This window comes from Urocitellus parryii, chromosome 7, assembly GCF_045843805.1.
Source record: "Urocitellus parryii isolate mUroPar1 chromosome 7, mUroPar1.hap1, whole genome shotgun sequence".
In the NCBI taxonomy this organism is placed as follows: Eukaryota; Metazoa; Chordata; class Mammalia; order Rodentia; family Sciuridae; genus Urocitellus; species Urocitellus parryii.
Window position 1 is genome coordinate 183,224,736 of NC_135537.1, and position 125,532 is coordinate 183,350,267.

At 59.1% G+C, this 125,532-nt stretch overlaps 2 protein-coding genes across 2 annotated transcripts; both read right to left on the minus strand.

The window, feature by feature from the left end:
- Positions 1 to 16,609: 16,609 nt before the first annotated feature.
- On the minus strand, positions 16,610 to 35,851 carry Fasn (fatty acid synthase). Its single transcript, XM_026410750.2, has 43 exons — positions 35,765 to 35,851; positions 34,366 to 34,499; positions 33,635 to 33,787; positions 31,692 to 31,865; positions 31,346 to 31,546; positions 30,977 to 31,099; positions 29,660 to 29,775; positions 29,452 to 29,586; positions 28,179 to 28,641; positions 27,898 to 28,085; positions 27,385 to 27,574; positions 26,839 to 26,933; positions 26,475 to 26,609; positions 26,204 to 26,407; positions 25,957 to 26,072; positions 25,600 to 25,772; positions 25,324 to 25,515; positions 25,175 to 25,255; positions 24,905 to 25,084; positions 24,571 to 24,750; positions 24,288 to 24,491; positions 23,734 to 24,029; positions 23,019 to 23,405; positions 22,772 to 22,936; positions 22,571 to 22,689; positions 22,331 to 22,485; positions 22,017 to 22,220; positions 21,744 to 21,894; positions 21,483 to 21,661; positions 21,290 to 21,409; positions 21,079 to 21,201; positions 20,778 to 21,001; positions 20,502 to 20,703; positions 20,222 to 20,373; positions 20,050 to 20,141; positions 19,811 to 19,962; positions 19,471 to 19,716; positions 19,078 to 19,266; positions 18,720 to 18,950; positions 18,407 to 18,621; positions 18,186 to 18,284; positions 17,638 to 17,889; positions 16,610 to 17,565 (listed from the first exon to the last, which is right to left on the minus strand). Exons 2-43 carry the CDS (start codon positions 34,490 to 34,492, stop codon positions 17,428 to 17,430), a joined length of 7,521 nt encoding a protein of 2,506 aa, XP_026266535.1. The 5' UTR covers positions 34,493 to 34,499; positions 35,765 to 35,851; the 3' UTR covers positions 16,610 to 17,427.
- A 3,239-nt stretch (positions 35,852 to 39,090) lies between these two features.
- Ccdc57 (coiled-coil domain containing 57) lies at positions 39,091 to 120,342 on the minus strand. The gene is made up of 19 exons (XM_026410788.1): positions 119,834 to 120,342; positions 118,624 to 118,732; positions 115,345 to 115,446; positions 113,841 to 113,998; positions 113,655 to 113,729; positions 111,565 to 111,765; positions 108,165 to 108,323; positions 106,318 to 106,480; positions 105,798 to 105,926; positions 100,610 to 100,626; positions 93,470 to 93,678; positions 92,699 to 92,902; positions 90,365 to 90,474; positions 88,473 to 88,649; positions 84,242 to 84,431; positions 79,258 to 79,379; positions 75,112 to 75,246; positions 72,332 to 72,542; positions 39,091 to 39,400 (listed from the first exon to the last, which is right to left on the minus strand). The coding sequence occupies exons 1-19, from the start codon at positions 120,238 to 120,240 to the stop codon at positions 39,198 to 39,200; spliced, it is 3,081 nt and encodes a 1,026-aa protein (XP_026266573.1). The 5' UTR covers positions 120,241 to 120,342; the 3' UTR covers positions 39,091 to 39,197.
- Positions 120,343 to 125,532: the final 5,190 nt, after the last annotated feature.

The following is a 125,532-nucleotide window of genomic DNA, read 5'->3' on the forward strand; positions in this document are numbered from 1 at the left end:
TCGTCCCTGTCCCCCTGGGCAGAACAGGGAGCTTCCTGGCCCTCCCGGGCATAGCAGGCCTGCGCTGCTTCTGAGCTGGCACAGGCTGGGGATGGGGCAGCCTGTGGTCTTCTCTGCCTGCCTCTCCTGGGCCCTGGGCTGGAGTTCTGCGGCTGAGCTGCACCCTCTCCCCAGAGGGGACCAGGCGGGGAGGAGCCTCCGGCCTCTCAGCGGCTCTGGCTCGGCATGGAGCTCTGCCACACAGAACCAGAGCAGGAGATGCCCCGTGGGAGCCGCTGTGGCCCTTGAGGAGGAGGCCAGGCTCTCTGCCCCACCGGGCCCTGGGCTTCTGCCAGCTGGGCAGGCGCAAGGGAGTGATCCACAACAGATGCCCGACTCTGTTCTGCCGGGACCGGGTGGACTTTCCTGAACACTGTCGCTCCCTGGCTGTGTGCCCGTAGACACCTTCCAGAGACCTTCCAGCTGAACGGCTCTGGGCTGTGCTGGCCGTGATGGAGCAGGTGCCCTGCCTGCACAAGGCCTTAGGGGGTCTCTGAGGGGCTGCTCTGTTCGGGATGAGCTCAGCTCCTGGGGCCACCACTGAGGAAGTGCGGGTCCCCTTTGGTGCTTCACAAGGACGCTCTGGCCCTGAGCTGGGCCAGTGCTCTGATGTCCGTCACCCCTGCCCCGGGTGCAGGGCGCTTCTCAGGGAGCCCACGTTCTATTTTCTGGGTGGCACTGAGACCCAGGCTGTCCTAGGCCCCTTCCACAGACCAGGGTGAAGGAGACGTGTGAGAGTGTGAGTGGTGTGAGTGCCCACATGGGAGTGTGTGAGCATGTGAGATTGTGTATGTGGGTCAGTGTGAGTGTATGTGAGCATGTGTGTGATTGTACTTCAGTGTGTGTAAATGTGTATGAGCATGTGAATGTGGGTGAATTGTGTTGGTGTATGGGCATGTGTATCTGTGTGAGACAGTATGAGTTTCAGTGTGTTAGTGTGTGTGTGGGCGTGTTTGTGTGTGAGCGTGTGTGTGAATGTGTGTGAAAGTGCATGTGAGCATGTGAGCGTGTATATGTGAGTGCATTGTGATCATGTGTGTGTAGCCTATGTGTGTGTGAACAAGCTAGTGTATGAGCATGTGTGAATGAGTGTGAGCATGTGTGTATGTGTGTGAGCGAGTGTGTGAGGAAGTTTGTGTGTGTGTGAGCATGTGTAATCATGTGAGCATGTGTAAGAATGTGTGTGAACATGTGTTTCTGTGAGTTTGTGTGAGCAAGTGTGTGTGTGAGCTTGTGAGCATGTGTGTGAGCAAATGTGTGAGTGTGAGCATGTGTGAGAGTGCATGTGAGTGTGTGAGCTGTGTATATGAGTGTATTGAGTGTAATCATGTGAGTGTGAGGAGTGTGTGTGAGCCTGTGTGTGAACAAGCTAGTGTGTGTTTGTGTGTTTGAGTGTATATGAGCATGTATGTATGTGTATGTGTGAGTAAGTTTGTGGACATGTGTGTGTGACTGCATGTGTGTGGAGCATGTGTAAGTATATGAGCATGTGTATGAATGTGTGAGCATGTGTGTGAGCTAGTATGCGTGAACATGATTGTATGAGTTTGTGAGCAAGAGTGTGTGAGCTTGTGTGTGAGGGTGCGTGAGTGTGTGTATGACCACATGTGAACGTGTTTGTGATTGTAAATTTGTGATTGTGTGTGAGCATAAGCATGCGTGAGCATGTGTGTGAGCAAGTGAGCAAGTCTGTGAGCATGTGTGTGTGAACTGTGTGAGCGTGGGTGCATGAGTGTGTGTGAGCATGGGTGAGTGTGGGTGTGAGTGTGCATGTGTGTGAGAATGGGAGTGTGCATGTGTGTGAGAGAGTGAGCATGTGTGAGCATGTGTGTTTGAGCATGTGTGTGAGCATGTGCATGTGTGAGTGTGGGAGCATGTGGGACATGTGTGTGAATGTGGGTGCATGTGTGTATAAGCATGTGTGAGCATGTGTGTGAGCATGAGTGTGTGGCATGTATGAGCTTGTGTGAATGTGTGTGTAAGCATGTGTGAGTGTGTGAGCCTGTGAGCATATGTGAGTGAGCGTGTGTGGGTGCATGTGTAAGCATGTGTGAGTATTGTGTCAGCGTGTGTATAAGCATGTGTGAGTGTATGAGTGTGTGAGCATGTGAGTTTGTGGGTGTGGGTGCATGTGTGAGTGTGTGAATGTGTGTGTGTTTGAGCATGTGTAAGTGTATAAGCATGTGTGCTTGAGTGTGTGGGCCTTGTGTAAGCATGTGTGTGAGTGAGCATGTGTAAGTGTGTGAGAATGTGAGCATGTGTGTAAGCATGTGCTTCAGTGTGTGTAAGAGTGTGTGAGCATGTGTGTGTGTGTGTATGATCATGAGTATTTGTGTGAGTGTGTGTGAGCATGTGTGTAGGAGCATGAGTGTAAGTGTGTATGCACGTATGGGCATGTGTGTAAGCGTTTATGAGCATGTGAAAGTGTGTATGAGCATGTGTAAGCATGTGTCCGTGTGTAAGTGTGTGAGCATGTGTGTGAGCATGTGCTTCAGTGTGTGTGTAGGCATGTGTGTGGGCGCGTGTGGGGGCGTGTGTGTGTGGGCGTGTGTGTGGGCGCGTGAGCGGTACCCCTAATTCCTCAGCTTAACCCTCGCTGAAGCTGCGCTCGGCTCCTGGTCCTCGTCCTCCCTCCTTCCTCCCGGGGGCTCGGCCTGTCCTTCCTGCCCAGCACGCTCAGGCTCCTTCACTCTTGGACCTGGGGACAGGGGCACGCGTGTGCAGCTCCTCCCGCTCCAGACCCAAGGCACTTGCACTCAGCGCGCTACGGTTTGCTAGGGTCTGCAGGACCCACTGGGCCGCGTGCAGACCTTCACCGCCGCAGTGGAAGCGCTTTCTGCTTGGAGCTGTGGCTGGGGGTACACGCCAGCCCGCCATCGCTGGTCCCCTGGCAGACTGGCCACCAGCAAAGCCTCAGTGCCTGCCCCTCGCCTCCCCGGAGGAGGTGGGGACCTGGAACTGTGTCAGCCCGTGCTGGGCTGGGGCTGTGCTGGCCAGCCCCTTCTCATGAGAGGCCACACGCTTGGCCTGCAGGGGTCCGATGGCTTGGGCTTGTGGGCTGTCAGGGGTGCAGTTAACACTGCGCTGTGTGTGCCCCTGCGCAGGCCCACAAAGGCCGCCCACCCAGTCCACAGGCTGGACGCTGACGTCAGGTGGGCCTGTGGGCACAGGTGTCCATCCGCGTGGCCGGGACGGGGAGTGCACCGCTGGGGGGCAGTAGAGGGTCCCCTGTGCCTCTCCAGAGGCCGCAGCTGTGGAGGGGGGCATTTTAATCGGGGCTGTGCCCATATTGACATCTTGCTTCTTTTTCCCTTTTCTTTTCTGGTGCTCGTGTGGTACCCAGGGTGCCCTCCCTCTGGGCTACATCTCCAGCCCTTTAGTTTATTATGAACAGGGCCTCTCTAGGTTGCTGAGGCTGACCTTGAACTTGCAATCCTCCTGCCTCAGCCTCCCCAGTAGCTGGGATTAGAGGCCTGTGCCATGGTGCCCAGCTAGTTCTTAAATTTTTATGCTATTGTAAATGGTGTTGCAATTTTTTTTTTCCCTTTGAGATGGGTTTCACTGTATTGCCCTGACTGGCTTCAAAATCCAACTGAGTTTGCTTTTTTTTTTTTTTTTTTTTAAAGAGAGAGTGAGAGAGGAGAGAGAGAGAGAGAGAGAGATTTTTTCAGTATTTATTTTTTAGTTCTTGGCGGACACAACATCTTTGTTGGTATGTGGTGCTGAGGATCGAACCCGGGCCGCACGCATGCCAGGCGAGCGCGCTACCGCTTGAGCCACATCCCAGCCCCTGAGTTTGCTTTTTAAATATCAATTTCCACTTGAGCTCTGTTCAGTGGCACATGCCTGTAATTCCAGTGACTTGGAAGTCTGAGGCAGGAAGACTGCAAGTTCGAGGTCAGCCTGGGAAACTTAGTGAGGCCCTGTCTCATAATAAAACATAAAAAGTGCTGGAGGTTGGCTCAGTGTGGAGCACCCTGTAGTGAAACATGACCCTACTGATGATGATGGTGACAATGATAACAGAATCTGTCAGGTCTCGGTGTCATGGTAATGCTGGCCTCATAGGGTTGCCATTGTTTCCTTACTGTGAAGTAAATTGTGTCCTTTCCAAATTTGCATGTTGGAACTCTAACTCCCGACATGACCATATCTGGAGGCAGGGTTTATAAGGAGATACTAAGATAACAAGGTCAGGGTAGGCCCCAGTCTGAAGGGATTGATGTCCTTATAAGAAGAGGAATAAGCCGGGCACAGCGGCACTTGTTTGTGGCCCCAGCTACTTGGCAGGCTGAGGCGGGAGGATCCAGAGTCCCAGGCCAGCCTGCGCAATGTAATGACCCTCTTTCAAAATGAAACACGGGAGGACTGGGGTCACGGCTCAGTAGTAGACCCCCTCGGGTTTAATTCCAGGCCCCAAAGAAAAGGGGGTGTGAAGGGGGCCGCTGCTGGGCGGCACAGTCTGCAGGCCCCGGAGAGGTGGGGAGTCCAGCCCAGGACCTTCCCTGACTGTCCTCCTAGCAGCTCTGTTTGAGGATGCGTACCCAGAAAACGGAAGCAGGGCCAGGGCCCCGGTGCCTGTGCACGCACTCGCAGGGCGGGCCAGCACAGCTGACGCAGGAGGGCGGCCCGGCCTGGGGGCGCACGGCCAGCAGCCTGGGCAGCACAGCCAGATCCCATCTCAAAACGACAATGGACAAGGGCAGGCTTTGCTCTCCGTCCACCCAGCAGGCACATGGCAAGAAGGTGGCCCCTGCAGGTGGGGGAGTCCCACCAGGAGCGCTGTCAGCGGAGACCCCAAGCTGCCCAGCTCTGGCGGGCTGGAGGAGCCGGGGGCCTGGGCAGCACTTCTCCTGAGTGCCTGCTGGACTGCAGCCCGCCTGGCGTCTCTCTGGGAGGGTCTGAACTGCACCTGTCTTTCCTTTGGCAGATGCAGGGTACTTGGGTTTCTGTTTCTTCCTCGCTGGGCTGGGTAGCTTTTGGGGGATGGAGCGACCGCCCCTCCGCGCTCCCCATCCTTTGAGTCGTTCATGACCTCCCGTACTGACCGTCCTCCTATCTTCTCTTCTTCCCAGTTCAGCCTGATTGAAGAATCATGAATCACTTACCTTCTCCAAGACACATTTCGAGGTTTTGTGGTTTTCCTGGTGTTTTTCTGTCCTTCATGTGATGGCTTTTCTCTCTGACCTAGAATACCCCCTTTCTTCTGCTTACTTTGGGCTCATTTTTTCTTCTTTTCAGTTTCCTAAGGGAGAATTTGTGTTCCTTAATTTGAGATACTTCTTTTTCTATATGGGCCTTTAGTGCTACAAAATTCCCAAATGTGCTTTAGCTGTATCCCACAAGTTTTGGTGTGTCATGTTTTTGTTTTAATTTCCATTCATCTCAAGACATCTTCTTTTTTCTTTTTTTGGGGGGGGTTCCAGGGATTGAACTCAGTGGCACTCGACACTTGAGCCACGTCCCCATCCCTATTTTGTATTTTATTTAGAGACAGGGTCTCACTGAGCTGCTTAGCGCCTGGCTTTTGCTGAGGCTGGCTTTGAACTTGCCAGCCTCCTGCCTCAGCCTCCTGAGCTGAGGTGTGCGCCACAGTGCCTGACTGAGACACTTTCAAAAATCTTTTGATTTCGGGGCTGGAGATGTGGCTCAGTGGTAGTGCGCTCGCCTGGCATGCGTGCGGCCTGGGTTCGATCCTCAGCACCACCACATACAAACAAAGATGTTGTGTCCGCCGAAAACTAAAAAATAAAATATTAAAATTCTCTCTCTCTTGGGCTGGGGATGTGGCTCATGGGCTGGGGATGTGGCTCAAGCGGTAGCGCGCTCGCCTGGCATGCGTGCGGCCCGGGTTCGATCCTCAGCACCACATACCAACAAAGATGCTGTGTCGGCCGAGAACTAAAAAATAAATATTAAAAATTCTCTCTCTCACTCTCTCTCCTCTCTCACTCTCTCTTTAAAAAAAAATATTAAGAAGCTAAAATCCAACAGAAATCGTGTTTCTAAACTTAGGTTTCTTTCTTAAAAAAAAAAAAAAATTCTCTCTCTCTCTCCCCCTCCCCCTCTCTCTTTAAAAAAAAAAATCTTTTGATTTCCTCTTTGACTCAGGGTTATTCAAAAGCGTATGTGGTTTCTAACTATTCGAGGCTATTCCAGACAACTTTTTGCTTTATTCAATTGAGTGAAAATATTTAAGGTAAATCATTTTTAACTTACTGAGACTGCTTTTATGACCCAGAAGAATGTCTGCTTCTCCCTCACACCTACAGTTCTGTTCCCTATGACTGGAGTTCTGATAGAGTGGCCTAGGAGCAGGGAGGCTGTACCTTTGGGTCCATGGACACTTGTTTCATCACCGAACGACCCTCTGCGCCCCTGGTAACGCTCTCTTTGGAATCAGCCATCCTCCCGGCAGGTGCCAGAACCTCGTGCCCTTCTGTGGCTGGGGCTGCCCTGTGCAGAGGACCGTGCTGCCTGCGCGTCTGTGGTGGGCGCGGGGCTATGACGAAGGTCCATGCTGTGAGCGCCGTGCCTGTCTGGCTTCCACCCCCGCAGGCCTGGAATTGACTCCACGTGGGGGTCTTCCAAGGCACCGGTGGTTTCCACAGCAGATCCCCGGCCAGCAGGAGGGTAGGGATCCTCCCTGTCCTCGGTGCTGACCTCCTGCTGTGTGAAGAGTGGAGCTGTCTTATGGGGTGTGAAGTGGTCCCTTCAGCTGGGTGCCGTGGTGGACGCCTGTGATCCCAGCAGCTCAGGAGGCTGAAGCAGGAGGATCACAAATTTGAGGCCAGGCTCAGCCACCTAGCGAGGCCCTAAGCAACTCAGCAAGACCCTGTCTCTAAATAAAACACAAAAGGGCTGTGGATGTGGCTCAGTGGTTAAGCACCCCTGGGTTCAATGCCTCATCCCCCACCTCAAAAAAAAGAAAAAAAAAGACACAGAGTGAACATTTCCATCCCATCAAAAGAAGGACTGGGAGCAAAGCAAGACCAGAACCCGCTGGGCAACAAGTCCTCGCTCCGTGTCCAGCACCTGGGGGACACGGCCTGGAGACGTCCTCTCCCGAGGGCTTGTGTAGCTGTCCCTGTGGCCCCTCTGGGGCAGCCCCAGTGGTTCCTGTTGGCTTGTCTCTGCTGGATGCCTGCGGCTTTCCCAGGACAAGGTCCCCCGTTCCTGGCATTTCTTCACCTCCCTCCTCACACTCCAGGCTCTGTCCTCAGGGCTCCCCACGGGACTCTGACCCTCAGCACTTGGCCGGCCTCCCCGCCTTCCAGCAGAACAGCACCACGTGGTGAGGCCCAGTCTGCTACCATCTCCAGCAGCAGCCGAGCCTCAGGGACCCTGGTTGCGGCAGCCTTGCGGGTCTGGTGACTGAGCACGGTGACTGAGCACGGTGACTGAGCACGGTGACTGAGCACGGTGACTGAGCACGGTGACTGAGCACTGGTGACTGAGCACTGGTGACTGAGCCCGGTGACTGAGCACGGTGACTGAGCACGGTGATTGAGCACTGGTGACTGAGCACGGTGACTGAGCACTGGTGATGAGCACTGGTGATGAGCACGGTGACTGAGCACTGGTGACTGAGCACAGTGACTGAGCACTGGTGACTGAGCACGGTGACTGAGCACGGTGATTGAGCATGGTGACTGAGCACTGGTGACTGAGCACGGTGACTGAGCACTGGTGATGAGCACGGTGACTGAGCACTGGTGACTGAGCACAGTGACTGAGCACTGGTGACTGAGCACGGTGACTGAGCACTGGTGACTGAGCACGGTGACTGAGCACTGGTGACTGAGCACTGGTGACTGAGCCCGGTGACTGAGCCCGGTGACTGAGCACGGTGACTGAGCCCGGTGACTGAGCACTGGTGACTGAGCCCGGTGACTGAGCCCGGTGACTGAGCACGGTGACTGAGCACTGGTGACTGAGCACTGGTGACTGAGCACGGTGACTGAGCACTGGTGACTGAGCCCGGTGACTGAGCACTGGTGACTGAGCACTGGTGACTGAGCACTGGTGACTGAGCACGGTGACTGAGCACTGGTGACTGAGCACGGTGACTGAGCACTGGTGACTGAGCACTGGTGACTGAGCACGGTGACTGAGCACTGGTGACTGAGCACGGTGACTGAGCACTGGTGACTGAGCCCGGTGACTGAGCCCGGTGACTGAGCCCGGTGACTGAGCCCGGTGACTGAGCACTGGTGACTGAGCCCGGTGACTGAGCCCGGTGACTGAGCACGGTGACTGAGCACTGGTGACTGAGCACGGTGACTGAGCACGGTGACTGAGCACGGTGACTGAGCACGGTGACTGAGCACTGGTGACTGAGCACTGGTGACTGAGCCCGGTGACTGAGCACGGTGACTGAGCACGGTGATTGAGCACTGGTGACTGAGCACTGGTGACTGAGCACGGTGACTGAGCACTGGTGATGAGCACGGTGACTGAGCACTGGTGACTGAGCACAGTGACTGAGCACTGGTGACTGAGCACGGTGACTGAGCACTGGTGACTGAGCCCGGTGACTGAGCACGGTGACTGAGCACTGGTGACTGAGCCCGGTGACTGAGCCCGGTGACTGAGCACGGTGACTGAGCCCGGTGACTGAGCACTGGTGACTGAGCCCGGTGACTGAGCCCGGTGACTGAGCACGGTGACTGAGCACTGGTGACTGAGCACTGGTGACTGAGCACGGTGACTGAGCACTGGTGACTGAGCCCGGTGACTGAGCACTGGTGACTGAGCACTGGTGACTGAGCACGGTGACTGAGCACTGGTGACTGAGCACGGTGACTGAGCACTGGTGACTGAGCACTGGTGACTGAGCACGGTGACTGAGCACTGGTGACTGAGCACGGTGACTGAGCACTGGTGACTGAGCCCGGTGACTGAGCCCGGTGACTGAGCCCGGTGACTGAGCACTGGTGACTGAGCCCGGTGACTGAGCCCGGTGACTGAGCACGGTGACTGAGCACTGGTGACTGAGCACGGTGACTGAGCACTGGTGACTGAGCACGGTGACTGAGCACGGTGACTGAGCACTGGTGATGAGCACGGTGACTGAGCACTGGTGACTGAGCCCGGTGACTGAGCACTGGTGACTGAGCCCGGTGACTGAGCACGGTGACTGAGCACTGGTGACTGAGCACGGTGACTGAGCACTGGTGACTGAGCACGGTGACTGAGCCCGGTGACTGAGCACGGTGACTGAGCATGGTGACTGAGCACTGGTGACTGAGCACGGTGACTGAGCACGGTGACTGAGCACTGGTGACTGAGCACGGTGACTGAGCACGGTGACTGAGCACTGGTGACTGAGCACGGTGACTGAGCACTGGTGACTGAGCACTGGTGACTGAGCACGGTGACTGAGCATGGTGACTGAGCACTGGTGACTGAGCACGGTGACTGAGCACTGGTGATGAGCACTGGTGACTGAGCACGGTGACTGAGCACTGGTGACTGAGCACTGGTGACTGAGCCCGGTGACTGAGCACTGGTGACTGAGCACAGTGACTGAGCACTGGTGACTGAGCACGGTGACTGAGCACGGTGACTGAGCACTGGTGACTGAGCACGGTGACTGAGCCCGGTGACTGAGCCCGGTGACTGAGCACTGGTGACTGAGCACGGTGACTGAGCACGGTGACTGAACACTGGTGACTGAGCACGGTGACTGAGCACGGTGACTGAGCACTGGTGACTGAGCACTGGTGACTGAGCACGGTGACTGAGCACGGTGACTGAGCACTGGTGACTGAGCACTGGTGATGAGCACTGGTGACTGAGCACTGGTGACTGAGCACAGTGACTGAGCACTGGTGACTGAGCACGGTGACTGAGCACTGGTGACTGAGCACGGTGACTGAGCACGGTGACTGAGCACTGGTGACTGAGCACAGTGACTGAGCACTGGTGATGAGCACGGTGACTGAGCACGGTGACTGAGCACTGGTGACTGAGCACGGTGACTGAGCCCGGTGACTGAGCACTGGTGACTGAGCACGGTGACTGAGCACTGGTGACTGAGCACAGTGACTGAGCACTGGTGACTGAGCACGGTGACTGAGCACTGGTGACTGAGCACGGTGACTGAGCACTGGTGACTGAGCACAGTGACTGAGCACTGGTGATGAGCACGGTGACTGAGCACGGTGACTGAGCACTGGTGACTGAGCACTGGTGACTGAGCCCGGTGACTGAGCACTGGTGACTGAGCACGGTGACTGAGCACGGTGACTGAGCACTGGTGACTGAGCACTGGTGACTGAGCACTGGTGACTGAGCCCGGTGACTGAGCACTGGTGACTGAGCACGGTGACTGAGCACGGTGACTGAGCACTGGTGATGAGCACGGTGACTGAGCACGGTGACTGAGCACTGGTGACTGAGCACGGTGATGAGCACGGTGACTGAGCACTGGTGACTGAGCACGGTGACTGAGCACTGGTGACTGAGCCCGGTGACTGAGCACGGTGACTGAGCACGGTGAAACAACTTTCTAGGCACCCCCTGTGCAAGCAGCGTGCCCCACAGGTCTCTTCTCAAAGGAATTTTTAGTTGTACCCCTGGAGCCTGGGACGGGTGTGGTCTTGCCAGGGCTGAGAGGCCCTAAGCCGTCTGCCCGCCCGTGGCCTATGGGAAAAGTCTTGAGCATGTCTTTAATGGCTATAACCATACTTTCCTTAGCCCCAGTTTTACTCACAGTTTTCTGGCCAAAGTGCAGGTTTTTAAGAGTTTTCTGCTGCCAAACGTCACAGTATCCCTGGCTAAAAGCTGCCAGCAATGTCCATGCCACTGCACACATGCTGTGCTGTCTGGACATTTTCTCTGCCAGATTAGGAATCCATCACCTTCAATTCAGACTCCCGCAGAAAGTCTCAGGACATGGGCGACATGTAGACAGCTGCTTAGCCAGAACATGACCCGGTGGGTGCCTCTAGCCCAGTCCCCATTGTCCAGCCCTCTCTTCCCTCTAAGACCTCATGAGCCCTGTCTCCCTCTGCAGTCCTCTGGGTATTCTGGACTTCGGAGCTCCCACCAGAACCGCCCTTGAAGCTCCACTTACAACCATCTAAGATCTTTCCAGCTTGCATCTCCATAAAGTTTTCAAAAACTCTTCCCACACATTCCAAAACGTTGAGAAGCTTCTGTAGCACACGGTCAGGTCAGTCACTGTGATGACCCCACTTGTGACACCGATTTCTGCTGTGACCCAAGGACGTTAAAGAACGAGAGAGGAGGAAAGGTTTATTTGGAGTTCATGGTTTCAGAGGTCTCCGTCCACAGAGGACCACTCCATTCCTCAGGGCCTGAAGCAGGGCAGAGTGTCATGGTGGAAGAGTGTGGTGCAGAAGGGCCCCAGGAAGCAGAGAGCTCACACCCCAGGGGTCACTCCCCAGCCACACCCCCGCCAATCCCTGTCAGGCATCAGTGCACTCATTGACCCAATCACGTCACCTCCCACCTCTTTTGCATTGGCCCCATGAGCTTTTGGGGGACACTACTTTGGATGGAATTGTTTTCTTAACTTGCTTCTAGATTACTCATCACTCGTGTGTAGACAGACACTGGATTTGGTGTTCTGGTTCTGTGGGCTGGTACTTTGTTGAAGCCATAGGGTCTTGGTGGACTTGCTAGACTTCTTCCTGTGAGACCACGCCCTCCAGGGAGGATCCGCTCTTTCTTCTTGCCTAATAACGGGCCCAAGAGCTTCCTCACCTGGTCCTCAGGGGACTCTCCTCCTTCCTTACTGAGCATGATGTCAGCGGCGGCTCCTCCCACGTGGGCCCCACCACAGTGACGAGGCCCCTTCCCGTGCCCTCCTAGTGACGGTTTTGCTGCGGGAGGGAGGGGTTATTACAAAGGCTGTTGCCATCCCCACGGTGTGGCTTTCCCTTTATGCTGTTAGTCTTGCTGTCCAGTGACCGACACCAGAGTCCTGCTGCGTGCTCCTTTAAGGTGGTGAGCCCAGCGTGGCAGGGGTTGGTCTGGATCTTTCTTCCTGGCATCGTTGTCTGGTTGAGTATCAGGTCTGGGTAGAATTAGCTGGAAGTATTCCCATCTCTTCGACTTTCTGCGGGGGGCGAGAAGATTGTTTCTTTTTCTTCCTTCTTCATACTGGGAATTGAACCTGGGGATGCTCCACCATTGAGCTGCATCCCAAGCCCCCTTTATTTCTTATTCAGGATCTTGCTAAGTTGCTGAGGCTGGCCTTGAACTTGTGATCCTACTGCCTCAGCCTCCTGAGTGACTGGGATTACAGGTGGCCGTCACTGTGCCTTTTATATGTAGGGTGTGTGTGTGTGTGTGTGTGTGTGTGTATACGCGCACTATATTGGGGTCAAACCCAGGGCTTTGTGCACACTAGGCAAGTGCTCTGCCACTGAGCCACATCCCACTCTATGATTGATATTCCACTCATTTTAAGGTATTTTCTGATTTTCTTCTTTGACTCATTGGTTGTTTGAGAGTGCTTTTCAATTACCACGTATTTGTGAATTTTCCAGTTTTCTTTCTTTTATGGATTTCTAGTTTCACCGTAATTGGAAAAGACACTTTGTGCTGGGTGTGATGGCTCATACCTGTAAGTAATCTCTGTGACTCGGGAGGCTGAGGTGGGAGGTTGGCAAGTTCAAGGCCAGCCTCAGCAGCTTAGTACCTACCTCAAAATAAAAAGTAAAGGGCGCTGTGGTTGTGGCTCAGCGGTAGAGCGCTTGTCTAGCACATATGAGGCCCTGGGTTCAATCCTCAGCTCGACGTAAAAAAAAAAAAAATTAAAAAGAAAATAAATTGAGGGTATTGTGTCCATTTATAACTAAAAATATAAAAAATAAATAAAAAGTAAAAAGGGCCAAGCACAATGGCACACACTGGTAATCCTAGTGGCTCGGGAGGCTAAGGTAGAAGGATCACAAATTCAGAGCCAGCCTCAGCAACTTAGAGAGACCCTAAGCAACTAGGCTAGACCCTGTCCCTAAATAGGATATAAAAAGTGCTGGTGATGTGGCTCAATGGTTGAGTGGCCCTGGGTTAATTCCCAGTGCCCCCCTCCCCCCTGAAAAAAGAAAAAAGTAAAATGGCTGGGGACGAAGCACAGTGCTGGTCCAGCACACACGAGGCCTGGGGCTTAAACCCCAGCACTGAAAAACACACGCGCAGTATTAATGTCCCAGACTGTCACTCTGGGGGACCTGTTCCTAGGTGTGTGTAATGGCTATCGTCTAGATGAATGGGAGCACTCACCAGTCTATGAAGCCTGTCCATCTCTTGCCAACTGTTTTGACTTAGCGTCGATTTTGCCTGGCAAGTGACGTGGCGCCAGCCCAGCCCTTTCTGTTCCTGCCTGTGTCTACGTGGGTGCGTGAGGCATCCACCCAGCTTCCTGCAGGCCGGGCAGCTCTCTGCCGGAACTGCACCCCAGCCCGGGTCACTGGGGATCGAACTCAGGGGCACTCAACCCCTGAGCCACACCCCAGCCCTATTCTGTATTTTATTTAGAAACAGGTCTCACTGAGTTGCTTCGTGCCCCTGAGGTTTTGAACTTTCTATCCTCCTGCCTCAGCCTCCAGAGCCACTGGGATTACAGGCGTGGCCACTGCGCCGGGCTTGGGCCGTGGTTTTTACGGAATGTAATTTCCCACTCTTCTCCTACCTTATTGTGTCTATATCTAAAGTCACCCTTTGGTAGATAGCATAGAGGTGGCTCCTTTTAAAATCCATGACATTGACCTCTGATTCTTTTTTTTTAATTGTAGCTAGACACAATATCTTTTATTTATTTTTTAATTTGTTGATAAACCTTTATTTTACTCATTTATATGTGGTGCTGAGGATCGAACCCAGGGCCTTGCATGTGCTAGACAAGCGCTCTGCCGCTGAGCCCCAGCCCCTGACCTCTGATTTTTAATGAGAGTTTAATGGGCTTCCATTTAGAGTAAGTATTGGTGAGGAAAGAGTGACTTCTTATACTAAGCTATTTGTTTCCTGCAGGTCTCATAGATATTTTGTTTCTAAATATTTCACAATGGCCCTTTTTATATACTTGATTTTTACAATCTTTTCTCCCTTCTTTCCATTTCTGTATTATATTTTTACTTGAGTTCTTTGTGGTCATCTTGGGGATGATAGTTCACATCTTACTAACCACCCAGCTGAAGTACTACTAACAATTTTGAGAATATGAAAATGCTGCTCCCCAATAGACATCTGGCCTTCACGCTGACCCCAGGGCACACCTTGATGTTAACCTGGATGGTTTTTTCTGGTACTAGGGACCGGACCCCGGTGTTCCACCACCGAGCCTCAGCCCGGCCCTGTTGATGGTTTTGTTTTGGGGCAGGGCGGCGCGACACCCCCTTCTGGCCTCAGCCTCTGAAGTGGCTGCATCACAGGTGGGCACCACCACCTGGCGGCACTGGCTGTGGCACTTAGCTGTGCAGTCCCCTGTCCTCCCATTCCAGCGGGACCCTGAGGTCCTCCTTGTGGGAAGACAGGGCTGTGGGCGCTGCCCTCCTCCAGCTGCACCTGTCTGGAGGCCTCCTCCTTCACTGGAAAGATCCGGGGCTGGGTACACTTCACTGTGTCACCCCCCTGCTCTCTGGTCTTGCTTCTGAGGAGAAATCAGCTCCAAATCACATCAAGGGTCCCTGTACACAGTAACTCACTTCTCTTGCTTGGTACTTTCAAAACTCTTGTCTTTTGGTTCCCACTCTAGGATCTTCTTGGACAGACACAATCACGTCTTTCATTGGAGTTAGGAGGTTTTCAGTCGTTATTTTTGAATGTTTATTATTAATAAATGCTTAATATTATATTTCAAAAATAACTTCAAGTACTCGTGCTTTCTCTGAGGCATATGCTGGTCTGTTTGATGGTGTCCATATATATTATATATATATATATTTTTTTTTTGAGAGAGAATTTAATATTTATTTTTTAGTTCTCGGCGGACACAACATCTTTGTTGGTATGTGGTGCTGAGGATCGAACCCGGGCCGCATGCATGCCAGGGGAGCGCGCTACCACTTGAGCCACATCCCCAGCCCCATATATTTTTCTTTTCTGTTCCTCGGGATGAATGCTCTGAACCTCCTGATCTTCAGATATATCCTTTCTTTTGCCTGTTCAAATCTGTGGTTGAACCCCACTAGTAATTTTTTCATTTCAATTACTGTAATTTTTACTCCACAATTTTTGGTGGTTTTGATAGTTTCTATTTACTGATATTCTCATTGTAATGTAATCAGAGATCACTCTCCGAATTCCCTTTGCTCTTGGTCCCATTTCATCTCACTGAGCCTGAACTCACTGAGTTTGAGAGTCAGATTCTCTCCCATCCTTTCCCCTGCATGCAGACTCCTCTGTGCGGAGTATGTCTTGGTGAGAGCTGGCATCTCTGCATTACAGTGTGGTGAGTGAAATGTTCCAGTTTCTTTAAACCTTTGATTTAAAAAAAAATGTTACTGTCTGTAAGTCCTCTGATGGCCATGGAGAGAGCTGTCTTGGTCCACTTTCTACTGCTCTAACAGAATACCAGAGACTGGGTACATTATAAGCAATAGAGGTTTATTAGACTCTTGATTCTGAAAGCTGGGAAGTCTAAGATTGGGGGGGCTGCATCTGGCAAGACTTTCTCCTCTTCCATACCCCTGCGAGGGATGGGGTAGAACCCAGGGGTGCTCTTCCTCTGAGCCACATTCCGTCTTTGCAGCTGGGCCTGGAGTCTCGAGGCTCCCATATTGAAGACCTGTCCCCATGCAGCCGAGCTTGAGAGGCCCTGGGAGGTGGCTGGGTCATGAGGCTCTGCCAGTGGGTCAGTGCACCAAGGGTGCACTGCTGGACCCGGGCAGTGGTGGAACTCCAGGAGGGCCCTGGCTTGGGGAGCTGGTCCCTTAGGGCTGTGCTTCTGGGAGCCAGTGTCTTGCTGCTGGAGTTCCCTCTGCTTGGTCAAGCAGCTCTTCCAGAAGTGGCCGAGCTGGCCCCCATGGGCTGGACCTCTGAGACTAAGGCCAGACACACCTCCCCCCTTGCTTTGGGCAGACGTGTCGCATCATAGGGCAAGAGGCTGGCCGGCACTGCTGACTGGTTGCTCTCTCTGTGGTCACCTGCATCTCAGCGCCAAGGACCTGGCCCTGGCTGCCTCCACCCACATCCACACCTGCAGGGCTGGCATGGCTTTCCCTGCACACTGCCCAGGCTCTGGGGCCTCCCCACCCACTCCCGCCCAGCCAAGACTGCTTTGCCCTACGGTGTGCACTCAGTGCCGCCCTACTGTGTGTGTTCAGTGCATCAGCTCAGGTAAGTGTGGCCTGGGTGTTGCCGAAGATGCTCTGTAGGTGGGTCCAGCCCAGGCAGACTCCCTATCACAGGCAGCTGAGCGAGCCTGGTCCTGGAAAGGCACCTGCAGGGCTCCGCTCCTCGGGCAGAGCCCGGCTGCACCCCACCCACTCCTGCTTCCCCCGATGGCTGCAGGTCCTGTGTGGACTGTGCTGGCGGACTGCCAGCAGGATGGGGTTGAGCTGCGGCACAGGTCAGGGAGGAGAGAGATCTGACCAGGTCAGCGTTCATGTGCGGTTTAATTGTGGGGAGGCTTGGGTAACAGGAGGTCAAGAGCAGCATTTACCAAGTTGGTGTAAAAATGGAACAAAATCCAGACATGGTCCCGTACGCTGACAGTTACAATTTCAAAACCCAAGCAGCCATCCGAGTCATTTCTTGGAAAGTGAAGAGCTGGTGCCCGGCGCGGTCCGCAGGGCCATGAGGTAGGCCCTGCATCATGGGTGCAGCCGGGGGTGCTGGGGACCCAGGGGCCACAGGCTACTGCACCTGCTGGAGACCTGGTTCCCTGGGGGTCCCGCCCTCCCCTGCGGTGGGCAGAAGGAGCAGGGACTGGCATGGGGGCTCCAGCCCGTGGGTCTGGGCAGCCACCCCTGTGCATGGGAGACACAGAGCAGGTCTGGTGCTTCCTGGAAGTTTGCCCAAGGTGGCTCCTGCCATATTCAGAGTTGGGGTGAGCCCTCAGGGGTCCTTCCCAGCAATACAATAAATATGAGAATTTAAATGGAGAAACAACTATCCAACCAGCGTGGCGAACCCCACACAGATACAAAAAGGCTCAGCCCGGCTCCTGCCGGCCCGCTGGCTCTTCACAGATCAGGTGTCTCCGAGTCAGCGGCTCTGGGTCCCCTGGCCCACCCTGGAGGGGGTGGGCAGGTGGGGCATGTGTGATGGTCCTACTCCTAGCAGCCGCTAGGGGAGGCGGTGGTGCTGGGCCACAGGCGGGGTCCCACCAGCAGGACCCTCTCCAGCAGCCCCCGTGCACCAGGTGTGGTGGGGGTGTGGTGGTCTCGGTGAGGGCGAGGACAGGGGCAGGACCTAGCCCTCCCGCACACTCACGCGTGGCTCGGCCAGGGAGCTGTGGATGATGCTGATGATGGACTCCAGCCCGCTGCCCTCTAGCAGCGTGCGGTGGTCGCCCTCGATGACGTGCACCGACACCTTCCCGTCACACACCTGGGGGTGGCGGCTGTCAAGCGGCTGCCCGGCCCCACCACTCCCCACCACTCACCACTGGTCCCCGCTCACCTGGGAGAGGTTGTAATCGGAGCCCAGGTCCTCCCCGTAGGCGCCGCCCGTCTTGGCCCGCAGCAGGGTCACGTTGCCGTGGTACTTGGCCTTGGGCGTGTACTTCTCGGCGGCGCGGAGCTTGTGGTAGAAGGACAGGGCTGCGAAGCTCAGTTCCTGGCGGTCCAGGCCCTGGTGGCTCCTGGTGATGAGGTCCACGGCGGCAGCCACGCGCTCCTCCAGGCCCTTCAGTGGCAGCAAGGCCTCCAGCACCTGAGGGAAGCGGCTCTGAGTGTGCCTGGACCAGTGGCTCTGAGGCCCCCATCACGGCCCCACACCTCAACCCACTGTCCACCTTGCAGTGCTCCTCCCCTGCCCTGGGCCCCATCCCTTGCCAAGCTCCTCCCCCAGCCCTGGGCCCCGCCCCTAACAGGCTCCTCCCCCAGCCCTGGGCCCCGCCCCTAACAGGCTCCTCCCCCAGCCCTGGGCCCCGCCCCTTGCCTGCTCCACCCCTTGCTCTGGGCCCCGCCCCTTAGCATGCTCCTCCCCCTGCTCTGGGTTCCGCCCACCTTGCTGTGCTCAGCATCAGTGAACTGCTGCACGAAGAAGCACATGGCCTCGGCCTCCGCCTCCGCCTCGCAGCCAGGGGTCATCTTTGCTCGATAGCTCTGTGGGGCAGGAGGGGCTGCTGCAGTGGGCACTCTGCAGTGTCCAGGACTCGGCAGGGAGTTGGCCCGTGTGAAGCCAGGGCTCTGGGTGGGGCAGCCAGCCTGGCTGGCCTGGCTCTCACCTGGGTGTAGGCCACCACGTAAGCATGTGAGCCGTCAAACAGGAAGAGGCTGTGGTGGGCTGGGCCCTGCTGGGCCTGCAGTTGGGAGCACATCTCGAAGGCCACACAGGCCCCATAGGAGTAGCCGGCCACCCGGTAGGGCCCCTCGGGCTGCACCTGCTTGATGCAGTCGATGTAGTAGGCAGCTAGACTCTGGATGCTGTCCAGTGGAGCAGCTGGAAGGCAGCAGCAAGCACTCAGCAGGGGCAGAGCAGCCAAGGGTCACAGCAGTGAGCACTGCTTGGCCTGTCCACGGGAGGTCTGGGGGGCTTACCTCGGGTACACTGCAGGCCATAGGTGGGCACGCTGAGCTTAGCGGCCAGGCTGTGGAACACAGTGGTGGAGCCCTCTATGGGGTGCACCAAGAACAGGGGCCGCTCGGAGCTCTGCACCGAGTTGAGCCGAGTTAAGGTGGGGCCCTCGGGGTTCACCAGGAGAGTGCTCATGTTCAGCTGGGCCTGCTGCCGGGCTGGGCTGACCACCTTGGATTTGGAGGATGCCACTTCTGCAGAGACAGAGGCAGATGCCAGCCTGGCCTGGCACAGGGCTCCCATGCACACAGTGCCCTCAGGAAGAGAGCTGCATTACTCCCGTGCAGCTCTGGTGGATGAGGACCCTCCCCCTGTACGCACCAGAGGACTGGTGGGTCTGGGAGGACAGCTCCTGTAGCTTCCGCAGCGTGAGCTGCTGCACCTCACGCATGGAGAGCACCAGGTCGTGCTCCCGCTCCAGGGTCTGCCGCACCTCCACGCCCATGAGCGAGTCCAGCCCCAGGTCTGCCAGGGAGCTGTCCAGGTTGATCCCAGCCAGATCTCGAATGCCTGTGGAGGGAGGGACCCAGGGGCCAGTTGGAGTGGGCTGCGGCCTGGGGTGCAGAGGCTTGCACCTGGCTCTGTGTGGCTCCCTGCCCCTGCCACAGGGCCACAGCAGCTCCAGCTAACTCTGCCCCTGGCTCTGCAGACTGCCGTGCCCGACCCTCGGTGACGCAGGCGCAGCAGAGCGGGGTTTCTGCTGGCAGTGCTCACCCAGAATGTGGGCCACGGCGTCCACCAAGTCCTGCTGGCCCTTGGCACTGCCGCGGGCCAGGGCCTTCTTCTCAGCCAGCACAAAGCTGCTCAGGACGGCGTGTGGCTGGCTCAGGAAGAGGTCCAGCACCTCCATGCAGGAGGTGATGCGCTGGGGCAGTGTGCCGCCGACGACGGTGTCATTGGTGCCCATGGCCTCCAGGACAATGCCCACATCTCCAATGGCACCCCACTGCACGGCGAGGCCTGTGGGTAGGGGTGGGTGGGTGAGGGCTGAGGGCAGGGGCTGGGCAGGGCGGTGGGGGCAGGGCTGCGGGTCAGGCTGCGGGCATCGGCGCACCTGGGAGGCCCTCGTGACGGCGCTGCTCACAGATGCGCTCCATGGTGGAGTTGGCGAAGCCGTAGTTGCTCTGGCCAGCGTTGCCGCGGCCACAGCTCACCGAAGAGAAGGCCACGAAGTAGTCCAGCTCAGGGCAGGCTTCCCGGGTCACCCTGCGGACACTCCCGTCACTCTCTGCCAGCCATCACCAGGATCCCCACCCGGCCTCCCCCAGGACAGAAGAGAGGAGGCCAGCGCACCTGTCCAGGTTCAGGGTGCCGCTGTACTTGGGTTTGCTGACGTCCTGGAAGAGCCCTGGGGTCTGGTTCTCCAGCATGGCGTCCCTCAAGACCTGGGGGGAGATGCCCTCAGCACCTATTGCTGCTCGAGGGCCGGCCCCCAGCCCTGTGGCTGCCCAGCACCTCTCCTCACCATGGCCAGGTTGAAGACACCTCCGATGGGCCCCAGCTGTGCAGCCTCCGTGACAAGGGCCCGGGCCCCCTCCAGTGAGCTGGCATCGCTGGAGGACACCAGCACCTGGATGCCCTGGCGCCTCCACTCACTGACCCGCTTGGCCTGGAAGCCTGTGGGACACGGGCCGAGTGCGGTAGAAGGGGAGACACCCAACCCCTTCCAGGGTGCCTCCCCGGGGCCGCGGAGGGATGGAGGGATGGAGGGATGGTGTGTGGCCCAGCCGGGGCTGGCTTCTCACCTGTGCGGATCCCAGAGCGCGAGGTCAGCACAAGCTTCCGGGCACCCCGCGTCACCAGCCACTGCGCCAGCTCAAGGCCAAAGCCACCCAGGCCCCCTGCGATGACGTAGCTCTTGTGGGCCGGGCAGAAGGTCTTGGAGACGGCTGCCATCAGGGTGGGCTGTGGCCGCTGAAGCACAGGCTCCTGGTCCTCCTCGTGCACCTGAGGCCCAAGCGGCAGTTGCTCAGAGGCCTCCAGAGGCCTGAGCTGGGGGCTGGGCGGGGCGCTGCCCTTACCTGCACGAGGACCTTGCCAATGTGCTTCCCCTGGGCCATATAGCGGAAGGCCTGCTCCACGTGGGCCTTGGAGAACACGGTGCGCTTGAGGGGCTGCACCACGCCATCGCGGATGCCTGCCCGCAGGAGGCCTGCCACTTCCTGCCAGCTGGCGCCCGCGTCCTCAAAGAGCGCGTCCAGCAGGATGCCGTGGAAGGTGACGTTCTTCAGAAAGATGGCCATGCCTGGGGGGACATGTTCTTCATGAATACCGTCTCCTGGAGCCCGCCACCCACTGCCCTCCCGCGGCTGCAAGCCTCACCCAGAGGGTGGTTGTTAGAAAGGTCGAATTTGCCGATTTCCAGGAAGCGGCCATGTTGAGCCAGGCAGCGCACGCTGGCCTGCAGCTTCTCCTCCGCCAGGGAGTTCAGGACCAGGTCGACGCCTGCAAAGGGCCAGGTCAGGCACCCGAAGAGGCGGGTGGCTCCTCCCCAGCCCGGCTGGAAGGAGGCGAGGCGAGGCCGGCTGCTCACCTCTCCCAGCTGTGTGCCGCAGCACGTGCTGTTCAAATGACGTGTCCCGGGAGTTGGCAAAGCTGGAGTCCTCCAGCTGGGGGAACCTGGCCTGGAGGTACGCCCGCTTCTCCGCCGAGCCTGGGCAGAGACGTCAGTGAGCCTGGCTGGGAGGCCCTCGCGGGCCAGGTGCTCGCAGAGGCCTGTGCCTTACCCACGGTGGTGAAGACGCGGCATCCCATGCTGAGCGCGATGGCGATGGCTGCCTGGCCCACGCCGCCAGAGCCCGAGTGGATGAGCACCGTCTCTCCGCGCTGCATGCGCCCGCGCACCACCAGGGCGTAGTAGGCCGTGGAATAGACGACGGGCACGGAGGCTGCCTCCTCCAGGGTCCTGAGGGTGCAGGGCAGGGTCAGCGGGGCCAGCTGGCACCCGCCCTGTGGTGGGGCCTCCAGCACCCGGCCCGCCCACTCACCAGCCAGAAGGCACATCCCAGAGGAATTGGGAGGACACCAGGATGGAGGTGGCCAGGCCTTCGGCAGGCACCAGCCCCATCACACGCTGGCCACAGGCATCGCGGCCCGAGAATTCCATGCCCAGCATGCAGTCCCGGTTGGCCCACTTCCCTGGGGACAGAGAGCACAACTCCCGTCAGCAGGCCTGCCCTGCCTGCAAGGCTGGGAGGAGCCCTCTCCACTTGGGCCCCCGGCGGTCCTGCCCAGCCCACCCCAGGCCAGCTCCCGGGCACCTGGGATGGCGTCGGGGGAAAGCTTGCCCGTGGCCAGCATGATGTCTCGGAAGTTGAGTGAGGCGTAGTAGATGGTGCAGAGCTGCATCCCAGGGCTGCTGGGCTGCACGTGCCTCAGGGGCGAGCACACCCAGCGGATGGAGGAGAGGTCCCCCCGGGTGAGGACGTTCACAAAGGCGTGCCTCGTCTGCTCCTCGGGCTTGTCTGGGCACCAGAAGCAGGGCTGAGATAGGGCCTCGCCGGCAGGGGTCCTCACCCTCCTCCTTGGCCCAGCAGGCAGGGGCAGGGGCAGGGGCACGGTGGCCTGGGCTCACCCTGCTCCAGTGGGAAGTGGCGGAAAGCACCCCAGGCTCCATCGCGGTACACGTTCATCACGAGGTCACCCTGCAGCACCTTTTGCAGTTCTGTGGATCCAAGGTCCACCTTGGGGATGGGGGACGTGCTGCTGAGGTTGGACAGCAGGATGCACCTACGGGTGGACAGAGGTGTTGAAGAAAACTGAGGGCGGGGCGGGGTGGGATGGGGCGGGCACAGCTAGAGGGCACCTCTCCTACCGGATCCGGTGCCCACCAGGCTCTTTGCGGAGACAGTTCACCAGGCCCACCACGCCGGAGGTGGGGCAGCCGGTGGCGGTCAGCCACACAGGTTGGGAGGAGGACTCTGCCAGAAGGCCCTGCAGAACAAGAGAGTGAGCCATCGGGAGAGGTCCCAGCCGTGCCCACCACGCAGGGCAGGGTCCAGTCCCAGAGCCCGACCTTCAGGGAGTCCACCCATCGGAAGCTGGTGTCCTCCACGGGCAGGAAGATGGGGCTGTCCTGTGGGGCAGGCCGGCGGCACAGGAAGAGCACAGAGCCGTAGAAGGACTTCTTGAGGCCGACAAGGTGCAGTGCAGTCTTGGAGAAGAGACTCTCCCACTCGTCCTGGGAGTGTGCATGGAGGTCAGTGCCCAGCCTGCCCAGCCCGCCCCCACCCTACCCAACCCCAAGCACCCAGCAGAGGTACCTGGCTCAGGAGGCTGGGCCCGTGCTGTGGCTCTGAGCTGAGTAAGGCCAGGATGTCTCCAAGAGCATGCCCCCTGAGCACGGCATGAAGTAGCAAGAAGCCTCCCTCCTTGAGGGCAGCTGCCATGTTGCCCAGGGCCAAGGCTGGGTCCCCCAGGGAGGCCACAGCACAGTTGCACACCAGCAGATCGGCCATGCCCAGGCTGCTAGGGGCAGGGTCCGCGGGGTCCCACTTGCCCTGTGCCACCTCGTACTGCTGCATTAAGGGGGCGGCGGCCTCCAGCACCTGCGCCTGGCGGTCTGTGGCCGTGTAATCCAGCTGCAGCATGGGCTGGGTGTTGAGCAGAGCCGGGACGCGGGAGTACAGGTGTCCGTCCCCAGCCAGCACCTGGGGGGAGGGAGCAGCTTCTCAGATCAGCCACCAAGGGGCAGGGGTACCCAGGCCACAGTGGAAACGGATGTCCAGGGGCCAGCCAGGGGCACACACAGGCAGCTGCCTGTCTTTTACCAGAGGCCCCATCTGTGGTGCTCCTGGCTTGGAGTCCAGAGTCTCCCAGGGCAGCTGCATGAACTGGATCAGCCACTTGCAGACTGGCATTGGGCCCTGCCCCAGGAGCGTCCCCCTCTCCCAACACCACTTCCTTCTGTTCTGCTAGTGGGGTTGGATTTTCCCTGTCTCAAGTAGAAGCAAGCGCTGGACCCAGAGGAGCGCCTACCTCCACCACCTTCATCTTGAGGCTGGGCAAGTTCTCCAGGGCTGTGTCCACACAGGCCTTCAGTGCTATGGAGTCGAGGAGGCCACTGAGCAGGGCGTCCTCGGGCAGCAGGGCCTTCTCCTGCACCAGTGCTTGGCCCAGCTCCTGCTGCAGGTTGCCATTGAGCTGCAAATGGCAGGCAGCGGCCAGCAGCCGAGACAGTCCCTGCTGTGGGGGCTCCCGGGCCCCGTCCAGCCCAAGCACCGACGTCTTCAGCCCTGGCTGGGCTGCCCTGGCCTGTAGTGCCTGTGCCAGTCCTGGAGAGAAGATAGGCCAGTGTCCTCTGAGCCTCCAGCCACCCCTTAGGCCCACTGCCTGACCTGCCACAGGAGGAACAGACGGGAGGACCAAGACCCGGCTGGCAGACGGTAGGCAGGCTGGTTGTGTGGCCAGCCCAGGAGGGTGGGCTCAGTGTCCCAGCCCCCAGTCCAGTGGCTCAGGACATGCCTGGTCGCAGGCCTTCCTAGGGCACCTCCCTGTCCCCAGAGGCACTTGAGGCTCCCGGGGGGCCTCACCTTTGCACAGCTCCATCTCCTCCTGAAGCTCAGCTCTCTGGGACAGGCACCCTGTTTCCAGGTGGGGCGAGAAACAGAACTTCTCCAGGATGGGGGTCAGCTGCTCGTGCTGCCGCCGCGGGGCCGCCGTGGTGTGCAGCTGCATGATATGGACGCCGCCAGCGACCATGGTCTTCAGATGGTGATCCACCACCACGTCAGCCCCTGCAGGACACGCCAGTGAGGACAGGCGGGGCAGGCTGGGGACACGCAGGGCGTGAAGCAGGGCTGTAAGCAGTGCTACCTTGGGTCTCCCCCTGCAGTGCACACACTTTCTGCAGGTGGCTGGCAGGGTCAATGTGCACGGCAGTGATGCGGGTGGGCAGGTGCAGGCTGTGGTGGCCTGAGCTCAAGATGGACATCTGTAGTACTGTGTCCAGGAAGGTCACCCAGTTGTCCTTCCAGAGCAGCTTGCCTGAATTGCCTGTACAGAGAAGGTGGTCAGCAGGCTGGGCCTTGCCTGCCTTGGGGCCACCTCCTGAACCCACAGGCCCTCCATTCCCTCTCGGCTCTGCTGCCCCAGCTGTAGAGGAGGGCTCCCTGGTGGCCATCTGAATAACTGGAAGGCCCTGGCCCACCTTCAAGAGTGGCCTCGAGGATGCCCTGGAAGTGGGGGCCGTAGTCATAGCCATGCAGCCGCAGCTCCTTATAGATGTCTGCCTGGGTCAGGCAGGAGGTGGGCAAGGCCTCAGCAGGGCCCAGGTCTTCTGGGTGCTCGAAGAGCTTGGGGTCAGGGTCCTCCCACTGATAGACCTTCCCTATGGACAGGAGAAGCAGTGGGCCTGAGCCAGGGCTGCAGCAAACCAGTCCTCAGCCCCAGGCCCTAGGCTCAGCCAGGTCCCACTCACCGCTCACTATCAGGCTGCCGTTCTGAGAGATCTCAAAGGCACGGGACGCCTCCAGCAGCCGCACCTCCAGGGGCACCGTCCCTGTGGAGCAGCCGGTCAGACTGGCCGGGCCCTCCTCCCCGGGGGCACCCTGCCTGGAGCATCCTCACCTGTCCGGGGCAGGATGGTGGCCTGGTGCAGTGTCACATCCTCAAACACCACTGGTACCTGCTCCAGAGAGAGGCCCAGGCGGTGGGCCAGCGTCCTCCAGACCAGGCACAAGTAGCCAGTGGCAGGGAAGAGGGCGCGGCCATCAATGCAGTGGTCCAGCAGGTAGTGGTCAGGAGACTCGGGACTGGTGTCTGCAGGGGGCACCAGTCTCAGTGCTTGCGGGCACAGCCAGGAAGGAGCCCACTGCCCAGCCCAGCTCCCGGCTCCCAGCTCACCAATGGTATAGACGGTGGCAGAGGTGGAGCTGGACCCATTGGGGAAGTGCTCTGTGGCCGGAACATCCCAGGTCTGGCTGTGGTCCCACTGGATGAGGGGGGAGATGAGGGGGGTTCCCCGGGGAACCGGGAAGTCCACAGGCGGGAACAGGGCATCAGGGTTGACATTGATGCTGGCAAGAGGGGAGGGAGGGGTGAGTGGCTCAGCTCCTGGGGCTCTCAGACCCGAGGCCCACTTCCAACCACCCCCAAGCCCCGAGCTGGCCCAGCTGGGGGCAGCAGAGGCCACAGCCTAGGGGCCATCTGGAGACAGCACGGTGCCCAGTCCCTGGGGAGTGGGACGGGAGGGAGACCCACCCTGCCAGGTGCAGTTTGCCGACGTTGGTGAGGAGGAAGTGCAGGTTGTCCTCGTGGCCCTTCTTCATCAGCGGGATGATGGTGCAGCTGGGCTTCAGGCCCCGCTTCAGCACAGCCTGGGGGCAGGGCACACGCTGGGACTCCCGGGCGGCTTCTGGGCTGTACCCGTCCCCCTCCCCGGGACCCTGGGCCAGTGGTGCCACCCGCCCAAGGCTCCAGCCCCAGCCCTGCCTGACCCCGGGCGCACCTGCAGCAGGGCGTGGGGTGCGATCTCCAGCACCACGGCGTTCTCGGGCACGTGCCACAGCGCCTCCTGGAACAGCACCGGGCTCACCAGGTTGTTGACGCTGTACTCGGGGGAGAAGGTGCGGGCCAGGCTGCCCTGCCACTGGGCCTCGGGGATGGAGGTGCTGAGCCAGCGGGTGGAGCGCGGCTTGGGCTCCCGGATCACCTGCGCGAGAGCCAGGTCAGCTGGAGCTCGGGGCACCGTCCCCTGGGCCCCACAGCCCGGCACACACCTGCTTGAGGGCCTGCAGCAGCGACGGGGCGATGGCCTCCATGTAGTAGGAGTGGAACGCGAAGCCGCCCGTCCGCACCTCCTTGGCAAACACACCCTCCTGCTTCAGCTGCTCCACAAACTCGCTCACGGCGGCCTGGGGTGGTCAGGGCGCAGGTCACAGGGGCCCCTGGACCAGCTCTCCTGGGCAGCACCTTCCCATGCAGTCTCCCCAGCTTGGGCTCCGAGTAGGTGGTGGGGAGGGGCTTTTGGAAAATGCCCTTCAAAGGCTGGTGGGACCCAGAGGCCTTCATCCTCAGGCCGGCCAGACCTTGCTGGACACACGACACTGGGGCAGAGTTCTGTCCCAGAGCCGCACGGCCTACCTGAGGTCCCGAGATGGTCACTGTGTCCTCAGAGTTGTGGCAGGCGGGCACTATGCCAACGGGGCAACGCTGTTTGGACTCCTCCCAGGATAGGCCTGTGAACACAGCTGACCTAAGATGGCAGCGTGGGGGCCAGAGCTCCACCCCCAGCCCTGCCTGACCAGAGGACACACAGGCACAGCTGGGTGTTTCCAAGATGGCAGGAGAGGGCACAATGACAGCCACACCTTCCCAAGGCACCTGCACCCCGCCCTGCACCCCTGCTGCGCCTGCTCTCAGGCCAAGGCGTCATTATGGGGATGAGGTAGGAGGGAGGCTGGGTGGCAGAGGGGCCAGGGTGAGGCCACCTGGAGCCCATAGGCCGTCCTGTGGGGGTGTAGCTCAGGCTCATGGTCTCTGGGACACCCAGGGACTGCTGCACAGATGTGTCCGGGCATGTGGCCCTCTCTCTGCAAGACAGCCTCCTTTTTCAGAGGTGCCAGGAGAGCAGTCCCTCCCTGGAAGGTCCTGGGGCCCACGGAGGAGGGACCCACAGCTGACACCTACCCACAGCTGCCATAGAGCCCGCCGGTAGGTGGGCCTCCTTGATGCACTGGCCTCTCCAGTAGGCAGAGAGCACAGCCTCCTCCTGAGAGAGGCAGCCATCGGCATAGCCACAGGCCACCTCCCCCAGGGAGTGCCCCACAATGCCGTCCGGTCTCAGGCCCATGGAGGTCAGCAGGTCCACAAGAGCAATCTGGGATAGGGACAGGCCATGTCATACCAGCCCCTGGCCCCACCAGGCCATGTCCACCTCTTGACTCTCCCAGACCACCTCGTAAGCAGCACATCTGGTCCTGGAGGCCCCAGCATGGCAGCTTCCCTAGGTATCCTCTGCCTGAGGTCAGGACCCCCAGAAGTACCCCTCACCCATAAGACACTGAGTCTGGCCAAAGGATCTGCCTAGCAAAGGGCCCATCGCTGGACAGGCTGGGACATCTACCCTGGTGACTCCAGCTCTCCGGGAGGCTTTGCAATCTGGGAACGTCCCTGGGACCCGGCATGGGACAGATGCCCTACCTGGATGGCAGTGAGGCTCACAAAGGCGTGGACGATGTCATCAAAGACCTTTTCATCTGTGCTCAGGAGCAGGTCTGACACCTTCAATCCAAATGGCTTCACTGCCTCATCAGAGCGCAGGATGGAGTCGCGGAAGCTGCCCAGGCGCATGAGGCTCAGCCCCATCCTGCACCACTGTGCGCCCATCCCTGTCCAGAGAGCACACAGGGTCACCGATACAGCCACGTACCCTATCCTCCACTGCCCCTCCAGAAACAGGCCATGGGGGCTGGGGGTCTCACCTGTGCAGATGAACCAGAGTGGGCGCCGACCAGGGGGGACCTGCTGCACTTCCCGGCCTCCATCCTCGACACCCAGCACAGCATAGCCCCTGAAGGGCATGGTGGCCACAGGGGTGGGTGCGATGCTGTTGAGCATGCTCACAAAGGCCATGTCCTGGCCATGCTGGCAGCCCTGATCCAGCAGGCTCTGCACAGCCTCTGCGGTGCGCCCACTGGCCTGCAGCAGGCGGGGCAGAGGGGCATGGGGAGCGGGCACTGGGGGCAGGGACGTGTTGGGTTGGAGAATGACATGTACATTGGAGCCTCCAAAGCCAAAGGAGTTTATGCCCACGATGCCACCGCGGATGGGCAGGGGCTGGTCTACCACCTGGAGCCGCCCATCTTGCAGAGCGGGGATCTCAGGGTTGGGGTTGTGGAAGTGCAGGTTGGGGGCCCAAAGCCCATGCTCCAGGGATAGCAGCACCTGTAACCAGAGAATGCGGTTGGTGGACAGATGACCCCAGCAACTTGTGAGGCTAAGGCTGGAGAACTGCAAGTTCTAAGTCAACCTCAGCAACATAGGGAGACCCGAAACTACTTAGCGAGGCCCTGTCTCAAAATAAAAAACTAAAAGGGCTGGGTGGGGGCTGGGGTGTGGCTCAGCGGTAGCGCGCTCGCCTGGCATGCGTGCGGCCCGGGTTCGATCCTCAGCACCACATACCAACAAGGATGTTGTGTTTGTCGAGAACTAAAAAAATAAGTATTTAAAAAATTAAAAAAAAAAAAAAAAAAAAGGGCTGGGTATGCCTCAGAGGTCAAGTGCCCCTGGGTTCACATTTTGGGGGTGGGAGGTACTAGGGATTGAACCCAGGGCCACCACACCCAGATCGCAGTCCTTTTTTTTTTGCATTTTACTTAGAGACAAGGTCTTGCTAAGTTGCTTATAGCCTCACTAAATTGCTAAGGCTGGCTTTGAATCCACAACCCCTGGTTTGTTCAATCCTCTGTACCAAATTTTTTAAAAATGCAGGTTATCTACTCATGGACTCAGGCCTGCCTCTGTACAGGGGTCCAGGGGCTTCCATGTGGCCGCATGTGCTGCAATACAGGGTACAAGACCCTCAGTGTCCTCTCTGGAGCCCCTGCTGTCTCCCAGCCTGATAGGCTGGAGCCCAGGGACCGTGGTCCTCCAGGCTGGCATGCCTGCTCTCCACCGAGGGGCCAGCCTTAAGGTGCCCCAGGACTCTGCTGATTGGTCAAGAAGTGGGGATGGACAAGCATGCAGGCCACTGACCTTGGCCAGGGCTGCAAGCCCAGAGGCAGGCTCAGGGTGTCCCATGTTGGACTTGGTGGACCCAATCAGCAACGGCTCCTGGCGGGAGGTGCACAAGGCTCGGACGATTCCATTCAGCTCCTGGGGGTCTCCCACCTGTGGGGACACAGAGAGTCAAGGTTGCGGCCAGGGGGCCCGCAGTGGGGGTGGGGCTCGGTGGGGCCCTCACCTTGGTGCCTGTGCCATGGGCCTCAATGTACTCGAGGGACTCGGGGGCCACCCCAGCCATCTTGTACAGGGAGTGGAGGAGCTGCTCCTGGGCCTCTCCAGAGGGGAAGGTCACACCTGTGTGGAGACGTGCATTAGATCTCAGCAGCCTCCAGGCCTCCAAACTGATGGGCTGGAGGCCTGGACACACACTCTTCAGCCAGGCCTGAGGCCAAAGGCCCACAGACCCCAGGACCAGCATGCTGGCTTCACCTGCAGGCCTCCAAACTGATGGGCTGGAGGCCTGGACACACATCTTCAGGCAGGCCTGAGGCCAAAAGCCCACAGACCACAGGACCAGCATGCTGGCTTCACCTGCAGGCCTCCAAACTGATGGGCTGGAGGCCTGGACACACACTCTTCAGCCAGGCCTGAGGCCAAAAGCTCATAGATCCCAGGACCAGCATGCTGGCTTCACCTGCAGGCCTCCAAACTGATGGGCTGAAGGCCTGGACACACACTCTTCAGCCAGGCCTGAGGCCAAAAGCTCATAGATCCCAGGACCAGCATGCTGGCTTCACCTGCAGGCCTCCAAAATGATGGGCTGGAGGCCTAGACACACACCTTCAGCCAGGCCTGAGGCCAAAAGCCCACAGACCCCAGGACCAGCATGCTGGCTTCACCTGCAGGCCTCCAAACTGATGGGCTGGAGGCCTGGACACACACTCTTCAGCCAGGCCTGAGGCCAAAAGCTCATAGATCCCAGGACCAGCATGCTGGCTTCACCTGCAGGCCTCCAAACTGATGGGCTGGAGGCCTGGACACACATCTTCAGCCAGGCCTGAGGCCAAAAGCCCACAGACCCCAGGACCAGCATGCTGGCTTCACCTGCAGGCCTCCAAACTGATGGGCTGAAGGCCTAGACACACATCTTCAGCCAGGCCTGAGGCCAAAAGCCCACAGACCCCAGGACCAGCATGCTGGCTTCACCTGCAGGCCTCCAAACTGATGGGCTGGAGGCCTGGACACACACTCTTCAGCCAGGCCTGAGGCCAAAAGCCCACAGACCCCAGGACCATGCTGGCTTCACCTGCAGGCCTCCAAACTGATGGGCTGGAGGCCTGGACACACACTCTTCAGCCAGGCCTGAGGCCAAAAGCCCACAGACCCCAGGACCATGCTGGCTTCCCCTGCAGGGCCAGCTTTCAGGCTCCCGGGGCCTCTGCTGATGGGCTGAGGGGCAGGGATGGTGTGCACAAGCCAGGGCCCCTATATCAGGGTGCACGGCTTCACCTCTAAGAGCATCCTCTAGTCTGGCAGTCAGCGCCCCCACACCCACCTTGCTCCTTGTAGCCATCGGTGTTGGTGCCAGAATTCAGGATGGTGGCGTATACCCGCCGGGCCAGGGACTTCTTGGTCAGCAGAACTGCTACCACAGCCTCCGAGCGGCAATACCCGTTTCCTGGGACAAAGTGGTACCCGGTTGAGGTCTAGTTCAGCCCAGGCTCCACAGGGAGCATCTGCTTGGCAGACGGCTGCTCTGGGGAGGGGTTACTGGGATAGGCTGGCAGAGGCTGGCAGAGGACAGGAGAGGCTCAGAAGGAAAGCTGTCCTGTCCCACTGCCCTGCCTGACCCTTAAGACTCCAAGGGCTCAGCTAGCCAAAGTGACCAGGGAGACCCCCAGCTGGGCCTTCCTGCTATCCCTACCTGAGTCATCAAAGGACTTGCAGGTGCCCTCTGGGCTGAGCATGCCCAGCTTCATGAACTGCACGGAAGTGTTGGGTTTCAGCAGCACGTTGATGCCACCCACGATGGCAGCGGGGCACTCCCCGCTGCGGATAGCCTGGTAGGCGTTGTGCAGCGCCATCAGGCTGGAGGAGCAGGCTGTGTCCAGAGCGATACTGGGCCCTGTAAGCAGCGGCACGAGACAGGTGTGGGCATCCCAGAGCAGAAGCCTGCCTTCCCGGGCCCCACTGGGTTTCTGAACAACACGCGAGGGAGCCAGAGACCCAGAGCCGGGTTATGCCACCTGGGAGGCCTGGGTTAAACCTACCTTTGAAGTCAAAGAAGAAGGAGAGCCTGTTGGCCATCATGGCTCGCTGGCAGCCCACCATGCTGTAGCCCAGGAGCGTCTCAGGGTCCCGGCTCAGGGCCTCCGATGCCTCGGAGCCACTCACACCCACCCAGACACCAGTGTGTGTCCCTCTCAGCGACGCCGGGTTGATGCCTGTCAGAAGCAGCAGTCAGGCCCAGCCCTCCCCGTCCAACTCTGTGGATGGAGGCCCAGCCCTTGGCCTGTGCCTCAGAGCGAGGGGACGCCCTCTCAGCACTCTACAAGGGGCCTGAATGAGGCGAGGTGTCCTGCAGAGGAGGTGGGAGCCACTTGGGGCCGGCAGCCAGCCCAGGTTAGGGGGAAATAAGAACCAGGTTGTGGGAGGCCATCCTCGCACGTGATTTGAGTTACCTCCCTGGCTGGGTGAGAGGCCCTTAAACACAACTGTGTCAGAGCTATCCCCCACCCTTCTCCAGGTCCGAGGGCTTGTCCGTGCAGAGGCCTGTCTGGCCACTGCCCCGAAGACCCAGTCGTCGCCCCTGACCTTGGGAGGCTACCCCCCCTTAACCTTCATTGGATGTGATTTTCCTTGGGACTTTTTGTTCCCCAATAAAAGCTCACTCCCTGGTGTGTTCTCTCTCTCTCTCTCTCTCTCTCTCTCTCTCTTTCTCTCTCGCTAGTCTCTTCTGTAAACCTCGCTACCGCATTAGGTGGCTGGAGGCGGGAGCTAGGAGAAGCCGTCCCGGAGCTGGTATTAAAGGTAATAAGAGTCTTGTCTCTTTAATTTAAAACTCCCTAGCATTTACTCATGGATCGAGACTTTTTTCATGAAGCCAGCGCTGGTCGCGTGGCAGACCAGGTCACAGAGGAAATGGGGCATCAGTGGGACAGGCGGATCCCCAACTAGGTCAGGCGGCAGCCATAGGCAGCCACAAGGACAGTGGACAGTATTGTCCCCAGGCAACTCCCTTGGCCCTTGGTATCACTGGTGAGTCTGAAAAACCCACTGGCCAATGAGCATCCCAGCTCCAAGGGCAGCCTGCCCTGGGACAGGCTGAGATAAGGAGCAGCAGGGAGACAAAGGCCGAGTGTCCAGACTGGAAAGAGGGACACTGGACAGTCCCCAGGAAGCTGTGCAAGTTATCCAGGATGGGCCTGGGCAGTGGGAAAGCCTAAGGCAGGGGCCTCCACCATTGCTGCTCCCACTGCAGAGGCCACCAAGGTCCTGCCCTGCCAGCTGATCCTCATCCAAGGGTGGGTACAAGTGAGCCACACGGCCTGCAACAGCCGCTCTGGGCTGGTCAGCATCCAGTGACCTGAGGCTCACCCCAACCACCTGACAAGGTCTGCCTGCTGGGGACGAATCCCTGCCACAAGTGGTAGGACCCAGGGACAGAGACAGCTGTGGAGGCACCCTGCACATCAGCAGGGCAGGGCCTCTCAAAGTCGAAGCCAAGCTGAGGCTGCCCAGGGCCTCTGCTGGGGGCAGGGGTGTAGAAGCACAGGGGCTATGGCCCTGGCAGGAGATCGAGCCCCCCTTGGCCAGAGCTACCTGCTCTGCTGTCAGCCCCACCCTCGCCAAGACCAGCCAGGCGCCAGGAGTGAGGAAACTGGGGCAATGGGGCACACCTGGGACACGGCTGGTGTGCGGTTGTGAAACTTCCATCTGCCCAGGGCCCGCCTCCCAAGCCATTGGCCCCCAGTCAGGGTCAGGAGAAGGTGGCTCACGCCACTCTCCGACACTCCAGGCCCTCTCAGAGCCAACAGACGTGGCTGGCACTTGGCTTTTTCCTCTGCTTTTCCGTGGTGCTGGGGCCTCGGGCATGCCGGCCAGTGCCAGCTGAGCAGCCCCAGCCCTGGCCACTGCAGAGGCAGTGAGAAGCCAGGAGGAAGATTCTTTAACTGCAGGCCCCCAGGGTGGCCAGCAGCACTCCTCCACCCACCTCCATCCACAATGGCCTCATAGGTGACCTCCAGCAGCAGCCGAAGCTGGGGGTCCATGGTGTGCGCCTGCTTGGGGTGGACTCCAAAGAAGGAGGCATCAAACTTGGACAGGTCCTTCAGCTTGCCAGACCGCCTGGGCAGACCATAGAGCCCTGTGGACACAGAGACAGGTTTCATCTCTACAGAGGTATCCGTGGGTGTCACAAGGGGCCTGGAGCCAGAGGAGATAATGAAACCCTGTTCTTCAGTGGCTCTGGGGAGCCACCAAGGCAGGTCTGCCACGCCCAGCCCCACCTCTCAGAAGGAACCCTCCGGAGCAGAGACTGCTGCAGGAAGCCAGGAGTTGTCCCTGCTGCTCACGAGACCCCAGCAGGGAGACCCTCTGCCCATCCTAAGGTGTCCAGGCCAGGCCAGACCCACCATGCTGACTCACACCCATCCATCAGGTAGCACTGCTTTGTGGAAGAACCCACTGGGCATGAGAGTTGAGCCAGCCTCCCGGGTGTCTGTGAGTGCAGGGCACAGGTGGAGGCAGCTCGCCAGAAGGGCCTGTCTCCAGCACCCTGGACACAGGACTCCAGCAGCACACCTGTCCTCTTAAGAGTCTAGCTGGCCCAGGAAGGGCAAAGTTCACAAGCCCTGCTCGGCAGGCAGGGTCTGGAAGAGCCTGAGGCATAGCCGGGAGCACCCTCCAGCTGCCCTCCTCCAGCTGGGGCCTGCATCCACTCACCTGCCTTCCACTGCCGGTCATTGTCTGTGACCATGTCCACACCACCAATGAGGTTGGCCCAGAACTCCTGCAGGTTCTCCGACTCGGGCAACTTCCCCGACATTCCAGCAATCACAACCTCCTCCATGGTTCCTCTGTGGAGAGCCCAAGGTAGGTCAGTCCCTGCTTCAACACACACCACCAGTGCCTCAGGGGCATAGCAGGCCCCTGGTGAGGACCGCCCTGATCCATTGATGGTGGGGAGTGCTAGCCTGAGGACAGGCACTTAGAAAGCCCCACGTGGAGACCTGGAACCAGGCCCTACCCTCCCCTCTCACTGGGTAGACTGGTGTTCCTGGGTCTTACTTCTGGCCTGCCACCTCAGGAGCTCTGACCCTTTCTGTGCAGAGGCCTGACCTCGGTTGACCCCACCATGCTGTGCTGCCCTGATTCCCCACCCTCTGCAGTCAGCAGGAGCTATGCCAGCTCCACCCAGGGAGGGCCAGCCAGGGCAGAAAAAGGTGGCGCTCCAGAGAACCAGCAGGAAACCAGGGTCTGTCTGGTCAACCAGCAAGGATGCTCATCCCAGGCCCCTGGGAGAATGGTGCTGCCCCTGTGTTGGGGGTGGGGGCTGGCTGCTGCCCAGGGCACCATACAAGATGCCAGGGCTGGGAGGGACCCAGGGGGGACAAGCCTGGGCACTATGGGTGCCAAGACCTTGAGGAAATGGGGTAAAGGTGGCCTCTGCCAGTAGGACGGGTCTTCCAGCAGGATCCAACCTGGAGCACCACTCCTGCCAGACTGGGCAGGTGAGGCCTCAGGATTCTGTGCCCAGGCCGAGGCCGCAGTGGGCTTTGCCAAGAATCTAAGTTCCTGAAACATCTGCCCAGGAGCCCGAAGCCAGGGGTCCAGCGCGGAGGATTTCTGCCGCCTTGAAGGCGAGGGGCCGGGCCCCAGGTAAGGAGGCAGGCCGGCTGGTCCGGCAACTTCCGCCAAAGCCTCGTGCACTCCCAGGGCCTCCACCAGCCTCTTTCAGCCTGCGCCCCGCGCACCGAATTGGGCCCCCGGCGCGAGTGAAGGCTCCGGCGCCCGCCCTCGCCGCGTCCACGCGGGCCGCCTGCAGGCCCGCGGCGCCCTACCTCCCGCAACCCGCGGGCCACGTGACGGTAGCCAGCCGGCCGGCCGAGGGGCTGGCCGCCGCCCCGTCCGCACCCTCCCGGTCCAGAGGCCCGGCCCGGCGGGCTGCCCGGGGCCGCGGCCGGTGGGAGCGCGTGCCGGCCGGGCTGAGTCTTTGTGGGCGCGGAGGCCCGCGGTCGGCGCCCTCCAGGCCGCCAGGGGCCCAGGAGAGGGCCGCTGCCGTCGCCAGCCGCGCGGTCCCTGCCCCGCCGCCCGACTCCGAGCCCCGCGGAGCGCCGCGTACCTGGACCAGGCGGCAGCGGCGGTGGCGGCGGCGGCGGCGAGCGGCAGGCGGCGGACGGTGAGCACGGCGGAAGGAGCGGAGCGGGTGCCGCTGCGGTCTCTCTGGCTCCCTCTAGGCCGCGCCGGCGCTATTTAAACCGCGGCCATCCCCGCGCGGCCACGCCACATGGGCTGACAGCTTGGCTGCGCCGCCCAGGCCAATGAGCGTCGGGGCTGCGCCCCGGGACCCGGCGCGCCGCCGTCGGTGGGGTGATGCCCGCGCGCGCCACCCCCCGCCCGGCCTGTGCGGGCGCGCGCCCCTCCGCTTCCGCCCCGGCTCCCTCCCTGCGCGGGGCACAGCGCGCGGGTCAGGCCGGCGCCCACCCCAGCGCCCCGCTCCTCTCGCCGCGTGTGCGGCACGCGCGCTAGGTGGGACAGCGTGCTTGGTTCACACTGGGACTAACCGGGGCCACGCCGGGACCGCGCCGGGCAAGCGCAGACAGCCCAACCCCAGGAACCGGCCCGCGTCCCCGGAACTCGCGCCGCCGAGACCCCGCCACCGCCGTGCGCGCGCGGAGTTGGGGGGCGTGGCCTGCGCCGCCGCGACGGCCAATCGGACGCCGGAGCCGCTCGCGTCCTTCCAATGGTGGTGCGCGAGTGGGCGTTGCTAGGTGATAGGGTGATGGACCCGCGGCTGGCCGCGCAGCGCGGCGCGGGCCACAGCGCGAGCGCGGTCGTTGACCCCGGCCCAGAGCGCCGCGGGCGGGGTTACTGCCGGTCATCGCCGCGCAGGCCGCCCCGGGGCACCCACCATTCTCCCAGGAGGCCGCCCGGGGCACGGAGACGCGGGCGTACTCGCGGCCCCGGAGCCAGCGCGGGGGCGGGGCACGGCAGGCTGGCGAGCGGCCCGCCGGACCCCAACAGGAGTGGTGGGAACAAAGGAGCCGCTGCCCGTCTCCCGGGAGGCCGCGCGCTTCCGGCGCCCTCTCTCACTCCCTAGTGACTTCTCTGCTCAAAGTGTTACAGAATTTTTGGGAAAAACCAAAACAAAAAAGAGATGGCCCCAGGATTGGGGTCTCCTGAGAGTCCAGGAAGGCCGCGGCCGGCCTGGTTAGAGCAGGGGTCCCAGGGGCCAGGGAGCCCTGGCAGTCCCTGGCTGTGTTGGCCCTTGCCGGGACAGCCGCCTGGCTTTCCCGAAATCACTTTCGTCACCAGTGCGCCCTGGCAACCCCTGGAGCCTTTCGTCCTCTATGTGGGCACCCGGGAGCTGTATGCAGGTCGCTCCCCAGGCACCTCCAAGGGCTCTGACTCCTGCACTTAATCCACACGTTGAGCTCCCAGCGCTGCCCCTGCCTCCCAGGGTCCACAAGGTGCCTAACTCAGAACCCCACTTCCTAAGTATAGCGGGGCATAGAACCCCAGGTCCCAGGCGGATTTCTGTCCTCACTTCAGGGGCTTCACATGGCCCCTCCTCTGATTCTCTTCTAATTTGGGGGCCATCTGGAGCCCTGAAAACCCCAGCTGTGTGTACATTGGAGACTATCAGACTCACGCCTCCCTGGCTGTGGGCTGGCCATCCAGTGGTCAGCAGGGCTCTGCCTCTTAGCCTGCAGGTGCTCAGGTGACGGGGCTATGACCTCAGTATGATCACACTGAACCTGAGCCTGGGCTTGTCCTCAGAGGAGGGCCACTGGGGACTCAAATCTCTGGAAGGCAGCATTCCTGGCCACGTTTTCAGTCACAGCAAGGAAGAGGCAAAGCCTCACCTCAGGGATGTGTGCCCTTAAGTGGGAGCTCAGGGCGCACCCCCCCACCTGCCCCAGGCAAAGCTGCATTGCATCCGGCCTGTGAGAGGGCAGCTTAGCTGCTGCTGCTGCTTTTTTACTGGGGGTACCCGAGACCCAGGGCCTCACATGTGCCCGGCAAGCGCTCTACCACTAAGCCACATCCCCAGCCCTTTTATTTTTATTTATTTAGTACTGGGGATTGAACTCAGAGGTGCTCCTCTGCGGAGCTACATCCCCAGCCCTTTTTATTTTTGAGACAGGGTCTTGCTGTTAAGTTGCTGAGGCTGGCCTCAAACTTGCCATCTTCCACCCACAGCCTCTGGAGCTGCTGGGATCAGTGTGCACATGGCTCCTGGCAGTTTGCTGCTTCTTGGAACCCTGGGACAGCCTGCATGGCCGTGGCTCCAGGAAGCAGTGTGTGCAGGGGGATCCTGGCTGTGTGCACCTGAAGAAAGGGATGAAGCCAACAGTGAGCACACACGGTGGAGCAGCAGTGATCTGCCAGTCATTCTGACCTGGTCTTTGACCTCTCAGCCTGCATTGTGGACCACGCTGCCAGTGTGGGCTCTCCTGTGTCTGGCTGCTTGTCCAAGCCATACACCTGTGTGCCAGACAGGGAGAGGTCACTATCCATAGTTTACATGGGTGCGAAGCTACAAAGATCACATGGTTTGCCAAATCACGCAGTAAGTTGAGGTTGGGTGCAGCCTTGCCCACGGACCTCCCACAGAAGCTGCCTGCTGGGTTCAGAAGGGGCAAGGCTGCTGAAGAGCACTCCGTGAGGCCCAGAATGAGGCCACAGCCTCATGAGCTCTGCTATGGGTAGGACATGGACAGGCCCAGACACCAGGGGAGAAAGGGCCAAGGGATCTGGGAGAGTGGGAGTGGGACAGGCCCCTAACACTCTGCATGGTGGTGGCCACTGTCCTGGCCACAGAATGAGTCTGCGTGGCAGCAGGCCAGAGGGATGCTGGGCCAGGGTTTTTGGTGGGAATGTGTGTTCCTATGGCTCTTGGAGTAATAGAGTGGACACGAGTGTCTCATCCTTGGCAATGGCCAGATCCAAACATCCCACTGGACAGAAGGCTTTGCTACTGTCCAATGTGGGGTAACCCACTGTGTTTGGGGGACCTCCCCTACCCAGCAGTATGCAGAGTGAACACCCCAGCATTCATGAAAGGGGACCATCTGGGCCCCAGGTTCAGGCTCACTTGGGTGTTCTCCAAACCCCTTTGGAGGGGTCCTTTCAGGGGGGCCCCTGGCATGGCATTCACTAGGGGCGGGCTGGCTTTTCTGGTGAGTGTTCTGCTCTGCACCCCACTGGGCTTTGGGGAGGGCCTCATGGTCTGCGACACGGCCAGCGTACCGGTGGCTGTGGGTCGTGACACAGGCAGGTGACAGAGGCCAGGCCAGGCTCTGGCACGTGCACTAATATTTCTCAAGGAGGACAGACAGACAACTCTGCCAGCGGAGCCGTGTGGGAGGGAGGCACGGGAGCTTTAATGGCTCAGAGGCCAACTCGGTGGTCCTGGGAAGCCCACCTTGTAGCTCACAGCTCCTCCACCACAGGCCACCTGTAGCACCCCTGTGACAGGCAGGTGAATGGGCAGGCCCCAAGCACCCACGGGGAGGCTGTGGTGGGGCCCACTTTGCAGGGGGCCGAGGAAGTCAGTCTTTCCAGTTGTAGTTGCGGATCCTGGGCGGCTGCTGGCAGCTTTTAGGCCTTGCAGGATGAGACTTGGAGAGTCTGGTGGGCTTGGCCTTTGACTGAGCTGCCATCTTCATCCCTTTGATGGTAAAGGCCACCTGCATCTTGACAGGGCTCCTGTCACCTTCCTGGGGACTGTGGGCAGCTGGCGAGGCAGGCAGCTCTACAGGTAAAGAGGAGCAAACAGGCCCAGGTCAGGAGTGCAGAAAAAAGGGGGAGACGGGAGCCTGCCCAGAGCCAGCCTCCGAGAGCAGAGGGAGTCCTTGTGCTCGCTGGTCTGCAGGATGGACCACCCCTCACCCGGGTTCTTTTTGAAGGTGCTTATGCCAGCCAGGTTGCCCTTCTGAGTGACCTTGCCATGCTCAGTGGTAGCATGTTCTGGGGTTCTGGCTGGTGCAAACACAGGTCTGTGTGGACAGGGTCTCCACAGGGTCTGGGCCTGCCCCTCCACTGGGCGCCAGGATATGTAGCTCTGACAAAGGTACTGTTCTATGGTGACAAGCTCCTGAGACGGAGGATTGGGGGTTTAATGCTGGTTCTTAGCCCCACCACCCTCCGAGGCACATGCTCTGCCCTGTGCCTCCCTGGTAAGCCTCACTGGGCACTTCTGACCACCCAGCAGCCCCAAAACACGAGGCCAGGCAGAGACCAAGGGCCTGGGAGCCTCATCACACACATACGCCTGGGCGTCCCTTCCTGAGGCACATACTGGTAGTGGTTGTCTTTTTTTTTTTTTTTTTTGATGGTAATGGGATAGAACCTAGGACCTGTCACATACTGGGCAAGCTGTCTACCAGCTAGCACTCACAGGTCAACTTTATCTTTGCAGTTTTTCTGTATTTTCTTAGTTTTTGAATAAAAAAAAATATTTTTTAGCAGGCATGGTGGTGGACGCCTATAATCCCAGCTACTTGGGAGGCTGAGGCAGGAGGACTGCAAATTCCAGGCTGGCCTGAGAAACTTAGGGAGACCCTATCTCAAAATAAAAAAAGTTAAAACAGGGCTGGGAATGTAGCTCAGTGGTAAAGTTCCCTGGGTTCAATCCCCAGTTCCAGATTTTTTTTTCTTTTGTATATCGTCCACCACAATGTTGTTAAAAGCCTGTGGTCAGGTGAGTGCAGGACGGGACCCCTCCCTGGAGGGCTAGCAGAGGCGGAGGCGGCTGCATTTTAAAGCATGATTGTGCAGTTTGGGGTCATGCCCACCAGCCTCCACTCAGCGCCTCAGCATGTGCAGTGGCTTGGGGTGACTTGCAGGGTCTGTCCACTGAGAGTCCACCTCCTCTGTGGCTGCTGGGGACAGGGGTCTGGAGAACCCAGCATTCACTGAGGGAGGCATCAGTGGGCACTGGGTGAGGGCCAGCAGCAGCTGCACAGCCTCCAGCTGAAGTCCCTGCCTGTGCAGGCTGAGGTGACACCGCGACTGGAATGGCGTGCGAGCTCTGGTCCCAGTGAGGCCGATGCCTGGGAGCCGCCCCGCCCCCTGCCTGGCCTCCTCTCATCCTGGGCTGATTCTGCTTCCCGGACCTCATGGGGACACACCCTCTGGCCCCTAGCTCTGCTCTCCTGTGCCTCAGGGGCCTATGGAGCCCTGGGGGGCCTGGCGCCCTCCCACTGCCGCTGCTGCATCTTGTCAGCAGAAGGTCACTGAGAAGGACACTGCCGCCTCTGGTGTCCCCAAACCCAGCACAATCCCTCCTTGACACAAAGACACTGCCGCCCCGTGTCTCCTGCAGCAAACCAGCCGTCCTCTGGCCCCGCCCTGCCCTCTGCCCACTGAGCCTCCTAGAAGCAGCACCTGGAGCAGGGTCGGTCACATCTGGAGTGCAGTGGTGTGACTCTGGGGTCTCCTCATGCTCAGTAGCCTGGGTTGTCCTTCCCTGTGACCAGGGACTGGTCCTCCCAGGGATTCTGTGGGCTCTATCTGGCCAGCCCTTGTGAGACAACATCTGGGTAGAGTTCTGAGAGTGAGCTTCAGGGAGACCACCAACCCAGGCCCCCGGCCCCTCCACGTGGGGCCCAGCTGATGCTGAAGGGCAAGAGAACTTGTCCTGCCCACCCAGGACTCTTGCTGCCCACATGGGACAGGCAGGGGCAGGTGACAGGGTGGGGAACAGCTGAGTGTAACTGGTGGCAATAGCAGGAGCTGGTCACAGTCAAACCCAAGGTTAGGCAGGTGGACGCTGACCCACAGCAAGAGACCCACCCCGGAGCCGGCCTGGCTAGAGGGACCTGCCTCGTGGTCTCAGGGTCTGTCCTGGACCTCTCTTTGCAGAGCCCTCCGTATGGGAGCCAGGCAGGGAACAGGGGCGCTCAGGACTCCAGAGCGGGGACAGCCTCAGCCTGTACCCTCCTTGTCCAGTTGGCACGAACCTGACTCCCAAGGCCCGTGTCCTGCCACCCTGATGCTGACCTGGTCTCTGCCAGCCCCTGGCTGGCTCCTTACCCCACCCAGCACACTGGGGACTCTTTCCGCAGTGGCCGGAGTAGGTCTTTGGGACTTATCTGGACTCATACACGTTGGGCCCAGGACCTGCATCCGGCTTCTGGAGAGGCTGGGAGCCCTCAGCCCCGACCGAGAATGAGGTTGGAGCCTCCTGGGCTTCAGTCCTGAGGGTCTCCCGCATGCAGGGTGAGACTGCAGGGAGGGGGTCCCTGTCTCCAGGCTGCACTGCGGTTGGCGCCTACAGGGATCTGTGGAGGAGGGTCGGTCACATCTGGAGTGCAGTGGGGCCTGCCTCCTGTCACCCTGAGTGCCTAGGTGCAGCACCTACCCAGCTTTCGGCCCTGGGTGGGTTTCTCTGCACAGAGCCTCTCACCAAGGCTGCCTGGCTGGAGGCGTGAGCTCCTGTCCCTGATGGTCTTGGTGACACTGGGCACATGCTACCTGGGCTGCTGAGAAGGGCTGGACAGTGCTGCCTGTCCAGCTCTCCAGAGCTAGCCTCAGGGCTGGGGAGGGCCCTGGAGTTCAGGAGTCAGACCAAGTTGTGGCCCTGGGCACAGGTCACAGAAGCCTTTCTAACTCACAGTAGCCTCAGCTGGTCCGACCAGTCAGGTTTCTGTGGGCTTAGCTGCTGACCTGTGTGCTGAGGCCTCTCCTGTTCCCATGGGCACCCTTTCGTACCCAAGCTGGACACCAAGCCTCCTGGCAGCTGGTTCCAACCTGCTTTTCCACGAAGGCTGGTGCGTCGGGTGAACCTGCCTCAGGTTAGGCCTGCTTCAAAGCTTTGCAGGACCTCAGTGTGGGCTGACTGGTGGATGTGGACGGTGATTGTGGCCCTGCTCCTCCACCCCCGGCCCTGTGTCTCCAGAAGCTGAAAGCACAGGGCCCCACACTGTGGTGATCGAAGGCAGCAAGAGCCCAGCATCCCCGCTCTTCCTCAGCCACCCGCCCCCCTATCTTCCTGGGGCTGCACTCCAGGCCTGCTGGACACCAGAAGCAGGACAGAAGCTTGACTGGTGCCTTCCTGGTGAGAGGCCCACGGGAGGCAGCCCAGCCTGGCCTTTCTCTAACTCAGCACCAGGGTGGGGGTCGGCAGGACCCAGGCAGATGGTGAGAGCTGTCAGAGAAGTGGCCCCAAGAGGTGGTCTGAGAGCCGGACAGCCTCTGGACCCCCTTAGGAGGGCGAAGGTGGCAGCGGGGAAGGAGGCCTGTGAACTGGCTTCGGGATCCTAGAGAGTGGCTCTGGCTTCACGCCAGGACTCTGCACCAGGGGCCCAGGTGCTGGGCTCTGTCCAGGTGGTCCATGGCGCCCAGTGCCCCTGAGAGCCAGCTGGTCTGGGTGATGCTTCTAGATTAAACTCAAGAAGAGGAGCTTCCAGGGGGTCTGCCTGCCAGCTCATGGCTCCCACTAGGCTCCCTGATTGCCTGAGCCACAGACCACAGCCTGGCTGGCCAGGGGCCGTGGGCTCCGTGAGGCTACACGGAGAGCCAGGCCCTCGTTGCCTGCCTCTTGCCCTGCCGTGGCATCGTGGGAGAGCTAGCTCTGCTCTCCTGGCCAGGGTCAACTGTCCTTATCTCCTGGTATGTGGCCACTGTTGGGGAGCTGCCCACTGGCCATGCTGTCACAGGCTGCCCAGTTGCTCAAGACACTGTGGGTCATGGACCAGGCCAAAGGCCTCCCTGGAATGCTCTGGAGATGTGGCTCATGGCCCTTGGACCCCAAGGCTGCTGTCTGTCTCTCTGGAAGGAGAGGTCAGGGGTGGCATGCGGGAAGCATGCGCGGGGCAGGTTGGCCAGGCCAGGCCTGCAGCCAGCACTGAGGGCTGCCCACGGGACACCCAGCTGGGGGTGAGGCTCCTAGCTCTCTGCGACCTCCCTGCTGCCTCTCCTAGTCTGCAGTCTCAGCGCACAGGCGTGCTGGGCGGGGCAGAGACCCCATGAACTCCAAGTCCAGGTGAGTTCAGTGGATGCGCAGACGTGGCTCAGAAAGCCACGCTGACCCAGCCTGGTGCTCAGCACTCAGTGCAGCCTGTAGGAAGGGGTGGATGGAATTGTTCTGCAAGTTCCAGGGCCAATGGGCCCTGCTGGGATAGTTGGGAGGCTAGGCCCTGAGGCCCAGGTCTGGGTGGAGGTGGACAGTGTTTGATACCGCCTCCCAGTGGCTTGGAGAAGATATGGGAACCAACACTGGGGTTTTACGTCAGCAAGTGTATCTGTCTGGAGCCAGGCCTGGGCTGGAGGTCAGCCCTCTCACCTTCTGCTGCACCAGACAGGTGCTCAGGATGGACACTGCCCATAGGCTCCCCTACGGAGCAGGAGTTGGCTGTGGGACCTGAGTCACTGAGACTTCTGCAGGTCCGGGAAGGGTCAATGCCTGCATTTCATGGATGAAGGGTCACATCAGAAAAAGCTTCTGTGTCCCCTGGGGAGCCCAGCTATTCCTGGGGAAGTCCAGTCTGACCTCCAGCCCTCCTCCCACGGGCCTCCTGGCTTCTGTCCTTATTGGTTTGGGACAAGGATGCTACAGCAGGGAGCCATTTCCATTTTCTAAGTCAGAGGCCACTTTCCTAGCCAAATTCCTTGACTTTGGGACACTGAGGGAGCACAGGGCCAAGAGAAGCAGCTGCAGCCCCTTTGGCAGGTGTTAAGGCCCTTGGTCAGGCCCCTGGGCCCTGAAAGGGACCACACCTGCCGGCCTTCTGATGTGGCCCACGCACCCACAGGGGCATCCTATAGCGCACAGCTGGGCTGTTCTTGCTTATCCGAAGGGTCTTTGCTGTCAGCTGGCACCTGGACTGTGCAGCTTTCAGCAGGAGCTATGGCAACAGTATGAGTCCCAGGGGTGCCATCTCCCCGGGTTGATGCAGAGTGTCAGAGTCAACGGCGTCCCAGGTGGGCGTGGGTAGCACCTTCCATCCACCAGGGCCAAACACGGCCTCCCTCGGGCCCCCAGCGTCAGTTCTGACTGGGCCAAGACTCTGCAAACCTGGCACCATCCCCACTAGGCCAAGTAGCTCGAAACTCAGTTGGGACAGTTGAAATTCCCTAATCTCGTTAGGCATGGTGGCGCACGCCTGTCATCCCAGTGGCTCTGGAGGCTGAGACAGGAGGATCACAAGTTCAAAGCCAGCCTTAGCAATGGCGAGGTGCTAAGCAACTCAGTGAGACCCTGTCTCTAAATAAAATACAAAACACAAAATAGGGCTGGGGATGTGGCTCAGGAGTCGAGTGCCCCTGAGCTCAATCCCTGGTACCCCCCACCAAAAAAAGAAATCCCCTGTTTCTATAACCAAAAGAGTAAGATGCCTCACTGGAGGCTCCCACCAATGTGTGCAGGAGCAGCCCTGAGAACAGTGGGCTCCTGTTTCCTGACTGTACATGACAGAGGATTGGGGAGGCTCTGCCCTGAGCAGCAGGTGTGCCAGGGGTGTGCAAAGTAGGTGTGCTTCCTCCTGTTTGCACTCTGCCTCTTTCAGGGCAGATGGTGGTCTCAACCCAAACCGTCTAGACCTTCACACTGAGCTGTGTTGGGCGGGGGCCTCCCAGTACCTGTCAGACCAGCACAGTTTCTTGAACCAAGATGGAAGCTCTAGGCTGGTTTCAGGGCCACACTGAACACACTCAGCAGGAAGCCTTGAAGCTAGGAAAGGAGTTTTCAAGGGACTGTCCATTCCTCTCTGTTCCTATTATCCAGAAAGGTACAAGGGTGGAAACTGGCCAGTTAACTTCATGAAGCAATTTTGCTTCCCAACCAGATAAGAACACAAGAAGAGAGAATTACAAGCCTACCTAATTATAGGTAGCTGAAACCATGTCTAAAGCAAGAGCAAATCAAATCAAATGGTATTTTAAAAACACATCATTAGCAAGTAGACTTTACCCCAGTAATGCAAGGCTGGCTCAACAGCCCGGACTAGGATTCACTGTGTTGATAAATGAGAAGAAAAAAACAAATCACGTTATTTTAATGCAGAAAAATAGTATATAAGGTTCAACACATGTCTACAATGAACTTTTGGTAATTCAGGGCTATAAAAGAATTTTTCTATTTTCTTTTGGTTCTGGGGTTGGAACCCATGGTCCTGGGCATGCTAAGCACAAGCTCTAACACTGAGCTACACACCCAACCAAGAGACTCTCCTAACTGGATAAATGCCCCATCGAGAAGCACACAGTTCATCATATTTAGTGAAGAAACTTCAGCCTCATCCCCTTCGAGTTAGGGAAGGAGACAAGATGGCCGCTGTGATCACTCCTATTGTGGAGGTTCTAGGGGTCCAGGTTACTCCAAAAGGAAAGAGAAAGAAGTGAGTGTCAGGCTTAGAAGAAGAAATTCATGGCGGTAACAACCATCTGCTCAGCATGATAAGAAGCAAGGGCAGACTGCTGACGGTGACACGGAAGCCCAGCAGGATGAGCGACAGGCTGTAACTCCAGGGTACCCAGAGACCCCAGAGACCCCAGAGACTCCAAACAGCCTGTGGCCCAGTGTGTGGGGACAGACGCCACCCCAGTGCGTACTGTGGTGCCCAGGCCTGGATGGAGACACCCGGTTTCAAGGGAGGCTCGGGCCACCAGCCACCTCGGTAGTAGGCCTCCAAGACCAGCAGCCGCTCAGGGTTTGTCCCCCACACTGATTTAAAGAGCTCACGTCCCATCTCTCTTCCTCTCGCTCCCTGTCTGGTGCAGGAGGTTGAACTCAGGGCTTCTCACATGCTAGGCCAGTGCTCTACTACGCCCACAACTAGGTGGCCCAGGTTGGCCTTGAACCTGGGGTTCTCCAGCCTCAGCCTGCAGAGTCACTGGGGTCGCAGGTGTGGGTCACCACTCGGCTCCTGTGCAGACATATGGAGGCAGCTGGGAGGCGGCACTGTCCCTGCACACTGCCCCTGGGGCTGCCTGGCACTCCCGGGAAGACTCCCTCTGCTGTAATGACTTCCCTTGGGCTTCCCTAAGGGCCACAGGGCAGAAGAATTAAGAGGCCTCAGGGACCTGGAGAGGTCCTCTCTGAGGACCCTCTCTGAGGACCCCTCTCTCTGAGGGCCCCAGACCTCCCACTGAGAACTGCACGTGGGTGAGCCCGGGGGACGCCTGGCAAAGCCTTGACTAGAGCACCTGTGCCTTTAAGGACACTTTCCCGAGGTGTCCTTTCCCTCCGCTGGGTGCTTTGAGGTGTGCATTTCTTATTCTAGTCTGAGCACAAGAACCTAGTGTGCATTCAGACAGTTCCCCTTAGACGGTGGCTTGTCTTCTCCCCTCCTGGACAGAGCTTTAACTTCTTTTTCGGCACTGGGAATTGAACCCAGGCAGCTGGCCCTACCACTGGGCCACACCCCCAGCCCCCCCTTTTTTTTTTGAGACAGGGCCTGGCTCAGTCACTGCAGCCTGCCCTCGCAGCTGCGATGGAGTCCTGCCCCGCGGCTCCCTCTTTTGTTTGCTTTACGTTATGGAAGTGGGGGGAAGGTGGGGTGGAAGCTGTCCAGTAGGTGCCAGCCTTCCGTGGCCAGGATGTGCGCTGCAGGTGCCACCGAGTGCCCTCTGCCTGTTCAAAGCCCCCTTCTAGGGCGGGGCGGGGCTCAGTGGTGGGGCGCTCGCCCCGCACACATGAGGCCCTGGGTTCAATCCTCAGCACCAAACAAAAATAAATAAAAATGAAGGCATGTGTCCATCTATACCTAAGAATATTTTAAAAAGAAATAAGGAAAAGATCCCTTCTAGTCCTGGTTTTCTGGAGTTGTTCTGTTTTGTTTAAGTCATGGATGCCTGTGATGTGATACATAATAAATATACATATTGATCTTTGCCCCTATTTCCTGCCATATGATTGCTACTGCCCGTTCAACTGTCCCTCAGTGTCTACAGGGGTGGGTTTCAGGACACCCCTGCTGTGTCCCCAGGCCAATGAGCTGCAAGTCCTTACATAAAATGGTGTAGCATTTGCACATGATTTAGGCCATCCTCTCTGCGGACTGTAAGTCATTTCTAGACTGGTTCAGTACTCATCCAGTAAATGCTGTGTCCACAGACAGCAATCACACCACACTGTTGAGGGAGAAGTCTGCACATTCAGTACACAGATGCCATCAACAACCAGCTTCTAGTGGCACACGCCTGTATCCTAGCTGCTGGGGAGGCTGAGGCAGGAGGAGCACAAGTTCAAACCCAGCCTCAGCAACTGCGAGGCTAAGCAACTCAGTGAGACCCTGTCTCTAAATAAAATACAAAATAGGGTGGGGATGTGGCTCAGTGGTTGAGTGCCCCCGAGTTCAATCTCTGGTACTAAAAAAACAAAAACAAAACAAAGAACAAACTCCGGATCCCCAGTTGGCTGAATTCAGAGATGCAGAACTCAGGACAGGGTGTGGAGGGGGCAGGGGGAGCCCCTTTTCAACCACACCTGCACGTCGGTGAGGGGACCGCAACCCAGGGACAGCCCTAGTCAACACTGCTCCTGAGGGGGCCTCCGCGGCCACCCGGGAGGAAGGGGCTGGAACCCGGGGCGCTGGGCTGAGTGGGCTGCCCAGGCCAGAAGCCGCAGCCCTCCCCACACCTGGACCTGGGCCTCCTTCCACCTGGCCCTCCTGAGATGCGTCCTTTGTGATCAAAGGGCAGTAAGGGAAGGGGGTTCTGGGAGCCCTTGGAGTCGGGTGGGTGGTGTCTGAGGAGGACCGAGCCCCCAGCCCGCGGGGGCTTCCACAGGAAGCTGGCATCCAGATGGAGTGGACTGTGGGACCGCCTGTGTCCTGCTGGGGGTGGGAAGTGCACACCGATGGCCTGGGGCTGGCTCAGGGGCACAGTGCTCCCCTGGCGTGTCAAGGCCTGGGGCCCCATCCCCAGCACCCAAACAAAACCAAACCAAAGAACGACGCGGTGTGCCTGGGTGAGGGCGGGGAGTGCGGCCGCTGCCCAGAGGTGCAGCGGGGGCAGAGTGGGAGAACGCGTGCCCCTGCCAGCTCCGTCCTGAGGGCTCCCGTGTGGCGTCCTCCAGTCTGGTGTCACAGGCCCTGAGGAACTGTCCTTTCACAGCGCCGGCTTTGGTGTCCTCACCTGTCTGCTTTGGTGTGCTGGGGATGAGCCCCGGCCGTGTCCGTGGGAGGCCAGAGTCCACTGCTGAGCCACCTCCGAGCCTGAGGTCTCAGTAGTTCATGGATTTTGTGGTCTCTGCCCCTTAGAGACACTGGTTTACGGTTTTCTTGTGATGTTTTTGTTTGGTCCTGGTCAGGGTCATACCGGCCTCAGAAAATGAGTTACAAAATCTTTCCATCCTTCCGTTTTTAAAAATGAATCTCTGTGGCATTAATGTCATCTCTTGATTTTCTTGGTGGGGGAACCAGGGATCAGACCCCAGGGTGTTGCTCCATCACTGAGCCACATCCCATTCATTCACTTATTTTTCATTTTGAGACAGGGTCTCGCTAAGTTGCTGAGGCTGGCCTTGAACTGTTGATCCCCGGCTCAGCCTCCCAGCCTGGGGGACTGCAGTTGGCACCACCGCCTGGCCGTCTCTTCCTTCGAGTTCCCACAGACGGCCCTGGGACAGGAGCCCTCCTTGAGGGAAGGCTTTGAGCTAGAGTTCTGTTCCTGCTTCTCCCTAAGTCAGGCCTGGGGCCTGGCCCGAGGTGGCGGCCTGCACCACTGCCCTGGGCTCGAGGGTCTACATTTCTCAGCTGCCAGGAGATCTCTTCTTTGACCCACGGGTTATTTAGAAGTGTTTTGTCAAAATACTTGGAGGGCTGGGGCTGTGGCTCAGTGGTAGAGCGCTTGCCTAGCATGTGTGAGGCCCTGGGTTTGAGCCTCAGCACCACACAGAAATAAGCAAACAAAATAAAGGCATTGTGTCCATGACAAGTCCAAAAATTCAAAACATATATTTGGAGGTTTTTCCAGGTATCTTTGTTATGGGTTTCCAGTTACACGCCTTTGTGGTCAGGGGACATTCTGTGCCATTTCAGCTCTTTGGAATTTACCAAGAGCTGTGTGTGGCCCAGTGTCCCGGGGCACCTGGGAAGAACACGTGCTCTGCGGCTGCGGAACTCGGGACTCAGTGCTCCTCAGGCAGGGCGAGGTGGCCGAGACCACGGTCAGCAAGCAAGACCACGGTCAGCCGGTCCACTTCAGATCCCAACTGGGTTTGCTTTCAGGCCACACATAGTTCCATAAAATAGAGTGAGTGTTCCAAGGACACAGCAGAAGTCAGCTCTACAGACAGGAAAAAGCCAAGGAAAGTGGAAACAAAAGGAGCATCTCACAGTTACCTCCTGGTGAGGCCGGGTGAGGAGCAGAACCACAGAGAATACCCGATGGTGAACCTCGGACGGGCCCCTCTGGGTTGACTTCTGTGTGAAAGGGTCATGCCGCTCCCAGCTGCCCGTGGGAAACTGGGCTGCTGCTGCGGGCGGATTGTGGTTCTGTGTGAAGGTCAGGCCAGCGTCCTGCTCAGGTTGAGGCTGGACTTGGAACTTCAGCAGGAGCGACCCGTTTTGATGCTCAGCCTGTTCTGATTGGCCCAGTGCATCTGAACAGAAACCAGCAGTGCCAAATCTCCCACAGACCTGTCTGCTTGTCTGTCACCTGGAGATGGACGAGAATGGAGTCTCCACCTCCCTGTGGTTCTGAGTGGTTGTCAGGACCCCGCTGTGCTGCCCTGGCCTCCCACTCGGGAGCAGGAACCTCCGTCCTGCCTCAGCCTCAGCCTCAGCCTCGGGCCGACACAGGTGTGTGCCGCATCCTCAGACCTGAAGGGTGTAGTGCTGCAGTGCTGGGGTGGGGCCCAGGGCGCACGGCTCGCTGGGCCAGCTTCAGCCCCTAGCTCGGCCTGGCCCAAGCGTGCTCTTGAGCACAGGACACGGTTGAGTCTTGCCTTTTTCTTCCAGTCTGCTAACAGAGTGGCCATAATGCTTATTGTACTTAATTACTTATTTATCTGCAGTCCTGGGGATTGAACCAGGAACATGACCCACTGAGCCACATCCCCAGCCCATTTTATTTTCAGACAGGATCTCGCTAAGTTGCACAGGCTTCATTTGCTAAGGCTGGCTTTGAACTTGCAGTTTTCCTGGCTCGGCCTCCAGAGCTGCTGGGATCACGGGCGTGCACCACCAGGCCTGGCCAGCATTTTTTCCTTTCTTTCTTTTGAGGCAGGTCTGGTGAATTGCCTGGGCTGGTCTTATGACCCTCCTGCCTCAGCCTTGCAAGCCGCTGGGGTCGCTGGCAAGTGCTGTGCCACTGAGCTACATCCACAGAACCACTGGCCAGGTTCTTTGCTGTCCTCAACATCAGGTGGCAGTTAGATGTTTGTGGGCCAGGGGCTCAAGAAATACTCGGTGCAGGGCTGTGGCTGTGGCTGGCCAGTAGAGCGCTCACCTAGCCCACATGAGGCCCTGGGTTCCATCCTCAGCACCACATAAGAAAGTCAAGGTGTGGTGTCCATCTACAATATTCAGCGCAGAGCACGTCAGTAAAGAGCAGCCCCGCCTCAGGGTCGTTCACGGAGGAACTGAGGACAGCGGCTTCGGGACCCTGCCTGTCTTAGTCCTGTAGACGCCTCAGCAGGAACAAGACAGATCAATTCAAGGGAGGCCAAGGACGTGTCTGCTCCAGAGGGCCGGCTGCCACACCAGGTTAGGCCAGACCCCACCAAACGACCCAGACGGAGATCCCCAGACCAGGGAGCAGGGGGCTGAGACCAGAGCCCACCACCACAGACCCTGGGAAGCCAGCCCCGCCCGCGGGGGATCTGCTGCCTGGCCAAGACGGCCATGAGAAGCCCTCAGGTAGTCAGCTGGTAGAGACGGTCAGCCCAGTCCAGAGGGGACACTGGGCGAGACCTCCTGACACTCTCCCCCCAGGGCTGCCTTCCTTCCCTCCTGATGGACTCCGAGTCTCCCCGGTGCTGGGCCCTCTCTGAGGAAGACACAGAACCACCAGGCCCCCCAGGACCCCCCAGGACCCTCCCGGGCTCCCCTCCTTATCATCCGGGTTTCCTGTTTTTCTCCTGTCTTTTTCTTTCTTTTGTTGACACCACCCAATGAGGTTTCTTATCACATATTACATTTTAAAAAAATCTCTAGGGCTGGGCTGTAGCTCATTGATAGAGCACCCGCCTGGCACGTGTGAGCCGTTGGGTTTACAGGTGTGCACCACGTAAAAATAAACAGGTATCGTGTCAAACTACAACCAAAAAAATTTATTTAAAAAAAAAACAACAAAAACCCCACAAACCTCTAGAGTCCGTGCGCCGTGGCGCACACCTGTAATCCTAGTGGCTCAGGAGGCGGAGGCAGGAGGATCGCAAGTTCAAAGCCAGCCTCAGTAATGTAGTGAGATGCTAAGCACCTCAGTGAGACCCTGACTCTAATAAAATACAAAACAGGGCTGGGACGTGGCTCAGTGGTCGAGTGGCCCTCAGTTGAATCCCTGGTACCTCCCCCGCCTCAAAAAAAAGTCACTAGAAGTTATTTTTTTGGCGGACTGGGTGCTGCCCATGGGGTGCTCTGCCACTGAGCTGCGTCCCGGCTCTCACAAGTTGCTGGGGCTGACCCTGAAGGTGTGATTCTCCTGCTCTGGCCGACCCGCGGGATTCCAGGAGTGGACCGCATGCCGGCCTTGATCGCTCCTCAGACAACATGGTCAACGCTCTTCTCGTCACGTTCATTCTCTTCTAAATACATGAACACACAGTTCTTTCTCCTGTTTCTGTCACCAAAGATCACCTCTTGCCTTTGAGACTGCATTTCCTGCCCTCTGGGTCTTCTGTGGTCTAGATGCTGCTGGGCACCTGTCCCTCTGCTGGCCTGCATCCTGGAGCTGGGCTTCTGCAGTCCACCCGTCTTCCCTCCCACCGAGGACGGCAGGCCTATGCTACCTGAGTCCAGCGTTTTAGTTGTCCATGGGGAACCACAGCCTGGCAGAAGCAGAAAGGCGTGCCAGCCCGTCCATGTTCCCAGGACAAACACCACCAGAAAGCAGGCCGCGGGGGGGGGGGGGGTGGTTCTTCACCTATTTGCTTTGTTTTAAAAGTCACTTCAACGTGGGTTACTTTCCTGAGTGAAGTGACAATTTCAAAACAGCTACTTGGGCATCCGTTTCCCGATTCCTGAACCTTAAAGGGTCCTCGGCACTTGTTGGGGCGAGTCAGGCCGACTGGGGAGGCCACACCTGTACCCCAGCGACTTGGGAAGCCTCGGCAGGAGCACTGTGAGTGTGAGGCCAGACTCAGCAATTTGCCAAGAGCCTGTCTCAAGAAGTGAAAAGCGCGGGGTGTAGCTCAGTGGCAGAGTACCTGCTGGGCACCACAAAGAAAAGATGAGTCAGCCAGGCACCGGCAGCCGGGGTGGCCCACCCCAGCCAGGACCATGACCACCACGCTGGTTCTCTCATGGCCCCAGCGGCGGTCAGCGGTGCCCCCGGCTTCAGAGGTCACAGCAGGATGGGCAGAGGTGAGAGGTGAGTGACTCTGGGAGCCAGAGCAGGGCAGCCTCGCCTGCGGGGCGCTGGGAGGACAGCGGGAGAGCTGCCCTGGGTCCACACGGGAGGGCCCGCTGAGCCCCCCACGCCCTCCTCGAGCCCCCCTCCCTCCCGAGGCTAAGGCTTTTCTTGCCGCCCATCTCCCCGGCCCTGGGAGCCCATTGTCAGCTTCTAGCTCCAGCGCCTCGGGCTGCGGGGAATCCTGTGGCCAGTGCACAGTGGCGGGGTAGGCGGCGCACGCACTGCGCTCTGGGTGCCTTAATAGCACCACCAACAGTCCTCGGAGGGCACCCCAAGTCTTTATCTTCTCTCTCTCTAGGGGTGCTCCACCACTGAGCTACACCCCAGCGGGGCTGGCCTTGAAACCCGTGATCCTCCTGCGTCTGCCTCCCAAATGGCTGGGATGACAGGCCTGCACCACCGGACCACCCTCAGCTTGTGCACCCTTTTTAAAATAAGTTTTTCTTCATGGAAAAGCTAATACTCCCCCCCTTTTTTTGGTACTGGGGATTGGACCTGGGGTGCTCTACCACTGAGCTACACCCAACCCTCTTTATTGTTCACTTTGGACAAGACAGGGTCTCACTAAATTGCCCAGGAGCCTTGAATTTGCAACTTTTTTGCTTCAGCCTCCCCAAACACTGGGATCACAGGCATGTAATCCTGCTGCCCAAAGAACAAAACTAAACATTAGGAGACTGGGGTGGTGGCTCAGCAGTAGATCACTTGCCTGGCATGTGTGAGGCACTGGATTCGAATCTCAGCACCACATAAAAATAAATCCGTCTACAACTAAAAAAAATATTTTAAAAAATGACTTTAGCATTTCTTTCTAAGCTGTGGCCTCTGCTGGGGGATGAGATGAAGAGTGAGAACCTGCAGGAAAGCCCTCCCTGCTCTGACCAGCTGGAACCTGTAGGGTGCCAAGTGGGAGAGACCCCCACCCTCCGGCCTGCCCTGTCTCCAGCAGCCACATTCCTGGGTTTTGACCTTTGCACTCCGGCCACACCCTCTCCCCCACCCTCTTCTGGAACTCCAAGCAGCAGCCTGGGTGGTCACTAGTACAGGGCTGTCTCCCACCTGAAGGCCAGGTCCAGCCTGGCCTTCCTCTGCACAGCTGCGGGGAGAGCAGGAGTGCTCCGCAGCCCTCCCGCAAGGCCACTTCTGCCCTGCAGCTTCCTGCCCTTGCCAGGGAAGAGGTGCCTTTCAGCTGCACCCTCATGCCTAGCTCTCCTGGTCTCCGTGAGCAAGATGCAAGTCCTCAGCAGCAGAGAGCGAGGTCTGAAATGGCCCCCAGCTAGGGACAGGGCCAGCCTCCTTGGAAACTTAAGAACTGCGAATAAAACAATGCTGAATACCAGGTTTCATTTATCAGACTGGCAAAAAAAGGAGAAAAAGCCCCAAACCATATCTGAGAAATCTGCCAGAGCCAAGGGAGGCGAGCAGCACCCCCAGCCCGAGGGCCACCGGTGGGTTCTGAGAGCCACGTTCCTTCTGGAGACCTGTCCCGCAGCCAGAGGGGTTCAGGCACTACAGAGGAGGGACGGGAAGAGGTGGGTGGCAGATCTGCCCTGTGAGGGCCCTGGGTTCTTCCCCCAACCACTAAGGGGAAAGGATCCTCAGCTGCCAGACAGGAGGGCCGCAGGGCCTGTGCAGGGCGAGAGCCTCCAGCCCAGCGAGCGCCGGCAGGCAGGGCCCCCACCCCTCAGGCGGCCGGAAGGAGAGGCCATGAACCACTGGTGCGCAGAGGGTGCCTCCCGCCGGGTGGAAGAGAGGGCCGCCAGCTGCAGCTGTGGTGTGGAGCCCCCTTGGCCCCCAAGGGTCCGGCATCTGGCTGCATGTGGGACAGACTCTGGGGTCTCCTCATTCCCACTCCTGGAACAGACATACAGGGTCCTAAGCTGCTCCCCACGAGGTGGTGGACGGCTCTGGTCCTCAGGTGCCTCTGGCCAGGGACAGCTGTGGACTGGCTGGCCTTTGCCACACCCTCTAGGAGGCCTGTACTCTGCCTGGTGCTGCGGCTGAGCCCTGGCCTGGGGCAGCCAGCAAGGGTGCTGCTGCTGGGCTCTCAGGTCTGCTTGCCCTGTGACATCAGGGCTCCCTAACTCCCAGCCACCTCCACCTGCTTCCAGACACCCTGCCTCCCCCCTGAGCCTCCAGCTCTGCTTGGAATGCTCCCTGGGGCTGCCGCAGCCTCCTCCGCCTGCCAGTGGCTGAATTGCTCTTTCTTCTCCAGGCTCCTGGGGAACAATCGCCTTATCCAGCAGGCTCCACCGGGCGCCCTGGGGGGTTCTGATCCAGCAGGCTCCACTGGCCCCAGTGAGGGGGGTTCTGATCCAGCAGACTCCACCGGGCGCCCTGGGGGGTTCTGATCCAGCAGGCTCCACTGGACCCAGTGTGGGGGGTTCTGATCCAGCAGGCTCCACTGGGCGCAGTGTGGGGGGTTCTGATCCAGCAGGCTCCACTGGACGCAGTGTGGGGGGTTCTGATCCAGCAGGCTCCACTGGGCGCCCTGGGGGGTTCTGATCCAGCAGGCTCCACTGGACGCAGTGTGGGGGGTTCTGATCCAGCAGGCTCCACTGGGCGCAGTGTGGGGGGTTCTGATCCAGCAGGCTCCACTGGACGCAGTGTGGGGGGTTCTGATCCAGCAGGCTCCACTGGACGCAGTGTGGGGGGTTCTGATCCAGCAGGCTCCACCGGGCGCCCTGGGGGGTTCTAATCCAGCAGGCTCCACTGGCCCCAGTGAGGGGGGTTCTGATCCAGCAGGCTCCACTGAACGCAGTGTGGGGGGTTCTGATCCAGCAGGCTCCACTGGACGCAGTGTGGGGGGTTCTGATCCAGCAGGCTCCACTGGGCGCAGTGTGGGGGGTTCTGATCCAGCAGGCTCCACTGGACGCAGTGTGGGGGGTTCTGATCCAGCAGGCTCCACTGGGCACCCTGGGGGGTTCTGATCCAGCAGGCTCCACCGGGCGCCCTGGGGGGTTCTGATCCAGCAGGCTCCACCGGGCGCAGTGTGGGGGGTTCTGATCCAGCAGGCTCCACCGGGCGCCCTGCGGGGTTCTGATCCAGCAGGCTCCACTTGACGCAGTGTGGGGGTTCTGATCCAGCAGGCTCCACTGGACGCAGTGTGGGGGGTTCTGATCCAGCAGGCTGCACTGGGCGCAGTGTGGGGGGTTCTGATCCAGCAGGCTCCACTGGGCGCAGTGTGGGGGGGTTCTGATCCAGCAGGCTCCACTGGACGCAGTGTGGGGGGTTCTGATCCAGCAGGCTCCACCGGGCGCCCTGGGGGGTTGTGATCCAGCAGGCTCCACCGGGCGCCCTGGGGGGTTCTGATCCAGCAGGCTCCACTGGGCGCAGTGTGGGGGGGTTCTGATCCAGCAGGCTCCACCGGGCGCCCTGGGGGGTTCTGATCCAGCAGGCTCCACTGGACGCAGTGTGGGGGTTCTGATCCAGCAGGCTCCACTGGGCGCAGTGTGGGGGGGTTCTGATCCAGCAGGCTCCACCGGGCGCCGTGGGGGGTTGTGATCCAGCAGGCTCCACTGGACGCAGTGTGGGGGTTCTGATCCAGCAGGCTCCACTGGGCGCAGTGTGGGGGTTCTGATCCAGCAGGCTCCACCGGGCGCAGTGTGGGGGGTTCTGATCCAGCAGGCTCCACTGGGCGCAGTGTGGGAGTTCTGATCCAGCAGGCTCCACTGGGCGCAGTGTGGGGGTTCTGATCCAGCAGGCTCCACAGGGGGCAGTGTGGGGGTTCTGATCCAGCAGGCTCCACTGAACGCAGTGTGGGGGGTTCTGATCCAGCAGGCTCCACCGGGCGCCCTGGGGGGTTGTGATCCAGCAGGCTCCACTGGACGCAGTGTGGGGGTTCTGATCCAGCAGGCTCCACCGGGCGCCCTGGGGGGTTCTGATCCAGCAGGCTCCACTGGGCGCAGTGTGGGGGGGTTCTGATCCAGCAGGCTCCACCGGGCGCCCTGGGGGGTTCTGATCCAGCAGGCTCCACTGGACGCAGTGTGGGGGGTTCTGATCCAGCAGGCTGCACTGGACGCAGTGTGGGGGGTTCTGATCCAGCAGGCTCCACTGGACGCAGTGTGGGGGTTCTGATCCAGCAGGCTCCACTGGGCGCAGTGTGGGGGTTCTGATCCAGGAGGCTCCACCGGGCGCCCTGGGGGGTTCTGATCCAGCAGGCTCCACTGGACGCAGTGTGGGGGGGTTCTGATCCAGCAGGCTCCACCGGGCGCCCTGGGGGGTTCTGATCCAGCAGGCTCCACTGGACGCAGTGTGGGGGGTTCTGATCCAGCAGGCTCCACTGGACGCAGTGTGGGGGGTTCTGATCCAGCAGGATCCACCGGGCGCCCTGGGGGGTTCTGATCCAGCAGGCTCCACTGGGCGCAGTGTGGGGGGGTTCTGATCCAGCAGGCTCCACCAGGCGCCCTGGGGGGTTCTGATCCAGCAGGCTCCACTGGACGCAGTGTGGGGGGGTTCTGATCCAGCAGGCTCCACCGGGCGCCCTGGAGGGTTCTGATCCAGCAGGCTCCACTGGGCGCAGTGTGGGGGGGTTCTGATCCAGCAGGCTCCACCGGGCGCCCTGGGGGGTTCTGATCCAGCAGGCTCCACTGAACGCAGTGTGGGGGGTTCTGATCCAGCAGGCTCCACTGGGGGCAGTGTGGGGGTTCTGATCCAGCAGGCTCCACCGGGCGCCCTGGGGGGTTCTGATCCAGCAGGCTCCACTGAACGCAGTGTGGGGGGTTCTGATCCAGCAGGCTCCACTGGGCGCAGTGTGGGGGGTTCTGATCCAGCAGGCTCCACTGGACGCAGTGTGGGGGGTTCTGATCCAGCAGGCTCCACTGGGCACCCTGGGGGGTTCTGATCCAGCAGGCTCCACCGGGCGCCCTGGGGGGTTCTGATCCAGCAGGCTCCACTGAACGCAGTGTGGGGGGTTCTGATCCAGCAGGCTCCACCGGGCGCCCTGGGGGGTTCTGATCCAGCAGGCTCCACTTGACGCAGTGTGGGGGTTCTGATCCAGCAGGCTCCACTGGACGCAGTGTGGGGGGTTCTGATCCAGCAGGCTGCACTGGGCGCAGTGTGGGGGGTTCTGATCCAGCAGGCTCCACTGGGCGCAGTGTGGGGGGGTTCTGATCCAGCAGGCTCCACTGGACGCAGTGTGGGGGGTTCTGATCCAGCAGGCTCCACCGGGCGCCCTGGGGGGTTGTGATCCAGCAGGCTCCACTGGGCGCAGTGTGGGGGGGTTCTGATCCAGCAGGCTCCACCGGGCGCCCTGGGGGGTTGTGATCCAGCAGGCTCCACTGGACGCAGTGTGGGGGTTCTGATCCAGCAGGCTCCACTGGGCGCAGTGTGGGGGGGTTCTGATCCAGCAGGCTCCACCGGGCGCCCTGGGGGGTTGTGATCCAGCAGGCTCCACTGGACGCAGTGTGGGGGTTCTGATCCAGCAGGCTCCACTGGGCGCAGTGTGGGGGTTCTGATCCAGCAGGCTGCACTGGGCGCAGTGTGGGGGGTTCTGATCCAGCAGGTTCCACTGGGCGCAGTGTGGGGGTTCTGATCCAGCAGGCTCCACTGGGCGCAGTGTGGGGGTTCTGATCCAGCAGGCTCCACTGGGGGCAGTGTGGGGGTTCTGATCCAGCAGGCTCCACCGGGCGCAGTGTGGGGGGTTCTGATCCAGCAGGCTCCACCGGGCGCAGTGTGGGGGGTTCTGATCCAGCAGGCTCCACTGGGCGCAGTGTGGGGGTTCTGATCCAGCAGGCTCCACTGGGGGCAGTGTGGGGGTTCTGATCCAGCAGGCTCCACTGAACGCAGTGTGGGGGGTTCTGATCCAGCAGGCTCCACCGGGCGCCCTGGGGGGTTGTGATCCAGCAGGCTCCACTGGACGCAGTGTGGGGGTTCTGATCCAGCAGGCTCCACAGGACGCAGTGTGGGGGGTTCTGATCCAGCAGGCTCCACCGGGCGCCCTGGGAGGTTCTGATCCAGCAGGCTCCACTGGACGCAGTGTGGGGGGTTCTGATCCAGCAGGCTCCACCGGGCGCCCTGCGGGGTTCTGATCCAGCAGGCTCCACTGGACGCAGTGTGGGGGGGTTCTGATCCAGCAGGCTCCACCGGGCGCCCTGGGGGGTTCTGATCCAGCAGGCTCCACTGGGCGCAGTGTGGGGGGGTTCTGATCCAGCAGGCTCCACCAGGCGCCCTGGGGGGTTCTGATCCAGCAGGCTCCACTGGGCGCAGTGTGGGGGGGTTCTGATCCAGCAGGCTCCACCGGGCGCCCTGGGGGGTTCTGATCCAGCAGGCTCCACTGAACGCAGTGTGGGGGGTTCTGATCCAGCAGGCTCCACTGGGGGCAGTGTGGGGGTTCTGATCCAGCAGGCTCCACCGGGCGCCCTGGGGGGTTCTGATCCAGCAGGCTCCACTGAACGCAGTGTGGGGGGTTCTGATCCAGCAGGCTCCACTGGGCGCAGTGTGGGGGGTTCTGATCCAGCAGGCTCCACTGGACGCAGTGTGGGGGGTTCTGATCCAGCAGGCTCCACTGGGCACCCTGGGGGGTTCTGATCCAGCAGGCTCCACCGGGCGCCCTGGGGGGTTCTGATCCAGCAGGCTCCACTGAACGCAGTGTGGGGGGTTCTGATCCAGCAGGCTCCACCGGGCGCCCTGGGGGGTTCTGATCCAGCAGGCTCCACTTGACGCAGTGTGGGGGTTCTGATCCAGCAGGCTCCACTGGACGCAGTGTGGGGGGTTCTGATCCAGCAGGCTGCACTGGGCGCAGTGTGGGGGGTTCTGATCCAGCAGGCTCCACTGGGCGCAGTGTGGGGGGGTTCTGATCCAGCAGGCTCCACTGGACGCAGTGTGGGGGGTTCTGATCCAGCAGGCTCCACCGGGCGCCCTGGGGGGTTGTGATCCAGCAGGCTCCACTGGGCGCAGTGTGGGGGGGTTCTGATCCAGCAGGCTCCACCGGGCGCCCTGGGGGGTTGTGATCCAGCAGGCTCCACTGGACGCAGTGTGGGGGTTCTGATCCAGCAGGCTCCACTGGGCGCAGTGTGGGGGGGTTCTGATCCAGCAGGCTCCACCGGGCGCCCTGGGGGGTTGTGATCCAGCAGGCTCCACTGGACGCAGTGTGGGGGTTCTGATCCAGCAGGCTCCACTGGGCGCAGTGTGGGGGTTCTGATCCAGCAGGCTGCACTGGGCGCAGTGTGGGGGGTTCTGATCCAGCAGGTTCCACTGGGCGCAGTGTGGGGGTTCTGATCCAGCAGGCTCCACTGGGCGCAGTGTGGGGGTTCTGATCCAGCAGGCTCCACTGGGGGCAGTGTGGGGGTTCTGATCCAGCAGGCTCCACCGGGCGCAGTGTGGGGGGTTCTGATCCAGCAGGCTCCACCGGGCGCAGTGTGGGGGGTTCTGATCCAGCAGGCTCCACTGGGCGCAGTGTGGGGGTTCTGATCCAGCAGGCTCCACTGGGGGCAGTGTGGGGGTTCTGATCCAGCAGGCTCCACTGAACGCAGTGTGGGGGGTTCTGATCCAGCAGGCTCCACCGGGCGCCCTGGGGGGTTGTGATCCAGCAGGCTCCACTGGACGCAGTGTGGGGGTTCTGATCCAGCAGGCTCCACAGGACGCAGTGTGGGGGGTTCTGATCCAGCAGGCTCCACCGGGCGCCCTGGGAGGTTCTGATCCAGCAGGCTCCACTGGACGCAGTGTGGGGGGTTCTGATCCAGCAGGCTCCACCGGGCGCCCTGCGGGGTTCTGATCCAGCAGGCTCCACTGGACGCAGTGTGGGGGGGTTCTGATCCAGCAGGCTCCACCGGGCGCCCTGGGGGGTTCTGATCCAGCAGGCTCCACTGGGCGCAGTGTGGGGGGGTTCTGATCCAGCAGGCTCCACCAGGCGCCCTGGGGGGTTCTGATCCAGCAGGCTCCACTGGACGCAGTGTGGGGGGTTCTGATCCAGCAGGCTGCACTGGACGCAGTGTGGGGGGTTCTGATCCAGCAGGCTCCACTGGACGCAGTGTGGGGGTTCTGATCCAGGAGGCTCCACTGGGCGCAGTGTGGGGGTTCTGATCCAGGAGGCTCCACCGGGCGCCCTGGGGGGTTCTGATCCAGCAGGCTCCACTGGACGCAGTGTGGGGGGGTTCTGATCCAGCAGGCTCCACCGGGCGCCCTGGGGGGTTCTGATCCAGCAGGCTCCACAGGACGCAGTGTGGGGGGTTCTGATCCAGCAGGCTCCACTGGACGCAGTGTGGGGGGTTCTGATCCAGCAGGATCCACCGGGCGCCCTGGGGGGTTCTGATCCAGCAGGCTCCACTGGGCGCAGTGTGGGGGGGTTCTGATCCAGCAGGCTCCACCGGGCGCCCTGGGGGGTTCTGATCCAGCAGGCTCCACTGGACGCAGTGTGGGGGGGTTCTGATCCAGCAGGCTCCACTGGGCGCCCTGGGGGGTTCTGATCCAGCAGGCTCCACTGAACGCAGTGTGGGGGGTTCTGATCCAGCAGGCTCCACTGGGGGCAGTGTGGGGGTTCTGATCCAGCAGGCTCCACTGGATGCAGTGTGGGGGGTTCTGATCCAGCAGGCTCCACTGGACGCAGTGTGGGGGGGTTCTGATCCAGCAGGCTCCACTGGGCACAGTATGGGGGGGTTCTGATCCAGCCGGCTCCACTGGGCGCAGTTCGGGGGATTCTGATCCAGCAGGCTCCACTGGGCGCAGTGTGGGGGTTCTGATCCAGCAGGCTCCACCACGCGCCCTGGGGGGTTCTGATCCAGCAGGCTGCACTGGGCGCAGTGTGGGGGGTTCTGATCCAGCAGGCTCCACTGGCCCCAGTGAAGGGGGTTCTGATCCAGCAGGCTCCACTGGGCGCAGTGTGGGGGTTCTGATCCAGCAGGCTCCACCAGGCGCCCTGGGTGGTTCTGATCCAGCAGGCTCCACTGGACGCAGTGTGGGGGGTTCTGATCCAGCAGGCTCCACTGGGCGCAGTGTGGGGGGTTCTGATCCAGCAGGCTCCACCGGGCGCAGTGTGGGGGTTCTGATCCAGCAGGCTCCACCAGGCGCCCTGGGGGGTTCTGATCCAGCAGGCTCCACCGGGCGCCCTGGGGGGTTCTGATCCAGCAGGCTCCACTGGACGCAGTGTGGGGGGGTTCTGATCCAGCAGGCTCCACCGGGCGCCCTGGGGGGTTCTGATCCAGCAGGCTCCACCGGGCGCAGTGTGGGGGGGTTCTGATCCAGCAGGCTCCACTGGACGCAGTGTGGGGGTTCTGATCCAGCAGGCTCCACTGGACGCATGTGGGGGTTCTGATCCAGCAGGCTCCACCGGACGGAGTGTGGGGGTTCTGATCCAGCAGGCTGCACTGGGCGCAGTGTGGGGGTTCTGATCCAGCAGGCTCCACTGGGCGCAGTGTGGGGGTTCTGATCCAGCAGGCTGCACTGGGCGCAGTGTGGGGGGTTCTGATCCAGCAGGTTCCACTGGGCGCAGTGTGGGGGTTCTGATCCAGCAGGCTCCACTGGGCGCAGTGTGGGGGTTCTGATCCAGCAGGCTCCACTGGGGGCAGTGTGGGGGTTCTGATCCAGCAGGCTCCACCGGGCGCAGTGTGGGGGGTTCTGATCCAGCAGGCTCCACCGGGCGCAGTGTGGGGGGTTCTGATCCAGCAGGCTCCACTGGGCGCAGTGTGGGGGTTCTGATCCAGCAGGCTCCACTGGGGGCAGTGTGGGGGTTCTGATCCAGCAGGCTCCACTGAACGCAGTGTGGGGGGTTCTGATCCAGCAGGCTCCACCGGGCGCCCTGGGGGGTTGTGATCCAGCAGGCTCCACTGGACGCAGTGTGGGGGTTCTGATCCAGCAGGCTCCACAGGACGCAGTGTGGGGGGTTCTGATCCAGCAGGCTCCACCGGGCGCCCTGGGAGGTTCTGATCCAGCAGGCTCCACTGGACGCAGTGTGGGGGGTTCTGATCCAGCAGGCTCCACCGGGCGCCCTGCGGGGTTCTGATCCAGCAGGCTCCACTGGACGCAGTGTGGGGGGGTTCTGATCCAGCAGGCTCCACCGGGCGCCCTGGGGGGTTCTGATCCAGCAGGCTCCACTGGGCGCAGTGTGGGGGGGTTCTGATCCAGCAGGCTCCACCAGGCGCCCTGGGGGGTTCTGATCCAGCAGGCTCCACTGGACGCAGTGTGGGGGGTTCTGATCCAGCAGGCTGCACTGGACGCAGTGTGGGGGGTTCTGATCCAGCAGGCTCCACTGGACGCAGTGTGGGGGTTCTGATCCAGGAGGCTCCACTGGGCGCAGTGTGGGGGTTCTGATCCAGGAGGCTCCACCGGGCGCCCTGGGGGGTTCTGATCCAGCAGGCTCCACTGGACGCAGTGTGGGGGGGTTCTGATCCAGCAGGCTCCACCGGGCGCCCTGGGGGGTTCTGATCCAGCAGGCTCCACAGGACGCAGTGTGGGGGGTTCTGATCCAGCAGGCTCCACTGGACGCAGTGTGGGGGGTTCTGATCCAGCAGGATCCACCGGGCGCCCTGGGGGGTTCTGATCCAGCAGGCTCCACTGGGCGCAGTGTGGGGGGGTTCTGATCCAGCAGGCTCCACCGGGCGCCCTGGGGGGTTCTGATCCAGCAGGCTCCACTGGACGCAGTGTGGGGGGGTTCTGATCCAGCAGGCTCCACTGGGCGCCCTGGGGGGTTCTGATCCAGCAGGCTCCACTGAACGCAGTGTGGGGGGTTCTGATCCAGCAGGCTCCACTGGGGGCAGTGTGGGGGTTCTGATCCAGCAGGCTCCACTGGATGCAGTGTGGGGGGTTCTGATCCAGCAGGCTCCACTGGACGCAGTGTGGGGGGGTTCTGATCCAGCAGGCTCCACTGGGCACAGTATGGGGGGGTTCTGATCCAGCCGGCTCCACTGGGCGCAGTTCGGGGGATTCTGATCCAGCAGGCTCCACTGGGCGCAGTGTGGGGGTTCTGATCCAGCAGGCTCCACCACGCGCCCTGGGGGGTTCTGATCCAGCAGGCTGCACTGGGCGCAGTGTGGGGGGTTCTGATCCAGCAGGCTCCACTGGCCCCAGTGAAGGGGGTTCTGATCCAGCAGGCTCCACTGGGCGCAGTGTGGGGGTTCTGATCCAGCAGGCTCCACCAGGCGCCCTGGGTGGTTCTGATCCAGCAGGCTCCACTGGACGCAGTGTGGGGGGTTCTGATCCAGCAGGCTCCACTGGGCGCAGTGTGGGGGGTTCTGATCCAGCAGGCTCCACCGGGCGCAGTGTGGGGGTTCTGATCCAGCAGGCTCCACCAGGCGCCCTGGGGGGTTCTGATCCAGCAGGCTCCACCGGGCGCCCTGGGGGGTTCTGATCCAGCAGGCTCCACTGGACGCAGTGTGGGGGGGTTCTGATCCAGCAGGCTCCACCGGGCGCCCTGGGGGGTTCTGATCCAGCAGGCTCCACCGGGCGCAGTGTGGGGGGGTTCTGATCCAGCAGGCTCCACTGGACGCAGTGTGGGGGTTCTGATCCAGCAGGCTCCACTGGACGCATGTGGGGGTTCTGATCCAGCAGGCTCCACCGGACGGAGTGTGGGGGTTCTGATCCAGCAGGCTGCACTGGGCGCAGTGTGGGGGGTTCTGATCCAGCAGGCTCCACTGGGCGCAGTGTGGGGGTTCTGATCCAGCAGGCTCCACTGGGCGCAGTGTGGGGTTCTGATCCAGCAGGCTCCACTGGACGCAGTGTGGGGGGTTCTGATCCAGCAGGCTCCACTGGGCGCCCTGTGGGGGTTCTGATCCAGCAGGCTCCACTGGATGCAGTGTGGGGGGTTCTGATCCAGCAGGCTCCACCAGGCGCCCTGGGGGGTTCTGATCCAGCAGGCTCCACTGGACACAGTGTGGGGGGTTCTGATCCAGCAGGCTCCACTGGGCGCAGTGTGGGGGTTCTGATCCAGCAGGCTCCACTGGACGCAGTGTGGGGGGTTCTGATCCAGCAGGCTCCACTGGGCGCCCTGTGGGGGTTCTGATCCAGCAGGCTCCACTGGATGCAGTGTGGGGGGTTCTGATCCAGCAGGCTCCACCAGGCGCCCTGGGGGGTTCTGATCCAGCAGGCTCCACTGGACACAGTGTGGGGGGTTCTGATCCAGCAGGCTGCACTGGGCGCAGTGTGGGGGGTTCTGATCCAGCAGGCTCCACTGGGCGCAGTGTGGGGGTTCTGATCCAGCAGGCTCCACTGGGGGCAGTGTGGGGGTTCTGATCCAGCAGGCTCCACTGGACGCAGTGTGGGGGGTTCTGATCCAGCAGGTTCCACTGGACGCAGTGTGGGGGGTTCTGATCCAGCAGGCTCCACTGGACGCAGTGGGGGGGGGTTCTGATCCAGCAGGCTCCACTGGACGCAGTGTGGGGGGTTCTGATCCAGCAGGCTCCACTGGACGCAGTGTAGGGGTGTTCTGATCCAGCGGCCTCCACTGGGTGCAGTGTGGGGGTTCTGATCCAGCATTGGGATGGGTTTCTGTTCTTTTCAACTTCTCCACTTTCTTTTCTTTCTTCCTTCATTTGTGGTCCTAGGATCTAACCTGGGGTCACTCTGTCACTGAGGTCCATTCTCAGCCTTTTTATTTTAATTTTTTCGGAGACGGGGCCTCACCAGGCTGGGGTCACAGTGTGTGGGCACCCACACTTGTGGGGGATGTGAGGAATCTGGAGCTTGCTGATTACCTCTTCTCATGCATTTTATTGCTACAGAAGTTGAAAATCCACCTGCTCAGCTCCAAGAGAAATTGTTGGTATTTTGATTAAAACTGTGGTTTGGGACTTGGGTTTATCACATCTGATACTTCATCTGGGAAGTGCCTGCTTTTCAAGGCTTGCATTTTTTAAACAATGCTGATTAGTCTCTAATCAGATTCACCTTTTTCTTTAGAATCTTTCTGGATCTCTAGTCTCAGATTCCCATTCTCCCCTTATCTCTGCACAGGTTGACTGGTTCTGGCAGAGAGGTCAGGGATTGGGACAAAACCTCTCAGATGTCCCCACCCACAGGGACATTCTTGGAGCAGATAGAAGGAAAACAAGATAACTAAGTAAAACCAGACCACTGTGCCGGAAGAAAGCTGGGCGGGGTGACTGGGGAGCATCTGGGAGGGGGGCAGCCCTGGGGGGTGGGCCAAGTGCTGCAGGTGTGGAGGTGTGCAGGAGGGAGCTGGGCTGCAGGGCAGGCAGCAGGGAGGTGGGCCAGTGCTGGGCCAGCGGCTGCACACCCCCAGATGCTCCTCGGAGACTCATGGAGGCTGCTGCGAGAAGGAAGGTGAGAGAACACGCCTGGGGTGTTGGCCTGGGGTGGACCCCGAGGGTGGGAAGGGCTGGGAGACCCCACGGTGCTGTCCCTGGGGGGGGGGAGCCGAGTGCAGGTCTGGGTGCTCCTGACCCCAGGGGAGCAGGCTGGGAGGGCGGTTCTGGGGACATCATGCTGCCCAGGGACCGGGTTTCCTCTGCTGTGCTCATAGCCTCAGAGGCTGGCGAGCAGCAAACTGCAAGTGTCACACAGTCGTGGGCAGCTGACAGCAGCAACCAAGGGAGATGGCAGTGACAACAGTGGCAGCCACATTTAATGACACGAACTGAAGAAGTGCCAGGTTGGTGACATGCCTGTGACCCCAGGGACTTGGAAAGCCAAGGCAGGAGGGCTCAAAGTTTGAACCATTTAGGAAGACATCTCAAAAATTAAAAAATAAAGAAATAAAAGAGCCGGGTTGCAACTCAGTGCAGAGCACCCTGCGTCCGACCAGCGCCCAGCACTACGCCCAGCACTAGGCAGACACACACCAAGCCTAAGCGGGACACAGGCCCTGAAGGCTCCTCCCAGGCTCACGCAGCTCCAAGGGCCTTGCCCTGAGGGCTGCTCCCCCACGTGCTCTGACCCAGGGCTCTCCCACCTCCTGCAGTACCCACCTGTCAGCTCCAGGCCCAGCATCCAGGGCTCTAGTTGCCCATCTGCCACTGCTTCTGCTGCTGCCCACAGGACACTAGCCTCTCCTCTGCTGCCCAGTCAATGCCAGCTGCACACAGCAGGCTCCCCACCACCAGCTTCCACCCGGGCTCACCGCTCCCTTAGCACTGCCTCCCGCCAAGCTTCCTGAATACGCTGTCCTCCCCGCCACGGTCTGCTCCAGTCACTCATCCAGGGATGATGGGGTGACAAGCTCACTGACATCACCCTTCCACTGCCAGTGCCCTTCACCTGGAGAAGGCAGGAGCCACTTCCTGGCTCTGAGGGCTTCATCGGGAAGCCCCCGCACTACATCGAGCGTAGGCAACACACTCGGGGTTCGCTGTTGGGGGAGGGGGTTGAACCTCAGTTACACCCCCGTCCTTTTTGGAGACAGGGTCTCAAGTTGCTCAAGCCAGCCTCTAACTTGTGCTCCTCCTGCCTCGGCTTCCCGAGTCCCTGGGGTCACAGGTGTGCACCACCATGCCTGGGTGTGAGCCAGGGCTGGCTGGCACCGCGCGCCTATGTATTTACCCCGCCTGAGCGGCTGCTGTGCCCAGTGGCCAGGGAGGCTAGGTGGCTGCCAAGTCCAAGGCCTCTCTCTTTGGCCTCCACAGAAGTGTGCTGGCCTCTGCTCTGAGAGGCCTCTCAGTGAGGGATGACAGGTGGCCCAGGGCTGCAGCCTGCCCCTCTGGAAGCCCGTCAGTGGACGTCTCACTGCGCTGCCCTCCTTCTCTGCACTGACGAGAAGCCAGTGACCAGTCCAGCCTCACCGTGACATCGACTCTCTCGAACAGCTCTTTTCTTTGTTTGGGTGGCGGCGGGGATACCAGGGGTTGAACTCAGGGGCACTTGACCCCTGAGCCACATCCCCAGCCCTATTTTGTGTTTTATTTAGAGGTCTCACAGAGTTGCTTAGACCTTCGCCATTACTGAGGCTGGCTTTGAACTCACGATCCTCCTGCCTCAGCCTCCTGAGCTGCTGGGATCACAGGCATGTGCCACCGCGCCCAGCTTCTTGTACAGCTCTGGGAACCACTGTATTACCCTTGGTGGCATGAGCTCTGTCACACCTTTTTCACCCGTGGGTTATACTTTTTGGTGTTGGGGACTGAACCCATGACCTCATGCAGGCAGGCAGGTGATCTTCCCCTGAGCTATATCCCAGCCCTTTTTATGTACTTCCTGTTGAGGCAGAGTCTGGCTCAGTTGCCTGGGCTGGCCTTGAACTTGGGCTCTTCCTGCCTTTGCCTCCCTCCCGAGGAGCTGGGATCACAGGTGTGGCCCCCACGCCCAGCCTGGGTTTCTTCTCCTTCTTCTTCTTCTTTTTTTTTAATTTATGGATTTTTAAATAGAGGACAGCAGAATGTGTCAGGGTTCCAGTCACACCTGGAGAGCCCGCTTTCCATGTCTCTGGTTGTACATGAAGCACACTCACCCCGATCCGTGTCTTCGTCCGGGTACCCCGATCACGATGTCCCTCACACTCCATGTCACTTCTGGGTTTCTTCTCAGGAGCTCTCTTGGGCTTGGGCCTTGCAGGCCTCCCGGATTAAGGAGGCTTCTGGTGAATGACATTTCTAGGACGCCCTGGGCCAGTGCCCTCCCTTCCTCTGCTGTGGCCCTGGAGGTTGAACCCGAGCCTGGGCACGCTGAGCACCGCCCACCTGAGCTGCCCCTCGGCCTGCCTGGGCTTTCCTCGTGGCTCCTCCTGCCTGGTCCTCCCAGGCCGCTGGGCTGTGCCGGTCACAGTGTTGCTGCCCCACCCCGCGGAGCACTCCTGGGCTCTGCGTGGGAATGGCTGGCGTTAGCTGCTGCCTAGTTCAGAGTCGCTCTGACCTCTAGGGCCCCGGTGGTGTGGGCTGTGCAAGGACTGACCTGGGTGGCCATGTTGCAGACACAGCTGCTCGAGTGGACGGGAGGGAGGCTGGCCCTGAGGGCTGGCGGTTCTCCGAGCTCCAGCTTCTCGGGGGGGCACTCACCCTTCAGCACCCACCCTGCAGGGCCTGGCTTCCCTCACCTGCTTCCTGGACTCTGGGAGGCAGTGACACCAGATTTCCACTTCACTGGTTTGACCCAGGTGGTGGGTGGCAGCCAGCTTCAGCCCTCTCTTCACGTGAGCCCCTGGCCGGGGCCAGGCTGCCTTCTGGCTCCTGGCATCCCCTCCCGGTGAGCTGGTCCAGTGGCCGCCAGGCTCAGGACTTAGGCCAACAGGGCCAGCGGGTACCTCTACCTAAGTGCACTCAGATGTCAAGCCACAGGCCTCAAAAGGTTTCCCAAATAGAACAACCTCTGTTCCTGGAAGAAAAACCTACCCAAGAAGTCATTATGGGAGATTTAGAAAGTAAAAATGGATAAGTAACAAGGAGGTCGATCATGTTTGCTCTCTCTATTTATTGACACCTGTTATCCCAGAGACCTAGGGGCTGAGGCAGGAGGACCACAAGTTGGAGGCCAGCCTGGGCCACTTAGTGAGGCCCTGTTTCAGAATAAAAATAAAAAGCCCTGGGTGCAGCTCAGTGGTACAGCACCCCGGGTTCAGTCCTCAGCACCAGGGGAAATTCCATTTAATTTGAAAAGCAAACATGAATTGAAAGTCAGGGCCACAGGGAGTGAGCTGTGTGGGGCAGGGGCCACATGGCCCCGCAGCCAGGGCCTCTTTGGCCCCATCTGTCAGAACACATTGTTGATTTAAAGAAGCCAGTGCAAAGCTAGCGTTCCTCCTGCTCCTCCTCTAGGTCACTCCCAGCAAGATCACAGCAAACAGAAAGTGCCCTTCACTAAAGCTAAGAGCAGGGCCAGCACAGTGGCCACGCCGGTCACCCCTCGACTCTGGAGGCCAAGGCAGGAGGAGCCCAAGACTAGGCCAGCCTGGGCCCCCCAGACAACAACAATGAATCAATTAAAGGGCTGGGTTGTAGCTGTGGTGGAGCAGAGGGGCCCAGGCCCCCAGTCACACACACACACACACACCTAAATAAATAAATAAATAAACGAACAAGAAAGGAGGAGGAGGAGCAGGAGGAGGAAAGAAAAAAGGAGGAGCTGGTTCAGTGGCTCGGCCGGTAGTGTCAGCTGCTCGGGAGGCCGAGGGGAAGGATGCTTGAGCCCAGGAGCTGGAGGCTGTGGGCAGCACGGGGAGCCCCTGCCTCCACAGGAAGCAGCAAACCCAGCAGACCTTCACCAAGAACCCCAGGAAGCCCTCTGTGCAGAGCTGGGACCTGCAGAGCAGCGCGGTCAGTGCTGGGAGAGGAGAGGGGCCTGGAGCAGGACTCGGCGGCGGTGGAGCTGGGACAGGGACAGCACGGTACAGCAGGAAGAGACGCCGCCCCCCGGGAGCACCAGGAGGGCTGCCACTCTGCTGAGGCCACTGGGCCAGCAGACCAGGCCACGGGGCGCCTCCAGCCTGGAGCGCAGCCGCTGACCCCACCTCCCCGGAACCTGCCAACTCACGGGCTGGCCCTCCTGACCTGCCCAGCAGTGCCCCGTGGCCCAGCAGGCCCACCTCGTGGAGACAGCAGCCTTCCTGGCCCCCGCCTGCGGAACCCAGCCTGCCCAGCCTGCCGACACTCCATCTCACTGAACACAGCGTGGTCCCATCCCGGGACGCACGTAGAGCCAGAGACCTTTAAGCTAAAGAGCCCAAATATAATGAATCCTCAGAAAACGAGAATAGAGTGGGGGGCACGGGAACCTCGTGGGCTGGGCCTCAAGGCTGCACAGAGAAGGAATGGGAGCAACCAGCAGGATGCTGAGGAAGAAACACCAGGGAAGACCCGACTGGCCCTGACACCACTGCACACAGGTGGGCGGACGGCAGACCGCAGAGGGCCCGGGAGGAGCTCTCCACGCAGGAGCAGCCTGGTGCAGCACCACCTGGCAACACAGCCCGGCAAGTGTGCGGGCGGGCGTGGACGCACACTAAAGCAGTGGAACCAGAGCTGCCCTAGAAGATACGGACAATAAGGTGGGAGTGGCCTACGTGGGCCCCCCAAAGCTAGAAAGGATCATATCCAAGGACATTGGCTACATAAAAGTGAGAGATAGGTGCATAACAAAAGCACCACAGAAAGGGCTGGGGCCCGGCTCCGTGGTGGTGGAAAGCACCGGGTTCCACCCTCAGCACCATAAAAATAAATACAGATATTGTGTCCATCTGCAACTAAAATATACCAAAAAAAAGCACCGTAAGAAAAGTGAAAAGCTGGGCATGGTGCCACTCCTGGAATCCCAGGGGCTCAGGAGGCTGAGGCAGGAGGATCCCAAGTTTAAGGCCTGCCTGGGCAACTTAGCAAGACTCCCACACTAAAAAAATAAAAAGGGCTGGGGATGTGGCTCAGTGGTGGAGCACTGCTAGGTTCAATCCCCAGGACCAAAAAAAAAAAAAAAAAGCCAATCACATGAAAAACTGGCTGTAGGTATTTATGACTTTTGTCTCAGAAATAGCCTAATTTCCAAGGAATTTCAACAGTCCAGCAAAGACGGATGCTGGGAAGACTGGTGACAGTGTGCAGGAAGCTGTCCTGGACGCCGACACCTGCCAGATGCAGTGCCTTTGGCTTGTGTGCCAGGGCTGAGCGGGCGGGCGGGCGAGGGCGCAGGCTGCGGCACAGCCCTAGCCTTGCCTTCGGGTTCTGTTTCCCACTGGGGTGGGACCAGAGGCCTTCTGCCTTTTTATCTGTCATTCTGAAACGGGGCTTTGCTGGAACGGCCGGCCTCCTGCCCCGCCCCCCAGGTGGCTGGGATGGCAGGTGGGTGATGTGCTCAGCTGTGAGCCAGAGGAGGTGTGTCCGTCTGGGCAGGGGCTCTCACGCCGGCCACACCCCACCCTGCGGCCCCCACAGGCCTTTCCTCCTTCCACCCCCTGCAGGAGCTGCCGCCTGCACTCCCAAGAGCAGGCCCTTCCCATGGGTTTTCCTGGAGACTCCTCCCTGCCCAGAGCTGTAGTGGGTGGGCGCCAGGAGTAGGGCGCGGGAGGGGCCTGGGACGTCCCCTGGCACCAGACGGAGCAGGTCTCCTCCAGAGAGCAGCCTGTGCACACTCGTCCGTCCCGGGTGGCACACCCGAGGGGCGCTGTGCTGGCAGGGGCTCCTGTCCCACAGGGTCCTGCTCTGCGGGGGACGGGGCACGGGCTGCAGGCAGGGCGAGGGGCTGTGGGTTTATGGAGCACCTGAACCGGAGCCAGGAGGCCAAGGTCCTCAAGGCAGCGCCGCTTGGCGTCCGCCTCAGGGAGTGGCGGGCACACGTCAGCCGGGGCAGGCCACTCTCCTACCTGGAGCTGAGTCGTCCTGCGAGGGGAGGCCTGAAGGGCTGGAGCCCAGGTCTAGCAACCTCCAGGTGTCCTGCAGGGAGCTGCTGGCCAGCGAGGACGACCCGCGGGTGAGGCAGCTGTTCTCCTCAGGGACCGGGGCCTGCAGGGGCTGCCTGGGCCTCTTCTCTTTCTGGGGTGGTCTGCAGGTCACCCAGGGGGCTTCGTGCGTCCTCTGTAGAAGTGAGGAAAGACACGGTTGTCTCGAAAGCCCCCTTTCCTGCCCTGCCCCCTCGGCCTAGTGGGTAGAGCAGCCGGGGCGCTGCGGCAGGGAGAGGCAGGGGGGAGGACAGTGGAGGAAGGGGACTGAGCGCTCTGGGACACCAGCACTGGCAGTCCTGAGGGCAGGGCTGCTCGACCACTCCCAGGTCAGAGACCCTTTAGAAGGGAGGAGGCGCCTGTCCAGCATACAGCGGAGCTGCCTGGGGTGCCAGTGTCCCCCCAGCCTCCACGCCCTCCTGGCCACTGGCTCCCCTTGTGGCTCACCCTGGGACCCAAGGGCACTTGCTCCCAGCACAAGCTCCAGGTGCAGTGAGTCCCAGCACCTGCTGCCCCCTCTGCCCGGCTCGCCCTCACCTGCTGCACCTGGGCCGCTGCGCCTGCCCTCACCTGCTGCACCTGGGCCACTGCGCCTGCCCCACCTGGGCCGCTGCGCCTGCCCTCACCTGCTGCACCTGGGCCGCTGCGCCTGCCCCACCTGCTGCACCTGGGCCGCTGCGCCTGCCCCACCTGCTGCACCTGGGCCGCTGCGCCTGCCCTCACCTGCTGCACCTGGGCCGCTGCGCCTTCCCCACCTGCTGCACCTGGGCCGCTGCGCCTGCCCCACCTGCTGCACCTGGGCCGCTGCGCCTGCCCCACCTGCTGCACCTGGGCCGCTGCGCCTGCCCCACCTGCTGCACCTGGGCCGCTGCGCCTGCCCTCACCTGCTGCACCTGGGCCGCTGCGCCTGCCCTCACCTCCTGCACCTGGGCCGCTGCGCCTGCCCTCACCTGCTGCACCTGGGCCGCTGCGCCTGCCCTCACCTCCTGCACCTGGGCCGCTGCGCCTGCCCTCACCTGCTGCACCTGGGCCGCTGCGCCTGCCCTCACCTGCTGCACCTGGGCCGCTGCGCCTGCCCTCACCTGCTGCACCTGGGCCGCTGCGCCTGCCCTCACCTGCTGCACCTGGGCCGCTGCGCCTGCCCCACCTGGGCCGCTGCGCCTGCCCTCACCTGCTGCACCTGGGCCGCTGCGCCCGCCCTCACCTGCTGCACCTGGGCCGCTGCGCCTGCCCCACCTGCTGCACCTGGGCCGCTGCGCCTGCCCTCACCTGCTGCACCTGGGCCGCTGCGCCTGCCCTCACCTGCTGCACCTGGGCCGCTGCGCCTTCCCCACCTGCTGCACCTGGGCCGCTGCGCCTGCCCCACCTGCTGCACCTGGGCCGCTGCGCCTGCCCTCACCTGCTGCACCTGGGCCGCTAAGCCTTCCCCACCTGCTGCACCTGGGCCGCTGCGCCTGCCCTCACCTGCTGCACCTGGGCCGCTGCGCCTGCCCTCACCTGCCGCACCTGGGCCGCTGCGCCTGCCCCACCTGCCGCACCTGGGCCGCTGCGCCTGCCCTCACCTGCTGCACCTGGGCCGCTGCGCCTTCCCCACCTGCCCCACCTGGGCCGCTGCGCCTGCCCTCACCTGCTGCACCTGGGCCGCTGCGCCTGCCCTCACCTGCTGCACCTGGGCCGCTGCGCCTTCCCCACCTGCTGCACCTGGGCCGCTGCGCCTGCCCCACCTGCTGCACCTGGGCCGCTGCGCCTGCCCTCACCTGCCGCACCTGGGCCGCTGCGCCTGCCCTCACCTGCTGCACCTGGGCCGCTGCGCCTGCCCTCACCTGCTGCACCTGGGCCGCTGCGCCTGCCCTCACCTGCTGCACCTGGGCCGCTGCGCCTGCCCCACCTGCCCCACCTGGGCCGCTGCGCCTGCCCTCACCTGCTGCACCTGGGCCGCTGCGCCTGCCCTCACCTGCTGCACCTGGGCCGCTGCGCCTTCCCCACCTGCTGCACCTGGGCCGCTGCGCCTGCCCCACCTGCTGCACCTGGGCCGCTGCGCCTGCCCTCACCTGCTGCACCTGGGCCGCTGCGCCTGCCCTCACCTGCTGCACCTGGGCCGCTGCGCCTTCCCCACCTGCTGCACCTGGGCCGCTGCGCCTGCCCTCACCTGCTGCACCTGGGCCGCTGCGCCTGCCCTCACCTGCTGCACCTGGGCCGCTGCGCCTGCCCCACCTGCTGCACCTGGGCCGCTGCGCCTGCCCTCACCTGCTGCACCTGGGCCGCTGCGCCTTCCCCACCTGCTGCACCTGGGCCGCTGCGCCTGCCCTCACCTGCTGCACCTGGGCCGCTGCGCCTGCCCTCACCTGCTGCACCTGGGCCGCTGCGCCTGCCCCACCTGCTGCACCTGGGCCGCTGCGCCTGCCCTCACCTGCTGCACCTGGGCCGCTGCGCCTGCCCTCACCTGCTGCACCTGGGCCGCTGCGCCTTCCCCACCTGCTGCACCTGGGCCGCTGCGCCTTCCCTCACCTGCTGCACCTGGGCCGCTGCGCCTGCCCTCACCTGCTGCACCTGGGCCGCTGCGCCTGCCCTCACCTGCTGCACCTGGGCCGCTGCGCCTGCCCCACCTGCTGCACCTGGGCCGCTGCGCCTGCCCTCACCTGCTGCACCTGGGCCGCTGCGCCTGCCCTCACCTGCTGCACCTGGGCCGCTGCGCCTGCCCTCACCTGCTGCACCTGGGCTGCTGCGCCCGCCCTCCAGCCTTGAAGGCCCTGGCTCCTGCAGACGGGGTGTGCCGAGCCGAGCTGGCTGTTGCCCACGCATTCAGAAAGACGCTCTTTCTTGGTGTGCTGAGGGTCCTCCTGTGGCAATGTGATAAGAAGGGCTCAGGTGATGTCCACAAGCTGTCCAACGGCACTGACGACACTCGTCCCCAGAACTCTGGCACTATGGGCTCACTTCATTTGGTGACCCGAGGCATGGCCAGGGTGGGGAGGCTTACTCCACCGGCCAGGACAAGGCAGGCTTCCTGCAGTCCAGCTATGTGCCTGCCTATCTTCTGGGGAGGGGGCAGCAAGCACTGGGCCCCTGGACACCCAGCAGAAGCCCACAGGGTTCTGGCCTGGAGAGGACAAGTGGGACCCCGAAGGTGCTGGCCTTGGCCTGGGGTGGAACTCGGCCTGCGATGGACATGAGCAGGCCCGGGACCTGTGGGTGTGTCGCCAACCAGGCCACCCTGCCCACTCCTGTCCAAGGGCTTGATCACACCCTGCCTCTGGGGAAGGGCGCAGAAAAGCAGGCAGAAGGAGGACCAGGAAGGACAGCCCCAGAGGCATGGAGGGAAATGCCCAAGAAGCCAGAGAGAAGCCCCACGGCAGACGCAGCTGCATGGAGAGGAAGGCGTGGGTGGCCAGGGGGCCAGGACCCCCATTCTCTCCTGGGCACAGCGGCAGGACACCAGCACATGCAACACATGTGCGGGAGGTCTGTGGCCTGGCTTGGCCATGTCCACCTGCCCATCACTTAATGCACAGTTCCCTGGGTCCCAGTGGCCACCAGCTTCCTGTCAGGCTTCTTCCCAGGGCAAGCTCCTGGGTGAGCCTGCACCGTCCCTCCGTCCAGAACCCTGCCCTCGGCCGAAGCTCAGGTGGCCCCTGGACTGGGCTGTGTGTGTGGCCTTGGGCTGTGGAGGCACCTCAGAGGGACCACGCCTGACCCTCCTCCCCCCGGCTGCACGTCCCACAGCCCACCTGTCTCTGCCCTCCAGCCCCCCGGCCCCCGCAGTGGGCTCTCAGCTCCCCAGGCAGAGCCTGACTCCCTCCTGGCTGGGACAAACTCAGAGTGGCGTCACCTCAGGGCAGAGTTGACTTCCTCCTGGCTGGGACAAACTCAGTGGCGTCACCTCAGGGCAGAACAGCCTGTCCCTCTCTAGGGGCTCTTTTTGGTGTTTGTGGGGCTGGGGATGGGACCAGGGCCTTGTGCCTGTGAGGCAAGCGCCCGGCCTGAGCTGGTCCCCAGCCCCAAGCTCTCTCATTCTGAACCATCAGAAGAGGCCGATGTGCTGAGGGAGCATGCATTCACAGCACACCCAGCCGCGTGGGTCCGCATCAAGACTGGGTGAAACCCTGAGTTTTTGTCTCTCTCTCTCTCTCTCTTGCAGTAACTAGGATTGAATCTGGGCTGCTCTACCACTGAGCTGCACCCCAGCCCTTTCATTTTTATCTTGAGACAGGGCCTCACTCGGCTGCCCAGGCTGGGCTGGCACTTTTGCTCCTCTGCCTCCTGAGTTGCTGGGGTCGCAGGGAGGCCACGGTGCTCAGCCTCCGTGATACCCTTTAAAGAAGCCGATTATTAGCAGTTTAATTATTGAGCAATGCTGGGGACCAAACCCAGGCCTCACCAGGGCGGGCACGTGGGTACCACTGAGCTGTACCCCCGGTTTTGAGCAGTTTAAAACACACACGCATGCACACACCATGCCAAGGTGCAGCCATCGAGTGGAACTGCGGCTGCGTGGCAGCGCACACCAAGGCAGGAGAAGGCTGCCCAGGGCAGGAGCACATGGTCCATGCTCACCGTGACCAGCTGCAAGCCTCTGCCCAAGGTATGAGCCAGCAGTGCTGCCCTGCAGGCAGCGTCCACCAAATGGAATATCATCCAACACTAAAAGGCCACGAGCTGTCACCACGGACAGACAGACAGACCCCTCAGCTGCACACGGCTAAGCCTCAGAAGCTGGTGAGGAGGCTGCAGCTCGTGCGGCTCCAGCTCCCTGGGTAGGAGGGCAGAACCAGGGAGACGCGAGGGTCAGCATGGCCAGGGGAGGGAGGGAGGGCGCTGCAGAGGCGGACACCTCCTGACCCACCTGCCCAAACCTACAGAAGACTGCGTTCCAGTGTGGGCTCCTCCAGACAGCACACACCAAGCCCCACACAAGCACCACACCAAGCACCACACCAGCACCACACAAGCACCACACCAGCACCACACCAAGCACCACACCAAGCACCACACCAGCACTACACAAGCACCACACCAGCACTACACAAGCACCACACCAAGCACCACAGCAGCACCATACCGAGAACTACACCAAGCACCACAGCAGCACCATACCGAGAACTACACCAAGCTTACACCAAGCACCACACCAGCACCACACCAAGCACCACACCAAGCACCACACCAGCACCACACCAAGCACCACACCAGCACCACACCAAGCACCACACCAAGCACCACACCAAGCACCACACCAGCACCACACCAAGAACCACACCAAGCACCACACCAAGCACCACACCAAGCACCACACCAAGCACCACACCAAGCACCACACCAGCACCACACCAAGCACCACACCAGCACCACACCAAGCACCACACCAAGCACCACACCAAGCACCACACCAGCACCACACCAAGCACCACACCAGCACCACACCAAGCACCACACCAGCACCACACCAAGCACCACACCAAACACCACACCAAGCATCACACCAGCACCACACCAAGAACCACAGCAAGCTCACACCAAACACCACACCAAGCACCACACCAAGCACCACACAAGCACCACACCAAGCAAGACCCACAACTGGAAAGGGGGCTATAGGAACTTGGCACTTTTCACCCAATTTTTCCATAAAACTAAAACTGCTCTGAGAAATAGTCTATTAATTCTTTTAAACATTTAATATTCAAATAATAATATTGAAAAGAGCAGAAAATACAGATGTTGTCCTGTTGACCTTCAAAGTCACCCACATGCAACAAACTGAAGGGTCTCCCTGTGCTTTGGGGGTGTGAGCCGGCCCAGTAGCTCTAGACTGTCACTTGGCCCTGTCCTAGGAAGATGGACATGAGTCAGGGGCAGTGGCACACACCTGTGACCCCAGGGACTCGGGAGCTGAGGCAGGAGGGTGGCAAGCTCAAGTCCGACCTGGGCAACTTAGCAAGACCCGACCTCAAAATAAAGCACAGCAAGGACTGGGGGTGCAGACCACCGTGGAGCGCCCCCTGGGTGCAGTTCATGGTACTGCGAAGAGGGGAAATAAAAAGGAGGGTGGTTCTTTACAGGGCACCCTGATGGTTAACAAAATAAAACGCGGAAAAAATGGTGGCTGTCTGCCTTCACTCCAATAGAAACAAACCTTCCAAGTTGAAAAACAGTTAAATAAACCACTAGACTGTGAGTTGACTAGATTGAAAAACGTTTTCAAGTTATTTAAGGATTTTTTTTTTTCTAAGCTGGGGCTTGAACCCAGGGTGCTTTTCCACTGAGCCACACCCCAGTCTTTCCTACTTTTTGTTTGGAGACAGGGCCTTGCTAAATGGCCCAGGCTGGTCTTGAACTTTTGATTTTCCTGCCTAAGACTCCAGAGTCACTGGAGTCACAGGTATGCCCCACAGTGTCTGGTTTATCTGAGGATTTTTTTAAAAAAGGAAATTAAAAGACAAATGACAAATTTGGAAAGAGTTGTGACAGACAAGCAACAATTGCCTTAATATATAAAGAAGTCTTACAAACCAACAAGAATAAACACACCAGTAGAAAAATTCAAACATGCATAAATAACTCAGAAGAAATATAAAGGCCAATAAATGTTAGAGACATTGAATGCCCTAAAAACGTAAGAACATTTCACAGCTCTACAGACATACATATTTTTAAACTTATATTGACAAGGATTTAAAAAAATAACACCCAGGTGGGCAAAATCATAATAAAGCATATACGAAAAAACAGTGATTTAAAGAACCACCGACAGCACCTCGACGTGCCTTTGGCAGCCGTGGGTGCCTGCTGGGAACAGAGGCCTCTCCTGTCCCCCTTAGTCCTCCGGCAGGCAGCAGGACTGGAAGAGTTACCTGAAAGGTGGCGTGGGTCTTCACCTGTCCCAGAGGTGGGCTGTGGTCCCAAAGCGCCTCGGGCGCCCTTCCCTGGTCCTGGGCCTGGGGGGTGGGAGGCCGGGGAGGACAGGGTGGTCTCCCTGGAAACGAGACCAGGAAAGGGTCTGTGCTCTGTGCTTCAGTCACTCCTGGATGGCTTCCTGCTGAACACAAACACTCAAGGACAGCACGTTCCTCTTCAAAGCCAAGTCACCTCTACACCAGAGAACCTGGGCCGGGGCCAGTGTGACTGTCACACACAGCCCCCGCGGGCTCCCTGCACCACAGAGCTCCCTCCGGGCAGCAGAGCCGACTGGGCCTGTTAACGGCACCGAAGGCAGACCTGCTCTGCAGCACGCAGGGAGACCCGAGTGGCCGCTGCGCACCTGTGGGCCCAGCCGCGTGGGTGGCTGAGGCAGGAGGACCGTGGAGCCCCCAGTTGGGGGCCAGTCTGGGCAACACTGCACAACTCTGTCAAAAAAAAAAAAAAAAAAGAAGCAGCAGCAGCAGCAAAAGTGTGAACTATGTGCTTAAAAACGACAGCTGTGGAAGTGCTTGAGCATCCCACCTGCCTGCACCCTGGCACAACGTGGACATCTTTCCATGAACTGATATCTCCGAGAGGTTTCTTTAAGCTGACATACTGCATAATCACTATGGAAATGACATTTCTAGAGCCAGGAATCAATTCAGGACTCCAAGAAGTTCTTGTTCTTATTTTCACTGCGGGGGGAGAACTATGATCACGGCTATTTATCATGCTGGAAACTAAAGCAGAGGGATTCTTTAAAGAGCTTTTACAGTACTGGGGACTCGACTCAGGGGTGCTGGATCCCTGAATTAAGTTGCTAAGCCTGGCCTTGAGCTCGAGATCCTCCTCTTCAGCTTTGCTGGGGTTTCCAGGTAGGCGCACACTGTGCCCAGGCTTTTTACCTATCTTGACTGGGCAAAAATCACACTTTCGATGCTACCTAGTTCTCGTGAGGCTGTGGTCAGAGGCGTTTTCATTCGCTGCCGTAAGCATCTCTAGACACCTGCAGGGGACGGCACCTGTGGGCCAAGGAGAAGAGCTCGCGGATGCGTGGCCTGTCTGTCGGCTGCACCTGAGAGGGAGGCTGTGCACATGGCCGTGGAGGTGTGTGAGCAGGCACGCACACACACCTGGGTGCCCGGGCCAGGGCACGTGCGTGAGTGTGAACAGAGTCAAAGGACAGAGGTGCCGAGCCTTTTCACAAAAGTGTGAACTCACTCTAATTAGCGATTTTTGATTTTCTGTGTACTTTTCAGCACTGTTTAAAAAAATCAATGGTTTTCTGGCACTGGGGATTAAACCCAGGGTGCTCTACCACAAGGCCAGATCCCAGCCTTTTTATTTGTGTTTATTTTTGTATGTGGTGCTGAGGCTTGAACCCGGTGCCTGCTCTCCCACTGAGCCCTGACCCCAGCCCTCTTTACTTTGAGACAGGGTCATGCTGAATTGCCCAGGCTGGGCTTGAACTTGTGATCCTGCTGCTTCGGCCTCCCGAAGTGGACCATCATACCCAGCACGGTTTTACATCTTTACAATGAGAAATCATCCTTTTTTTGATGAGAAAATCAAAGTCTTTTTGGCCTGACAGGGTGCACTGGGCAGGCGTGAGCCCCACAGAGCGGGCGAGGCTCTCGGGTTGAAGGCGCACTGTGGCCAGTGGGCAGACTGGTGGGGCCGCTCCAAGGCAGGGGCTGCAGGTCACACGTGGGGACCACCGGGAGGTGGCTGGGGTGCCGGCGGACAGCTGCCGACAGCAGGCGAGCTCGGCTGCGGGCAGGACAGGTCTCATTCTGAAACTGTGAACCATGACCAGGAATCTGTCACAGCTGGTCACTCCACTCCACTTAATGACTGTGGCCCCACGGTGGCGGTGGCCTAGGAACCAGTGGAGATGCAGAGACCAGCCTGGCCCAGCCCTGCTGCCAGGACCAGGCGCTCGGCTGGGGGGCAGGAGGGCAGGGGGTGAGCAGAGTCCCACGTCCTCTGTTCTCTGCCCACTGTCTCCCTCCAAACCCAAGAACTGGCCGCTCCTGCCCAGCCCTCCCGTGGCTCCTGTGGGCCCACGGACCCTGACGGCCATCCCCGTTCTGACACACAGGCCTGCCTGGCCAGAGACACGCTGCCTGGAGGCAGCAGTGAGGAGGAGGAGCTGTGGGGAGGAGGAGCAGGCCCAGCAAAAGCCTCAGCCCACAGTGGGGCGGTGCCTGGTGGGAAGGGGCCTTGCAGGGCCTGCAGGCCCTGGGGGAGGGGTTCCTGAGGCACACAGCCCCTCCCTCTCCCCAGGCAGCAGCACTGGGAGGGAGCTCTGTGCCCACCCCAGACTCAGGTCTCTAAGCAGTGTTCCAGAAGAACCAGACGGGGTCGGAGCCCTAAAGTGCCCTCTGGAAAGGCCTCCACCGCGTCGCGTCATGTCGCGTCCCCACCGTCACCCTTCTCCCGGTGGTGCTGGGGATGGCCAGGCCTCGTGTGCTGGGTGAGTGCCGACCTGTGCTCCAGGCCGCCTCGGCTTTCTCCTCTGAGAGGCCAGGGGACGGGCGGGCGGGGCCCAGGGACTCCTGGCACCTCCCAGCCCCCCCCCCCCCCCCCCCTGGGCTCCTTGAGGTCAGGTGTGGGAGTGTCCCCAGTTGCCTCTTCCTTAGAGACACTCAGATGAAATGGCCCCTGGCCCAGGGCCCTCGCAGCACATGCTGAAGTGAATTCCGGCTCATTAAACAAGAGAAGAGGAACAGGGAGAGGCTCACAGGTGACGAGGGAGCACGGCCCAGAAGGAAGGGAAGGAGCACAGGCTGTGGGTGGGGGTGGTCTTCCAGTGGAGTGAGTACGGCCAAGCTGAACCCCCACAGAAGAAAACAACAAAGCCACACGCGGGCACGGTCCAGAGGCAGAGGCCAGCAGCCCGCGGAGGAGGCGCAGAGGTGCGCACTGCCCTGGGCTCTGCAGCGGGAGCAGACCGTGGCTCCCCTCGGCCCTGCATGCAGACTCTGGCTCCACGCAGGGACTGCACCCTGGGATGTGGGCAGGCGGGTGGGCGGAGGGAGAGCAGAACAGGTACTTGCTCAAACACAGGCTGTGCGGCTCAGCGGGCTGTAGGAAGCCACGGGAGCAGGAAGACAGATTCACTGGAAGGGATGGTCAACCAGGACACTGTGGCCAAGCTGGCAGAGGCTGGTGCAGAGGCCAAGGCAGGGGCCTCACACCTGATGGGGGAGGGCCGTCTCATTTTACAAGAGGACAGCCCAGAATGGAAAGAGGCGAGGGAGCGCTAACTGCTAAACCCACTGCTGGCAACGGTAAGGGACAGGAGGAGCCAGGGTGCGTCCACCCGGCAAGCCCAGCCCTCAGGAGGCAAGTCTGAGGCCAGGCCAGGAAACTTACAAAATCCTCTCTCAAGATAAAATGGAAAGAGGCTGGGCCAAAGAGAAGCCACTTCCCTGTGAACTGCAGAAAGTGCCCGAGGGGAAGGCGTTGGTGTGGGGGAGGGCCTCCTGCCCACACTGTCCCCAGCCTATTCCCTGCACTCCTAGGTGCCCCGAGGGGGCAGCGAGGGTGGACCATGGTCAGTGTCCACCAGTCCGCATCTCCCGACACCTGCCGCTAAGGTCTGTTTACTGCTCCTCTTTCAGGGGCTGGTTCTCAGGACAAAGCCACTTCGATAATGACTTTCAAATACCCCAGAGGGGCAGGCTGACCTGGTCTCAGAACAGTGGGGCTGACCACAGGTGAGACCCCAGTGTGCTCTGGTGTGGAAGTGTGGACACCTCTGCTCCACTCAGACCTCCTCCAGGAGCCCACGCTCCCGGGAGCTCTGCGGCCCTGCGCCCGGGGCTGTTTCTCCTCCTCCCCCTCTGCCAGGTGTCTTCAGAAGCCACAGAAGGACATGCGAAAACCCAACTGTCACCGGGCAGCCAGCCCCAGGCAGAGCCTGGAGGACGAGGCACAGCACCCTGACCCCCTTCCCTCAGATGGTCTTCCTACCTTCCTTCTTCTCTTCCTCCCACTGTGCTGCTGGAGACTGAAGCCAGGGCCTCAGGGACCCGAGGCAAGTTCTCTGCCACTCGGCTGCGCCCCAGCCCCATGGCGCCTTCTAAAGAGCTCTCCAGCTGGGGCAGGCCAAGTGCTACTCCTGCTGGACCCTTTACCGTGCTTGAGGCTCCCAGGTTTTGGGGGGGCACTTCACCACTGGGCCACGTCCCCAGCCCTTTTTATTATTCTCAGGCTGGGCATCGCTAAGTTGTTGAGGCTGGCTCAGAACTCGGGGTCCTCCTGCCTTGGCCTCCTGAATTGCAAGGCCACCATGCCCCACTGCTGCCAGCTGCTAAGGGCACACTGCCTGGAGTTTCCCGTCTGCAGCAGGTGTATGTCACCCTAGTCCCGGCCCCAGCTGCTCCTAGTGTTCAGGCAATGGATAGAAGGCATGGCCAGATGGTGGACGCTCCAGAGCTGGCCTCTGGGGCCATCACAGATGCTTAAAGCTTCACAATCGTCACCTTGCTGAAATGCGCCCGAGGGCATGGGCAGGTGAGTGAGGAGGCTGCAGCGGGCACTGCGCCGCACCCCTCTCTGCAGCCCTTGAGGACCGTGGTGAGCCCGCACAGGGCGAGACTCCCACTCAGGCTGGGAGACCCTGGACGGGACTCTGCTTCTCCCGGCCCTCTGCGCCAGCTGGCCTGGTGCCACCAATGTGTGTCAGAGTCCTGTAGTCCCAGCCTCCTTGGCCTTCCCCTCCCTCAGGGGTCTGCTGCTGTGCCATTCCTGAGAGGCGGGGCCATGCGTCCTACCCCTGGACGGGGTCCGCCAGGCCAGAGGCCTCTAACTGCTCCACTCTGTGGTCCTCTCCCTCCCCGCCAGGCCCAGGCCAGGCCCCCTGCTGACCCCAGGCTTCTGACAGGTGTGCAGGGAGCGGTCCTGGCAGCCCTGGCTCCAGGGACTCACCTTTGGGGTGTCCCTGCTCTGCCCGGAGCCGGTTCCCCATCTCCAGGAGCTGCTCCTTCTCCAGGCGGAGGCGCAGGATCTTCTTAGCCGCTGCCTCCAGTTTCCGCTGCAGGTGGGGCACGGGTGAGGTCTGCGGGGGCTGTGCCCCCAGCTGGTCCTTGGTCCCCACGGGTCTCTCATCTGCAAGGCCCTGGAAACAAAACCCACACGCAGACACCCCGTAAGACCCCAGACCACAGGGCCCTCCCAGAACGGGCCCTGCTGCCTGCCTGGCGGGTGGCCGCTCCCTGCCTCAGCCTGGCCTGGGAGAGTGCCGTGCTCCAGGGCCCCTCCCCTGCAGGTCAGCGCACCACAGGCCCTCCTCTCCAGGCGGCGGCCTGCCCAGGTCTCTCGTCCTTTTTCTGCTGGCCACAGGCCTTGGCCACCCCTAACTCTGAGTCTCTGAGAGTTCCTCCCCCACAGCCCTGCAGGGCGTGGCCCTTGTGTCCTTGAGAGGGGACCATGAGAACTCATACACCCAACCAGCACAGTGGCCCCCCCAGGGCAAGCCCCCAGACCCAAGAGGACTGCACCCTGTGTGGGCACTGCTTCTCCACCTGTAACAAGGACTGCAGACTCCTCCCTCGGGCCTGCGAATGTCCAGTGGGCAACTAAGAGCCTCCCGTGGATCTGTCTCCTTGTCTGAGTCACCTCAGGCTCCCAGGGAAACAGACACCTGTGTGAGTCGGACTACCCCAGACCACGCAGGTTTGTGATGGACAAGGCCCCACCTGACCGACCCTGAGGCAATGGCACCAGACCACAGCCGGCCAGGACAGCCTGACAAGGTGCGGGCCTGGCCAGCTGCTGGGAAGCTAGTGTCAGCACCTGGAAACAGGGTGGAAGGTGGTCCCTGGACTTTGCAGGTGGCCGTACCCACCAGGGCGCCTTTCCTGCTTTTTAGCACCTTCCTCCCTTGGTTCAGGGGGAGTGGCCAGAGCGAGCCTCTGGCCGTGGGCTGCAGTACCAGGCTGCTTCTCACCCTCCCGACCCGCCCCAGCCGCAGCCCCGGGCCTGCACTAGCCGCTTCTCCTCCCCCTGGGCTCACCCTTCTCCACCCCTGGGAAGCCGAAGCCGAGGTCCCTCTCTGGACACCACAGACCAGCTGTGGTCCCCAGCTGTGCTAAAGACGCCAGGAGGAGAAAGCCAAGGGGCCAAGGGGGAGGAGGCTGATGCGGGGACCTGGGGCCTGGGCCCGGCCTGGACGGGGGTCCACACCACACACGGCCACGTGCAAGTACAGGTGCAGCACAAGGGGGCCTTCAGGGTAAGACCAGGGCACAGGAGAAGCCAGTGACACCCCGGGCCCTGGCGCTTGTGAGAGAAGCCAGGTTGCTCCCGTTTTGGCCACAGGAGCCCCGAGTCCCTGGAACCGACCTGAGTGCCCTGTCCTGGCCAGCTTCCCGGGACTGGAAGGCACCCAAGCCCTCCAGGTACTGCTGTTCCCAGGTGCCCCGGGAGCCGTGGGGCACGGTGTACCTCCAGCCCATGCTGCAGGCCACGAGGGACCTAGGGGTCATGGAATGACACAGCAAAGGGCCACGCCTGCCTTTCTCTTGAACAAGGAGAGTCCTGTGGCTCCGAGGTCTGAGGCCAGGCCCCGTGAGGGCAGGAGGACCCCAGGCCCTGGCGTCCCCTCCAGTGTCTGTGACTGGTGTCTCTGACCCCTGCAGGTGTGGCAGGGCCTTCAAGCCGGCTGCTGACCAGAGCCTCCAGGTGGCCAACACTGCCCCCCAGTGGACCAAGGGACAGCCCCTGGAGCTGCCCTGGAAACCCGAACAGGGCGGGGCAGCCTGTGGCAGGAAGCAAGCCACTTGAGTCCTAGGTGAGTCCTAGGGTTGGCCCCTCTGTGCAGGTCCCTGGGGGCAGGAGGCAGGGCCTCAGGGCCTAGGGGGGAGAAGTGTGGCCAGCTTGAGACCCCTGGCGGCTGGCGGCTGTGTGCTGCCCTAACTCTAACCCTAACCCTAACCCTCCACGTGAGCCTCCCCCCTCCCAGCACTCTGAGAGCACATGGAGCCCTTGCAGCGTGGCCACCTCACGCCGGGGCCTTCAGCCCCTGCTCTCTGACAGGGACGGGGACGTGTGACTCCACCGGTGTTCCCACCAGGCCCTTCCCGGCTCGAGTCTCCTGTCTGGGACCCAGAACACCCGGGCGTTGGAGGGCTGGTCCCTGGTGATACTGACCTGGAGTGCAGGCCCTCCCTCCCTGAGTGCCCAGGACACCTTGTGCCCAGGCTCCGCTCGCTCACTGCGAGTCCTAGGCGTCCTGCCTGAGGTGGGACTGTTGTGTGCTGACCCTGGGGAGGCTGTGTCGAGCTGGGGCCCCCGAGGCCTCTCCACTGGAGACGCGTCCTGTCCCTGGCCTCCAGACGCGGTGACCGGATTCCCAGTGGGCTTGGCCTCCCGCTGGGTCACCCGGCTGTGTGGTCCTTCACGTTTGCTGGTGACGTTCTGATTTGAGGTGCCAGCTCCTCTCTCATCACGCACCTGTTCGCCTGCCCCGTGTGGCCCGGTGACTGCCTGCTGGTTCAGTGAACTGTGGTCTGTCCTGTCACTATGGGGCCAGATGTGGCAGGAAGCCCCCTGCCTCAGTCTGTGCTGGTGCCAGTGGGCACTGTCCCTGCAGCCTTGGTCCTGGGAGCAGGGGCCCCTCCCACTGCTCCTCTGCATGTTGGAGGTGACTCCAGCCCTGTGTGGCGCCCGCCCAGGAACTGCCTTCCTGCCTCCCCTCTCCTGGCAATGGGAGCCTGGCACCCAGGTGTGCTGCAGGCAGCGAGCAGCATCTGTGGGGGTGCTGGTCACTGTGCTTCCTAAGCCTTCCGTTGTCACACAGGGTCTGCCTGCACGGCTATGTGCAAGACTCTGAGGCCACCTGCCCTGGGAGAGCGGGGCAGGGCCTTCCAGCCCGCTGCTACCCTGGATCAGTACCTTGGCTCTCAGTTCAGCTTCTGCGTGTGCTTTCTGCCCCTCCGCGCTGGGCAGACGGGAAGGAGGAGCAGGTATAAAGGCTGCTAAGGCCTGGCTGCAGGCGCTGTCCTGGGAGGGGCTGTGGCAGGCTGGGGCAAAGGCCCAAAGTGCCCGGCGGCTGGGAGTCAACCTGGTGTTGCTGCACTGTGGAGGCAGGGCTGGGCTCTGGGTGCTGGGCACTGGGCGCTCTGCTGCTCAGCCCTGCTGGGCTTCTCCGGGCCGTTCCTAGGTAGCCCCTGCCAGAGGCCCTGGGGCTGATCTTCCTCTCGGGTCCCTGGTGCTAAGGGGACACCTCCACTATCTTCACCTCCTCGGCTTCTACCAGAAGACTCTGAGTACCTTCCAGACACTACTTCATGTCCCTAAAACCTTCTGTTGATTGACAGGTCACCTTTGGTAACCACAGGCCATCCAGGTCACTAAAGATGACCACAAGTCACCACAACAGTTGCAGCAGATAACTGACGAGATTTTTGGGGGGCAGTACTGGGGACTGAATGCAGGGATATCTACAACTGAGCAATATCCCCAGCCTTTAATTTTTTTTTTTAAATTTCGAGACAGGGTCTTGCTAAATTGTCCAGGGTTACCCCAAACTCACAATCCTCCTGCCCAGCCTTCCAAGTAGCTGGGATTACAGGTGTGTGTCATCGTGCCTGGCCACTGAAGGCCACAAGTCATTGCAGGTCACTGTGGGGCAGCACTGCAGGTTACTGGCAGGGCCTGAGGACCCCTGAGGAGGCGGGACTGTCTGGCCTTCCCCACCAGTCCCTCATAGCTTTAGGTAAGGAAAAGGGGCCAGAGTCAGGACCCAAGGTCCTCTGTAAGGCTGACCCATCACAGGATGGGCAGGCACTTGGTGCTAAGACCTGACGGCCACCAAGGCTCTAGAGGCTATGGTGAGTGCCTGAGAGGCCCCCTCCCATGGGCAGGGCCGAGCCCGTCCACACAACACCCACCTCTCAGCAGACAGCCCAGGCTGTCAGAGGAAGCGGGCAGCTCTCTGTGGAAGGGGGTGTGGGCTGTGCCGCAGCAGCCTGCAGCTAGTCAGAGAGGACCAGAGGCAGGAGCAAGTTCACAGAGGAGGAGGAGGAGGAGGTGGAAGGACAGAGGCAGCCTGCATGGCAGACCAGCCAGGTGGGCCGAGCGCCCACAGGGAAGGGCTCCCTTGGCAGCAGCGCAGGAGGAGCGCGGGGCAGCTTGTGGGGGGCCGGGAGGGACCCACCTCTCTCCTGAGCTGCCTCCCGCCTAGAGGCTGCTCTCCCTCCTGCCGGGCTGTCCCAAGGTGTTCCTCCAGCTCAGCCACCTGCTTCTGCAGCTCTAGCACCTCCACATGCACCTGGCCCACCTCACGGGGAAGCTCGTGGTGGACGGTGTCCAGCTCCAGGGGCTTCTGCTGCACCTAGAAGGCCGTTTCACAAAGCAATGTGAGGCACAAGGCAGGGGGTGCCGGGGCTGGAGAAGGACAGGAAGAAGGACCCTCAGAGGCACCTGGGGAAAGTGGGGACCATCATGTAAGTGGAATAAGCCCATCCCAAAAACCAGAGGCCGGGTGCTCTCCTGCTACGTGGACGTAGCCCACAGTAAGTCGTGGGAAGAACACAAGTCCACTGGACCAGACAAGGGGGAAGGGACAGAAGGCAGGGGAGGGGATGGAAGACAGTGGGGTGAACTGCACATCGCTCCCTACAGCGCCACAACAGCGTGATCCACGTCCCACACGACCACAGAATGGGCAGTCACAGTCCACGTGTGTGAGAGACGTCAAGACACACTCTGCTCTCACGTACAACTAGAAAGAACAACTTTAAAAAGGCAGCAGGGGAGCAGAGAGGAGCGACGAGTTTCTCTGCAGGCGGACATGACCACCAGCGCACCTGCCCGGCGCTGGCCCCAGTGCTGTGGGGAGAGTCTGTGTGGTGACGCATGGGAACCCTCCTCCCAGCCCCAGCCCCAGCCCCAGCCCCAGGGAGAAACAAACACCTCTCAAAACTGCGAGCAGCTGAGAGCAGTGGGCCCCCCCCACCAGTCAGTCAAAAGCAGCAGAGGTAGGCGGAGGGTTCCACTGAAGTCACAGGCCACAGCAAGAGCTGCAGGTGACGCAGGCTGGCGGGCCCTCCTGGACCTGATCAGAACTGAACCGTTTCTGCTCTGGACACCGTGAGAGGTGAAGACAGAATGGGGGAGGCGCAGCAGATGGTGTATCTGTGGGGGACTCTGGCCTCTTGACAGCGAAGACGAAGAACCCAGTTAATAACAGCCATGGATCTAAACACACATTTCTCCACCAAAGGTGCACAGATGGCCAGGGACCCCATGAAGAGGTGGTCAGCATCATCATCACCAGGAAAATGTGAGTGACCACCTCACTAGACGTCACTTCATGCCCACCAGGTGACCGGAGTGGAAAGACAGAAGACAGCCTCCCTGCTGGGCTGGACTGTGTGGGGGCCAGGGCAGGGGTCCTGCGGGTGCTGAACACGGAGCTGCCCCGGACCCCGCTGCTCCACTCAGGCATACCCCAGCCCCAAATGCTCGTCCCCAGAGAAACCCACACGTGACCAACATGGCAGCACTACTCAGGCCTCTGCTGAGAAGAGGTGGACAGGAGGTGGGGGAGGAAGGAGGCGCTGGCCTGAGCCTCAGGCAGGCGGCCTTGAGGACCCTGTGGTGAGTGTGCACCTCACCCAGGGCCACCCCACACAGGGCCCGCGCGTCCCTCTGGCCGCACTGCTGAGACCTCTTCTCCCCTCTCCCGGCTCTTCCTTTTTTTTTTGGCACTGGTAGGGAGTCCAGGGCTGCTGTGCCATGAGCTATGTCCTCAGACCTTTTCATTTTTTGTTTGAGATAGGGTCTCGCTAGGTGGCTAGGCTGGCCTAGAATTGCGATCCTCCTGCCTCAGCCTCCCCAGTTGCTGGGACCACAGGCCTGTGCCACCGCGCCTGGGCACCTTCCACAGCCGCACACGAGATCAGCCACTGCTGCTCACCCCAGCCCTTTGCTGAGAAGGAAACAGGCACAGAAAGGGCAAGTGGACTCCAGGGTCAGCAGGCCTGCACCGCTGAATGGCTCTCGTAGGAAGAGCTGACTGCCGTGCCTGTCAAAGGACCATCTCACCTTCTTTCTGAGATGTGTCACCAGCAGGTTCAAGAGATGCACTCTGTCTCTGAGCTTCCTGAGTGCCAGTGCCAGTCCAGTGGGTGCCTGACCATCTGTGACAGACTCTCCTGCAGAGAACAGCAACTTCTGTGAGGCTCAGACCTGGAAAATCAAGACCACCACCTCTCACAGAGGCCAGGGGGCTGCGGATTGGACTCAGGGAGAGGGGCCCTTCCCTGAGTGAGGGGTCTGAGTCCCTGCAAGGAGCAGAGATTGCTGTGCGTGAAGAAGAGTCCTCACGGGAAGAGCAGGAGCCCCTGTAGGACAGACACACCTCACCGCGTCGCACCTGAGAGGCCAGCGCTGCTGCTTCTCCTGGACGGAGGAATGTTTATTTGGGAATTAAGCAAAAAGATGCCCCGTGACACATGGTCCAAGAAGAAATGACGTAGGAGTGGTGGCGCAGGCCAAGGCAGGAGGACACAAGTTTGAGGCAAAAGAAAAAATAAGGAAGAAAGGACGGGGGATGCCCCCAGGGGCAGAAGGCCCCGGACAACCGATGGGCAGACCCAGTGTAGCGACACTCAGAAGGACAGACCCTGAGCACCAGGCCACTCTAGAGCCACCCAGGCGGCAGGCTGTGTGAGGAGGTGAGCGTGGGCTGCCGACCCACCACTGGGCACGACGAACAGCCAGGCCAGGACACGAGCAGCCCCTACTGAGGGCTGACCCTGGGAGTCCCTGTCCCTTCTTCTCCCTCTACTCCTGCTCAGGTGTCAGAGGAGCCTGCTCCCCAGAAACACCAATGAGCTATGAGCAAGGACAAGAGGCTCAAGGGGAGCCTGCTCCCAGAGCCCCAGGACCGGGGGAGCCCCAGGAACGGAGGAGCCCCAGGACCGGGGGAGCCCCAGGAACGGAGGAGCCCCAGGACCAGGGGGAGCCCCAGGACCAGGAGGAGCCCCAGGACCACGGGGAGCCCCAGGACCAGGGGGAGCCCCAGGACCAGGGGGAGCCCCAGGACCAGGAGGAGCCCCAGGACCAGGGGGAGCCCCAGGACCAGGAGGAGCCCCAGGACCACGGGGAGCCCCAGGAACAGAGGAGCCCCAGGACCAGGGGGAGCCCCAGGACCAGGGGGAGCCCCAGGACCAGGGGGAGCCCCAGTACCAGGGGAGCCCCAGGACCAGGGGGAACCCCAGGAACGGAGGAGCCCCAGGACCAGGGGGAGCCCCAGGAACGGAGGAGCCCCAGGACCAGGGGGAGCCCCAGGAACGGAGGAGCCCCAGGACCAGGGGGAGCCCCAGGACCAGGAGGAGCCCCAGGACCACGGGGAGCCCCAGGACCAGGGGGAGCCCCAGGACCAGGGGGAGCCCCAGGACCAGGAGGAGCCCCAGGACCAGGGGGAGCCCCAGGACCAGGAGGAGCCCCAGGACCACGGGGAGCCCCAGGAACAGAGGAGCCCCAGGACCAGGGGGAGCCCCAGGACCAGGGGGAGCCCCAGGACCAGGGGGAGCCCCAGTACCAGGGGAGCCCCAGGACCAGGGGGAACCCCAGGAACGGAGGAGCCCCAGGACCAGGGGGAGCCCCAGGAACGGAGGAGCCCCAGGACCAGGGGGAGCCCCAGTACCAGGGGAGCCCCAGGACAACGGGGAGCCCCAGGACCAGGGGGAGCCCCAGGACCGGGGGAGCCCCAGGACCAGGGGGAGCCCCAGGACCGGGGGAGCCCCAGGACCAGGGGGAGCCCCAGGACCAGGGGGAGCCCCAGGACCGGGGGAGCCCCAGGACCACGGGGAGCCCCAGGACCAGGGGGAGTCCCAGGACCAGGGGGAGCACCAGAACCGCAGGAGCCCCCTGCCCTCTACCGCTCCTACCAGTTGGCTGTGTCCTGCCCTGCACCAGGGACAGCACCCTTCTGGGGAGAGGACATGGGTTTCCACCAAGGAGGCCAGCTAGAACCAAGAGAGCAACCGGCCATGTCCCTCACCCAGTAAGCACTGCCCAGGACTGGGGCAGCCCTCTGAGGCCCCAGCTGGTGGCAGGGTCTGTTAGGGCCAACTGTGGTTTCTTCACGGTGGCAGCCCTGCAAGTGGGCGAGCTCTCCTGGAGGGCTGAGGCACTGTGGTCACACAAAGACCTTGGGAAACAGCCGGCTGTGGACTACCCAGGAAGCCAGAAGGAGCATGTGCACCACACAACGCCAAGTTGAGAAGGTGAGGGGTCAGTGGCAGCTAGCAGGGGCAAGGCTCCTGGATCTGGACCCCCACGGTTGCACCTGCATTTGGAGGACTTCCCGTGGGGGTCATTTCCACTTCACTGGGCAGACAGCCTGTGACGCAGCCACCCAGGGACCCTCACCAGTCTCTGTGAAGGTGGGGGCGCTGGGGTGCAGCTCGGGAGGCCCCGGCAGGCCGGCCAGCTCTCCTTCCAGGGCGCTGCGGTGCAGCTTGGCGTCCCCCGAGGATGTCTCCGGAGGCCCCGGCGAGCCGGCCAGCTCTCCTTCCAGGGCGCTGAGCTTGTGCTTCAAGTTCTGCACTTCTGCTGCCAAGGCCAGAACGTAACCTGCCCAAAACACCAGCAAACGTCCTCTGCTCCCTCCTGCCCACTAGGGCCTTCTCTCCCCTCCTTCCCCAGAGTGCACATGGGGAGACCCGCCCGGCCTCCACGTCCTCTGAGCAGGGATCAGAGACGGGGACAGATTCCACCGGCCTTTTCCCACAGGCCTCTGTGACAACAGGAAACAGTCCCTACCTCAGGCACTGGTCACACAGCTGCTCTGGTGCCCACTATGAGCCCGGCCCGGGAGGGGCCACTGTCTCAGCCCCACCACAGGGTACTTCTCGGGAGCAGGGCCCTGCCAGGTGGCTCCCACTGCCAGCTACTCGGGACAGCACAGCGTCCTGCCTGGCCCAGCCTGTTCCAGTTCTAAGTGCATCAGGCATGCACCCCGTACATTGCCCTCCCCTTCACCAAGAAAAAGACTTAAACACAAAGCTCAGGACCGTCTCTTGGGGGAACAGCAGCCTTCCAGCTTTGGAATGATTTGTTGAAGGGCGTTAAACAAGACTCGGACATGAACCATCCAAGGCGACCCAGTGGGCAAGTCTAACCCTCCCCACCTCCACTCACGAGGAGGGGCCGTGTCCCCCGCAGCCTCGGCCTCGGGCAGGTGTGTGCATGCGTTCTCTCCCGACTGTGCAGAAGGAAGAGTCTCCCCGCTCAGCGCCTCCATTTCCCTCCTCATCTGAGCGACAGCATTCCGCAAGCTCGTGTTCTGGTCTTGCAGCCGCTGGATTTCACTGGATGGAAAAGCTGAACCGATTTCCCCTTTGTGCTGCCTTGGGAACTGTCAAACACACACAAGAGAAGAGTGGGGCCCGGTGACTGCACCTGGGACCCAGAGGCTCATGAGGTCAAGGCAGGAGGAACACAAGTTCAAGGGTAGCCTGGGCACCTTGGAAAGACCCTGTCTCAAAATCAAGAACTAAAAGGGCTGGTGGAGCACCCCTGGGTTGAACTCCCAGCATCACAAAGCAACAAACAAAAACAGAAAGAAAAAAACCAAATTAAATAAAATTTTAAAAAGGGCTGGGGATAGCTGGGTGGAGTGGCACACACCTGTAATCCCAGTAACTCAGGAGGCTGAGCAGGAGGATCCCAAGTTCAAGGCCAGCTCAGGCAATTTAGCAAAACCCTGTCTCCAGATAAAAACTAGTAACTGGAATCATTCCTTCTCTTTGCTTCCCAGAACAGGGTTTCACTGTTTCTCCCAATTTCTTTCCCTTCTTGCATTACCTGCCCCTGTCTCTTTTCTTTCTCTGTTCTTCTTTTCATGTTAGTTTGTATTTTTTTCTCTTTTCTGCCTTTGAATTCCTATGTAGTTAAATAGGATTTTGTTATCTTTAATAATCAATTGCTCCAGTTTTATGCTTGGATTGGAGGAAGTCCAGGGAACACCCTCAGTACTCTCCCCTGAGGTCAGCTGGTATCTGGCTCCTCCCTGAAGTGACTGCAGTTGGCCTGGTCAGCAGCAGAGGCACATGCTCAGTGGGAGTGTCACATTCACACAGCCTGGGCTCCTAAGAAGGGGCTCACTAGTGTCCCCTCCCCTAAGAAGAGGTAATCGTCCCCACAGACGGGAAGATACACACACAAGGGAACGGGCCACCCGAGAGAGCCCACCACACTTCAGCTGCTGCGTCCATAAACACCACCGTGGAGGAAGTTCTGGTAGAATGTTCTATAAGCTAAAAGAAGATTAAGAAATGAAACCAGAGAGAAAATGCAGGAAATGAAAGAACATTTCTTTTTCAAAGAGATTCTGAAAAAGAACCAGAGAAATACTGGAAATGAGAGATTCAATAAACCAAATTTAAAATTCAGTTGAAAGCATCACCCACAGATTAGACCACACTGAAAACAGATTCTTAGGGCTGGGGTTATAGGGCTGGGGTTATAGCTCAGTGGTAGAGCACTTCCCTAGCAGGTGTGAGGCACTGGGTTCGAGTCTCAGCCATCGACAACTAAAAAAAAATTTTTTAAAAAGAATAACTTAAAAAAAAAAGAAAACAGATTCTCAGACTTCAAAGACAAAGAATATAAACTTGATAATTAAGTCAACAGGTAAAGAAGAGATGTTAGGAAATCATGACTAGAATATTCAAAGAAATCTGGGATAACATTAAGAGGCCAAATATAAGAATCATTGTTGTAGAAGAAGGCACTTGAATAAAACCAAAGGAATGCACAAATTTTTTAATGAAATAATATCAGAAAAATTTCCAACCCTTATAACAATGAAAATCCAAATATAGGAGGCATTAGAACCCAAATAGATAAGATCAAAAAAAAGATTCTCGGGCTGGGGATGTGGCTCAAGCGGTAGCACGCTCGCCTGGCATGCGTGCGGCCCGGGTTCGATCCTCAGCACCACATACCAACAAAGATGTTGTGTCCGCCGAGAACTAAAAAATAAATATTAAAAATTCTCTCTCTCTCTCTCTCTCTCTCTCTCTCTCTCTCTCTCTCTCTCTCACACTCTCTCTCTCCTCTCTCACTCTCTCTTTAAAAAAAAAAAAAAGATCCTCTTCAACACACATTATAATGACGGTACCTAAACAGAACGAGGATAGAATTCTAAGTCGCAAGAGAAAAAGGAAGGTCACGTTTACAGATAAGCCAATTAAACTTGCTGTTGTTCTCTCAGCCAGAAGTGCTTGGAATCATGGGCACCAAGCCCTGATAAATCACAGGTGCAGACAAGACTGCAGTATCCATCCAAGCTACCCTCCAGACCTCAAGCTGAAATAAAAATCTTCCGTGACAAGCAGAAACTAGAAAGAAATTCATGACCACTAAGCCTGCACTAGAGAGCGTGCTCAATGAAGCATTTCATGCAGATGAAATAAAAGTAAACGCCAGAGCCAGTGAATCACATCAATCAGGGGAGAGTCCTCTCTTCATTAAGCATGAGAAATAAGTTAAAATGCAGAAAATAAAAATCATCTCTCTATAGTAACACAGAATGTAAATGGTCTAAACTAAAGACATAGATTGGCACACGGGATCAAAAAACAAGACCCCACCATGTGTTGTTAACAGAGACTCACCTCTCAGGCAAAAACATCCATAGGCCAACTGTGAAGAACAGAAAAAGATGTGCACCATGCAAATGGAGACTGAAAGCAAGCAGAGATGACTACTCTTATCTCAGACAAGGTAGACCCAGAAACAAAGGCCACCCATACTGGGCAAGGAATCATCCAACAGCAGGACACGACGACGGTAGATCTCTACACCAGGACTGTCAGTGTCTACACACAAGAGTCACACAGACCACAACCGGACGGCACTGGGCGAGTCCAGCAACGTCTTACCAGTAGACAGGTGATCCAGACAGGAGCTAACCAAGGCTCTCAGAAATAAAAATATCATTAATCAAGTGAAACTAACAGACATCAACGGAATATTTCATCCATCAACAACCAAATTTACTTTCTTCCCACTCACAAGGAATTTTCTCTAAAATAAACCACATTTTAGGGCACAAAGCAAGTCTAAGAAAATATTAAAAAATAGAGATCATTTCTTACATCCTATCAGCTCATAATAGGGTAAAATTAGAAATCAATAACAAGATAAAAAACAGAAACCATTTTTTAAAGACTCTTTTTAGTTGTAGATGGACACAACACCTTTGTCTTTATTTATTTATTTTTATGTGGTGCTGAGGATCGAGCCCAGGGCCGCACACGTGCGAGGCGAGTGCTCTGGGCTACAACCCCGGCCCAAAGAGAAACCGCTTTAACATGTGGAGATTGGATAACATGCTTCCCAATGAGGAAAGGTCCCGTAAGAAATCAAAGGAGAAATCTGAAAAATTCTCAGAAACAAGTGAGAACAGAGATACAATGTATCAAAATCTCTGAAACCCCATGGAGGCAGTTAAAGAGAAGAATTCACAGCCTTGAGTTCCTACATACAAAAGGGAAGCTCCCAGGAGCTGGGCCGCGCTCAGGGGCAGAGCACTCGCCTGGCCTTGCAAGGCACCGGGTCGGATTCTCAGCACTGCGTGTAGATAAGTGAACAAAATCAAGGCCCAGCAATGTCTAAAAAATATTTAAAAAAAAGAAAGATCCCAAATAAATAATCTCAAAGTCCCCAAAAAGCAAGAACAAACTAATTCTAAAATCTGTAGAAGACAGAAAATAACTAAGATCAGAGTTGAAATTAATGAAACTGGGATAAAATAAATAAAATAAAAAGGATCGGTGCAATGAAGAGTTGGTTCTTTGAAAAGATATATTAAGTTAATAAACCTTTAAAAATATTTTTGCCTTGCTGGGGATTGAACCCAGGGCCTGTGCACGAGGGGCCAGCCCTCTGCCAACTGAGCTGTGTCCCCAGCCCACGACTGATAAACCTTTACCCAAACTGAACAAAGGAAAGACAAAGGAGACCCATTTGTGATCAACGTGTCAAAATACATCCTACTGTCATGTAGAACTAATTAGAACAAATTTAAAAATAAGACCTAAATCAACAAAATTAGAGCTAAAGAGGCTACATCACCACAGAGGCTTCTGAAATCCAGAGGATCATCCCGATAAATGGGAAAATCTAAACAGACCATTGACAATTTCCTAGACACACATTATCTGTCCAAATTGAACCAGGAAGATACAGAAAACCTAAACTGAACAATACCAAGCAGTACAACTGACACAGTAATTAAAAGCCTTCTAACAATGAAAGGCCCCAAACCAGATGGATTCTCAGTGGAATTCTACTCAGTCTTTAAAGAACTAACCTCAAATTATCCTATGAAATAGAAAGGGAGGGAACACTCCCAAATGCATTCTATAAAGCCAACATCACCCTGGGACCAAAACCAGACAAAGACACACATCAGAGAGAGGAAACCTCAGACTGCCCTCCCTGATACACAGAGGCAGAAATCCTCAGTGACACACTAGGAAACAGGGCTGCGGCTGCGCTCGCTCAGTGGGAGAGCATTCGCCTCACTCACGTGAGGCACTGGGTTCCATCCTCAGCACCACATAAAATAAGTAAATGAGGGTATTCTGTTCATCTACAACTAAAACAACATATCTAAAAAAACATTAGCAAACCACATTCAAGCACATATTAAAAAAAAAAACAGCAGTATACCACGAACAAGCAGATTTCATCCCAGGGATTGGCTCAACATATGAAAGTCAGTAAGTGTAATTCACCACCCAAATAGAGATAAAAATAAAAACATGATCATCTCAATAGATGCAGAAAACACATTCAACAAAATGTAGCATCTGTTCATGTTTTAAAAACACCGGAGTCGCTAGGGACACAAGCAACGTCACAGTGAGAGGGGAAAACTGAAAGTGTTTCCTCTAAAATCAGGAACAGGACAAGGAGGTCACTCTTGCCACTCTTATTCTATACAGTTCTTGAAACTCTGGCCAGAGCAATCAGGCAAGAAAAGGAAATTAAAGGGATTTCACAAGTAGGAAAAGAAGTTAAATGATGTATTTGCTGATGACAGGATCCTATATGAGAAGATAAACAAACCAAAACAAAACAAGACAAAAAACAACTCTACTAGAAGACTTCTAGAGCTGATGGACAAGTTCAGCCAAGCAGCAGGACAAAAGATCAACACGCAACCATTTGCCCAGCTATCCCACTCCTTAGTTTATTCCCAAAGGACTTAAAAACAGCATACTACAGGGACACAGCCACTTCAATGTTTACAGCAGCACAATTTATAGTAGCTAAATTGTGTAACCAACCCAGATGCCCTTCAGTAGATGAATGGGTAGGGAAACTGTGGTGTATAGACACAATGGAATATTACTCGGCATTAAAAGAGAATAAAATCATGGCATTTGCAGGTAAATGGATGGAGATGGAGAGTATAATGCTAAGTGAAGTTGACCAATCCCCAAAAAACCAAAGGCTGAATGTTTTCTTTGAATTGAGAATTCTGACTCATAATGGCGATGTGGGGAGAGCATGGGAGGAATGGAGGAACTCTAGATTGGGCAAAGGGGAGGGAGGGGAGGGGAGGGGGCAAGAGGGTAGGAAAGACGGTGGAGTGAGCCAGACATCTTACCCTAAGAACATACGTGAAGACACGAATGGTGTGACTGGAGAAGTTGAACTCTATATGTGTGATATGAAATGAATTGTATTCTGCTATCCTATATAACAAATTAGAATAAATAGATAACTTAATTTTAAAAAGCTAGATTAAAAAGACTTGATGTATGGTGATTGAAAAAAACTGAAGTTTAGTTGCAGGAACTCTGAGATCACCACCTGAGGACCAGACACCACCCACGCTGGAAGCAGGACACATGGTTTGATTGGTGTAATTTTAGTAAAAGTAAATGCAGACTTCAAAAAAAAACAACACCCATACATCAGTCCGTTTTCTATACTCCAATAATGAACCTGCTGAGAAATAAGTAAAAAACCTATCCTGCTCACAATAACCTCAAAATAAAATAAAATGCTTGGGAATGAACCTAACTGAGATCAAAGGTCTTTACAACAGGAATTGTGGAACACTGAAGAGAGAAGCGAAGAAGATGCCAGAAGACGGAGGAGGCAGAGTCGACACTGTTAAAATGGCCACACCACTAAAGTGTCACGAGGACGCACTGCAGTCCCCAACAAAGTACCAGTGACATTTTTCACAGAAATAGAAAAAATAGTCGTGAAATTCACATGGAAGACTAAAAGACTGAGCATAGCCAAAGCAATACTGAGCAAGAGAGCAATGCCGGGGCACTGACACCTGCAGCAAATAATCCACAGGCAGTAAACACCAGCATGGCATTGGCCTGAAAACAGAGGAACAGGGCAGAGACGGTCCACCGAGTGTCTGGAACTTAGGCATCTGATATACACATGTACACACGTGTACCTGGTACACAGTCAACCGATGCTTGGTAAAGGCGCCAAAAACATGTTGGAGAGCCAGGCCCAGTGGAGAATGCGGCTTGGCAGGAGGATCACGAGTTCAAAGCCAGCCTCAGTAACTTAGCAAGGTGCTACGTAACTGAGGGAGACCCCGTCTCTAAATAAAATACAAAAAAGGGCTGGGGATGTGGCTCAGTGGTGCCCCCAAGTTCAATCCCTGGTATAAAAAGTAACAACAACAACAACAACAACAAAAATATGTCGGAGAAAAGAGATGGTCTTTTTAATGAATTGTGCTTGGAAAACTGGATATACATACACAGAAATGAAACTAGATGCACAAACTTCAACTCAAAGTGGATCAAAGGCTTAGGAATTGGATCAAAGGCTCTGCAACAGTTAGAAGAACATAGAGGGTCAACACTCGGACACCTCGGCACAGGTACCGACTTCCTTAACAAGACCCCTAAAACTCAAGAAATAAAACCAAGAATCAGTCAGTGGGATGACAACAAATCAAGGAGCCTCTGCACAGCAAAATAAAGGATCAAGACCGTGAAGAGAAAGACTAGAGATGGCGCCCACTCCTCTGCAGGGCACTAACATCCAGAACACATAGAGAACTCAAAGACTCAACAACAGCAACAACACAAACCCATCAATGAACAGACGGAAGAACTAAAGAGACATTTCTCAAAAGGAGAAACACAATTGGCCAACAAATATATTAAAAAATACCAGGGAAATGCAAACTGAATCAGGGAAATGCAAACTGGAACTACACTGAGATTTCATCTCATGCCAGTCAGAAGGGCAGCCATCAAGAATACAGATAAGTGGGGCTGGGGCTGGGGCTGGGCCTCAGTGGCAGAGCGCTCGCCTTGCATGTGTAAGACCCTGGGTTCCATCCTCAGCACCACATAAAAATAAATAAGTGAAATAAAGGTATTATGTCCAACCACAACTAAAAACAATTTTTAAAAAAGAATACAAGTAATAATAAATGCTGGCCAGGCAGAGGGCACACACCTGAATCCTAGTGACTTGGGACGCTAAGCAGGAGGATCACAAGTTCAAGGGCAGCCTTGGCAACTTTGTGAGGCCCTAAGCAACCTAACGAGACCCTGTTTAAAAATAAAAAATAAATTTAGGGCTGGGGTTGTAGCTTAGTGGTGTAGCGCTTGCCTCACACAGATGAGGCCCTGGGTTTGATCCTCAGTACCAAATAAAAATAAATAAATGGAATAAAGGTATTGTGTCCATCTACAACTAAAAAAATTTTTTAAAAAGAAATTTTAAAAAGGCTGAGGATTTATCTCAGTGTTAAGCACCCCTGCATTCAATCTCTGGTACCAAATAAATAAATAAATATGCTGGCAAGGGTGTAGGGGAAAGGCACAATGATATGTTGTTGGTGAGACTGCGAATTTGTACACCTTTGGAAAGCAACACAGGAAATCCTCAAAAGACTAGGAATGGAACCACCAGCTAATCCACTCCTTGATACTATCCAAAAGAACCAAAATCCGCCTTCAGCAGCATTACAGGCACATCAATGCGTAGAGCAGCACAGCTCACAAGGGTCACGTTAGGGAACCAGCCCAGGCGCTCGCTCGCTCGCTCGCTGGCCCATCGGGAGGTGGGTGGATGACACAGGGCTCCTACTTGGTGGGTCGTGTAGAGTGGTGGACTAGTGGCAGCCCTGGTGAAGGGGCGGAGCGGGGGGGATTCTTCTCCAACCCGGGGAAGCTAGAGAGAGGGAAGGGAGTGGAAAGGGACCCCATGGGAACAGGGAGGCCGTGCAGTGGAGACGGACGGGGAGCAGAGGGGCAGAGCCCCGGCCTCCATGGGCACCAGTGCGCCCACACTGACCCCAGGCTCGCACAGCCGTCCTGCACCCAGGGAACATCCACATCCTGGGATAAAAAGTGAATGAGAACTAAAAAGGGGTGGGGACACAGCTCGGGGCAGCCCTGGGGGTAGCTCTGGGGTAAAGCACTCCCTGGCAGCACCAGGGAGCGTGGGTGTGACCCCCAGCAGGGAGACAGAAGGAGGAGGGGACGGTGAAAGAAACAGTCCCCCACTCCCTGTGTCCTTCCTGCCCCTGCGGCCCCCCACCTCTCCTCCAGGCTGTGAGGGCCCTTCCCAAACTGAGCATTTGACAGCACTGGAATCTGTGCAGTGTTCAGGGGGTGGGTCCCTCGGGCAGTCGAGTGTGGGAGCCGAGGGCTGAGGGGCGGGAGTCAGTGCTCAGGGGGCCAGAGCTCCAGTGGGGACCGGGAAGGGGGGAAGTCCGGGCCATGGCTGGCAGAGTCCGCTGGACCACTGTGAGCTGCGCTCTAAGAATGGCAAAGACGGTGGGTTTTGTGTACACTTCAGCACCATGAACAATTCTCTGGATGAAGTGGAGTAAAGAGCAGATTTGAAAGCGCGGGGAAAAGTTACCATAAATGCATATTAGTAGAAAGTATCCAAAATTACGTTGGAGGGAAAGAGATCAAAAAAGAAAAAAGGTGAGCACAGCTTCAGAGGCCTGTGGGGTGACATGAAGCAGCCTGAGACAGAAAGACCCACAACAACCAGGGAGCCCAGAACACGCGTCTCAAAACAGGGTCACAACGGTCCCCAATCTGCCAGGTGCAGGGGCAAAGTGGCCTGGGATTCTAGCTACTTGGGAGGCTAAGACAGGAGGATAACACGTTTGAGGCCAGCAATTTAGCAAGACCCTGTTTTAAAGTTAAAACAAACAAACAAACAAACTTTTTTCAGGCTAAAAGTGCATGTTTCAATATTTTCAAAATTTACAAATCACTCTCTCTCAGAAGCTACAGAAAACTGAAAGGAACAAACTCCTTTGAAAATAATATCACACACTGCATCTTTCAAAAAGAAACACACACACTACTTTCCCTCTGTTGATAATGCTGTCAGAACAGTGTCCCCCAGAAACAGGATTTAAGTGAAAACTTAAAAAGGGTGGGGAATAGCCAGGCACGATGGCACACCCTGCGCTCCCAGCAGCGCGGAGGCTGAGGCAGAAGGATCAGACCAGCCTGGGAACTTAGGAGGATCTATGCCGAGTCGGCTGGGGTGCAGCAGGACCTTCGCTGCCCGACCAACCCCTCGCCTCTCTGCGCTGCTGAGTTATCTGATTCCAGGACCACTGGTCGGACACATAGCCTCCTGCCGTGGAAATCAGCACTGCCCCCGTCAGCAGTGGTGATGTCCTTGGCACCCATGACTCTGCATGGCCAGCTCCAGGGGACCAGGCCCACCGACCCTCGCCTCTGTACCTTCCCTGGGTGGCCTTAAAGCTGGCACCCAGAGATCAGCCTCAGACCTGCCTTCCCAGTGGCACACACTGACAACAGACTCCTGCCTTCTTCCCCAGCCCTTTCTGCCTAGTTCTCCTCTGTGCCAATGGCTGGGCCTCATCTGTTGGGACCTCCCAGGACTCTAGTGACAGGATACCTATTCTGGTCCCAGGCTGGTGGCATCCTCTCCCTCCTGGGAGCGTTAGTGAACCTCCGAACCAGAAGCACCCTACCGCGGTCCACCCTGGGCTGTAAGTAAAGGTGGACAGCACCCCATCCTGAAGCTCTGCGTTGGAAGCCGGTGTCAGGCAGGCCGAAAGGCAGCCCGTGCAGCAGAGGTCCCTGGCCGCCTGGCCGCCTGCCTCCCCACTCTCCTGCCTGCCGCACAGAGGCAGCACCTGCTGCTCTGCGGGGGTTGCCTCTGCACTGGGGCTGCTTTGCGCACTGCTCCACTCTGGCACCAGACATCGGCACCCGCCTCTGCACAGAGTGGTGAGCACCAAGCAGAAGCTGCAGTTGTGACCTCTGAGCCGAGTCAGGCAGAGGGCGAATCCCGCACTGGCCCCAGAGAAGCCTCCAGGACCCAATTCCATGCCCCCTGCTCCCGACCTCCTCCGCACCTGGCGGCAGCCACTGCTCCTGCTGCAGTTTTGCCAGGTGAGGCGCACTGCCTGACGGTGTCTGTCGGAGCAGGCTTCTGTGGTCACCTCAGGCAGTGTTGTCAGCCAGGAGCTGCCACGGCCTCTCCCCACAGCACCCTGGCCCTGAGGCCAGCCTCCATCAGAGCTGGACAGTCTGCAGAGGGCCTCTGGGCACCGTCTGTCTCCAGGGCAGCTCAGGCTCAGTGGGAGTCTCCACGGTGCAGCTGCGGGGCCTCAGCTGGGCCTGGGTCCCAGACGAAGGATACTTCACAGGTGGGACGTGATTGTTTCTGATCCCAGCCCACTTCCCAGTCTCGCTTTTTCACCAAGACCAAGCCAGAGACAGACCCGACCAGGCACCGACGTCTCCTCCCGGTGGCCAGCCAGGAGTGGGAGAACACTGGCAGAGACGAAAGCCTAGTTTCCTCCCGGGGGCAGTGAGGTGCAGGCTGCTGCTGCTGCCGGCCCCCAGGCACTGTGCGGCGAGAGGAAGACGGCCCTCGTCTGCCCCTGGTCACCCTGGAAGGGGCCTGAGCCTGGCCATGGTGTCTGACTCTACCCCTGGGGCTCGCTGCCCGCGGTGTGTGTCCAACATGCTCTCCTGGGACTCTGAGTGAGTGTGGGGACAGCATGGCCCACAGGGGAGGGAAGAGGCACTGGTGGCCAGTCTGGCCCTGCCTCCTGCTGCTGAGCTCCCAGGCACCTCGCTGCCCGCAGCAGGGCCACAGGCGAGCACCAAGCACCGGGAGCCGAGAGGCCAGAGCCGGCCCATGGCTTCCCTGCCAGGAGGACGGCCTGCTACCAAGAGCTTGAGGAAGAGCCACACTGGAGAGCAAGGCTCCTGCCTGCCCTCAGCCTCCCTGGCTGACCGTGGGCAGCAGGGGAGGGAAGACCTAGGAGGCAGGCCTAGGCCCCACCCAGAAAGGTCCCCCAAAGCACTCAGTCCTCTGCTACCTTAGGCAACAGGGAGAGTGGCTGTCCCTCATGGGACACTAGTGGCCTCAACATGTTCTAAGAAGGTCATGCTAAGTGCAGCCTCACCCTCCAGTGGACGCAGGTGAAGATGGCTTCTGAGCCTCATTCCCAAACCAGATCCCTGACCCCTGCCTGGGGACCCTGCCCCTGCCCCTGCCTGGGGACACAGATTGCCCAGCAGCTGTGGCAGCTCAGGCCAGCTCCTCAGGCCAGAGCACCCACCTGAGCAGGATGAAGCAGGCTGACAGATGCTGTGTCACCGACCACAGTGGCACAGGCTTAGTACTTAACAACTATTGACCACTATCGTCCCCGCCAATCAAAACCAGGAGCTTCAAGGACAACATGGCATGAAATGACCCGCTCTATGGTATGAGGAAAAGACTGTGATCATGATTCTTCACCAACATCTACTGTCCAGTCATATCTGGGATTTGTTCTTTCTCAGCACTGGGGATGGAACCAGGGTTCTCCTCACGCTCAGCCTGTGCCTGTGACCTATCCCTGGGCTACACCTCCAGCCTCAAGTTGCATTTGAATTTGGGGCTTTTAGTGCTTTCAAATGCTAAAGATACAGCGCTGACCCCATCTGTGATCCCAGTGACCAGGAGGCCAAGCAGGAGGCTAGCAAGTTCAAGGCCAGCCTCAGGAACCTGGTGAGACTCTGTCTTAAATTTTAAATAGAGGGGGAGGGGGCTGGGGGTGTCACTCAGTGGTAGAGCTCCCCTGGGTTAAATTCCCAGCACCAAAAAAAAAAAAAAAGGCAAAGATACGAAGAAGATTCTGAAGAGCGCTGAACAGTGTACGTACTATTCTAACTCTTTTTTTTTCAGTGCTGGGAATGGATCCCAGCGGCTCCTACAAACCAGGCAAGTGCTCTGTTTAGTTTTTGAGATGGGTCTGGCTAAACTGCAGAGGGGCTGGCAATCCTCCTGCCTCAGCCACCTGCTGGCTCCACTTGAACTCTCCAAAGTCCCACACTCAGGCTTGTTTGACAGCCAGTCACTGAAGGGACGGGACTGGAAGGCCCACGGTGGTTCTGGCCACGGGGCACTGTTGGTGGTATCTGCTGAGCAGGAAGCTGGGAGGAAGTGTGCTCACCTCCTTCACAGGGAGGAGTCCCTGTGCCTGCAGCGCCTCCACAGCCTGGTCCCGCTCCAGGGTCACGGCCCTCAGCACCGCCTCCTGCTCACGCAGGGCCCGCTCAGTCTCCTGGAGTTTGGCAGTGACCTGGGAAGACATCCCTGGTGGAGACGGGCAGCACTGGCCAGTTCCTGAGACCAGCCTCCCTTTTCCGCTTAAGAGGCAAATGGCAGGTGCAGGTGAGAAAAGTCCTGAGGGCCAGTGCCACGTGGCACTCAGAACTCATGGCCGCGTCTGTGGAGGCAGGCAGCGGACTTGCACCTTCCAGGCCTGGCCACCAGGGTGCCCTCGCCTGGAGGCAGGACCAGTCCCACCCTGTACCAGGGCACACAGCAACGTGATGACACGCTGCAGGGGCTGCAGGGCAGGGCACGGTCATGACCGCCCAGTGAGGCTTCTGCCAGGCACTGCCCGCGCTCCCGGCCCTCCTCCTCGGGAAGCCCCTCCCGGGAAGCCTGCCCCGCAGCGCCACACACACCTGATCCCTGGCCTCCAGCAGGCCCTGGATCAAGGCCTCAGACCTCTGGATCTGTTCCCTCTCGATGCTGTCGCAGCGGCGCTGCCAGTCTAGGTTCAGCTGCACCTGGTCGCGCCCCAGGTTCCTCTCCCTTTCCACTGCCAGGGACAGTTCCTGCTTGTACCTGTGGCACATGCAGACGCCCACATTAACGTTGCTTGAGGTTCCTTCCACGTGAAGAGCAGAGGTGGGGTGCCTCCTGCGGGGCTCCACTGCACCCGCCACGGGCTTCCTGTCCCCAGGTCAGCCTGCGCCGACCCGGGACACACACGTGCCTGCAGGCACACGGAATCTCCTGTACTCAAGCCTCGGAGGAGAAACGGCATCTGCAGATGGCAGACGGACAGATGTCAAAGACCACCCAACACTGAGAAGACCCCACGCCGCGGAGGGGGGGTCACACTCAGGAAACCAGTTCCAGGTACACAGGAAGAGAAGGGGTGACCCTAACAGACAAAAAGCTGCGCTGTCCGGACCCTGTGAGGGCAGCAGGCCAGCAGCAGCAGGACGCTGGCAGTGTGCAGGGCAGAGACCACCGTCCAGGTGAGGAGCTGGTTCTACCAGAGAAAGGCCAGCTGTCGAGAAGCCAGGACGCCGCCCAGTGCCCTCACTTGGCCAAGAGCTTCACTACAGTGGCTGAGGCGATGGTGGAAAGGGGATCTAGTCACAGCTACAGATTTCCAGGCCTCTCTCAGCTGCTGGCCAGAAGATGGCCACGAGGACACCAGAAGGCGCCCCCCGCCCCAGGGCCTGTGTGCAGTTCTCTGCCTGAACCTACAAGGACTGAGCCTTCTCAAGGGGCTAGTCACTGGGCCGGAGCAGGTTTCAAAGCCACAAGACAGAGGAGCAGAGGGGAGCCAGCAGATCAGACTAGAAACAGAAGAAAAGTGGAGGGGAGAGACGGACAGATCAGCAGCCCTCTAGCGGGCCGGTGGAGGGGAGAGACGGACAGATCAGCAGCCCTCTAGTGGGCCGGTGGAGGGGAGAGACGGACAGATCAGCAGCCCTCTAGTGGGCCGGTGGAGGGGAAAGAGAAACTAGAAACCGGTATCCAGCCGAGTGCGGCTGACACTCACCTCCCATGTACTCAAAGCATAATAAAGGGCCACCAAGGGGCAGTCTTAGGTAATAGCTAGGTGAAATGGACAGACACAAGTTACCAAGTGGACGTAGGAAAAACAGAAAAGGGAAAAGGGGAAGCGAACCGTGTGCCTGGGACACTTCCGCAGAGAGAAGCCCAGCCTGTGCCTGCAACACCCACTCCTCTCAAAAGAGGGTGCTAAGCCAAAGAAGCCAGATACAAGACCAGCGCCGTGGGCTCCAGCGCCGGGAACTCGGACCAGGCTGCTCCTCTGCAGACAGAGCCCACCGTGGGGGCTGCAGACAGCTACTGGCTGAGGAGCCTGGGGTGGCTGTGTGGCGGTGACAGTTGGAGTGGGCACGTCCACTACATCTGAGTTACTCTCAGTGAAGCTGACCTTTCAAACTACAGAGAACAGCACCCAGTGGAGAGCTGGAGGGGAACCCCAGGACCTTGACCAGCACGCCAAGGACACAGGCAAGGCCCGCACAGAACCCTGGGGCTCAGGCCTGCTCGGCTCTGCTGCTGGAGGAGGCCCCCACGTGGCCCTGGGCACGCCTGCCACCCTCCGCACCCCCTCACTACCACCCCACGCTCTTTTCTGCTTTCTCATTTCTCCTCAAAGAAGGCCAGGCCAGGACTGGTCTGTGCAGCTGGACTCCTCAGGACCGGAGTGGTTCCTGCCTGCAGCAGGTACTCACAGAAATGGCTGCCCTGGGGACATTACCTGGCCACATCCTGCTGGCGTCGGGCCAACTGTGCCTGGAGCTTCACCTCCTCTTCCCGCAGTGTCTGAACCTGAAGGTCTTTGGCGACGGCCTCCTTGGACATCTGAGTGACCTGGGCGTCCCAGCTGGCTTTGAGAGCAGCTGCGTCTTCACGGAGCCTGGACGGAAGGTCGGGGATGCGGTGTGCTTGCCACTTGTCCCCCTCCACCCCTCGACACTTCTGCACATCAGCTTTTCAGGAACACCAGAGCCCAGGTCCCCACCTGGACCCAGGCGACGGTTCTACCCAGAAGGACTGCCAGCCAGCCAGCCCAGCTACCAGATATCGCTGAACATAGTACACAGGGATGTGTCCTGCAAGGCCACCCGCTGGAGGTGGCCCTGTCAAGCCACCGCATTTCTGCAGCCCTAGCTAGGCCCAGCACAGCAGCTCACACACAAGGACAGGCGACACACGATTTCAGACTGAGCCCAAGACGAGGCTCCAGAGGACACCTTGCGGGAGCGAGACAGCAGAGTGCCTCTGGGGGGGACACGGAGACGGGACCAGTTTCCCAAGAAAAACACTGGAGACACCTGGAGATACTGACTGGGGGCCACGGCACTGACCCCACAAGCAGCACTGTCCCTTGCTTGGTGGCAGACCCTACTATTGAAGACGACCTGACCAGCCACTGGGTCGCACAGTGGCACCTGTTCACCTCACCCTGGAACAGACCTCCGGGTACCTGTGCTGATGAGAGGCTGACTGTGGCAGTTACAAGCACAGAGGCCACCGCTGGTCATAAGGGGCCAGCCAAAAAACCTGGCATGGGAGGAGTGTTTCCAGCTTGGTCTTGTCTAGGGCAACTTGGGGCCCGGACTTTAGGGGCACCAGGAAGAGTCCTGTGGAGGCACCGGCATCTCTGGCTCCCAGGCACCTGGCTACGAGCCCTCTGTGCTGGAACAGGGCTGCACCTCTAGGCAATGGCCTGCTCTTCCAGATCGGCACAAGCACAGCCAGGAACTGGGTCTGCCTGGGCCCCCGTGCACAGCCACCTGCTCCCAGCTCAGGCGGGAGTCATCACAGGAGGACACCAACAGGTGCCATGAAGCAGAAAGCTCACTCCCAGCCATGGGCTTCCACCTTGACCCCACAGAGTGCTGTGATCCCAACTGCAAACCAGCAGAACTGCTGACCCAGGGGATGACTAAGAACAAGTCACTGCGTGATTCTGACTTACACTCCAGAAAACTTGTCTGAGTCGGAACCGAACTCCCTAGAGAAAAGGGGAAGACACGTTCAGAACCTGGGAATCTGTTGGAACTCCTTTCCAGAATAGCCTCCCTCTGGGTGGTCGTGGCCCTCAACAACAAACCTAGAGAGTCAAGAGCCTTCTGAGGCCCCCTGGGGAGGCTGAGACCCTGCACCGCCGGGAAGGGCCTGCAGCCACCCACCAGCCTGTGTCTGGGAGCACACAGCACAGTCCCAGGTGGCTGGGTTCAGTGCCAGGCGTCCCCCCGACTGCTGCTTGAACTTGACTGGGGACAGGGAGAGGCACACCCGGGGAGGTTCTCCTGCGCAGCCCCCACCCTGCGTCTCACAGTCCCCAGAGGCATCTCCCTCTCAGCTAGGAATACAGCTGAGCAGAGGATGCTCGGCACCAAAGAGAGGTCCCAAGAGGTTCTAAGCATCAGCAAGTGCCTTATGGGTCCTCAACGTCTCTGTGAACATGGTGTCCCAGGGTCACCGCAATGGCTTCCTTGGAGACACCTCTCCCTGGAAACTGGGCACAACTGGACAGAGCTGCTGACCTGCCACGGCTTGGCTTGAATATCAGAAAGGAACCGGGCTCAGTGGAAACCATGTGCGTGCTGGTGGGAAGAAGACAGCCCTGTGGAAACCGAAAGGGCTGACTCCAAAGGTGAGCGCAGGGTCACACGAGCCGCAGCTGCACACCTGGGCAGAGTCCCAGAAAGACTCAGAGCTAAAGGTGGGAAGACCCACAGGTTCACCGACAGGTGGATGAGACGTGGTGCTGCGATACGGAGGCCAGCCCGCCTCGCTGACCGCGAGCTGTGACCCTCAAGTCATTAGGGTGGTTTAGGTTGTATGTCTACTTTTTTTTTTTTAATACTGGGGATTGAACCCGGGGTGCTCTACCACTGAGCCATATCCACAGCCGTTTTGAGTCCAGGCATCACCAAGTTACCCAGGCTAACCTCAAACTCTCTCTCTCTTTTAACACCTTTATTCTTTTTTTTTTTTTAAAGAGAGAGTGAGAGAGGGGGGAGAGAGAGAGAGAGAGACAGAGAGAGAGAATTTTTTAATATTTATTTTTTAGTTTTTGGCGGACACAACATCTTTGTTGGTATGTGGTGCTGAGGATCGAACCCGGGCCGCACGCATGCCAGACGAGCGCGCTACCACTTGAGCCACATCCCCAGCCCTTAACACCTTTATTCTATTCATTATTTGTATGTGGTGCTGAGGATGGAACCCAGAACCCAGGGCCCAGGGCCTCGCACAAGCTAGGCGAGCGCTGTACCGCTGAGCCACAACTCCAGCCCCATAACCTCAACTCTTGATCCGCTGCCTCAGCCTCCTAAGTAGCTGGGATTACAAGTCTGCACCACCACACCTGGCTTAAAATAGCAAATTTTTAAATTATTTATTTTTTAAAATATCTTAGTTTTTTTAGATGGATACAATATTTTTATTTTGTTGGTATGTGGTGCTGAGAATCGAACCCAGTGCCTCACGCATGCCAGGCGAGCGTGCTACCACTTGAGCCACATCCCCAGCCTGTGAATTTTCTTAAGTGATAAATTTTATTGTGCATACTTTACCACACATGATAAATGCACACATATGCACACAGAAACTACATAAGGGAAAGAACTGAGCCCTGCACAGTGGCACGTGCCTGTCACCCCAGCCACTGAGAAGGCTGGGGCAGGAGGACTGCAAGCTCAAGGCCAGCCTCAGCAACGTAGGCAGGTTGTGTCTCAAAATAAAAAAGGGCTAGGATGGGGCTGGGTTTAGCTCAGTGGTAGAGCGCTTGCCTAGCATGTGTGAGGCACTGGATTTGATCCTCAGCATTGCGTAAAAATAAATAAATAAAATAAAGGTGCTGTGTCCATCCGTAACTAAAACTCAGTGGTGGGGGGGTGTTCCTGGGATGAAGCTCGGTAGTAGAGCATTCCTGGGTTCAATCCCCAGGACTGCAATCAATCAATCAATCAAACAAACAGAAAACGACAGAAGAATCATTAAGAAAAATGACCTGGCAGCTACAGAAGTCACCCACCAGCTGCAGGCCCCTCCCTCTGTGTGAGGTGGCATGAGCCCACCCGGGAGCCCAGCACCCCAGGGCCCCAGCACCCGTGGGCGGGGGCAGCAGCAAGCTGTAAGCTCACCTGTCAATGACAGCGTCCTTCTCCCTGGCGGCGTCAGCCTGAGTCCACTCAGCCCTGCGCAGCTGCACCTCCAGGGCGTCCCCATGGGCCTGCAGCTCCAGGACCCTGGCCTCCAGTGCCCGCAGCTGCTCCGCGTGTGTGCCCTTCACAGCCACCAGCATCGCGTCCCTCTCCCTGGCCAAACGGTCAAGCTCCTCGTGCCTGAACCACAGGGAAGGGCCCACCGTGTGTCACCCAGAGCTGCACTCAGCAGCCGTCCCCAGACCACGGTCACGGCTGCACCTTGTCCCTGAGGTGGTGACTGCTGCTGCAGGCAGCACCGCCCTCATCTTTGGGGGACATTCGTTACCACTCCTCCCACGTGGCACAGACACCCTGAACGCCCCAGGTCAGAGGTGTAAAGCACAGACCGCAGCGGTGTCCAGCGGCTCAGTGGCCCTGAGAGTCTGTCGTTATGAAAGCCTGCTTTTCTAACAGGCTGCAAGCTCCATCTGGCGATTTGGAGCCCCCTCGACATTACCCCAAATGCCATAAAGGCACTGGCGAGGGGCGGCCTGCGGCGCAGGCCTGGCAGGACCCTGTGTCCCAGCAAGGACATGCCCTGCCAGTTTGCCGACTGGGGATATAGTCCCTACTCTGAGACCCAGTCTGCCAGTCTGAGGTCGGCGATGGCATAATTCCTGAGGAGGCAAAGGTACTCCGTCTCCCCAGAGCTCTGCTGGTGCCCTCGGGCACAGGCTTTGGCCCTCCCACCCCACCAGCCCCTGGGCATTCCAGGTGCCTCCCAGCAGAGCAGCAGCAGCAGCAGCATGGGGGGGCGGGGGGGACTGGGCAGAGTCTGGCTGGGGCTTCTCACACAATCTCCTAACTCGTCAGTGAAGGGTCCTGCTAACCCTTGGTGAGCAGGTCCCCACCTGCTCTCTGCAGTCACCAAGGTGAGGAGCCCCACAACTCATCAGCAGACGGGTCGTCTGCAACCATTCTTGCTGGAGGTCACTAGGTGCTGGTGCATAACCTGGAAGGAGGCGGGACCCACTCAGCTTGCCAGCGCGGCAGGGACAAGGCCTCAGCCAGACACGCAGGCTGGCTGGGGAGTCCACGCACCTCAGTAGGAGGGGCGCCCACGGTGCTGTGCATCCCACTTAGTAGTTGCTGATCTAATGGTGAACGGTGTTGTCTTGTGGACTGCAGACTAATAACTATACCTTAATTTAGAAACCCTTCACAAGGTCAGCACCTGGACCCCAGCAAGAGTGAGTTTTAGTTTAAATATTGTCAGGGTGATTGATTACAAATTTTTACCAGCATAAAAAATATATTCAAGTAATTCCTATGAGGATTGGGAGCAGGGGTCCAAGGATGAAGGGCATGGTGTAGGGTGCAAGAGGAAAGCCGTGGCAGGTGGCAGGTCACCGTGTGTTTAGATGTCCCTAGGTGCATTTGGAAGAGTAACCAAACAAGGTTCCTTCCTTTATTGTGGTTCTGGAGGCTGCAATCAGGGCCTCACAGGTGCTAGGCAGGCACTCCACCACTGGGCGTGCACCCCACCCTTTTCCAATTCTTCCCTAAGTTGCCCAGGCTGTGCCTGAATGCCAGTCCTCCTGCCTCAGCCTCCTGAGCATCTGGGATCACAGGCATGGCCACAGTGACCTGCTCCCTTCTACATTTTGAGATATTGGGGCTGGGGATACAGCTCAGTTGGTAGAGTGCTTGCCTTGTATGCACAAGGCCCTGGGTTCAATCCCCAGCACCACGAAACAAAAAAGAAAAAAAAAAAGAAAGAAAAGAAAAGAAAGGTTATCTGTAGCTATGAACTAAAGCTGATGAGCTGGTCGATAACATTTCCAGGTTTCAAAAGCTGACTTTTAACTGTGGCTTTCAAAGTGTTTTTGAAGTGTGGAAGTGTTTTAGTGTTTCCAGTGCTGGGGATCAAGCCCTGGACCTCCAGCATGCTCAGGGCATCTCTACGCTGAGCCAGGCCCCGGCAGCCACTCCACGGGGGGCACGTGCTCTGCCGTGGCCTGCTCCGGGAGGGCTGGCTCAGCTGGCTCAGCTGTGTGACCTGGGCTCCGACACGAGGAGAGGCTCACTTCCTCTTGAATGTCTCCTCTTCTTTCTTCCTGGTCAGCTGCACAGAGTGAAGCTTATCCTCCAAGTCCTTTATCCTAAACAGAGGTGACAGCAGAAGAACAGGTAAGGAGCTAGCAGGACCTGGCCTGGAGCCAGCGAAGAGGGCAGACCCACGGAGCCTGCCCGGGAGGAGGAGGGCCACCCACCGGGCGTCCTTCAGGGCTTCCACTTCCCGCAGCTCCCAGGCGCGGCCCTGCAGTTGCTTCTCCAGCTCGGCGTTGGCCGTCTCCGCTCTCTGCAGACACTCTGCTGCCTGGGCCCCAGCTTCCTTTAGAGCCTCCAGCTCCTTGCTCAGTAGTTTAACCTGAGGAAGACTTCACAAGTTCAGAGGCGGGCAGCTGGACAGGAGGACGAAGGACTGCACTCTCCCCAGTGCCGCGTGGCCGGGCTGATAACCGCCGCCTGGACGTTTCAGAGCAGCGAACGCAGCGGGCCTGAAGGTCCCCACCACTGGGAGGCTACAGGGCCTGAGTGGAGACCTCCCTGTGTGACCACACACGTCACAGGATACCGTGCGTCAACGAAACACCGGAACACTCAAAAGGAGGATGCAAGTGGCATAAACCGAGACTCCAGAGGTAAACGGCTGCTTCACCAGGAGAGAGCAGCAGCAAACAGGAAGAAGGTCCTCAGGCCGTCCCGACGAGAATACAGAGACACCCAGGACCTCTGAGGGCCCCCTCCCCTGCCCACCTGCCACTGACCAACTAAAACTACTCATCTCTCAACACAAAACTCGATTATCATTCAAACACTGAAATTGAACGCAGAGCAAGGGAAGTCGGTGCAGGTCAGAGACCACCTCCGAGCCCTTCTGGGTGCTGCTCAGATGAGCCCTGGCCTCCCTGCCACCTGTACAAGACGAGTGTGAGGGCAGCTATTGGGCCAGGGTGGCTGCCAGGCCGGGGCGGCCGTGTCCACATAGGGCAACCCTCTTATGTGGCAGGAACTTGAGGTGTGCTACCTTATGCAGCAGACAGAGCTGAGGGCAGGCACCTGGGGTCCTCACCTGTGTGCCCGGCCCATCACAGCGCACAGGACATCCACACGGCCTACCTGTTCTCTCTTTAGGCTGAGAGATCCCCCAGAGCAGCCTCGTGAGGGTCCCGGTGTGGCAGCCCTGGCCTGAAGCCCCAGACAGCTCTGGGTTCTGGCTGAGAACTTGGTACTACGCCCCGGGGTGGGAGTGGGGGTCTGGGAGACTTGGGGATAGGCCCTGTGCCAGAGCGGCAGGGGCCCTCGAGGTGAGCTGTGTCCTGGCACTGTCCGGGGTGCTGAGTCTGTGTGCACACAGTGGCAGCCGCACTCTGCCCCCCAGCAAGGCTATGGCTCCAGCTGGGCCATGCGTCAGCTGCTAGCTCCAGGCAGGCCCTGACCCCCTGAGCCTTGGCTTCCAAGGCTTGCTGTAAAGTGGGGAGACCCCCAGCAGCCCACGTGGAGAAGGCCAACAGCAGGGCAGGCTGCAGGAGGCTGGGAGTGGACAGTGGAGGGAGGGCACCCTCTCCAGGCTTCAGGTGGCTGGACTGGGATGGAGAGGCTGACCGAGGCGGCACCACAGAGCCTGCTGCAGTCTCTGAGTGAGCTGTCTGGCTTGCAGGGCAGAGGGATCCCTGCTGATGAGCACAGCCTTCCCAGCCAGAGGCGCCGTACCTTGAGCTCCTGGGACAAGACCACACTGCTCATGCCATCAGCCTGCAGTCGGAACTCGTGCTCCCTCTTCTGCATTTCAGATTCGAATTCTAGTAGCAGTTCCTGAAACAACAAGGACTCACACTGAAAGGACGGCGGGGCCAGCCATCTAGGTCAGGGTAGGTGGACACAGCCGTCAGCTGCCACTGAGAAGTCAGGGGCCCATGGGGGAGCACTGATGGGCCATGGCCACCGCATGGACCTCCTGCCACAGCGCACTGGGACACAAGTGTTGGCCAGTGCCGGGAGGGTCTACAGTCCGAATGTGGCCTGCCCCACTCACCCATGTGCCGGAAGCCTGAGCCCCCTGCGGCAGCCCTGGGGAGGCCTCTGGACGATCAGAGCCCGGGGCCCTCAGAGCGCTGCCGCAGCTCTCACAGGCAGAAACTGGCTCCCACAGGTCCTCTGCAAAGTCAAGCCTGGCCTGCCCTGGTCTCTGGCTTCCCGGCTGACCCACATGCCCCTTCTGCTCATGTCCCCTGTTCATTTTGCCAACATGTTGTGACCAGCCAGAGGGTCTTCTCCAGATGCCAGTGTCCGGCTGTGGAGCCTCCAGCCACGTAAGTCACGAGCCAAGGGAACCTCATCTCCTCACACATCACCCAGCACCAGGCACCCTTGGAACGTCAGAGCAGGGACTCAGACACTGTGACGTGGCTGGGAAGCACTGGGTGTAGATGGAGCACTAGCTGCTCAGGGACTGAGAATGAGAGCACAGGGACCCTCCAGGGCCAGCCCACCGAGCCCTTCCTGAGGACCTCCCACTCCCACCAAACCCAGTGCCCTGGAGGGAGGGCTCTGAGGAAGGCTGGGCCGGTCTGCTCCCACCCTGCTAGGCACCCTCTGCCCTGGCAGGCAGGATGCACATGACCACCTGGCGACGCAGGGGCAACCCCGAGTGTACATGAGCCATGCCACGGGCAGGAAACAGACCTAGCTCCTGCCAGGGCCCACACACGGGGGCACATCTGCACAAACAGGCTGGGGCCACTAGGGGGCAGGAGACCCACACCACTGTGCCTCCCTGGCCCAGACAGAACCGCAGCCAGGCTCCCCTGTGGGCCATCCAGCCCACCTCAAGCTGCTCCCTGCCCGGTCCTCTCCCGGGACGCCACACCAGCCTGTCCGACCAGGCTCTGCCACCCCCACTCAGCCCAACTTGTGCGACGGCCCCTGGTTTCCCCTGTGGGTGCACCCTGCCCTTGCAGCACGGCCCCATCCCCTGGGCCCTCCCAGCACCCCACCAGCTACTTCTGCCGCAGCCTGCTGTCCTTGAGCTGGGCGACTCACACTGCTCTGCTCAAACCAGCAGTTCCTCAGGTCATCCTCACAAAGGCCTGCGGCCTGCAGGCCTGCCTCCACCTCCGTGCTCCTGGGCTTGACCGCTCCCTTCGAGGTCCCAGCTTGGAGCACCTGCTCCCTCCCCCCCCCCCCAGCCACCCTGCAGCTCTCAGGGGGCCTTTCTGAGTGCCCTGTTCAGAAGTTGTGTGCCACCCCACCTTGGCACTCCTGAGCCTTCCCTGTGTCCGCAGCAGGCAACGCCGTTGGCCAGGCCGGGACCACTGACGCTGCAGAGGCTCAGGGTCACCTACACTTCAGTGTCAGCCTGCTCTGTGAAAACAGGTGAGTCCAGGCACGTCCAGGGGTCACACTCAACTCCAGAACATGGGAGACCTCCAGGCATGTAGTTTGTGTTTAAAAACAAAAAAAAAGCTGTTATATGAATGAATAAAACAGTAATCATCTGGTGCCCCCTCCAGTGGCTCCCCGCCTGCGACTGACCGACGGGCCAAGACCTCCTTCCTCCAGAGACGGCAGCTTGCACGCATGACCCAGGTGACAGACCTCCCGGTACCACCACCTCACTTCAGAGTGCAGGACAAGAACCGGCATCCTCACTGGATAAATTCCACCCGACCCACCCATGACCACACCAAGACCTTCTGAGGTCAGAGACAGCCCGGCAGGCTGGCCAGCAGGGAGACCCCCACTTGAGAGTGGAGACTGACGGTGGGGCGTCGTCACAGACCACCCCAGAGCCGCCCTGGGCTGACACCACCAGGAGAGACCCCCTGCACGTGTCAGCGCGTCCCCTTTTCCTGCTTCCAGGGACGGGCTGCCACCTCAAGGGACAGGAACTATGTAGGGGTCTGTAAGAGGCCACCAGAACGTGCCCTGCTTGGCCTAAGCGTTTCTTCTGCAGGTGGGCAGCCTGGAAAGCCAAATGCCAGGGGCCAGCGCCTGCCTGCCCGCCTGCCCGTGGGAACCAGCCCTGGGTGGAGCTTCTTTGGAGGTGCCCATGGCCCCACTGAGGAACCCTGTCACTCACAAGTCACAACCCGTCTTCTCTTGACCACACATTTCTCCTACCTGAGGGCACGCGGCTCTCCAGAGCTCCAGCCACCGTCCCCTCCCTGAAGACGCACTGTTCCAGGGCCTGCACCTCTGAACTGCGAGGGCCTGGGGGCACGCCAAGCTGCCCCTTCCCAGGTGGAGGCTGGTCGCTGCGTCTGGCTTCCCCCACATCCAAGGAAGAGGCAGAAGGCCCAGTGCACCTCCTCGGATCTGAGGCCACCTGCTGCCCACTGGAAGTGTCACTCTGGCCCACTTACTGAGCAGCCAGGGCAGGAGAAGGCTCTGAACAAGAGAGGTGGCTCTGCCACCTGGGCCTAGTGTCCAGCCCTCGCCCTGGGGCCTGAGGGGCGTGGCAGCCTCTGCCTTGAGGGCTGGGGCGTGAGGCCTGCTGCCATCCACAGACGACCGCTCTCCTTGGGAGAGAGCTCTTGGCTTGCTACTGGGACCACAGAGCTGAGCACACGAACTGGGTGGGGGTCACTGACCTCAGAGCCATAAAGCTTGGCCTGGGCACTAACAGACCATCATCAAACAGAAATGGAGTCCACAGGTCAGGCCCCAGCAAGCTGAAGACAGGGCAGTTATGGGAAGGAGCGGCCCAAATGCCCATGGCTCCCACCTCTGAGCCCTGCCTTCTCTCTCCCGGCCTGTACCTACGGCTCAGGGGCGATTCTCTCAGCACTTGACCCAGAAAAGGATGGCTGGCCCCTGGTCAATAGATGGTCTGCATGACTGAAAGTGGACAGCTGCAGCATAAGGACATCTCTGGAATGTCTGTGAAGGACAGTGGTCAAGGGGAATCCTCCAGTGGGCAGAACAAGGCTCTCTGCTGGGAACCCTGTGCAACCCAGGTTCGCAGCGGGCAGCGGGGGCAGCAGGCACTACCTGTCTCTGCAGAGCGAGCTCGCCGTCCAGCTCCTCGAGCTTCCTCTCCAGCCTCCACTTGAGATTCTCATACTGCTCCCGCTGGTGGCTGATCTCGCCGTTCTTGTCACTGTGGTAACCAGACACAGCACTGAGAGACCACACCACACATGCTCATAGGCACCCCTGCGCACGCAGCTGGTGCTTCACATTTGCACAGGGATACAGTGGGCAGAGGTAGCAGGACCTCTACTCCACCTGGCCAGGTGACCGCCAGCAAGAGAGAAAGCAAAACATGGAAACCCCAAATCCCTTGACTTCCAGGACTCAGGCAAAGTCTTTGTCAACAGTGGCCGACACCGCCAGGCACGGTGGCCACGCCTGCAATCCCAGTGGCTCCAGAGGCTGAGGCAGGAGGGTTATAAGCTCAAAGCCAGCCTCAGCAAAAGCGAGGCGCTAAGCAACTCAGTGAGACCTGCCTCTAAATAAAACACAAAACAGGGCTGGGGGTGTGGCTCAGGGGTCCAGTGCCCCTGAGCTCAATCCCTGGTACCAAAACCTCCCCCCCCAAAACAAAACAAAATGAGTAGAGGCCTAGGGACCTGCGGGACAGTGACCAGGCCTACCACTCATGCCAGTGGGACAGCAGGGTGGGAAGAGCAGCGTGGCCTGGGCCTGGAATCCCAGCTCTGGAGGGACACGGCACTGAAGAGCAGAGCACTCTACCCATTCATTCCATTCGTTTTTGGTGTGAGAATTAAACCGAGGGGCACTTCACCCCTGGGCCACACCCCAGCTTTTTTTTTCTATTTTTCATTCTGAGACAGGGTCTTGCTAAGTTGCCCAGGTGGCCTCAAGCCTAGGAGCCTCCTGCCTCAGCCTCCTGAGTTGCCGGGGTCACAGCGTGTGCCACCACGCCCAGCAGCTCCTTGAGTTTTGAAATTAATAGATATTTCACATTAATCACAAACTTAAATGATTTATTATTGAAATAATATTGATCTCTAATTAGTGAATCAAATTCTAAATATTTAAACCAGATCCTGGGTAACTTCAGAGCCTCGTGAAAACCCAGAAAGAGGCCTTCCAGGCCCTGTCCTACCTGCCTTTGTGCATCATGCACTGGCCACCGAGGCCCGAGCCCTGAACCGGGGTCTCAGCTCGGGGCGGGGCGCGAGCGAGTGGAGCGGGGCTCACAGCTCGGGGCACCGCGGGCAGAGCGGGGGCTCACCTGTGGACGCGCTCCAGCTCCTGGTGGTGCTCCTGCGCCCTCCGCTGCTGCTGCTGCTGCAGCTCCTCCATGCGCCTGGCCTCTCTGGCCAGCTCCTGCTTCAGCCTGGCCACCTCCACCTTCAGCTCGCTCACCTCTGCCTGCCGGGCCTCCTCCTGCCCCCTGGCCTGGGCAAACGCCGCGTCGTAGTGCTCCAGCTCCAGGTCCCGCTCCTCCAGCACCCGCAGGTTGTAAAGGAAGTCCTCCTGCAGGCGACGCAGCTTCCCCTGGGCCTCTTCCAGCTGCTTCTGTGCATCCTGCAGAGCTGCCTCCTGCATCTGGGTGTGACGGGCCTGCAGCACCCGCCACTCCTCCTCCTTGCGGGTCAGCATCTCGCTCAGGGTCTTCTCTGAGCACAACGGCAGCATGACAGCAGCTGTAGCAAAGAGAAGGAGCAGGGCCCGCGAGCCATAAGGGACCCAGCCTTCCTTCCCCGGTGCCCACTCTGCTCCCCGAGCCACGGTCAGCGCAGTCAGACGAAGCTCTGGGTCAGGCATTAGCTGTCTGATCATGCACAGGTTCTGAAGCAAGGGAGCGCTGGACTTAGACATCAAGGACCGGTGTGTCCTGCAGCCTGGGCTTCTATCCTCCCGTCCCTATAACAGGGGTGAGGCAGTAAACCCAGAAGAGGAAGAGGGAGGAAAGTTGGGAATCTCAAGGTTTGCACACCCCCGAGAGCAGGGCTCTTAGGAGCTCCACGGAGCGTGCACTTCACTTGTCTGTGGAGAGATTGGGCTGCAGCGACTCTGAGCACCAGCTCCCTGCCCGACCTGTGCTCTGTTCCTGGAGTCAAACTCGCTCCTGGGGGCCTGAGCCACATGGTAGTGAATCCCAAAAAGTGGCCTGACATTTTGATAAAACAAGAAATAAAATGCTGGAAAAAATGATGCAAAGAAAGAAAAGAGGCCAGGTGTGGTGGCACACACCTGTAATCCCCGGGGCTCAGGAGGCCGAAGCAGGAGGATCCAAAGTTCCAAGTCAGCCTCAATGAGGCCCTACTTCTTTTTTCTTTTACACACATGAACAGCATATCATTTTGTTGTTGTTGTTGCTTTTAGATATACATGACAGTTAAGTGTAGTGAGACACTACATCTAAATAAAAAATTTTAAAAGGGCTGGGCATGTGGCTCAGCGGCTAAGTGCCCCTGGGTTCAATCCCTGGTACAAAAATAAAATAAAATAAAATAAAAAGGTACATGCTATAGGAGTCCATTTTGTTTTTGTGACAAGGTCTTGCTAGGTTACCTGGCCTAGCAGGTAACATCCGATTTTTTAAAATACTAGATTCAACAACATAAAACTATTCTGCCAAACTGCTACCAAGTCTCTAAAACCCTCTTCCTCTCTGTACCTGCCAAGGACCTGCTACCACATTCACCCTGAGGGCCTGCTCCTGGGCAGGGCACCTGGAGACTCGCCGCACCCAGCAGACAGGAGTGGCTTCTGACACACCAACCGCTGAGCGAGGGACTTCCTGGTTTGACTCCCATCGCTGTGAGGCCACTTACAGGAAAGGACCCAGGACCAGGTCCTCAGCACCCCACCTGGGTACCATGGCTGGGTGTGCAGGCAGGTGCAGAGCTCTGGTGCACACGGCAGTGGCCGCGCCTGATTTGAGGGACCTCTCACTGCAGAAGGGCCAGCAGAGGAAGGTGACTGGCAGTCTCCACGAGTGCGAGAGCCAGCTTCTTAAAAAACCCTGCCTCGGGTCATCTCAGCTAAGTGATTCGTGGAAGCCTTCCTGGTCGGGCGGGGCAGCGAGCCAGAGGAGCACAGGAGGGTGGGAGAGCCTGGCAACCCAGGCCAGTGCCTCCCGCTGCCCGGGGCGAGCGAGTAAAGCTGACATTCAGACACAAACCCCAACGGGCTGGGGCTCGGGTGGAGCGCTCGCCTGGCATGTGTGAGGCACTGGGTTCGAGCCTCAGCTCCGCATGTAAATAAACGAATAGAATCAAGGTCCATACATCTAAAAGAAATTAAAACGGACAGACAAACAGCCACCAGAGAACCTCAGGGTGGTGTGTGTGGACACGGACTCCAGCACTCTCAGGCCAGAAGGGACCTGGAAATCAGCACAAATACGACGTTTAGAGACAGGAAGTTCATTTCACTCCGAGGTCACAGGTCACAAGAACAAACAACAAGATCAGTAACACATCTGGCTGCGGCCGAGTTTTTAAAATACTAGATTCAACAACATAAAACTATTTTGCCAAACTGCTACCAAGTCTCTAAAACCCTCTTCCTCTCGTCTCTGTACCTGCCAAGGACCTGCTACCACATTCACCTGAGGGCCTCAGGGTGGCAGAGACCTGGAGCCTCACCCGCACCTACCATCAGGATTGATCCAACAAGGGCTTTATCAATTTCACCGAGGACATGGGGGTGCCAGTGGACAGTGGGAACGCCTGGACTCCTCAGAGCCCAGCACCAGTGTTTAGGGTGGCAAGTCAGAAAGGGAACACCTGGCAGAGACCCAGGAGCCGGAAAGCCACACAATATCAGGTGTCCAATCACACACCCTCTGAAGGCCGTGGAGACCACCTACTGTCCTCCTGCACCTGTCATGAGAAAGAAGAAGGGCAATTCTCCGCCACGCGTTCAGAACTGGAGACTTTTTGTGGAGGTCCCCCTTGTAACCGAAGAGCCACCAAGGGCAGCTGAAGAGCTTTCCCTGGGGCGGACATAGTAAGAGACGATTCAGGGCTTTGAGCCCGGGTCCCTGCAGTGACGGCTCACCCTGGGGGGCAGCAGTGGAGTGGTCAGGGATGTGGGGGCTGCACAGCATCCTCACTGTCCTCCTAGACAGGGTCCCTGGCACCCGGGGGGCAGACAGGAACTAGTGGCGCCAGGCCTTCAGGGGTCCTGAGCAGAGAGCCCTGTCTGGACACACGCCCAGCTGCACTCTCTTCTGGTGTGCGCACAGGGGCCTGCAGTCCTCCAAGTGCTTCCAGTCCAGGGGAGGACAGGCACGGGCACTTCCGGCCTGGGGGGATGTGGACAGGGTGTCGCTGTGGGAGCAAAACGAGGGCCCAGCCCATCTAGGGCCCCTCTGCAGGAGGGAGAGCCAGCTGTGCAGGGGAGGGGGCTCAGGGCCCAGGAAGGCTGAGGAGGGCGGAGGGGCCGCGGACACACAGGGCCCCCAGAAGGCACAGGTCAGCAGGCCGTGATCACCAGAGGTGCCGGAGCGCCTCAGGGGTCTGGAGAGGTCCTTTCCCACCCAGGCTGGGCAGCCGGGGCAGCCCTCACTCACAGGCACAGCCCACAGCTGTCACATCGCAGCAGCCTCCCTGGGCTGCAGAGCTGCCAGGCACCCGCCCGGCGCAGCTCCTGGGACCCTACCGACCCCTGAGCACCACCCACCCTCCGCCTTCCTCCGCCTCTCAGTTCCCCTGGCCTGTCCAAGGGCTTGGTCATCCGGCTGAACTTGCCACACCCACACCTCAGCCCCCACTCTTCTTGCACAGACCTGAACGGGCCATTCACCTTTTTGTGGCTACCAAAGGGATCTTTTTAAAACACACCTGCCCAGGGCTTCCCACCCGCCCCGGGGCTCTGCCCGCACACACACTCCCTCAGAGCCTAGGCAGAGCCAGGACAGCCCCCACTGCATCTGAGCTGCAGCTGCCCTCGGCCGCAGGCCGCTGCCTCACTGGGACCCTGGCCTTCCAACCCGGACCGGTGTAGCCAGCAGCCCTGGCTGGCCAGTCTGCCCAGCTCCGCCTGGTGACAGTTCTGCGGAGCACGTGTTTAGGGCCAGTGCAGGAGTCCAGCAGCACAGGCACAGGAGGGGGCGGATCGCAGTCCCCCGAGGCACCCCACAGCACCACGACTCAGACTGAGGCCTCACCTCCTAAGGCCCACCCGAGGCACCCTGTCCTGGGCCAGGCTCCTCAATTCAACCTCAGGTGGCCACCCACAGAAGCCACTCCTCCAGAATGGACACCAGGTCATGGTATCCCGTTCTGCTGGGCCTCTGCCAAGGCTCCTGGCTATCTTCTAACCAAATCCAATCTCCTTGGTACAGCATACAAAGACCCGAGGGCAGTCCTGCCTGCCTGGTCAGCTCTGCTCCCAGCACGCCCAGGGCTTACATTTTTATTCTGTACTCAGGTTGCTCTGGCTAAAAGGCCCTGGGTCCCCTTACTGGGGAGACCCTTCCCATGAGGTCTCCTCAACTCACTGGGGCCAGGTCAAGCCGGCAGCGCTGGCCCCATTCTTCCCCTGCCCTGTGTGGTCTCCAGGACTCTGTGACCCACACAGAGGAGCAGCTCAATAAGTACTGCCAGGGACTGGCCTGGGGCTCCGTGGCAGAGCGCTTGCCTGGCATGTGTGAGGCACTGGGTTCGATCCTCGGCACCACCTATAAATAAATTAAGGTCTATCAACAACTAATAAAATATTTTTTAAAAAAAATAAGCACTGCCAGTGGCATCATCTTGCCCTGGGCGTCTGCAGGCCACAGGAGGGTGCAATCCACCGGTAAGAAGCCAGCTTCTGCCAGCCCCATCAACCAGCCACCCTAGACCCCAGCTCAGGGCCCAAGTGCAAGAAGCCGATGTGCAGTGCTTCTTCCTCCTGACCCATCAGACAGCCTGCCCTGCCTCTGTGCAGACATCTCCAAAGGAGAGCCCTCGGCCCAGGCTGAAATGAACTGGTTTCAAACATCACCCATTCAGTTTGGATCCAGCAGATGTTCCCAGAACGCACCTGGTTTTCAACAGGGACTACACAGAGTTTCTGGGGAACTAAAGAAGAAACCTCCAGAGACGGGGAACCCCTGTCAACTGGACTTCATCAGTGGTGCACCTGCTCTTAGAACCAGTGGGGTCAGAGGCAAACACACAGCACCTGCATCTCATCGCTTTGGTTTTCCTCATTTTTAAAACACTAAGCCTTTTTCTTTCTGTACTGAGATTGAATCCAGAAGTGCTCGACCACTGAGCTACATCCCCAATCCTTTGAAAATCTTATTACATTTTGAGACAGGGCCTCACTAAGTTGCAGAGGCTGGCCTGGAACTTGTGAACCTCCAGAGCGCCTGGCCTAAAACAAATGTGCTTCTGAACCCTCTTTAATTTAATTGGAATGTTGTAAGTATTCCTGTTGAGTCTGAAAAGCTCTTAGAAATTTCTGGCTTTAGGAAGATGGAAGTAATTCTTTGTGAAAACCATGACTTCTTACACATGGGAAACTTGCAGGCCCCAAAATGATGTGTAGGCAACAGAGGCCCCATTTGAAAGATAAGCCTCCTTAGCAAACACAGCAAAGAAAATCTCAGTCCAGTCACCCCTAGGCTGGCACCTGCCCCAGCATCAAGATGATGCCACTGACAGTGGAGTGGCATGAGCAATAGCCCCAGAACTCTCCAACCCCAGGGAGGTCCCTGGCAGGGCCAGGTGGGCTATCCCTGAGCCTGGAGTTTCATCAGAGGCCAGGAGAGCCAACACAGCACATGGGAGCAACACAGGAAGAGGCTTGGTGGTTGGCTCTTCCAGGTAGCAAGAGTCTACGGGATGGCGCCACGTAAGTCATCACGGGGCCAAAATCACCACCAGGGCAGGGAGTGGGACCCAGGGCCGAGCGCCTCTTCTATTTATTTTTGCAGCACTAGAGATGAAATCCAGGGCCTTACATTTGCTCTACCAATGAGCTACA

What these genes read in the sequence shown, in the direction of transcription:
- Fasn (XM_026410750.2), bottom strand. Translation starts at nt 34,492, where the DNA reads ATGGAGGAGGTTGTGATTGCTGGAATGTCGGGGAAGTTGCCCGAGTCG. An exon ending in CGATGGCTACAAGGAGCAAG is followed by an intron (nt 29,776 to 30,976) that starts GTGGGTGTGGGG and finishes GTCTCCACACAG; the next exon opens with GTGTGACCTTCCCCTCTGGA. An exon ending in TGAGCCTCACTGCCATCCAG is followed by an intron (nt 27,575 to 27,897) that starts GTAGGGCATCTG and finishes TCCCTATCCCAG; the next exon opens with ATTGCTCTTGTGGACCTGCT.
- Ccdc57 (XM_026410788.1), bottom strand. Translation starts at nt 120,240, where the DNA reads ATGCTGCCGTTGTGCTCAGAGAAGACCCTGAGCGAGATGCTGACCCGC. An exon ending in AAGGACGCTGTCATTGACAG is followed by an intron (nt 108,324 to 111,564) that starts GTGAGCTTACAG and finishes CCTTCCGTCCAG; the next exon opens with GCTCCGTGAAGACGCAGCTG. An exon ending in CGCCAGCAGGATGTGGCCAG is followed by an intron (nt 106,481 to 108,164) that starts GTAATGTCCCCA and finishes CATGTGCCACAG; the next exon opens with GTACAAGCAGGAACTGTCCC.